We start from the raw sequence: 107,386 nt of genomic DNA, 5'->3' as shown, positions 1-107,386 counted from the left end.
AAAAGAATAATACAACAGATCAATAAATCAAAAAGCTGGTTTTTTGAAAAGGTCAACAAAATAGATAAACCTTTGGCCAACCTAATCAGGAAAAAAAGAGTAAAATCTCTAATCTCATCAATCAGAAATAACAAAGATGAAGTAACAACAGACTCCTCAGAAATAAAAAGAAATCCTTAATGAATATTACAAGAAACTTTATTCTCAGAAATACGAAAATCTGAAGGAAATTGACCATTACTTGGAAGCACGTCACCTTCCAAGACTTAACCAAAATCAAGTGGAAATGTTGAACAGGCCCATATCAAGTTCAGAAATAACATCAACCATACAAAATCTCCCCAAAAAGAAAAGCCCGGGACCAGATGGTTTTACGTCAGAATTCTACCAAACCTTTAAAGAGGAATTAGTACCTATATTACTCAACCTGTTCCAAAAGGTAGAAAAAGAAGGAAGACTACCCAACATGTTCTATGAAGCAAACATCACCCTGATCCCCAAACCAGGAAAAGACCCAACAAGAAAAGAAAATTGTAGACCAATATCACTAATGAATATAGATGCAAAAATATTCAACAAGATTCTAACAAACAGAATCCAGCAACATATCAAACATACATCATGACCAAGTCGATTTTATCCCAGGGTCTCAAGGCTGGTTCAATATACGTAAATCTATAAATGTAATTCAGCACATAAACAAATTAAAAAACAAAGACCATATGATTCTCTCAATCGATGCAGAAAAAGCTTTTGATAACATCCAACATCCCTTCGTGATCAGAACACTTAAGAAAATTGCTGGTGGGACTGCAAACTAGTACAACCTTTCTGGAAGGAAGTATGGAGAAACCTCAAAGCACTCAAGCTAGACTTCCCATTTGATCCTGCAATCCCATTACTGGGCATCTACCCAGAAGGAAAAAAATCCTTTTATCATAAGGACACTTGTACTAGACTGCTTCTCGCAGCTCAATTCACAATCGCCAAAATGTGGAAACAGCCTAAATGCCCACCAACCCAGGAATGGATTAACAAGCTGTGGTATATGTATACCATGGAATACTATTCAGCTATTAAAAAAAATGGAGACTTTACATCCTTCGTATTAACCTGGATGGAAGTGGAAGACATTATTCTTAGTAAAGCATCACAAGAATGGAGAAGCATGAATCCTATGTACTCAATTCTGATATGAGGACAATTAATAACAATTAAGGTTATGGGGGGGGAAGCAGAAAGAGGGATGGAGGGAGGGGGGTGGGGCCTTAGTGTGTGTCACACTTTATGGGGGCAAGATATGATTGCAAGAGGGACTTTACCTAACAATTGCAATCAGTGTAACTGGCTTATTGTACCCTCAATGAATCCCCAACAATAAAAAAAAAAAAGAAAACTGGTATAGAAGGGACATTTCTTAAACTGACAGAGGCCATCTACAGCAAACCCACAGCCAATATCATATTGAATGGAGTTAAATTGGAATCATTTCCACTCAGATCTGGAACCAGACAAGGCTGCCCATTGTCTCCATTGCTCTTTAACGTTGTAATGGAAGTTTTAGCCACCGCAATTGGGGAAGAAAAGGCAATGAAGGGTATCCACATAGGGTCAGAAGAGATCAAACTTTCATTCTTCGCAGATGATATGACTGTATATCTGGAAAATACTAGGGACTCTACTACAAAACTCTTAGAAGTGATCAAGGAATACAGCAGCGTCTCAGGTTACAAAATCAACATTCATAAATCGGTAGCCTTTATATATACCAACAATAGTCAAGTTGAAAAAACAATTAAGGACTCTATCCCATTCACAGTAGTGCCAAAGAAGATGAAATACTTGGGAGTTTATCTAACAAAGGACGTGAAAGATCTATATAAAGAGAACTATGAAACTCTAAGAAAAGAGATAGCTGAGAATGTTAACAAATGGAAAAATATACCATGCTCATGGTTGGGAAGAATCAACATTGTTAAAATGTCCATACTACCCAAGGCAATATATAATTTCAACGCAATCCCCATTAAAGCTTCACTGTCATACTTTAAAGATCTTGAAAAAACAATACTTCGTTTTATATGGAATCAGAAAAAACCTGGAATAGCCAAGACATTACTCAGAAATAAAAACAAAGCAGGAGGAATCACGCTACCAGACCTCAGACTGTACTACAAATCGATAGTGATCAAAACAGCATGGTACTGGCACAAAAACAGAGAAGTAGACGTCTGGAACAGAATAGAGAACCAAGAGATGAATCCAGCTAATTACCGTTATTTAATCTTTGACAAGCCAATTAAAAACATTCAATGGGGAAAAGATTCCCTATTTAACAAATGGTGCTGGGTGAACTGGCTGACAACCTGTAGAAGACTGAAACTGAACCCACACCTCTCACCATTAACCAAGATACACTCTCACTGGATTAAAGATTTAAACCTAAGACATGAAACTATAAAAATACTAGAAGAGAGTGCAGGGAAAACCCTTGAAGAAATTGGGTTGGGCGAGTTTTTCATGAGAAGGACTCCCCGGGCAATTGAAGCTGCTTCAAAAATACACTATTGGGACTTGATCAAACTAAAAAGCTTCTGCACATCCAAGAACATAGTAAGTAAAGCAAGAAAACAGCCCTCAGAATGGGAAAAGATATTTGCAGGTTATGTCTCCAACAAAGGTTTAATAACCAGAATCCACAGAGAACTCAAACACATTAGCAAGAAAAGAACAAGGGATCCCATTGCAGGCTGGGCAAGGGAGTTGAAGAGAAACTTCTCTGAAGAAGACAGGCGCACGGCCTTCAGACATATGAAAAAATGCTTATCATCTTTAATCATCAGAGAAATGCAAATCAAAACTACTTTGAGATATCATCTAACTCCAGTGAGACTGGCCTACATCACAAAATCCCAAGACCAGAGATGTTGGCATGGACGTGGAAAAAAGGGAACACTTTTGCACTGCTGGTGGGGATGCAAATTAATACATTCCTTTTGGAAAGAGATATGGAGAACACTTACAGATCTAAAAATAGATCTTCCATTCAATCCTGTAATCCCTCTACTAGGCATATACCCAGAAGACCAAAAATCACATCATAACAAAGATATTTGTACCAGAATGTTTAACTGCAGCCCAATTCATAATTGCTAAGTCATGGAAGAAGCCCAAGTGCCCATCGATCCATGAATGGATTAATAAATTGTGGTACATGTACACCATGGAATATTATGCAGCCTTAAAAAAAGATGGAGACTTTACCTCTTTCATGTTTACATGGATGGAGCCGGAACATATTCTTGTTAGTAGTGTCTCAAGAATGGAAGAAAAAGTACCCAATGTACTCACCCTTATTATGAAACTAATGTAGGACCTTCACATGAAAGCTATAACCCAGTTACAACCTAAGAATAGGGAGAAGGGGGAAAGGGAGGGGAGGGAGGGGAGAAGTAGGTGGAGGGAGGAGGATTAATGGGATTACACCTGCGGTGCATCTTACAAGGGAACATTTGAATCATAGTAAAAGTGGAATGTAAAGGTCTTAGCAAAATAACTAAGAAAATGCCACGAAAGCTATGTTAACTAGTGTGATGAAAATGTGTCAAACGGTCTATGAACCAAGTGTATGGTGCCCCATGATCATACTAATGTACACAGCTATGATTTAATAAATAAATAAATAAATCAGTTAACTTAATTCCTTGGAAAATATCCATTCACAGAAGGGCCAGCGCATGCTAGGGAACCAGGCACTTACCTGTCTATACTTGAGCATACTAATAGAATTTGAAAGGTGAAGAAAAACACAGTTTTCACTTGCAAAGCAGAGAATTGAAGGAATTATTCTGACCCTTTCTGTCAGCAGCAAGCTGTTGAATTACCACCAAATTTTGATTTAATTATCGAGATAGCTGTATTGGCACTAGAAACCTGCCCTTCTTTGACCTGCGTTCCTGACTCCATTTGGTGCCAGGCCCAAGAATCCTTGTCATCTGCTCTTGGGAACCTGCTCACACAGGGAGCCCAGTGGTAGGGAAGGAATGGCCTCAGCGGGTGCCCTTTCCTTTAGGTCACCATATCCTGTCTACCCCCCTGGGACTAATTTAGGGTGGAACACCCTGCAGGGGGGATCTCCCATCCCCTAGGCCTACAGCTGTGCACTGCTGAAAAAGGAGTTTGGGTGATTTTCTTTCCTTTTTACCATCAGTTTTCTAGAGACAACTTTTTATTTTAGAGAAGCTCCAAAAGAAACGAGAGCAAAGTTGACACCATATTCTTTCCCTATACATGATACATTAGAAAGTCATCTCTTTCCAAGAATGGCTTTCAATAGTGATCAAGATGCATTTTCTTCCTTCCTGTACTGTGTAGTCATAATTGATCTTACTAGAAAATGTTCAGGGCTCACTTTTTTATTCTTATTTTAGGAAGAAGAAGGAAAAGGAGCAGTGATAGAGAAATGGTCAATGTTGTCCAGAAAAATGATTTGCTTTCCAAGCCCATAGCTAGCAATTAAGCTGGATGGCCTTGGATCAAGTTCTGGTACACCATACCCTTAAATTGAAAGCCTGCATCCCAAGCTGGAGAGAAGTCAAGAGCTTTGACCCTGCTTTCAGGACAGAGGAGCTAAGCTCTGTCTCTGCTCCCCAAAGTCAAACTTCCACTGCTTAGAGAGAGACAGAGGGGCCTTGTGCAGGGTATAATCATGTCCAGAAGATTCTACAACATGGGGAGGAGAGGCCAGGCCCAACTGGGCAGTGTGACTGGGTATGGTGGGCACACATGTGAGTTTGAAATAAGACAGATTTCCACACCAGAGTTAATATCACATTTTTATAATTCTAATGTGATAGCTTCCCTAAAATAGGAATTTTGCAATGGGGAAAAACTTAAAGCTATTTGAATATGGGCATGTCAAACCTTTTCTAGCCTCTGTCGCTTTAACTACCATAATGATGATGATGCTTATCTTAAAAATAGTTTGAAGATTAAGTGACACAACATATAACAGAGGGGTGGAAGGTATAGCACAGGGTAGATACTAGATGAGCATTAATTCATTTTATTTCAAAGAGAGTATAAACTTCATGTAGGCAGACACCATATATTCTTAAATATCCATAATACTGTGTAATATGTTACTGGTCCACAACCCACCCTAAGACAGCCAGCTGGATGAAAATGAAATGTGTTACCTTGCTCTACTTTCCCATCTTGTCACCAGTTACTGTATTCAGAAAACAAGTCACAAGGCCAATAGATACAGACTAAAATGGCTAAGCCAGCAATGGCACCTTCCCTATCCTTTCCCCTCCCTTCCAGGGGCTGACTCCCCCATCCCACCATCACTCAGGCTAGGAAGGCATAGTATGTCCATTCTCTCTCTCCTCTTTCTAATATTAGTTCTCCTTGCCTCTCATTCCTCAGCAAAATTCCTATTCCCTTGGGGGTGGTCATGACGCTGAATTTCAAGGAACACTGATTCTCATTATGGTGGGTGGGTAACACCTTCTGAAATTGAGAGAAGGCTGCTTGTATTAGTCCAGAAGAATCACTGATGGGTGTTCAGGCAGTTTAGATAAATGTGGCAGACACAGGCTGGTGGGATGTGGGGCAATAGCATGGGCCAGAGGGGATTCCAGTGTTCTCTTCTGCTCAGGCTTCAGGGATACAGAAGGGTGTGGAGGAAGCCAGCTGACCTTTCTTCACAATTAGTTCTCAAGGAACTGGCTTGCATGCCAGTGAGCTGCTGCCACCTCCCATTTTCTGGGGCTGGGTGTAGAGGACACCGAGAGCCTGGTGGCCTCTGAGTGAGATGATGTGCAATTTGGGAGCAAACCCTAGGGCAACTCATCGGCAGGTGTTAAAGCTTAATCATCCTCTGGTCTCACTGAGAGTCCAAGCCTGTGGCAATCCTTAAGCATGCAGTCATTGTCTAATACTCCCCTCACCTGTCATGTACCAGCTCAGTAAATAGCTACTGCAGAAGTTGGTCAGGGCTACCCTGCCTTTATGGTCAGCCCACCTCTTGCAAGCTTGTACTTCTATCCATGTCACGCCTGTTTCCTTTGTGCAGTGACAGGGACAGGGTGATAGGGGCCATGACAGCTGGGTCCAGGTAAATCTATTCCCCCTTCAGGGTTTCTGCCTGGTTTACACCATCTCCAATACCATATACGTAGGTAATTCTCAAAATTGTATTACTCTGTTCAGGTCATTATAACAAATGACCACAGACTACCACACAGGGACAAGAGAAAATTATTTTCTCATGGTTCTGGAGGCTGTGAAGTTCAAGGTCATGGTGGCAGCTGATTAGGTTTCTAGTTAGGCCTTTCTTCCTGGCCACCTTCTTGCTGCAGCCCTTACATGGACTTTTTCTGTGCGTGCTGACACAGGAGGGAGGTAGACACCAAAGAGACATCTTTGGTGTCTCTTCTTTACTTATTTGTTTGTTGATACAGAATCTACTCTATTACCCCAGACTAGAGTGCAGTGGCATCAGCCTAGCTCACAGAAACCTCAAATTCCTGGGCTCACAGAAACCTCAAATTCCTTGGCTTGAGCTTCCCAAGTAGCTGGGACTATAGGCACCTGCCACAATGCCCTGCTGATTTTTCTATTTTTGGTAGAGATGGGGTCTCGCTCTTGCCCAGGCTGGTTTCCAACTCCTGAGCTCAAGGGATCCTCCCACCTCAGCCTCCCAGAGTGTTAGGTGTGAGCCACTGTGCCCAATCTGGTATCTCTTCTCATAAGGACAAAAATCTTCTTGGTTGAGGGTTCCATCAGACCATCTAACTTTAATTACTTCCTAAAGACCTTATCTTCAAATACAGTCACTTTGGAGATTGCAGCTCCAACACACACACACACACACACACACACACACACACACACACACATATATATTGTTGGGCAAAGAAACCTTTTGCCTACCTCGGACTTCCCATGATGAAGCTGGTTATTGCCGGGTGGAGAACTTGTTTTCTTTGCTACCTCGGTTTATAAAACTGAGTTATCTTAGGTACTCTGTTAAGACCAAAGAAGGTATCTACCAATTCCTGGAGCAGGAGGCCTCACAGGTAGCTGGTCACTTCTGAGATCTGTTCTTTTTGACAGGGCAGAGTTTTATGTCCCTTAATAATATAATGTTCATGACTGTCCACCTTTAGCAAAGGGAGGGTTTTTGATAAAGTGCTCGACAGATTCTCCATAGCCCTATCTATATAATCCCTGAAATAGACCACTTATATCAGAATGCTGTGTGCCACAGAGAAGAAGAAATTACTGTTCAGCTACCAGCAGAGTGGCCACTGGGGCAGAGGCCAGAAAACACTGCTGTAGCCAACCAGTGTTTTTGCTGCCAGGCGTGCCTCCAAGGAGAGGACGAGATTCTTAACTTCCACATCTAGTTTTCCCCAATGCTTTAAGAGAGTTGGGGGCCTGATAAAAATTCCTATCTCTGTAACATGGACTGGAAATACCACCATGTCCCTAGGTGTTTCCCTGTCTGCTGGTCTAAACTTCCACATCCATGGACAGAATCATTCCTGGTGCTTGAGAAGTTGACTTCCTCAACTCTTGGATGACAGAGAGATGACAGCAGGCTCCTAAACAGAAAAGCATAAGCAAACAACTTTGCTAAGAGATAATCAGCAAACATTGGGCAAAGGAGGCCTGGGTAACACAATCTGTGTGGTTCCAGCAATTTGTGAGGCTGGAGGTGGGAGGCTAATACGCTTTTGTCAACTAGCAGGCAGGACCTTGGGTAGAAAAGAAAGCTGCTTACAATGAGGTAGCATTTGGGTAATTGAAACAATGGGACAGGATTGTGTCTTATTGTAGGCAAATGAATTTGTGCTCATGGTTCTTGATCCAAAATCAGTATCAGAAACACTCAGGCAGGAGGGCTTTCAAGCAGAGTTAGGTTGTTTTCTGAGAGAGAAAAATAATGGGTTCCTCAGGCACGTGAAGTCAGAGGCAGAGGCTAAATTCAGGGGCCCAGGCATGGGTTCTGCCTCCTCTGCATGCTGGGGTGTGACCAAAATAACACTGACTTGAGTTCAGGAACCAAGAGTACACAGTTTTTAAGTCTCTTAAACAGAAGTCATAGATTGCTATGTCACAATCCTCGAAGATCAAGACTACTAGGGTACCAGGAATGCAGCTATTTTGTCAACGCTGGCAGGAATCGCATTGCAGGGGGAGAGTGAAGGGATGCTGAGATCCATAGGAAACCAAAAGGCCAGGGTAATCCCTGCAAGGAAGGCTGTATGTGCCCCTCCTGGGGAAGCCAACTCTGTTCTATGTATGTGATCTTTCCATATCAAATAAACCCACTTGCAATGGGGCACCCACCTCCAGGCACTCAGCATGAATCCCATTTTACTGAGAAATGTGATACATGATGTGATTCCCATGTAGTCTGTATCCTTTGAGAAATGTCTGCATTTTACTTACTTGACAAAAGAGAAGAGACATTTACCTAATTTTAAGAGGAGGAAAATAAAAATATTTGGGAAAGTGTTGGAAAAAGCTATCAACTTATCCTGTTGGAATAAGTTATCAATACCACCTGTGTGTGTCTGGGAGTTGGGTGAGGTGGGACTCTTCATTAGGATTTTCACTTACCTGGGAGTGCATAAAACTGGGCCCCAGAGCTTGGTTCAGGTCAACAATGATTGTTGGAACAACTTTGTCACAGGTACATAGTTCAGAATAAGAAGGCAAGAAGGAAAAAGCATACAGGGAAAATAAGGTGATCTTTGTTGTCCTAATAATTGGATCTTTGCGCAATAAACTTCCACATCCAAGGACACAATCATTCCTGGTGCTTGAGAAGTTAACTTCCTCAACTCTTAAATGACAGAGAGTAGTCCGAAACCCCTTGCCCTTTCTACAACAGGAGGACTGACATTTTATCCCCTGCTGAAGGTGCACAGACCTAATCCCTACACCATCCATGGGATTCACACATAGAAGAATTTTTTTTTTTCCTCCACACATAGAAGAATTTTTAAAAAGCCTTGAGAGATATTCAGTTAAAGGTCAGGCACCCGTTTGATCTTTGAACTTCTCAAATTCCAGATGTAGAGTCACATAACTACCAAGACATAGGGTTGCTTACCCTCCGTGCTCTCCCTTTGAGTCACACTCTCCTCTACCCTTAACCCCTTAGAAACCACAGATCAGTTCTCTGTCACCATTTTGCCATTTTGAGAATGTCACAGACACGGAAAAACGTAACCTTTGAAACTAGCTTTTTTCGCTCAGCATAGCATCTTGGGATTCATCCAAGTTGTTGCATATCACTGTGATGTGAGTTCTTTTTTATTGCAGAAGTATCCCACTGTTCAGAGGCACAGCTACTTGTTAATTACTTCGGTGTGTGCCGGTTATCAATTATTACATCCCAGCTCTAAACTCACCACTCAGTACCTGCTCTGTGTTAATGGGTTACATTTCTGAGGCCTACAGTAAACATAGGGTTAAGCCCTTCCATAGAGGGAGTTGGAGGAGCACAGCAGCTGCCTCATTCTGTGTACGTCCTTGCCTGTGTGACACGATCAGTCAGCAGTGTGCATGTGTGTGCTCTGCCCTGTCCAGGGCCCAGAGGAAGCAGGCTCCTAGCAATCTCACAGTTCTAGCCTGGGTCAGGCAACCACCTCCCCACATCCTCCTGACATGGACACCATGCACTCTGGCCCCCTGCCTAGAGTAGCACTCCAAATGCCTTATGCACCCCACATTGGCTACAGCTCACCTGTACCCCAAAGTTTTGTTTCCCACAGTCTCCCCAGTCATGCCTCCACCCACCAACCATGATTTGCATGTGCCTCATAGATTTCCTTCCATTTTCCCCAACAACTGTGGATTATCTCTGGCCCAGGGAAGAATAACTGCTTTGCCATTCTGTGGGCTACACTGCACTTTGTCTAATAATGTCTGAGCTTGGAAGGAGACATCAAAGTTCAATGTCTAAACTTTAAAGGAGGGGCCAAGGGTGGCACCCATAGCTCAGTGGGTAGGGTGCTGGACACACACACCGAGGCTGGCGGGTTCGAACCCTGCCTGGGCCAGCTAAACAACAATGACAACTGCAACCAAAAAATAGCCTGGCATTGTGGTGGGTGCCCGTAGTCCCAGCTACTTGGGAGGCTGAGGCAAGAGAATTGCTTAAGCCCAAGAGTTGGAGGTTCCTGTGAGCTGTGATGTCACAACACTCTACCCAGGGAGACATACTGAGACTCTGTCCTAAATAAATAGATAAATAAATAAATAAATAAATAAAGTAGGGGCCAAGTGCCTTAGAGAGAGGACCACTTCCAACTTCCACTCTTCCTCAGCCCTATGGTAGGTACCCTTTGGAGTTCTATTGCATCTTTATAATCACTTTCTTATGATTGCTAAATAATTATTGATATTAAAATTTTCCTTCTTAAATTACTGTGTGATTTCTGTCTGTTGATTAGACACTGAGTAATAGAAACTAGTTGAAGGTCATTGAATTATTTCCAGGTATTAATGATTATGAGTATAGCTGTTATAAATATTCTTGTACTGGTTTTTGTGTGAATGTAAGTTTTATATCTAGTGGTGGGATTTCTGGAATGTATAATTAAGTGGATGTTTCACATGAACATTTGTTAAACTGTTTTGCAGCGTAGCTGCACCATTTTGCATTTCCACCAGGAGTGCATGGGAGTTCCAGTTGCTCCACATCCTCAACTGCATTTCATATTGTGAGGTTACTTTTCTTTCTCTCCAGGTTCCCCACCCCTGGTCATTGTAGTTAGTGTGGAGTTTTTTTCTTATTGTGGTTTTAATTTTCATTTTTTTAAAGGATGGTGATGTTAAACATCTTTTCTTGGGCCTATTTGCCATCTGAATATCCTCTTCTGTGAAAGGACTTTCCGGGTTTTTGCTGCCTTTTTAACTGGATAGTTTGCTTGTTATTATTGAGTTTGGGGAGATATTCATATATTTTCAACACAATACATGTATATATATTTGTTGGATATGTGACTTTCAAATAATGTTTACCAGTTTAAAGCTTGTTGTATCATTCTTTGAATAATAGTGTTTTTCTCAGAAAAAAAGTTTTTGTGTTCAAATCCAATTTATCAGTCTTTTCTCTTAAGAATCATGTTTTGGTGTTACACAGGGTCTGACAATTAAGTTCATGAACTCATTCTAGAAAAATTGCTACATACCCCATTGCTGAATATCACTATGGTCATCTTCAAAGTACTCCCCTTGAGAAGCTATGCACTGACACCAGCACATAGTCCACCCTTCAAAGCAATTTGGAACTCTTTCTGTAATGGCCGTTAGAGCTGTCATCATGTTACCCTTGATGCCCTGAATGTCATAAAAATGTCTTCTTTTCAAAATTTTCTTTATCTTTGCATAAAAAGGAATATCATTGGGACCTCTCTTTATCAGTGATGCTTTCTCACACCTCAGAAAAACATTTAATCCATTTGTACACTGCCATTTTTATCATGGTATTATCCCTATAACTTGGACTAACATGTCCCTGATTTCACCTCTAATCTTGCCAAGTTTAACAAGAAATTCAAGCTCTGACATTCTCATACAGCACACGAAAACTCACAATGACAATAATGAACATCACTCACCAAGACATCATCACATGTCAACACAAACAAAACTGTCAGACACTGATACACAAACATTATTAAACCTATGAGTTGTTTGTACAGTGTTACCTCAGTAGGTGCTTGGTGGCAAGTGCACACACCTACTTGCCAGATCTTGTGTCTAAGAATTCTATTCCTAATCCTAGGTCATATTTTCTTTTAACAGTTTTATAGCTTTAGGTTTTACATTGAAATCTATGGCTCCATTTGAGTTAATATTTGTAGAAGGCATGAGATTCATTTTATTGCATATGTACATCCAATTGATCCATCATCCTTTCTTTGAAACTCTACCCTTTATTTATTGAATTATCTTTGAAACTTTGTCAAGAATCAATACACCATATTTGTTTTAGTATATTTTTGTACTAGCTGATCAGTTCCATCGACCTATCATTTTGCCAATATTGTACTGTCTTGAATGCTGTAAGATTTTATTGATGCATAAAATTTAGAAGCATGACTCCTCCAACTTTACTTTCTTTTCCAAATTGCTTTGATTATTCTAGGTTATTTGATTTTCTATATAAATTTTAGAGTCAGTTTGCCTATATTTACAAAACCCTGCTGGGATATTGGTTAGAATTGCATTAAACCTCTAAATCAATTTGGGGAGAAATGTTGGCTTGAGAATATATTGAATCTTTATGTCACCAAATATGCTATGCTTCCCTATTTATTTAATTGTTCTTCAATTTCTACTTACATGTATTCTATAGTTTTCAGCTTATACAATATCCACATGTTCTATTGATTAACACCTGAGTATTTCTTTCTTTTTTATTACAGGTAGTTATAATCTTTCATTTTTGGTTTTCAACTCTTTGTCACTACAGATAAAAATGTTTGATTTTGTTAATTTTTTTTTAAAACCAACTTTTTGTTTCACTGATCTTCTGAATGATTCTTTGTTTTCAATTTCATTTAATTCTGCTCTAATTTTGGTTACGTCTTTTCTTCTGCTGGGATTGGGGTTGGAATGTTCTTCTTTTTCCAGTTGCTTGAGATGATCCATTAAATTGTTGGCTTCCTCTCTTTCTATTTTCTTAATGAAGGCTTCCAATGCCATAAATTTCCCTCTTCCTTTGTAGTATCCCACAGGTTTTGATAATTTGTGTTTTCATTATCATTTTGTCCCCAAAATAAATTTGGTGATTTCCTTCTTAATTTCACCTTTGACCCAGTTTTCATTCAGCCTAAGATTATTTAGTTTCCATGACTTTGTTGGAATGAGGATTCCAATTGCTGTTGAGTTCAACTTTTATTTCATAGTGGTCTGAGAAGGTATAAGGAATAATTTCTATACTTTTAAATTTGCTGAGGTTAGACTTGTGTCCTAGGATATGGTCTATTTTGGTAGATGACCCGTGGGCTGATGAGAAGAATGTATATTCTGTTTCATTAGGTCTGTAAATGTTCTGTAGAGGTCTGTAAAGTCCATTTGTTCTAGGTTCAGGTTTAAGTCTAATATTTCTTTGTTTAGTTTCTTCTTGGAGGATCTATCCAAAACTGTCAAAGGGATGTTAATCCATTAGGGTCTGCTTTATGAATTGAGGGTGCATAAATGTTAATTATCAAAATCTCTTCATGTTGGGTGTTCTCCTTGACAAATATGTAGAGACCTTCCTTATCTTTCTTTATCTTTGTTGGTTTAAAGCCAATTGTATCTGCTACTGAAATTGCAATCCTGCTTTTTTCTGCTATCTATTTGCCTGTATTATACAAGTTCATCCCTTCACCCTGAGTCTATTTTTATCCTTTATGGTAAGGTGAAATTCTTGTATACAGCAGATATCCGGTCTGAGTTTATTTATCCAGTCAGCCAAGCTGTGCCTCTTTAGAGGACAATTTAAACCATTCACATTAATTGAGAGAATTGATAAGCCTGATTGTGTTTTGGGTGTCATGATTTTTGGATGTCCAGTGGACATTCTTAATCCTTTCACCACTGTGGAAGTTGAGTTTTATTCAAAAATTTCTGGGTAACTTTACTTTGAGGTAGAGCATTGCACTGGTCATTGTGGAAGATGGGTCTGAGAATATCCTGGAGAGCTAGTTTAGTTATGGCAAATTTCTTCAACATGTTTATGTCATAGAAGTATTTAATTTCTCAGTCACAAATGAAACTCAGCTTAGCTGGATACAGGATCCGTGGGCTGGAAGTTGTTTTGTTTTAGGAGACTGAAGGTCAATGACCATCTTTTTCTGGTTTGAAACATTTTGGCCGAGAGATCTGCAGTCATTCTGATACTTCTCCCTTTGTAGGTGATGCTTTTCTTACATCTGGCTGCTTGCAGAATTTTCTCCTTTGTCTTAACTTTGGCAAAGTTAATCACAATATGTCTAGGAGATGCTTAATTTTGACTAAGTCTTGCTGGGGTTCTGAAACTGTCTGCTATCTGAAGTTCTGTGTCTCTTGCAATGCTTAAGAAATTCTCCTCCAAAAATCTCTTGGAGTAGAGCATCTGTACCTTTAGGACCATCCTCCTCTCCTTTGGGAATTCCTATAAGATGAATGTTTGACCTTTTGGAGTGATCCCACAACTGTCTCAGGAAATAATCAGTTTTTACTCTCCATTTGTCTGCCTCTTTAAGTGTTTGGGAACATTTAAAAGCTTTGTCTTCAGTTTCAGAGATCCTTTATTCTGCCTGATCAACTCTGTTAGTGAGGGATTCTACTTTATTTTGGAGTTCCTCAACTAACTTTTTTGTTTCCTTGAGCTCTGCTATCTCTTTTCTCATTATGTCCATATCTTTGGTGACTTGGGCTTTGAATTCATTAATTTCTTGAGAAAACTTTAGAACGACTCTTTGGAATTCAATTTCTATCTTTTCTTCCATTCTATTTATCTTATTTGCAATCTGTATTCTAAATTTGATTTCTTTGTCATTTCTTGGTGGGAGGGGAGGGGAGTTGATCTACTCTTATTATTCATGTTGCCCAGAGTTCTTCTGTTGGATCCACACCATGTTTATTTTCCACCATTTGGTTATTAGAACTGGTATGGTGAGATTGAGTTGGTGTTCCCAGGTAGTAGATATAGCCCCTTACCCCTGCTAGGCTTTGTAATAGTGGCTTATCTCCTACAACCTTACAAAGGCCCCTTTCGGAGTTTTGGCCAGAGACTCTGAGGACCTACTTGGTGACATATTGCAAGCTAGCTCTGTTTTGATATCAGCCAATCTCTACCCTATCCTAAGAAGCCACAGTATTAGGTTTAAATCTTGACTATGAAGAGATACAAACAGCTGTGGCACCCAGCCCCCACCCTTCAGTTGTTTTCTGATACAGAACTTCAAAGGTCAACCTCAGAATGTCCCCGAGTGGACAGCCCTAGACACAGGTTCCAATTAAATGTTTTAGGCAGTACAAACCCTGCTCAAAGGAGAGGGAGTCACAGGTCTCCAATAGCACAATTGGAGCCAGGGATCCACACTCCCACCCACCAGACTCAGTCCATGCTATTGTCCACTTCTCTGCTCACACACCCAGTTGAAGCCAGGGGCCACTCCCACACACACCAGTCTATGTCCACATCCAACTAGCCTCTGCTTGCCAGACCAGTAAGGGGACCATACCCCTGCCTGCCAGTCTCAGTCCATTTCCTGGCAAGCCTCTGTTCACAGGCTCTGTTAGAGTCAGGGCACCATACCTTGCCTGCAGGTCTCAATCCTCATCTGGTAAGCCTCTGCTCACCAGCCCCACTGGAGACAGGGGACCATGCCCTATTCCTCAGGTCTTGGTTTCTCCCAGCAAGCCACTGCTCAAGGGTTCTGTTGGAATCAGGGGACAACGCCCTTGCTCTCAGGTCTCAGTCCATGCCTAGCAAGCCTCTGCTCACAGGCCCAGCAGGGGCTGGGCACAAGCCCTGTCTGCTGAACTCAGTCCACATGGGCAACCACTCTCACACTGTGGGTGCTGCCAGAGCCAGGGGTTCTGCACCCCCATCCCGCCAGACACAGTCCAAACTGAGGGTCACATCACTACTGGCCGGGCATAGTCATGACCAGGGTACTGCTCCTCCTCCCACCAAGTGTCCCTTTATTCCCACACCCTCTTTCTTCCGCGTTAGTCACAGATTCTGTCCTGATGGTTGGCAATCCACACTATGCCCAGATATCTCAGGACAGGACCAAACACTCTGTGCTCTTCAGTGGGCAGAACTTCAGACTGCCATGTGATGGGGAAGGATGGACTGGGAATTTGGACTTGTTGGGGGGAAATAGCTGTTCAATTTTGTGCCTGGTGGGGTAGTGTCTATGTTCATAAGTGGGACCTCCCTGGAGATAGAGACCTGGAGTTTAGTGGCTCTCTCCAGCGATGTAAAATGAGAGGTGTTTTGTTCCCTGTTCATTTGCAGATAGCCTGCGGCAGGCTTCCTGCTTGGGGAAGGGGTCTAGTCAATAGGCTTTGTACCTGAAATTTGTTTTCCTGAGTGCTCTTCTTTGGAGTTACAGCTTGCTGGACTTCTTTCTTGGCTGAGATCCCCACCTTTGGCTTCACAGAGTCCAATTCTGTCCAGTTTTTCTTCCTCTGCTCAGTATCTTCTGTCAAGGGTTGCTACCAGTCAGCCATCTTACCAAAATTCCCCCAGTTTCAATTTTTAAATTCTTCTTAATTTTTATTTTACAATCTAGGATATGGTTTATCTTGGTGAAAGTTCTCTGTGCACATCAAGAGAATGTGTATTTGCTGTTGTTGGGTGGAGCATCCTATAATTGTCAAATAGGTCCAGAAAAATACTAATTAAGTGGTGCTGTTCAGTTCTTTTATATCTTTGCTAAATTTCTGTTTACTGGTTTTACTGATATCTGAGAGAAAAATACTGAAATATCCAACTATAATTGCGAATTTATCTATTTTTCTTTTCAATTCTGTAGCTTTTTCCTTAATGTGTTTTTAAATCATTATTGTTAAATGAATACACAATTAGGATTGTTATGTCTTCTTGGTAAATTTATTCTTTCACCATAATGTAATATTTATCTTTATCCCTGGTAATTTTTTATTTTATTTTATTTTATTTTATTTTGCTCTGAAGTCTGCTTTAGCCAATGTCTATATAGGCACTTTAGCTTTCTTCTTCTTTTTTTTTTTTTATTGTTGGGGATTCATTGAGGGTACAATAAGCCAGTTACACTGATTGCAATTGTTAGGTAAAGTCCCTCTTGCAATCATATCTTGCCCCCATAAAGTGTGACACACACTAAGGCCCCACCCCCCTCCCTCCATCCCTCTGTGCATATATTTTCATTTCACTTTTACTTTTAACCTACTGTATTTGAAGGATGCTTTTGTAAGGACATATCTCTAGTAAAAATAAGTTTGACTCAATTGAACAATCCATGCTAATAATATCTGCTTTTAAATTACGGTGTTTAGATATTTTACATATAATTATTATGTTTGGATTTATGTCTACAGTTTTCTGTATGCACTGAATAAACAGATTTCTGTTTATTTCCTCAATGTCTTGTTTCTTTGTTTTTCTTTTCCCTTCTTTTGGGATATTTACATATTTTTATTATTCCATTTTAAAATGTGAGTTTTCAAATATGGAATAACTAAAGTGGCAAAAACACTTAACATGAGATTTATTCTCTTGATGAAGTTTAAGTGTATAACACATTATTGTTGACTATAGTCACAATGTTGTACAGATGATCTGTAGAGTTCATTCATCTATTTAACAGATACCTTATATCTGTTGATTAATAATTCTTCATTTCCCCTGCCCTTCAGTTTCTGATAACCACAATTTAATTCCTTGATTTTTATGAATATAACTATTTTAGATTTCTTATATAAGTAGAGGCATGCAGTTTGTCTTTATATGTCAGGCTTATTTCACCTAGAAAAATGCTTACAAATTCCATCCATGTTGTGGGATATTGTACAAATTCCTTTTTTAAAAAATCTGGATAATATTCCATTGTCTATCATGTTTTAACACTATTTGGTTTTTTATTTGTTTTTTTGCAGTTGCCCAATAAATTAAAATATACTATTGCCTCCACATTCTACTTGAAATCAGTATTTTACCACTTCAAGTGGTATGTATATATCTTATCATCATACAGATCTCCCTACAGTCTCTCTTTTATGTGGTATTTAACTTATATATTACACATACCTACACTGAGAAACCTTATGAGAAAATGTTATATTTTGCTTTCAAGAGATTGTATCTTGAATGTTTTTAATATTTTGTTATGCAATTCTGAGTCTTGTTGAAATCCTATGTAGAATGTTATTTTTGTTTTGGCAGTAGGATTTGACCCAGTGGAATTAAGGCCCCAAACTTTAATCAGCCTGTGGTTTCAGTGTCAGTTCTCCTTCACTGCCTTTCATTCCTACTTGGACCTACCCCATCCATATGTATACCTTCCAGTGGCCAGTTTGGGACTCAGGAAGTTTTCTGTCCTACAGTTCCATTCTCAGAGTTTATGATATATCATTTAGGGTGACAGTCATACGTGCACAGCTTGGGTTGAGCCCTGGAGTTTACAAACAGCTTTATGGGTTTTCCTGGGCTCTTCTCTTCCATCTGCACAGCACTTTTGGGATCCATGGACCTTTTCTCTCCTCTGTGCAGTTTTCCTGCCAAAGCATTGAGGCTTTATTTACCCCAGTCTGCAGTGAACTTCTCACAATTGCTTTCATCTGTGTAACCAAATGGTAAGATGACAGAAAAAGAGGAAAAAATCAATAGAGGCTTGCCACACTCTCTCGGGACCATAGCTCCTTACATCAGAGTAGACAATTCCCCTTCCTCAGAGATGTAGGCTCTTTAGGACTCTATTGCCACTGTTGCCACCACAGGATTTCTTAGGGGCTGAGCAGTGAAAGAACATGGGAAAGAAAATACAGGAGAGTTAGGAAAAACCTTCCCTAGTCTCTGAGCTAGAACTAGAATGCTTCCTCTGAAGCACTTTCCGTTAATCATGTCAACTTCTGTGTTTCAAACTGTACTGAGTCTAAGTTAGGAGATACTGGAGGAAATTAAAATTGTGGAATTTTGAATTCCTATCTTCTGCAATCTTTCTGCTTTTATACACTTTTTAGAAATCGCAAATTGATTTTTGTATGCATGTTGTCTGGGTTTTGTGGCTGAAATAAGAGTAAGAGATGGGATAATGTGTGTTTACTTCGTCTTACCTGGAATTACAACATGGAAAACACAGATATTAAAAACTAAAGGACACAAGGAAAGCTCTGAGAACTGCCTATGTTATGATATAGCATCAGAAAGGAGTACTCTATGGTGTGTATCAGGAATAGGCTGGCCATCACCCAAACTAGGACATTTCCAGAGTGAAAGAGAACACCATAATAACTATACTGGACAACAAGTGTAAACTAGGTACCAGAACATATGGCCACCTCATTTCCAAGTGTGATGGGAAATTAATACTTTTTCACTAATTGTATTCCACTGACTCCAATTGTTAGATTAAAATCAGTCTCCTATACATGGAAATTTTGTTTTGGTTATCTGCTTTATTTTAGTTAATTTACGTGTAAGAAATATAAATAACCCTTTGTCCTGAATGTTAATTTATCATCTTTAGGGTACCTAGTAACCTGGAAAGAGTATCTTCTATAAATATTAGAGCTAGATACTTCTTCTTTTGTATATATACAAACTTGAGGCTCAGTTTGATTTTCTATAAAACTAAGGACAAAAGTCCAGAACTCTGAATAGTGTGGTTACAGTAGTGTCTATCTTAGAATAAGATAAACCTGGATGAAATGTCCAAAAGAAATGTCTGAGCCTTAGATCTCAGAGAGCATCTGGCAGAAAAGCCAGGGATCCTGGCCATCACCAAAACATAAAAGCACAATGACAGTGTGGGTTCCTCCCCGCTGACGCCCTGCAATGATCCTGCCCATCAGAAACTTCCTCCAGGAATAATTTATACCCTTTAACTCATCGTTAACTCTATCACTGAAATTTCCAACAAGGATGTTACTTGGTGCCAAAGCCACAGTGGTTTTTATGATGTGGGTACCTCTGTGAAGAATGAGCTGAAGAGAATTTCACACAGGCACAAAAGGGGCCAGATGACCATGACTTTTAGCCGCTCTGAACTTGATTATATTGGGTAGATGTGACTCATTACATACAAGTGAGTCCAGAAACTGCTTTTCTTTGTTGCTGAAATGGTGAATCACTCTATTCTATCAGGGACGATAGAGCATGAGGGTTTGATATTTAATGCAGGTTGAACTCTTGGAATCAAAACAAATTCGTGAGAATGGAAATAGCCTTGTCTATTGGGAACAACTATTTAGCCCTTCAACCCATCACTCCACTACTTAGGAGGGCTTAAACTGAGACCACTGGGTCAGGAAGCACACAGAACAAAAGCAAGCCTCTATAGCAAATGGCTCAGCCTAATGCCTGTTCAAGCTCCACCACTGCTGCCTTTTAACCAGCCCAGACTTTCAACGCTTGGCTGTTAATTCTTGCCACTCCCTCTCTACTTTGTATGGAACTGCTCATATAGTCCTTTACCTCACTGGTCTACTAATGTTGGCCCAATTGGCTATTTCTAGTGGCCCAGAGTAAGATTGTATACATTATGTGCAGAACAAAGGTTTCTGACCAACAGCACAAAGAGAAACTAAAATTAATCCCACACTTCTCCCCAAGTCTATATTCTGGCACAGACTGCATGGGCCCAAAGGAAAGAGTTCCTTCCACCCTGAGCAGGCACCTCCCATTAGGATACAGTAGAAACTAACAATGGCCTTGTCTACTCTGTGTCCCATTGGTCTCTACCTTTGATACTTACTTCCTGTACTCCAGAGTTGATGGGAAAACATGGAGTAAAAATTGTCTTCTCTATGGAAATGCTTTAGACAGAGTTGAAATCACTGGTTTCTAGGAAAATAATATTTATTTGATGGTAAACATACATAAAGTCATATGTACAATACAGGATGGATGTAACAGTCATACCCACAAAGCTGCATCTGCTTTGCTCAGACCACTAGGAAGATCTTGCCGGTGTCATGTGCCGAATGTAGGCAAGGTCTAGAGGATTTGCTCTCCCTTTGTCCAGTTCTGGAAATCAAAGGCTCCAAACCACAGCTTCAGTCTCATTCCAGTGTCTGTCAGTCTTGTTTGTGGCTAGCAGGAAACGGTTTCAATTTCCTACTGGCCTGATCCACACTGTGTGTCCTGTCCAGCAATGATCTCCATCTGTGAGACTAGAGGGGAGGTGGGCCAGGGCTGGCTCCACCATTGCCTGGGCTGGGAGCTCCTCCCAGTGGCTGCTATTTTACTGAGTCCTTTCTAAGTTGAGAAACCTTGGGATAATTCTGAGTTGGTTCCACGAGAATCCCTTAGAGTTTTTCACAGGCATGTGGTAGCGCATTTCAGTCCAGAACCTGGAATTGGGAGGGACTGATTTTAAGCCTTTCCAGGTGACTGTGGGCAAAACCCTGAGACCTTTTTTCACAAGATGAGGTAGAGACTCTGGCTCTTGGAAGGAAGAGAACTTAATTAAAATGAGTTTTAGTGTTTGATCAGCCAAGGCAAGATTCACAGCTGCTTGTAATTCAAAGACACAAGGTCCATTGATATAGTTGGGGCTCAAGATAAATATTCCTCTTCTACTTTTCTGAATAATATGCATGATGTCTTCTGCATACACTGGAAATAAAGAATTTAAATACTTTTAATTGAAATTGTTAGAAGTTGAGTCACAATAAGCTTGAATCTCTCAGATATAACCAGAGAGTTCATTGCAATGGATGCTCTTAGGTGAGGAGGAAAGGAGACATGTTTACATCATCACTGTTAATATATCAACTCTATTTATAGTTGAAGATACACTCTAGAGTCTAGTGACCCTTAATTTTACATTCCTTCCTTTGGGTTCTAACTCACCAAATTGTCTAGAAGCAGAGCACATTGGAATGAGGTAAAATTAGAATGAGCCTGGAATGTTTCGGGCTCCTTGAGGGGAATGTCTGAGGACAGGGAGGCCACAGGACAACCAAGGTTTGGAGACCTGCTGGTGGCCAGGGCTGGGCCCATGCCTGAAGAGCCTCATGAAACCATGCTGAGGTTTGTGAGAGGCAGAGTCCCATAAAGCCAGGGATCCACTTGTTTGGGATGACAAAGACAACTTCCAACTGCAAAGGCAGGAAAGATACCGTTGTTCTGGAAGGGCCCCATATTATTACATTCTTCTGAAGATAATCTTTTTCATGATAGTACAGGTCACTTGAAATACATGCTTTTCTGTGTTGTGGCCCAAGATGTTCTGTGTTCATGAAATCTCACAAAAGGTGTATATCCCAAAAGACAGAATGACAGAAAACAGTAGGCGGAGCTTGCACTTAACTACCCTTTTTGTTCTGTAGCTTTTTCTTGACATATAGGACTTACCTCCTCCTGGGGCCACATCTCTTTCAAACAAACACAAGGTATATCCATATTTGTTTTCTAAAACCTCAGGGAAAAGATTAAGGGCCAAGCATTCTTCACTCACAGATGAGGCCGACTCGCTCTCAAAACAGCTTCGTTTTGCATAGGATATGAAAGCATCAAATTCCTTTTTATCTGAGGAACAGGAACAACCAAAAACGGTAAGCCATTTGCTTTTTTTTTTTTTTAACTATTATGGTATATATACATATGCTTGAAATGCATGATAAATGGATAATGAATAAGATTTAAGATCCTTACAAAATTGATTTTGAAAAATTAACAACAGCAGCTGCACCCATTTCCAAACCATGCCACTGAGTGGTATTGACTGTCCACCATCAATCGAATTCTAATTTATGAAGCACTCTTGCATTGCCACTGAGGTTAGATCAAACATCTGGGCTCTTCTCTGATTAAATCTTGCGTACTCAAGAGTTCCTCTGAGCCTTCTTTGCATCTGCAGTGTTTCTGTCTCATCACTTAATACATCAAAGAGGAGTCTGCTCTACCAAAGAGTGGTAAGATCCAGCAAGCTCAGTACTAAAACTCACCACATCTCATCCATAGGAGGAAAAAAATACCTCCTTGGAGTGCTTGCAGTACATGCACCTAAAGATGAACCCCCCCATTTGTAAAATGGGGGTGACATTAGCTCCCCAACAGGCTGTTTGAAGGGCTGTGTGAGATAATGTACATGTGGTGCTCAGGGTCTGGCTCACAGCAGGCATGACATAAATGTCCATTCCCCTCCCTTCTAATGGGAAACTGTATTTGGAGACTTTGTTGTCGGGTATTTGAAAGACTTCAGATGCTTCTGTTGACTATAGTAATACAAAGTCACACTGATTAGTGGATGTGCTAAAGAGCTGCCTGGAAGGAGAAAAATCCCCAAAGTTAACTCACTTGACTCAGCTTTGAAATAAGATATGTAGGGTTCACATCCCTGTTAAATAGTGTTGTTACAAAATGGTAGACAATAGCGCTGGGTGGCTGATGATATTTAGCAGCACACCTGCTCAAGGTGGATCTAAACAGAGGCCTCGGTGGATGGAAGTGCAGCTACCCAGTGGGAGGCGGGGGGGTGTCCAAGAGTCAAGAGAGAAGGATGGATGCCAAAGAGCCAAGGCGAGGGTGGAAGCTAATCTGTGGATGCAGCTCACATACAGGTGCAGGGGAAGAACTCAAGGTGTGTGGTTGGCAGGTAGGTGCCCTGCAGTGCCAATGTGTCACACACACCAGAGTTGCCTGTATTACCCTCCGTATCAGGAGAAACACCAACAAACTAGAATTTTTCTATAATTTGGAAACTACATGTCTTTAGTCATAAAATTAGATAGTGGTGTTATTAGACATCCTTCCTGGTCCTCCCCAATTCTCACATTGTATGACTCTAAAAGTTTAGACATTTGGTGTTAACCTCAAAGTAATCATTTTGCTGAAAAACATAAGATTGTCCAGCAGAGGGCACCGCACGACTGTGCTTAAAAACCCAGATCCCATCACTATTTTGTCTTTGTTATTATTTTCTTTTAGTTCACGTCTTTTATTAACTCATGTGTAATTACTTGTCTTCTGGTTTGTTGAAACAGTCAGTTACACAAAAAATGCCACAATAATGTCTATAAATGTGGCTGCTATAAAAACTCCAGTACCTCACTCATCTGAAGAACACTTAAACAAAGGCTACTTATTTTGACATTTTCATCCATCTTATATTGTTTCAAGCCAGCCAGATTAACCTTCTCTCTCTTACGCTTACTCTTCTTGGGAGTGGTATAACACATCTTTTTCCTTTCCTTAGCACCACCACGAAGTCTTAACACAAGATGAAGAGTGGACCCTCTTTGAATGTTGTAGTCAAAGTACGTCCATCTTCCAGTTGCTGGCCAGCCAAAAAGGAGTCTTTGCTGATCAGTAGGATTGATTTCCTTATCCTGGAGTTTGGCCTTTATAGTTCATAAAATTCCTTATGGGATAGACCATGACATCCGAGGTTGAACCCTCAGATACCATAGAAAATGGAAAGGCCAAGATTCAGGATAAGGAAGGAATTCTGCCTGTACAGCAAACACTATTTTGTCTTTGAGACAAGAAAGGACATGTTGAAATATTTGACTCTTCACTGAGTCTTGTACGAAAGCTTTAGAAGCTTAAGGTAAATAGAATTTCAGTAGAAGACACTTGAAATCACCTAGGGAAGTGATTAAGACATGGATTGGCTCCATTCTAAAAAGACAATTTAAAAAATCCTAAAAACATGTTTGGCCAAAGAATTTCTAGCATATATTCTCAATAATTAGTCTAAAGAAAGATGCAACTGATGCATTTCTTTACTTATTGTTTCCCCAGGGATCTCACTGAATTCCTAGAGTGGCAAAAGCTCTGGGGTTTGGAGAGGCCTCCCAGTGATATAAATACCCCCTGAAAGGCCACAGAAGGGGATTCTGTTCTTTCCAAGCAATAGAATCATCTAGTAGAACTGCAAACATTCTAACCCAGGACTAGAAAAGGATGGAAGCAGCTCTTCTTTTCTACAGATGCGAACATGAATGAACATGATGATCCTGTCTCTTGAGAAAATCGACAGATATGTTCTCGGCAGTAATAGTAATTGGATTTTATTATTAAAGGACATCCCACTTTAAAGAGCATTTCCACCATCTTAAAGCTTCTCATTTTACAGATGAAGCTAACCAAGGTATTAGCTAATGGGAACTCTTAGACTAGATAGCCTGTGTCTGAATCTAAAACTCTAAGGCCTCACAGTGTTTCAGTTTGGGACACGTGACTTTATCTGTGTCTGCTTGGTTTGTTGTGAAAATTAAAGTAGCTACTAGCCATAATTGGCTTATACTCCTGTCCTCAAGAAAACAGCTATAGCTGGCACATCCTGGCTGTTTACCCTGTACTAAGCATCATTCCAAATGCTTAATGTGTCTTAATAATATGGTAGTGAGTCCTCACATCATCCTTGCGATTGGTGCTATTGCCATTTTATTTTATAGATGCAGAAACTAAAGTACAGAGATGTTAAGTCATTTGCCATCTTGCCTTACGTTGGTTAGCAAAGAGGTTATTTTCACATCCACCACGTCTCGTGACAGCATTGTTTTAAGATTACTGGCAACTGGATTGAAAAATAAGAAACTCATTGTTTCTCCACCCTCTCCCAGTGTGAAGCTACTAGAGTCGGAGGAAGGTCTTGAACCCTCAGAGGCATGACCTTATCCACAAGGGACATCCCTTTCTTGAAGTCTTTTCACAATCTCTGCCCTGGCTATCAGGAGGCATCAAAATTTCTTTCCAAACACAAGTCTGAGGAAACAAAGGCAAGGGGTACTGACGGATTCTTGTCCTGCTCTATGTCAATTAGGAGGGGAAAAGTCAGAGGGTCACATGTTGGGATGTCCTTACCCCCAAGCGTCTCGTCCTTACTCTGGTAGGTTCGGAAGAGCAGCACTATTTCAATCCAGTGCTGGTAAAGGAGCACACTCACCGCCAGCACACCCACCAGAGTCACGACAGTGCCGAGCAGGACATACAGGAGCAGCACTGGGGAAACACGCCACCATGAGCAAGTGCAGGGGCAGCAGTCCTGGGCCAAGACCACGCAGACCGACACTATAGCTACCCAGCACCCTTTCTATCCCATTATTTTATGAAAGTCACTGGAACTGGCAGCAGTTCTTTCCAAGATGGAACTGTTTTAAATCTTGTCTTGAGATCTGTCTTATAACTCTAGATCCAGGAGAAAGGGCAATTCCTGATTGGTATGATCTAGGAAACACATTGTAGCAATTTTATGTATTTTTCCCCTATAAATCTCCACATGTTCACACTTTTCACACTGTATATATTGTAAACTAATTTCATATATAATCATCCCCACTAAAGTTTAAACCTCCTGAGACCTGGAGTCATGTCTGGCTGACCTTGGCACACTCCCTCACACCTAACACAAGGCTGTCCTTTGCACTTCCAGTGAGGAAAGCCACCATTGTAGGCCAGGAGCAAACTTTGTCTGGCTGAAGCCTCATACACATTCAAACCTGCCTGTACTGTAGCCATCTATTAACTGAATGAATGAGGGAATGGTATCAACCTCCTCTCTGGGCATGTTCTTAAAGAAACTTAGCAGCTATTTCTCACCTGGAATTTCTACTCTAGCTTTTTAAAAGGCTATAATCTGTGCTATACACATGTTATTCTGAACACTGAGCAAGATTACTCTTTCTCTTCTCCATTCTCCAACCATCAGGACATGCATCCATACTGTCCTCCGGATTTGGAAGCAATGAAAGGAAAATAGGAAAAGGAGCCGAGTCTTAGCACAATTCCTGCCACATAGGGCATGCCCTGTAGGTATTTGTGGAATGAATGAATAAGTGAATGAATGAATAAATGAATGGCTTTTCCAACACAGTCCCCACAGGAATAGTATTAGTTAAGAGGACCAGTTCTGGACCACTGATATGTAATTTACTTGATGTGTGGCTTTGGTCAAAGTACTAAGTGGGTTAACGCAGACAAAGTGCTTAGAACAACATCTGGCACTAGAGAGTATTCATTTCTATCATCGTTATTACTATTCTTTAGAAAAGTTCCTCCTATCTCAAGTAAAAGCTGTTGCATACATTCTGGGTGACCTTCCAGGCATACCTCCTCTCTTCTCCTTAAGTTGGATGGACCTGGTTCTATTCCCCATGGAGTTCTGAGCAAAGCAAACAAACTTCTTGCGAAGATCACGTTGAGTAACTTTCTTCAAAATGACATCACACTCAAAGACTTCATCCCCTAGAGTGGATCTAATACTAGGAAAAGAGAAAAAATGCCACACACATTCAGTTACGTGAAATGACACCCATTTGCAGCATTTGGAATGCCTATAAGCAGCCAATAGTTTGGTTTTAGAAGAACTGTGAGATTAATAGTATGAGAAGATACCAGAAAAATATAAGATGGTCAAAGAGGGATCATTCTTAATTAAATTGCTGGCTCTATTAAGCATTTATACTAAGCCACAATTTACTTGTGGGCCTAATCTGACCTTCTAAGAATTCCCCCAGGAGAGCACATAATAACATTACTATAAGAACAATATTATAAATGACAAACTTTTACTGAAGGTTTACTATGTACTGGGCACTCTTCCGAGTAGTGAATATGGATTCTCTAATCTCCTCTATTCATCATCTCCCAGGAATCCTACAAAGTCATAATATGATCATCCTCACTGGGCCAGCGACATGAAAAAGGCAAAGAAGGTAGGTGAGAAACCCCAAGTCACATTGCCAGGGAATAGCAGCCTGCTTTCTGGGCCTGTGCCCTTCTGTCCCATCCAGAGAGTTGTGAGTCTTAGCATTTTCTTACAATTTTGCCAATCTACGATCTCTGTTCATGTTAAGAAATCTTGTTCAGGAGGCTGGTATTTGAAGCTATGATGCTCTGAGCCTACGATACCAGCTGTTATTCATCAAGTGCTTCCTACTTGCCACAGACTGTGATAAGCATATCACCTCTCCTGTGTCTGCCCCTTATGGTGATCTGGCAATGTGGAGGTTATCATCCATGGGGGTATGAACAAGGTGGAGGTGATGAGGTCTCACAGAGGTTAAGGTCACATTGCCAACACAGAGAGAAGAAACTCAAACCCGAGAGTGGATAGAGTATCCTTTAAAAGAATACTCTCTTTTCCATACCCTCCTACTCTCAACTTTAACATAATGTCACGTTAAGATGGGCCTCAACAACTTCACTAAACTTAAGAATTCTTGCTAAATTTTATTGTTGTTACCAAAATTTGTCCTTCCTTTTTTGTAATGATATACACTTTTCAAAATGTGTCACGTGTATTTATTGAAAAATGAGCAAATGCATCCTTTAGCAACATGTCTGATTGGACATGATTGGATTCAAGCCCTGTGACACTCCAGGGGCTGGAGACCAACTTTCTGAGGCACTGATTAGCTCTGAATGTCTTGAATATCTAGAGAGTTTTCCTTTCTGTTGACCGAAACTGCTTACCAGTAAATTCTGACCACTGATCTGGGTTCTGTGCTCCAGGGAGCAACAAACTTAAGTTTAATTCCTTTTTTTTGAGACAGAGTCTCAGACTCTGTTGCCTAGGCTAGAGTACCCTGTTCCCTTCTGTCTGTCTAGTTCATAGCAACCTCAAACTCTTGTGTTCAAGCAATCCCCACACCTCAGCCTCTAATTTCTTATAAAAAATAAATAACCTACAAGTATTTCAAGACAGAAAGCCAACTTCTGAGTCTCCTTTTTGAAGTTGCTGTGTTTGTACCTACTCACTTCACACATTTTTTTCCCAGACTCCTTATTGGGTGCCACTTCCTCTGGATACTTTCCACACAACTCTGCACATCCACAATCTTACACTCACCACGCACTCTGAATGGACAGCAGGAGTGACGTGGGAACTGGGCCTTTCTTTCCTACTCGTCGGATGTGTTACTTATCTTCAAGCCTGGGTCAGTGTGTCTGTCTGCCTCACAGCTTGACTTTAAAAACAGCCACATCAAACTGTTGATACAAAGTGAGCTTTAAAACAACCTAAATCTTTCATTCAATGGCCTTTTTCACTTTGCATTTCTACACTTCTATTTCCACCATTAATTGGTGCTTGTGGCTGCACCATCAACTCCGTGTGTGCTTCTTAGAGGTTCCTAAAGGTGAAAGCTTCTCCTTCGGGTTACAGAAAATAGAATTGGAGAGTTTTCTTCTTACCTTTTGTTCTCACACTCCAAGATGTCCCACTCGTGTTCAGAATCTTTGATATACCATCTTATTATATATTTAGACATCCTTTCAAAGCCAAATCGTACTTTGCAACTAATAGTTAAAGGCTTTCCTGAAAATGAAAAGGCCAGAAAAAGCAGGAAGTAAGCTGGTGAGAATTTTATCTTCTTCCCTGCTCCCATAGTGGATTTGCCCAGAAGACTGTTTCCTGACAGAGTCAGGTCTGCAGGGAAATGGCTGGTTGTGTCAGAAATAATGAAACATCTATATATCTCATTCAGAAACACACAAAAAAGGTACATTTGTCTTTAGTGGGGAATGTTGATATCTCAACCATGTAACTGACGGAATGTTCTGAAAATGAAGATAAGTGTGATCCTATTGTTGAAGGTCCTGATGTGGTTTGATTGAGACATTAGAAAAACAGGGAGTTTCATTGACCGGCTCTACCATTGAAGAGCAAAGGGCATCCATAGAAGACATTTCCCCAACCAGTATTTACAAATTAAATGAAAATCATGAGGCTATTGTGGCATATACATTAAAGAAAATATTATTTAGATACTCAGCTGCTTTTCTGAACAATTCCCTATGGATGAGCATGTGTGTTATTAGATTAGCTTCTTTCTACCCATTTTCTCCGTGAGGAAAATCTAGATATGGTCACCCTCATGCTTAGTATCTAACCATAAAATGGTTAGGAACCCCCTTTGAAAACTTGTCTTTGCCCCTTAATCTATTTCCACTAATAATACCTTAAATTTACGAATGCCATATGAAACTTGAGTGTTTCGAATTGATTTATTCTTTCCTCCTTTCTTCCTCCTTCCACCCTAGTGAAATTGCTGATGTGGCCAAAGCAATTTCTGTAATCAAGGTACGCCACTACTGCCACCTAGCGAGTGTATACCATAATATCAGTTTTTACATTTATTCCTACAAAAATGAATCTTTTATTTGCATGTAAAAGAACACTTACATGAGGGAAACACCCAGTACTTGGGTTTAAACACAGCAATTCTTATTTGGCTGTGTGGAAGGATATGGATGTTATTGAAATTGGCAAAATGAGAGGAGACCACAGAGAAGTCAATTTCTCTTTTATCTACCCTGTTTCCCCAAAAATAAGATAGTGTCTTATTTTAAGGTGTGCTCCCAAAGATGCGCTAGGTCTTATTTTCAGGGGACGTCTTATCTTTCCTGTAAGGAAAGGTCTTATTTTTGGAGGATGTCTTATTTTGGGGGAAACAGGGTAACAGAAGATACTACTTTGGAATGTGAATTGTTTGAGCTGGGGTTGTAGTATTCCATCAAAATTCTTTTAAAGGCCAGACCAAACATCGTATTTGTAAGAGTTGATGCTACTTAAGTTGGCACATTCATAGATATGACCAAGGGCCCTAACCAATATACATAACCACCTGCTTCTAGAGAGAGTTAAGAAAGATTCTCCAATCTGTCAGGTCCAATGCATCAGCCACTTAGTATACACTTCCCACTATTTCTCAACGAAACTTTGTAATATCAGTGTTTGATGTTTATTTGAAGATTTAATGACAGAGGTTTAGGAGGATTAAGTAAATTCGCAAGGTCACAAAATGAATCAGCATCTGAGTTAAGATTCACACCCAATTCTGTTTGACTAGAAAGGCTGATGCCCTTTTCTTTATACCACACTTATACCTGCTTTCTGAAGCACAGTATCTTCTTTCAAGGTTAAAGCTCAGCTTACCAAGTTCTACTTCCAGTGTGTCCTTGACTGGATCCAGGATATCAGGTTTGAAATTAGTGTCTTTCACTAAAAAGTGACAAGAGAAATCATCATTTGCATTGAGAAATCTGAAAGACAGCCTGTTTGCTGAAGATTTAGGTTTAAGGCCACAGTTTAATCTAAATGTTTTAGAGTTCCCTCTTGAAATTTTATCCGTAATCACCAAGTCTAGTTTCTATGTGAAAAGCTCATCCCCTAGAATGACTGTGACACCAGGTTGCAGGTGTTAGTAAAACATCAGTCCTTGATTAATCCATATTTGCCCAGGTGCGTTTTCTCCCTCACCAAACCTGCTCATTTCTTACAGATTTGAGCCTCCATCCTGGTCTTCTCCTGCAAGATTTCTTTTTGATGCTATCTGGCTGACTAATCCAACAGCAATAAGAATTCACCTGAGAAACTGCCCAAGTCAGGCAGACCTGAGCCCACCTGCTCCATCCTTAAACTCACGGTATGTTTCACAATAAAGGAGAATCCAGACCTTAGTTAATAATTTTATCCTTCAGTCTCCTGCCACCCACAAACTTTCAATATGCCTCCACTATCAAACTTTCTCCAGAAGATGTCTCATCTCCTGTAAAAGCATAATTCAAAGCTTTATTCTCCACATTGTCCACTCTTACTGCTCAGGGACCTTCTTTCATTTACACCGTCTCTGTTTTGTGTCTTGAGTTCTCTTTCTCTCTCTCTTATTCTTCCCATCAGCATTTATCAATGTTCAAAATGCTCACTCTTATTGTCTTCAAAAAGAGGAACACCCTGTGCCTCATTCATTCTCCTTCCTTCTCAGCCAAGTTCTTCAAAAGAGTTCCATGTGCTCATTTCCTCCATTCCTCACCTGCCATGGAATCTCATTTCTGTTCCCATCATTCTGCTGAAACTGCTATGGCCAAAGTCACCATGACATCCTTGGACCTAAATGCATGGGGCACAGTTGAGCTTTTAATCTACTTTGCCTCTTAATAGCCTTGGGACTGTTTGTCATGCTCTCTTCCAGACCCTCTCTTCTTTTAAAACCCGTGTTCCTGTACTTTTCTTCAATCTCTGTGCTTACTTCTCTGTGTCCTGTGGGCACCCCTTTCTCTGGGCCTCTTTTGCACTTCAGGGCTCTTCTCAGTTCCCTCCTGCTGCTCTTTCCATTCTTCCTCCCCTCCCCCTGCAATTCACTCTCTAGGCCTCTTCTTTGCAGGGGGCTGTGACAGAGGCAGTTATCTGTCTCCTGCATCAATTTCACTTTGTCCCCCTGCTCTTCTTACCTTTCCACTGACAGATTCACCAATGTGTGTTCTCAGACTCATGTTCTGACTCCTCTGGGGATCTCCCTCCTCTCCCCGACTTTACCAAGTGCTGGAGCACTCCAGGGCCTGGTCTGGTCCTAGATTCTCCTGTCCCTATCCTCACTTCCCAGGTAATCTCATTCAGTTCCTTGCCTTTAGCTGTCATGAGAAACTTGGCCAATCTCAAATTCATGCTACCAACCAGAACTTCTGCAGGCTGCTTTAGCCAAATACCTACTTGAGTTGGATGACGGCAGGTCCTTCCAAGCCTCATACTTACTTTCCTCCTCAGACCTTCTTTTTCTTCAGCATTGTCAGTTTTATTAAATGGCATGTCTCAACTTATCCAGGCCAAGAAACTAAAGCATTCTTAATTTCTCTCTTTCTCCTGTCTTCTGCACAAAATCCATCATCATTTACTGTTGACTCATCACCTCTCTGGACCTATCCACAGAGCACCCAGAGACACCTCTGAAGGATTGGACCCACACCTGCTATGACGTAGCCCCGTGCTCTCTGTAGCCTCTGCACTATTGGGCTCTCTCGGGACATTGCAGAGTCTGCCCCATTGCCTTACTCAAAGCCTGGCACTTATCCTTGGCCACTCCTTCCCTCTTCCTCGCTCTCAGTCACCAGGTTCTTCCAGATGTGCCTCCTGTTTCTCAGGTTTGTCCACTTCACTCTATGCCCCGTCTCTCCCTAGTTTAGGTCCCTGTCAGCAATCGTCTGCTTGACCACAGCAGCCTCCTGACTCCTCTCCCGGTCTCCATCCTGTCTCTTCAAACTCACTTTCTGCACAGTAGACAGAGTGATCTGCCTCAAATACAAATCTATTCATGACACTTCCCACTTATAACTTCACCCCACTGTTCCACTGTTCCTGGAATAAAATCCAAACTTATTAGAACAGTATGATGGCAGACCCTCAGACCCTCACCCTCAGCTGACCTTCCTGTTCCTGGCACTGTGCTCCCTTTCACTTCCTGGGCAACAGCTGTGCTGCTCCCTCAGCCTGGAATAGCAGCTTTCCACCTTCACTTAGCTCCCTGTTGTCACTTGGACTTGGGGGGCTCTCACCTGTCTCCCACTGCACTGTATCAGCATAGCCTGCTTCCTACCTGCCTTGCTCCCCCAAACAGTAAGTTCTCAAAGGCCAGATGAAGAGTTCAGCTTCTCATTCTTTTTTTTTTTTTTTTTTTTTGTAGAGACAGAGTCTCACTGTACTGCCCTCAGGTAGAGTGCCGTGGCGTCACACGGCTCACAGCAACCTCTAACTCTTGGGCTTACGCGATTCTCTTGCCTCAGCCTCCCGAGCAGCTGGGACTACAGGCGCCCGCCACAACGCCCGGCTATTTTTTTGTTGCAATTTGGCCGGGGCTGGGTTTGAACCCGCCACCCTCGGCATATGGGGCTGGCACCTTACTCACTGAGCCACAGGCGCCGCCCCAGCTTCTCATTCTTACATCATTAGCTCTAGCTCTAAGCCTGACAGGTATTAGATATGCAACAAAGATTTGTGGGGAATGAATGTATGTAAGAATGAATACATAGATGAAGAAGACAGGAATGAGGACAGAGAAGGCTTGATTGAAATAGTTGCGATAGATGGTGCAAGGCATTTTTTATGTGAGTGAGAAGTAGATTATGCTACCGAGAATTGGAAGGGCTGAGTGGTGGCTGAGTAAAAGAACAATTACCCATCACTTGGAGGGGACAAGGGGCCGGTGTGCAAGTGGAGAATTCACATTCTAACTTCTCTTTCAAGGAGCAGCCTAATATAAAATTAAATCTAATATATATGAAATCTGAAATAAAATAAAGGTAGTCTGAATTACTTGAGGGTGCAAAGGTCAGGAAGTAGGCAGGACTATATAACTTGGTCTTAGGGTGTTCCATGAGGCTTGTATGTTATAATCAAAGAGCAGGTAAAAATGATTAATATCTTTCCTAAGAATCTGAGTGCAGTGGCTCACACCTGCAATCCTAGCACTCTGTGAGGCCTAAGAGGTGGATTGCTTAAGCTCATAAGTCAGACCAGCCCAAATAAGAGACCCTGTCTCTACTAAAAAATAGAAAAATTATTCGGGCATGGTGTTACACGCCTGTAGTCCCAGCTACTTGGGAGGTTGAGGTAAGAAGATCACTTGAGCCCAGGAGTTGAGGTTGAGGTGAGGAATGATGATGCCATGGCACTCTAGCCTGGAGCAACAGAGTGAGACTCTGTCTCCCCACTCCAAAAAAAGAAAAAAAAAAAAATCATACCTTTATAAAGAGGTAAGTCAACCAGTCAGTAGTTCTTTGATAGGAAACGTGAATGTCTGGCTATATTATGTGTTTACTGTATAAGCCATGGTTTAGTTAATCACTCCATATAGTTTATTCATGCTGATACTTGTAGAATGACCTCATGGAAAGGTCCTTAGATAAGCCACAGAGGAAAAGATCCAATGTGCCAATAGACACATGAGAAGACATTCAAGCAATTATTAGTCTCCCAATTAGTGTTAATTGGCAGAAAACAAAAAAAGAAACCCGATGTAATTAATGCCAATCAAAAACTCTGATAATACCAATCATCATTTGAGAATAACAGAAATCTGCTCCTTGCTGATGGGGGTTATGACAAAAACCACATTTCATAACAAAACATCTTATCAGTGGATACATACATATATAGAAAAGACATAAAAACATAAATGAGAAAGATATAAACTATAAGATGTGATGACACAGGCACAGAAAGGGAAAGGAAAGGGATGGAGCAAAGACCTCAAACTATATTTGTAATGCTTTGTTTCTTTAAAGAAACAAACAAACAAAAAAAAACAGATTTTAAGCATGTGGAAAACCATTAACATGGTTAATGCAGCTAGATATGTGAATGTGACTTAATATTTCTGGTGTGTGAAATATTTAATATATTTTTGATTTATTACAAAAGCAAACCAGATACCAATTCATAAACATTCCCAACCTGTGATACTTGAACATAGTTCAGAACTAAGCCTTCCTTGGGGGATGGGAACCAGGTTGGTGGGAAAATGGATGTTTGCCCATAATCAAGGCTTTTCACAACAGCAAGTATATGACTATTCTTTTCTTGTTTCTGAAAGGAAAAAATTACCAAGCCAAATGAAAATAACTTTAATTTGGCCAAATGAAGTTAAGATCTCAAATCTTGAGACAAAAATCTCACTTACCAATGGTTACCACTTGAACAACAGATCTGACTGTCCATACACTTGCATTATCTGACTGAGTGTAATCACATACATATGTGCCTTCGTGATAGTCATAAACTTCACCCACTACCAGTGGGTTGCTCCTTTGTTCAGAGAGTCTTCCATTCTAATGCAAAAGATAAGAAAATTAGACAACTTTCTTTAACCAGAGAATTTTTATTAAAGAAAACTGTTATGAATCATACCTATAGAAAAACTTTACAAATGTGAGCCAGGAAGAGGAAGATCAGTCTCAGATTCAGGAATCCCATAATCTCTGAAGATATTGTATTTAAAAATATATATATACATTTGTAAGATTCTTATCTGAAAGAAGAGGTATTTACTTGTTTTTTTTTCTCTCTTCTTTTTCTTTTTTCTTTTACTTGAGACAGGGTTTTGCTCTGCCACCTGGGTAGAGTGCAGTGATGACATCATAGCTTAACACAATCTCAAACTCCTCGACTCAAGCAATCTTCCTTCCTCAGCTTCCCACATATTTGGGACTATAGGCAGGTGCCACCATGCCTGGCTAATTTTGTTTTTATATATTTTGTAGAGATGTGGTTTCACTATGTTGCCCAGACTGGTCTTGAACTCCCGATCTCAAATGATCCTTCTGTCTCTGCCTCACAAAGAGCATAATTACAGGAGGGAGCCACCATACCCAGACAAGAAGCACTTTCTAATACAATTACATTATATATGGAAATGAAGGAACTCTACATATAACAAAGAGATCGCCTAGTATTTCTCAGAACATGGCTCAAATGCCTGAGAATATTCTAGAAAGCTTATAATGTTCTAAGGGCTGAAATCCAAATTAGTTTTTTTTTTTTTTTTAATGCTTGTGTGTGTGTGTATTTTTTCTTAGAAATTGACAGATTTCAATGTATAAGGATAATATATAAAATTTCCTCTTTAAATAAAGCTAACTCTAATAAAAGAATAAATTTTAGATAAAAGATATTAAGTAAAAAAAAAGGTGCACATAAATATTATAAAGAATGACTAAAGACTGATAAAATTATTTAATTCACAAACTCACAGCAGACTTGAAGTCAAGAGAGAACTAAATATAATTATGAATCTATCTTTCCCATACTTAACATGCATCAGTGTCTCCCTATTGTCTTTGGGAGAAAGTCTCAAATTCTTCACTGTCTGGTCTTGCAATCCTCCTTGGTCTCCCTTCCTGGTCTGCCAGTCTACCCACTGGCCATTCTCTAAGTAACCATGCTTGCTCCTGATCCCTGAATTTGCACACGTTTCCCACCGCTTTTTTCCACTGGGTAGATGGCTGCTCAATCTCCAGCTCCAACTCAAGAGCTGGCTCCTAAGGTGAGAAGTCACTGTGCCTCTCCCAGCAGAACTGGTCATGTCATGCTCCCAGAGCAGTGAGCACAAACCACTGTTGTGCAAAGCCCTATTGTAGTAATTAGGTGTTTATGTATCTCCTTCTCTGCTATTGAGAGTAGCCTTTGTGTCAAGGCATCTAGCTGGCCCTGACACAGAGTTAGAGATACACACAGGTCCCTTCCCTCAGCCAGCTCTCAGCCTGGGCACGTGGGCCCTGACTGGTAAGCCACTCTGTGGCACCATGTACAGAATGAGGGGAGAGCACCTGGGCACCCTATCTCAGCTTGCAGGATGCAGGGATGCTCCCTCAAGTTTAATCAGAGCTTGGAAAAATTTGTAGGAATCAATCAGTTGATGGGAAGTGGCTGCCATTTTAGGAATATTTGAAGCAAAGTATGTACATAGGAAACAAGGCCAAGGTGAAAAGGCCGATGATTGACAATGTGTTTGATCTCTGTATTTCTAGAATAGTAAGCTCTTCGAAAATAAATGATGAGTGACTAAATGAATGTCTGATTGAAAGAAAGGTTTTTAGGGAGGACAGTCACATAATGAGACATTTTAGAGAGATGACTGGCAGCGAGGTATGGAAACTCATGTAAGCTTCAGCAAAGACTATCATAGTCACCTTGGTTGAATGATCACTACTGCGCCAGTAATCACAGACCCCCTAAACTCCACATATAACAATGTTTCTACTGCACATACACTTCCAGTTTCCAACTGAGAGTACTAGGAGCTTCTCTCTTACCATTGTATTTGAAAGAAAAGAGATAAACAAAACAAACAAAAAAAGAAACAACAAAATAATAAGAATCTTTCATCTGCATGGATTACAGAATTCTTTCTCATGTGTCATTGCAGATGATCATCCAAAGGGTTCTCTGTCTAGGTTTTTGTGGATTCTACTTCTTCCATTTTATAGACGAGAAAACAGAGGCTCTGGAGTTTGAGTGTTTTTTCTCTGTCTGACAAAGCTGGTAAGTGGGGGCCCTGAGAATCAACCTAGTATTTTCTGGTTCTGAGTTTCATGTTCTGATTGAGGAATTTCCCTTCCTCTTTGCCTGCAAACTGGTAGAAGCAGGCATTCCCCTACTTCAAGTCTCTGCTGTGGTTCCTGTTGTCCAGTAGTTTGGCCAGGAGCCTGAGAGAATGACCAGACTTGTCAGAGAGGGGCAGGAAGTTAGCAAAAGGACAAGAGGTGGCAAGATACAAGGTCAGATATTTGTTAGGTGATCTCATGGATCAAGAACATTTCCAGTGGAAGTTTGAAAGCTTGGCGGGTGTTGGGAGTGGTTGTGGTTCAGAGAGAAAACTTTAGAAAACACAGTACTAGTCTGTGAAGATTAGAATTTAAAGGGGGAAGTGTGTGGTAAATCACACAAGAAAGTTACAGAGAGAGGATGCAGAGTGTCTTTGAGACCTCAGTTGAGTCACTGGGAAACATGGGGAACAACCACGTGGAACTGATTTTTTTTCATAAAAAGGTAAGGATGGTTTAGTGTGTATCTTAGGAGTTTATGACATGGAAACTCAAAGGAAACATCAAAGAAAAGAAATTAACCATTTATGGCAAAGATGATGGGAAACCTTCATACAGTATAATTACAGATGATCCAGTAGGAACAAGAGAGGCTAACGTAACTGCCTACGGAACTATTTTGCTCATACGTGAAGCACTTATGAACAAAATGTGGAAAGAAGATCATCCACCAATGTGAATCTGTCTGAATAGTGTCAATACATCCTAGAAAAAAAAAAAAACCTGATACATACCAAAAAAATAAAAATAAAAAAGACTGAAGACATTAAAATGGATTTTTTTTTTTTTTTTGAGACAGAGTCTTACTTTATCACCCTTGGTAGAGTTCTGTAGCATCCTAGCTTATAGCAACCTCAAACTCTTGGGCTCAAGCAATCCTCTTGCCTCAGTATTTTCCATTTTTAGTAAAGACAGGGTCCCACTCTTGCTCGAACTCCTGAGCTCAGGCAATCCACCTGCCTCAGCCTCTCAGAGTGCTAGGATTACAGGTGTGAGCCACCGTGCCTGGTTACTAAAAAAGACTTTTAAAGGTATGTGTTAAGCAAAGAGAAGAAGAAAGTTATTCTTAACTACTAGGGGCAGTTATGACAATATTATATTACAACCTCAATGAGGTCTTGTATTACTAGTCAACACAGCTGCTCCCAGGAGCATCATGCACATTATATTATTCTGTCAGAATGGTGTTGCTTAGAGTTGAGCAATACTGTGGGGCTCCTAGCTGGGCTTGCTAATCTAAGAGGACTCCCAGGATCCTCATTTCTAGTCCTATCCTCTCTGACAGACTTCAGGGTTTTTTGTCCATTTTAACATACATTATGGATTCATGAGTCTAGATCTATATATATATTACCTCTCTCCCAGTCCTGATTGAATTAACTTCCACTTTCTTTGGTAAATGATGAATGGTAAATTGGCAAACACTGTGAATATATTTTGAGGCAGAAATAGCCAAAATATTATACTCATCTTTTTTACACACCCCAGTCAAAGCTTTTAATCTTTTTATTTTATGAAAATATCATTATCATTTGCCACCTTTTTTTCTGTTCCCAGCACTAGATCCATGGATCAAGACTCACACTTGTAAAAGTCAAATACATCAAGAGGGTCCCAGAAGATCGTTCACATGATCAACCCATAAGCTTTAATTCTAATCTAACTTCTGGAGATGAGGTCTTGCTCTTGCTCAGGCTAGTCTCAAACTCCTGTACTCAAGGGATTCCCCTGCCTTGGTCTCCCAGAGTGCTAGGATTACAGGCACAAGTCACTATACCCCACCCTAATCTAACTGTCTAATTATACCACTCAAGAGCCCTCTGCTCCCATCATGCTGCACCCTCATCATTCACTGCATATGCCCTTTGTTTTTCTGTTAACTTTGTTGCTCTTTCTTAGTAAGTATAGCGGCACAATCTCTTGTCAACTATCAACTATCAACTGAGAATATTTATACATAAATTTTTCACCAATATTAATCTTATAATGGGAAAAGAGTACTTTACAGAAATTAATGATGATGAGATAGATTTGAATCTCTAGTGAAAGTATTAAATTATTTAACAGATGGTTTATGAACCCTTAGGAAATGAAGTTATGGTTAATATCAGCCAGCTCACATTTACTAACAACAATCATATTAAAGTAATATTATTTTCCTTCATGGTTGAATGGTTAGATCAGAGGCTCAGGGGAATACAGCAGACAATATATCTTCACTAAGGTGAGTCATTTGGAAAATACTTTCATGATCTCTTTGTTAAACAAAAGATAGACATGGGCTTAATGATAGGACACTCTCAGTTAACCAGGTACCTTCTTAGTTAAATGAGCAGCAGTACACACAAGTTGTGGATCAATGGACCAGAACTGGCAAGAAGGATCACTGCCCTTTTTGCCAGCCTGTTCAGTAGTTTCACAGGCACTTGAGTAAGCACATATTGCACATGCTTATCTTGTCTATAAGCCTCATATTGCTGGGTGGGATGGTTTATATGTTAGAATTAAAAATCAGAATTCCAATATCTTTACACATAAAATGATGTGCTAAAATCAACAAATTAAAATTTAATAGGAAATTTTAATCAACAAATTAAAATTTAATAAATATGGGTTACAAATTCTACTCTGTAAGCACAAAAGAGATATAGCAGGCTCAATTTTAGTTCTTGTGAAAAATACCTGCCTGCTAACTCAGAATAAATCAACCATATAATGGGGCCGCTCCAAAGCTAAAACCATTGTAGACTGCATTAATATTCTGCTCATAACATGGAAGAATGTAGGTCCTCTGTTTTCAGTAGTGAATAGACAGCATGTGGGTTATTGTATTGAACAGGTGCTAGGAAGCTGTCCAGGACCCTGAGTGTTCTGAAATGCTCATGGTGAGAACAATGGAATGGTCTGATGTATCAACCTTGGAAAAATTTTTTTTTAAATATAACCTAAGTTATATTGATATCTTCCTTATTTAGAAACATGTTAAATTTGAAGTTTAGACAATCTCAGCATGCTCACCAGTTTTCCATCGTATATTAGGCTCACAGAATGCCAACAGGTGCCAGTCATAAGAACTATGTCAAAAATAAAAGAGAAGTGGTTGGGCTAGGTGCAAAAATTCCATGGAACACAGGGCTCAGAAACAAGTGAGCAGCCACGTCAGCACTGTGGAAAGTGAATGTGGCATGAGTGAGACTGTCTTAAACCACCAATGGAAACATTGCAAATAATAAGTGGTCACAGCAGTGTTCATGAAACCCAAATCTTCTTGCTGTAGACCAGAGGTGCCCAACCTGAGGCCTGAGGTCACATGCACATTATTTCAAGGCCAATTTTGCTTAGCTATGATGTTGGATATTGTGAAAATTATGCATGGACCTATTTTTTTTGCTCATCAGCTTTTCCAGTGTCAGTATTTTCAATGTGTGGCCCAAGACAATTCTTCTTCCAATGCTTGGCAGAAAAAAAAAAAAAGAGGTTGGACACTCCTGCTTCTAGAGCACTATAAAAGAGACATCTTTACTGCCCTTCATTATAATTTTCCATGTGTCAAAGATCATAAAAATACCATTCCATTAAATGCAATTATCACTTATTTAAAGTCTGCTTATGCCAATGCATTTCTAGAAATTAGGGAAATATAGAGAAAATGTTCTTAGAAAAAAATAATAAATCACTTTAATTCTGACTTTTCATCATTAAATGTTGTAACTAAGAATTTCCAAGCAGGGTGACCAGTAAGTTCCTATTGCTGTCCTTGAGGCATCTCTAGGCCAGAAAGCAAGTACAGATCAACAATTATCAGCAGTGGGAGCAGATGGCCCCACCCAGCTCCAGCAACCAAGTAGCAACCCACAGCAGAGCTGTGAGGCTACACTAGATCCAAAGCAAAACCAAGTCCATATATATGTGTGGAACATAGCCTCTGCCCCTGCCCAGGCTGAGTGGCTGAGAAGCAACCACAGGGAGCTCATCTTTTATTGAATCCCAGTGTGTGGCACTGCCTAACTACAGATTCTAAACAATAGTAGCACCATCTAGGTAAAATGATCTGCAACCTTGACAATCAGAGGTAATCTCAGAGCCCAGACAGCAGCACTGCCTGACCACAGAGTCCAGCCAGTGATTTCACTGGACAACAGAGCATAAACAACAGCTTCATTTGACCTCAAAGCACAGGTAGCAGCCAAGCTCAACCAGAAAACATGACAACATGACAAAAAGTTCTTCTTACGTGGGGTTAGTACCAGCTGCCCCATCTATAATTCCAGGCTACACTAAATAGTGAAGGCGTATTACTACCACATCTGCAAAGATCAGTAGAGGTGGCTGTTTGTTCAAATGTACAGGCATCAATGCATGGACACAAAGATGATGAGAAATCTGGGAAATAGAACATCATCAAAAGAAACTAATAAATCTACAATAATGAGACCTAAAGAATTGGAGACCTATGAAATGACTGACAAAGAATTCAGAAGGATAATCTTAAAGAAACTATTAAAAAACATGAATAGAAAATCAAATTAATTTTGGAAACAATTCATGAATACAATGAGAACTTGGAAAAAGAAATAGAAACAATTACAAAACCAAATGAAAATTCTAGAGATAAATAATACAATGATTTAACTGAAAAGTATCAGTAGAAATCTTTAATAGATGACTTAACCTTGCAGAAGAAAGAATCGGTGATTCTGAAGTTAGAAAATTTGATATCATTCAGTCAGAGAAGCAAAAAGTAAAAAGAATAAAAAAGAATGAAGAAGTCTTAGGGAAATTATAGGATATCATCAAGAAAAGTAAGAGTAAAGAATTTTTTTTTTTTTTTATAGAGACAGAGTCTCACTTTATGGCCCTTGGTAGAGTGCTGTGGCCTCACACAGCTCACAGCAACCTCCAACTCCTGGGCTTAAGCAATTCTCCTGCCTCAGCCTCCCGAGTAGCTGGGACCACAGGCGCCCACCACAACGCCCGGCTATTTTTTGGTTGCAGTTTGGCCAGGGCAGGGTTTGAACCCACCATCCTTGGTATATGGGGCCGGCGCCCCACTGACTGAGCCACAGGTGCCGCCCCAAGAGTAAAGAAATTTTAAAAGAAGAAGAGAGAGAAAAAAACTATTATTTAAGGAAGTAGTGGCTGAAAATCTGGGGATAGAAAATATTAAGTACAGGAAACTCAGATGTCCCCAGACAAATTCAACCCAACTAGGAGTTCACGGAGACACAGTATAATTAAATTACCAAAAATCAAAAACAGAATACCGAAAGCAGTAAGAGATAAGAAATATAACATATTCAGGGAAGTACTAATATCAGTGAATTTCTCAGTAGTAACCATATAGGCCAGGATGATATATTCAAAGTGCTAAAGAGAAAAAAATACCCAAACCTCTTAACTAAAAACATTTTACCCAGTAAAGCTTTCAGAAATAATGGAGAAGTAAAAAGTTTTCCAGAGAAGGAAAAGCTAAGGGAATTAATTACCAGTAAGTCAACTTTATAAAAATTGGTAAAGGAAGTTCTATAAGATTAAATGAAAGACTTCTAATTAGTAATAAAAAAGAAACTAGAAACAATGGTATTAGAAATGTATAGTCATATTCAGAATTCTCTAGTATTATAAATGTATAAAGCAATTTTACAGCTACTGTGATGGTTAAAAGACAATTGCAGCTATGATAAATTGTTAAAGAATACAAATAACAAAACATGTAAATTTTGACATAAAAATCATAAAAGGTAGAGGGGAAGAAGTGAAACTATAGTTTTTAGATGTGACTAAAGTTAAGTTGTTATAACTTACAATTGCCTGTTATAAGAACAGGGTGTTTTGTGTGAGCCTCATGGTAAACACAAAGCAAAAACTGGTAGTAGTTGCACAAATAGAAAAAGAAGGATTCAAAGCACCCTGAAAACCATCAAAACACAAAGAAAGACAGTAACAGCCAAAAAAAGAAACAAAAAACCTGCAAAATATCCAGAAATCAAATCACAAAATGGCAGTACCAACTTCTTACCTATCAAGAATTACCTTAAATGTAAATGAATTAAATTCTCCAATCAAAAACATAAAAAGGACTGAATAGATATATATTACAAAAAAACCTAACCATCTTCTGCCCACGAGAGATTCACTTCACTACTAAGGATGCATTGTAAGTGAGTATAAAGTTATAACAACGAATGAGATCAAGCAAAAGAAAGAGTATCAGAGGGTAAAGACAAGGCTTTTGAATTAACTCAAACATATAGAAAAAAAGAATGGAGAGGAATGAACAATCTCTCAGAGAAATGTGGGACTATGTAAAGCAAGCAAATACAAGAATCAGGTATCCTTGAGTGAGCAGAAGTAAAAGCAAAACGCATGGAAAACCTATTTGAGGCAGTAATTGAGGAAAACTTTTCTGATATCATAAGAGATTTAGATATCCGAATACAAGAAGCTCATGAAACACCTGAAAGAGGAATGGCAAATAGAATATCTTCAGGGCACATAGTTGCAAGTGACCAAAGTCAAAGTGAAGTAGAAAATCCTATAAGCTGACACAGGAAAGAAAAAAATAACTTACAAAAGAAAATCCATCAGACTAAATACAGAAGAATACCTCAAAATGATAAAAAGCCATATATAACAACCCACAGCCAACATGATACTGAATGCGGACATTAGCTTTAAGAACTGGAACAAGACAAGGATGCCACTATCACAACTTCAATTCTGCATAGTTCTGGAAATCCTAGCCCAAAGCAATGAGGTAAGAGAAAGAACTAAAGGGCATAAATCAGGAAAGAGGAGGCCCAACTATTCCTGTTTGCGAATGATATGCTCTTATATCTTGAAAACCCTAAAGACTCCACCAAATGACTCTTAGAATTGCTAAACAAATTCAGTAAATTCTCAGGTTACATAATTAATTTATACAAATCAGAAGTGTTTCTATATACTAATAAGAGTCAAACTGAGAGTCAAATCAAGACTCAGTAAGATTTATAATAGCTACAAGGAAAACAAAATACCTAGGAAGTGAAAGATTTCTACGAGAAGAACTAGAAAACACTGATGAAAGAAATCATAGATGACACAAACAAATGGAAAAACACACCATGCTTATGGATTAGAAGAATTAACATTGTTGTAACTGGGTTATAGCTTTCATGTGAAGGTCCCACATTAGTTTCATAATAAGGGTGAGCACATTGGGTACTTTTTCTTCCATTCTTGAGACACTTTACTATGAAGAATATGTTCCAGCTCCATCCATGTAAACATGAAAGAGGTAAAGTCTCCATCTTTCTTTAAGGCTGTATAATATTCCATGGTGTACATATACCACAATTTATTAATCCATTTGTGGATCGATGGGCACTTGGGCTTTTTCCATGACTTAGCAATTATGAATAGGGCTGCAATAAATATTCTGATACAAATATCTTTGTTATGATGTGATTTTTGGTCTTCTGGGTATATGCCCAGTAGAGGGATTACAGGATTGAATAGTTACAACCTAAGAATAGGGAGAAGGGGGAAAGGGAGGGGAGGGAGGGGGAGGTAGGTGGAGGGAGGGGGATTAATGGGATTACACCTGCGGTGCATCTTACAAGGGTATATGTGAATCTTAGTAAATGTGGAATATAAAGGTCTTAGCAAAATAACTAAGAAAATGCCAGGAAAGCTATGTTAACTAGTGTGATGAAAATGTGTCAAATGGTCTACGAACCAAGTGTATGATGCCCCATGATCATACTAATGTACACAGCTATGATTTAATAAAATAAAATAAAAAATAAAAAGAATTAACATTGTTATAATGGACACACTGCCCAAAGTGATTTACAGATTCAGTGCAATTCCCATCAAAATACTAACATCACTTTTCAAAAATCTAGAAAAAATAATCCTAACTTTATATCAAACCAAAAAACGAGCACAAATAGCCAAACAATCCTAAGCAAAAAAGAACAAATCTAGAGGCATCACATTACCTGAGTTCCGATTATACTACAAGGCTATAGTGCAGTATCAGAGTAGTGTGTTACTGGTGTAAAAGTAGACAGATTGACCAATGGAACAGAATAGAGAACCCAGAAATAAAATCACATAGCTATGATCAATTGATATTTGACAAAGCATACAGAAACATACACTGTGGAAAGGAGGCCTTATTCAGTAAATGATGCTGGAAAAATGATAGCCACATCCAGAAGAAGAATGAAACTGGATCCCTGTCTCTCACCATATTTAAAAATTAACTCAAGATGGACCAAAGACTTAAATGTAAGACCTGAACCCCTAAAAATTCTAGAAGAAAACATAAGTAAAACTCTTCTGGGCATTAGTATATGAGCAAAAAATGTATGACTAAGACCCCAAAAGCAAATATAATACAGATGCAACAAAGATAAATAAATAGGACTTAATTAAACTAAATTAAACTTAATTAAACTATTTCCTTCTACACAGCGAAGGAAATAATCAACAGAATAAATAAAAACCCTATGGAATGGGAGAAGATATTTGCAAGTTACACATCTGTCAAAGAGCTAATATCCAGAATCTACAAAGAACTCAACCAAATCAGCAAGATAAAAAAGAAAAAAGAAAACCCTAAATAATCCTATAAAAGAGTGGCTAAAAGACTTAACAGATTTTTTTTTTTGAGACAGAGTCGCACTATGTTGCCCTCAGTAGAGTGCTGTGGCATCACAGCTCACTGCAACCTCAAACTCTTGGGCTCCAGTGATCCTCCCACCTCAGCCTCTCAAGTAGCTGGGATTACAGGCACCTGCAACAATGCCCAGCTATTTTTTTGTTGCAGTTGTTATTGTTGTTTAGCTGGCCCAGGTAGGGTTTGAACCCCACCCTATCGGTGCATGTGGCTGGCACTGTTACCACTATGCTATGGGCACTGAGCCAAAGACTTGACAGATTTTTTCAAAAGAATATATAAAAATGGCCAAAAAACACACAAAAAATTTAACATCACTAATTATCAGGGAAATACAAATTAAAAGTGCAGTGAAATGATAACCTTACCCCTGTCAGAATGGCCATTAACAAAAGTTCAGAAAACAACAAATGGTGAGGTCGCTGTAAACTAGAATGCTTATACCCTGTTCATGGGGATGTAAACTAAAAATAGTGTGGATATCCCTCAAAGAACTAAAGTAGACCTGCCACTCAATTCATCAAACCTACTACTGGATGTCTACCCAAAGGAAAAGAACTCATTTGATAAAACAGAGATCTACATTCAAATGTTTATTGCAGCACAATTTATAATTGCAAAGATATGGAATCAACCTAAGTGCCTAACAACTGATGAGTGGAAAAGAAAATATGGTATCTGTAATGTACAGTAGAACCTCTGTAAGTTCACCACCCAAGGGACTGTAACAAACCAGTTAACCTATCAAGTTGATCAACATAAGGAACGAGGCGTGCTGTACTGACACATACATGTGGTACCTGTGTAGTCTCTGAAAATTATGTCAATTTAAGGAGGTCGTCAATGTAGGAAGAAGGTCTACCGTGGAGGCACCCCTGTATATACACACACCATTGAGCACTACTCAGTCATAAAAAGGAATGAAATAATGTCTTCTCCACCAAGTTAGGTGGAAATGGAGGTCATTATCCTAAGCAAAGTATCTTAGGAATGGAAAAGTAAATAGTATGTGTTCTCACTTCTAAATGGGAGCTAATGAGGTAACATATGGTCAGATAGTGGTGTAGTGGGCCTTGATCATTTAGAAGAGAGGGTGGGAGTGATTGAGGGATAAAAATCTACTTATTGGGTACAATGTACACTATTCTGGTGATGGGTATAATGTATGATGGGTACAGCATCATACAATGTAACAAAAAATACTTGTAACCTCTAAACTTTCATTAGAAATTAAAAATAAAGGAAAAATATTAGTGAGGATGTGGAGAAAAGAGAACTCATGTATATTTTTGGTGGCGGTGTCAATTAGTACAGAAATTACTGAAAACTCTATGGTGGCTCCTCCAAAAAACTAAAAAATAGAAATACTATATGATCCAGCAATGCCATGTCGGGAATTGGTATATATCTTTGGAACACATATACTTTGGTATGTATCTACAGGAATTGAAATAAATATCTCAAAGGACTATCTGCTCTCCCATGTTCATTGCAGAATTATTCACAGAAGTCAAGATACAGAATCAACCTAAGTGTCCAACAGATGAGTGGATAAAGAAAATACATATATGTATACACACTATAGCCAACTATTTAAAATTGCACATAAACTTTATGGACCCCCCTGTATATATTATTCACCCTTAAAAAGAAGGAAATTATCTCATTTACAACAATATGATAATATAGGAGACATTAAGCTCCGTGAACTAAACCAGGTGCAGAAAGACAACTCATATGTGGAATATTAAAAAGTTGAACTCCTAAAATTACAGACAAGAATAATGATTATCTGATGCTTGGTTGGGGGAAGGATGGAGTGAATGGGGAGATGTTGGCCAAAGAGTACAAAGTCTCAGATAGACAGGAGAAATAAGTTGTAAAATCTGTTTCCAGAGCAGAGTAACTATAGTTAATATGTTGTATGTTTCAAATAACTAACAGAGTACATTTCAAATGTCTCACTACAAAAATAAGTAAGCAAGGTGATGCTTACTAGTTTGATTTAATCATTCCACACAGTACACATATATCAAAGCCTCACCTCATCATCGTAATTGTATATATTGTACCCTGTAAATGTAGGCTATTACTGTTTATTAAAAAGAATTTAAAATAATATAATAAAATAAAACAGTTGAAGAAAATTTAAAAAGAATCTCCAATTCTAAATTTTTGGGTGTGCCTATTAAAAATATTTTATAACCCTCCAGAGATTCCAAGCCCCTGGATTTATTTCATTTAGATATTCTGTGCATCTGGTATCCCTGGCCAGCAGTTTAACTTAAATTCAATAATACTGTGTTCATCCTATCAGCAAGTGTTAGCTTTGTCTGTTCAGAGATCTTAAGTACGACCCAGTTTCTGTGCAAGAAACTGGGAGCTAACCTGAGGAAAGGGACCTTGGGGCTTATTCCTCACCTAATTGTCACCACGTTTAGTGATATGCTATTGCCATGAAGTCTGTGACTTTCAGGTTACACTGTATGTGCATAACGTGTAATTCATGAAACAGAATCCGAACCAGGACCCATCCAAATCTGTATCAGAAGAGGTATAATTTTAACAACAGCCACATTCACCTACTTTTCAAATAGCTGTCTGTTCACCATTAAACATACGCTCATGTTCACAGTCAAAGTTTCAGAGAAGTGAAACAAAGCTTTCTTTTGGTTTATATGAGCAATAGATGAAGAGAACTGGCAACTACTAGGTGGCTTGTGCCATCTGAAAAGTGAAAATAGCTTTCATTTCATGTACACGATATCAAAAACTCAAACATATTTTCATCGGAAATAACTGGGATGAGTATGCTTTGGAACAGCCCACCTAGACAGCGAGACATCTGTCACCCCAGATTACAGAGACTTTCAACCAAGGGAAGTATTGTTCTTGAGAGAGAACAGAAAATAATACTGGTTTTTCTTACTCACCTCAGTTTAGAGGTAGTAAAATTAATGTTTCTTAGGTTAGGATTTCATTGAGGCTAGTATTCCCTCAGATGAGTCATTTTAAAATACAAATATGAGATGACAGCCATGCCATGTGTCCTCTCTGTGTAATTATTTGTGTAGCATGTCATAACATCTGTCCCCCTATCATCACTGTGTGTCAAGAATCAAGTGAAGAAATGTCCTCTCTTCTCGCACTGACTGAACCTAAATGTACTCCCAGGAGCCTCTCTTAAAATTTGAGGCACATATAACCACCAGATAAGCATGAATCCATCTTTCTGACTTCAATTGGTGGCACGTTAAAATGATATTTTTATGTCACAAACATGTATTATAAAGTTAAATATAAAATTATGCATGATTTTTAAAGCAAAGTATTGGACTTCAGTTTTTGCAATTGTATGGCAGCAGTATGAATTCTCTTCCCAGAACCCACCACCCAGGTGGGGGTTAACTGACATGAGGCTCTGTTAAAGAAAATGTTTAAGCAGCATTTGTATATCTGCTAAAACTTGGAAAAACTATAAACCATGATGAAAATGTGAAATGTTTTTTGTTATAGGAGTTCACGTACATGTGGTTTATGGCACATCATTAAGAAACTTACCCTTATTCCCTTTTTCTCTTTACAGTGTACTGCCTCCTACTATGTCACCTGTGCAAGACACCTGTCACCCATGACCATCTTGAGCTTATCCTAATTGTCATCCAGATGTGTCCTTTATGGAAGGTATTCCAGTCTTATTTCTTTCAGAAACCCTTCAAGACTTTCTTGGTGGTTTCCCCCTTCCCTTTCTGAGTGCCCACTGCTTTCCAAAGACAGCAAAAATGAATTAACCTGTGCTCTTGTGTTAGCAGACGTTAGTAAGTTTATGTCTTAACTCATGTGTAATATACTTGAATTTTAGAAATTCTGCTGGCATTGATCAAAAGGATGGTTTTGATAATTAGAGTAGCCAGGCTCTATGGCTACCCAGGGAACAAGACCATTTTAGAAAGTTGGGTCTCCTGCACAGACAAAGGGCCAGGTTTTGAGGCGCTCTAAACCTCAAATTCTCAAACACACATTTCTATAAAGTACCTGTGAGATGTTACCACAAAAACAGTGTTCTTATATTAATATCAGAGAACTCATTCTTACCTCATACCAGGTCACCTCTGGACTTTGTACACCACTTTGGCAGCTGAGACTGGGGCAATGAATGGAGCTAATGCTACCGAGAAGTAGGTATTGCGTATGTAAAACTGAGTTATCACAAGATGCATTTTTCTGAAGCTTAACTTCTAAGACTGTCTTGACACAACAGGCCACATCCTGAGGGCTCCTAAAAGATTAACGAGGTCTTGTGAACATAAATATTTTATCTACATAATAAAGGACTTGGAAATGTTTTCAAATAGGAATGCATTTGGAACGTACCTGCTCCTGGGTCTACAAACATAGGACCCAGAAATATTCATATCTCGGGTCAAAAAATGAAGGCTATTCTTCTCCTGGTGGATGTGAGGAGAGTTTTCTGTAATGTCCTGTAAATAGTCTCCATTCTGAAGTTGTAGGGACCACTGGACATCAGATAGGTCCTTACTACCCCCACAGGGCAGATGTTCAGAGGCTTGTGCTGGTAAGCATTGCCTTCCAGGACAGAAATGTGATTTCTGTAGCTCTGGCAAATCACAAAATAAGATAAACTCTTCTTCTTCACTCTTTGAAGAAGGTATCCAAAGGAGATTTTTGGTGTAACAATCTGAAAATCACAATAAACAAAACAACAAAGAAACACATCAGATGAAACTCCAACTTATATTTACGAATAGTACTTGATTTGGCAAGAGATAAAGCTTCCACTTCTATGTCTTTCTTCTTCACTGTTGCCCCTTTGTCAGGGAAAGGACGTGCATGTTCTAAATTTCTGGTCCCCAAACCCCCCTTGCTCCAGACACAGTTCGTGGACTGTTAGGAAGCAGGCCGTGTGGCCAGAGGTGAGCTATAGGTAGGTCAGTGAAGCTTCATCTATATTTATAGCCGCTCCCCATCACTCACATCACCACCTGAGCTCCGCTTCCTGTCAGAGCAGTGATGGCATTAGATTCTCACAGGAGCAAGAACTCTTCTGTAAACTGCCCATGTGAGGGATCTAGATTGCACTTTCATTATGAGAATCTAATAGCCTATGATCTGAGGTGGAGCTGAGGTTGATGCTGGAAATGTCCAAATACAGAAAAAAAAGCCAGAGCTCCCACTGATTTTGCATTATAGTGAGTTGTACAGTTATTTCATTATATATTACAATGTAATAATAATAGATATGAAGTACACAATATATGGACCAGGCTTGAATTATCCTGAAGCCATCCTCCACCCCGCCATCCATAAAAAAAAATTGTCATCCATGAAAGCAGTCCCTGGTGCCAAAAAGGTTTGGGACCACTGTTCTAATTCCCTGCAGTGTATCTCAGCATCACCAATAGCAGGCCTGGTTTCCTGTGAAAGATGGCTGGACCACTGCTGATCCTCTTTAGCTGCTCTCACTTAACAGTCAGCTACAGTAACTGGATCATCTCCATCAATGTTTGGTATCAGTTGAAAGCTGTTGTCCCCCGTCCTTCTCCTCCTACTCCCTTTTTAACAGTAGCAAGGAAATTAACTGTATGTTAATATGTCGTGCTACTCATGTTTCCAAATATCTGTCACTTTAAGCTTTGACCACAGGACTCACAGTGTTAACATGAAAAGTAGAAACCCTTACCTGAACTATTAAATCGTTCCATCCTCTCTCCTGTGACAAGCCAAAGAAATAACCAGCCCAAATAAGGCATTGTTCTCCCCACTCCCATCATCACTTCAGTAATTTACACATTTAGGCCAGAGTAGGGTAAAACGAGATTGAGAGCTCCACCCCAAGTATCCTCTTCATTTCTGTAAATCAAGAAACAGGAAGTGGAGAAATTGGAACCAGTGACCAAATACAAGTCACACAGGAAGCTTTGAAAGGGGAGGTCCTACCAAAATGCACCTTCACATACCCATAATTTGTGTGGGTATTTCCAGTTGTGCGTAGCAATCTTTTTTCCAGTGTTATCTCTATTACATTTAATGGAGGGAAATTATCTCAAGTTCATGGTATCCCTTAGACCTATGTACCATACTGTATGTTTTTTAAGTGCATTTTTTTCTCTTGTGGAATCTTTTTCTTTTTTTTTTTTTAATGTTCTCATGTATACATCTCTTTTTCTTTTCTTTTTTTTAATGTTCTCATGTATACATCTCTATGCATAATTTGGAAAAAGGTTTAAGTTTTGAAAAGATGACTCAGGCTGAACAAAAATGTCAGATTCTTCATTGTTAGGGAAGCTAGAGATGTAACCCCTATCTACAAAATCTGAGAATGTCTGCATATGACTATAGGTTTCTATTAACCGTTGGAGAATAAAGGAAGCCTGACTCTCCCTGTCCCAAATAAAAAAGAAAAAGTTGTCCCTGGATGGCATTGCTATCAATCTTCCCAAATAGAAAAGGAAAGAGAATCAGAGCTGTGTCCATGTGCTTTTAGTTCCCTTTATTGATAGGGTGGTCATAGTGATAACCACTGCCACTTCAAAGAGATGCAAGTTGAGAAGCCTGGGTGGATAATATTGAATTACTATTTCAGTTTTTTAAGCAGAAAACAAAAATGTTTAGCTACAAAATAGTTTTGTCTGTGTCTCTTAGAGTTCTGAACTAGTATCACTAACATAAAAATAACCTAGGTATAACCCCTGGGATCATAGTAAGTTCCCTCTCAACTTTGGCTAAAATTTCCCCCGAAACATTTTCACACTGTCATAGGCTCTTTAAAGAAGGTGGGAAACCAAATAAATGGTACAGTCCCTGTCCTTAAAGGTCTATAACGGTATGGAGAATACAGTAAAAAAAAAAAAAAAAACTATTCTGACACTCATTAAGACAATAAGGAGACTTTATTCAAAACTACTGCAATAGGGGAAAGAGAGCAAGTTCACCTCTCAACCCAGCAGGACAAATGGGAATTTATAGTTAAATAGAAGAGTGGGGCTAATGGATGGAAAATCACAAAGAGACATCAAGAAAATACGAACTCTTTCTAAACTGATTCAACAGAATTCTTGCATGAATCAGGGTTAAGGACTTAGATATCAAAGGTGTGGATGAGACATTGATTAGAAATCAAGGGTGATCAGATATCAAGGGTGGGTAATAACTTAGCAAGATATTTTGCTAAGACTGGGCTTGGCAGGCCAAAGATAAGACCAGTGCCAAGGTTGAGGCCTAATGAAGAAGGAGAGTCAGGGGAGCTGACTAAAACTTGGCCACTGAAAAGGTCTTTGCCTATGTAAACATGCAGATGAATAATTACAGTAAGACACAATAAACAAACAAGGCACAGTGATAATAGGAAAAATCTAAAGAGGGAAAAGGAGAAAGAATAAAAGAGTAGAAGAAGGGAGGAAGGAAAGGAGAGAGAGAAGGAAAGGAAAGGATGAAGAGAGGAACAGGGAGAAAGAGGGAAGAAGGCTAAGTTACATTAATATTATTATATGGTGACTATAAAAGTTCCCTTTAAAAATTGTCTCCTGAAAATATCCTTCATTTTTTTTAAGCCATTGACAAAATATTTCTTTATCTCTATCTCTATCTCTAATTCTATCTCTATCTCTATCTTATCTTTCCTCTGCATCTACTTAGCTGTGGAAGTTTCTCTCTTCACTCCTTCCTGTGCTCTCTGGCCATTTTTGTAGCTACTTCACCCCCACCTGACTTCTTTTCAGGACCTTTATTTCCCAGGTAGCTCCACCTGTTCCCACAAAGACACACTTAGCTTTTCTCACCTTATAAAATTCTTCATCTCTTGGGTGGCACCTGTGGCTCAGTGAGAAGGGCGCTGGCCCCATATACCAAGGGTGGCAGGTTCGAACCCAGCCCTGGCCAAACTGTAACAAAAAAATAGCCTGGCATTATGGCAGTGCCTGTAGTTCCAGCTATTCAGGAGCTCGAGGCAACAGAATTGCTTAAGCCCTAGAGCTGGAGGTTGCCGTGAGCTGTGATGCTATAGCACTCCACTGAGGGTGAGAAAGTGAGACTCTAATCTCTAAAAAAAAAATTCTTCATCTCTAACCATTTCCACAAACACACACACAATACTCGCACACCCCCATCCATTGAACATGGGAATTAAATTTAATTATTGTAAATAAATGATTAATCATCAGAATTATAATTATATCTGTCTCTAACAGAAACATGCAGTTTGAGGTGTCTTGGGGATGGAACCAGAGTGTACCCAGCTCCGTATCCAGCAGCTGTGTGAGTGGGGTGGTTCTCAGTGTAAGATCTGGGTGTCAGCACCATGAGTAAGGGGGTCTGCAGACACAGAGGAAGGACAGGGACGGGTCCGGGAGAAACCAACTTTTAAGACTGAGTCAGGGCCAAGGGTAAGGAACCTAAAAGGAAGGCAAGCAGGAGAGCAGCGTTGGCACTCAGGACAGAGAAAGTCTGGCAGAGATAAGACCTCACCGTCAGCTGCTGCTGCAGAGACTGGCCCCGGAAGGACTGAGAAATGTCCACAGACTCTCAACCTTGAGACATGAGCCAGTGCGGTGGGGCGAGATGATGCAAGCCCCAGGATGACTAGAGCAGGGGAGGGAGGGAATGGGCCCCATGTGGGGCAGGCCAGTGGCAGTGATCACCCTTTTTGAAGATGACAGCACTTCACTTCGGGCAAGATTTCCCAGAGAGAGGAATGAGTCAGACAGCCAGGGGTCAAACACAAGTGAGAGTGAGGAGGGCAGCTGGAGGAGACGAATCTGAGACAGCAGGTGGAGCCAGGCAGGGCGAGCTCTGCCCAGACCCCTCCGGCTGCTGGGGTGTGGTGGGGGTGGAGGAATGGGGCTTCCTGAGAAGAGCCCTGCAGAGCCCCAGGGACAAGGCTAGGTAGGGTCACTGCAAAAACTGACTATTAGTACAAGGACTGCAGTCAAGGAAGCAGGCTGGATGAGCATCTGCCAAGTGCCATCTCCCCACTTGCCTTTCCCTTACCCACTGGGCCCCGGAAAGAAAATCTCCAGCTTGAGCCACCTGAGATGTCTTCCTAAAAAGCAAGTGTGAGCAGCCCATTTCCTTCTCAAAATTTCACAGACTTCCAACACACATGAGAAAAAGAGCTGATTCCAAAGCACCACATACAAAACTCTCTAGGATCTGGCTCTCATTGCCCCCGATTTCTTCCTCAGAGAGACCTTCCCTGACCACCTGGATAAGGAAGCCCCTCCCTCGCTCCTCATCTCTCCAGCTATTCATTTTATATTACTTTTGTCATTGCACATATTACTGTATACAAATATCTTATTTGTAAAACTTCTCCCCCAACTGAAATAGAAATTCCATGCTGGGAATAACCAAATCTGTTTTTCTTGGTTCTGCATCCTTCTTGCTGGACTAGAACTTTAACCAATAACAGAGTTCAGTAACTACTCTTTCAGAATTCAGCCACATGGCTGGAGAATTATTGTTTCATATACCTTGTTCTCCCACTAGGTGAGGAGTTCCTTAAAAATAGGGATCCTCTTGCACAAGTCAGATCTCTGACCGGAGGACAATGGCTAATGCATAGAGTGGTCAGTTCTGTGGTCTGAATACATGAAAAGCATTTCAGGAGGATTCAGAACAAAAGCTTATCAATCTATCATCACATCTTACATGTGCTGTGTGACTCCACTTAAGTCATTCAGCCTCTCTCTGCACTTTACTTTTATCTGCAAAATAACTTATTTGAATAGTTTTAGTAATTCCTTCCCCTTAGAGGGATGGATTAGAATTTCTGGCACTTAAATTGGGAAGTCTATTTTGTAAAAAGTACTCTGACTTGTAAACCACAGGACTAGATGATTGCTAAGACCATCCTGGCTCTACCATCCTAAGATTCCATGTCTGGATGTCCAAGTCTGTAGCAAATTGGTTACCGTGACACTAAGCAGTCTCATGCCCTCAGAATTGCCATCACTTTGAGATGTCAGACAATCCTTAGTGATGCACCCAGCTGCTGACCTCGCACCTCATGCCCCCTATGGCTTATTCCAGCTTGCAGCTTTGGTCCTGGGACAGTGTTTCTCAAATTGTCTTGATTCTAAGAATCACCTAAAATACTTGTTGCAAATGTAGATTTCTGAACTCACCAAGGACTTATTAAATCAGATTCTCACAGAGGAGAACAATGGAATCTTCATTGTAAACAAGTGTCAGTGCAATCATTATAATCCAAAAGACATCTTTGGGAAGCCCTGTTCAGGGGCAAGCATAGAACTTGGAGAAGTGGATCAGCACTGAGTTCTAGCAGCTGTGGCCAATGCTGTTGGCAACCGAACAACACATGGAAAAGCCCATTCCGGAAATCCCACTAATATGGGACAGCACACCTATTTATACCTTGTGGCTTGTTTGTCAAGACCTACCTTCTTAAGACCATCTAATGTCTGAGTGATGCCCTTAATTCCACCATCACCAAAAGGCTTCAGTGAATCATAAGGATTTATGCAAGTGCAGAGAGTACGATTTGGGGGCAACTTCAATCAACCAAGACTGCAAACTCTTTCACAGAAGTAAGATTATATCACACTAATTTACTTTCCATAAGTGAGGATGAGTATCACCCTTCTTGTTTTACAGATCAACAGCCAAAGCTCACATTGCTTGGAATAATGGTTCCCATTCTTAATGATAATCATCTGCCTGTTAGGATTTAGCAGAGAGACTGCCTTCTAGGGATAGAGGGCCTCAAAGCTTCTGATATGCCCATCACCACATTCTGTCCTTTACAAAAGGAATGAAAGCCTTTGAAAATTTGCCAGATCTCTTCCCCAAAACATTTTCCAGATGTATTTTTTGAAAGTCATATTTCTTTTGTCAGAGGATGTTTTTTCATTCAGCTATACCTTCAACTATGTTTGGGAGGAATAATGAACTAAAATTTTTGCTGACCAAAGCTTTCAGTGGAAGAACCAGCGGAGAGAGAGGAAAATGCTCAAGAAGGCAGATGTCAGCCAGGGAACTGAGGCCCAATAAGAGGAGCCTTACTGTCAAAGGCAGACTTAACGCTATTGTACATGGAGAACATATATGCAAATAAGATTCAATCTGATGTAGTAATAACAGTATTTAATTCAACTAATAGATTATGACTCTCACATGGCCCCTGGTAGGTTTGTACCCATTGTCTAAAGATAACAGATAATAAAGTATATCGTGCCTGCCCTAAGAGATCTTAAAACAGGCAGTTAAAATGGGCATTCAAATTCACCAAACATCTGCTAAACCCTCTGCTGTTAGCCCTGCCCATGAAATACTCAAAAAACTGTGGATAAATTTATTTTATAACCACCAGGTTTTTTTTTTAATGAAAAAACTTTTTTATAAAATCCCCATATATATGAAGATATACATTTTACTAGTGAAATAGCACATCTACTATTCTATAATATTTCAGGAAATGTAACTGTGTTAGAAATTCATTTTGAAAACTAAGCTCTTTTTACAATATTTTTGGGTTAGAAAATCTAGTAAAAAAAAAAAAAGTACTATTATCTTACCTTTGTTTCCTGTTCTTAAGACACAAAAAAAAGAGGAAGGAACTTCAAGCCCTTATTTCAGTGACTGATGGCTTTTTCATCTGAAGAAAAACATGGGAGAATGTCCATTTTCAAAGAGTTCTACTATTTTTTTCCTCCTAATCAGGGAATACCTGGAAAAGACACAGCAACTATTTAACTCAAGATGAATTTTAATTAATTGTACATAGAGAGAAAAAAGAAACCTGTGTATTTTGTAAATGACCACTGACATTGTGCAATGCATGGTCATAGAGAAGAAAATCAAATAAACTACCTGTATGCATAGAAGGAAATGCCTTGAAGATGAAATACCTAAAGCTCTTCTCTGACCAACCTCTTAGACTAGATAAAGTTTGTGGTTGGGTTTAGTTGAAAGAGTGAGTAAGCCTGTTTCCTTTACAGGAATTTCCTGTAAAGAATATTAACACTCAACTCAATTTCTCAACTGTGGGTTTTTTCTTCTTGTAAAACTAACCCCCTAAAGTGTAACCTTTAAGATGAAAACTTAAGCCTGTTTTGTTATTCATTTTTTAGTTCTGAAAAATAAAAAAAATACCTCATCAATACAACTCACATGAAGAAATAATTTATTGATACAGAGAGGGAAAGAAATTTAAAGGCTAAAATTATTCAAGGTGTTTTGCTTATTAAGAGAACACTTGAGAATATAATATACAGTTAAGAAGTACATTGTTTTGGTAATTGAGTGACTAAAACCATTAATGCTTAGGACACTCAGAGAACACACTAGTCACAAACAAAAACCTTTATCCAGAAAGCATATTGGTTAAGGCTGGACATCATCCTTCCTTAAGAGTCTATTATGCTAATAAAGATAAGGCTGTTACAGCTTAGCACATTGTAGGGGTGAGGAGAAACTTCCCCTTCACCCTAGAGGTTCACTGAAAGATCAACTCAAAAGAAAGCAAATTAATAGGATAAAGAGATGTATTTAATGTGTGTATAGGGGAGAGTCATAGTGTGATTACCCAATATCCCAATAAGGTTCAAAAGTTTACATACCTTCATTTTAAAGGGGAAGGGAGGTGAGGAACACAGGTAATTCTGTTTAGGGGAAAAAAAAGGGTTACTGAGGATGACCAGAAACCTGAGAGAATGAATGCATAGGGAAAAACAGCTTGACTTGCAAATGATTCCACTTGGAAATTAAATTAACCTGAGAGACGGACATTATACTTGAAATGATTTCAGCCAAATCTAGTTGCATCCTTGATCTTCTTTCCTGCAATACATTGAAATAACAGGGAGAGGAAAAGAAGTGGATTGTTCGTTTGATGGGTCTGGTTATTGACAAAGAAAAAGGGAAACGGAAAGCACTTTCCGTGGCCTGTTGATCTCTAAGGACCTTTAATTTAAAATGCTTTTTCTACCAAGCAGTCATATATTGGGGTAAAATTTCCTGAGCTCTTTCATCATCAAAGCTCCAAACCACTTCTACACATAACTGGAAAATAATATAACATATAAATGAAAACTAAGTTCACTTGGGGATGAAGGTATAGGGATCACAGCCAAACCTGTCCTTTTCCCTTGATCTGGTTCACTGAAAGATCAACTCACAATTACAGTAAATTAATAAGAGAAACGTTTATTTCCGAATACCATGCACATGGGGGGGGACCAAAGGAATGATTCCCAAAGTCTCAGTGATCATCGGTGATTTTTAAAGATGTCTTTTAGAAGGGAGGGGGGAGAGTGTGAAAAGTATAGGGCCGTAAGTGGTTGCTGGGGGGTTATGGAATGGAAACAGACTGGAAAATGAAAGATCAACTCACAAGAAAGCAAATTAATGACATTAGGGCCAGGTCTATTTGTATGGAATAAGGAAGTCAGCACCCTTTTCTGATACTAAATCAGGTTATTCAGGTTTTAAAATGAGGATATGTAAACTTTGGACCTTATTGGGATTTTGAGTAATCACACTGTGACTCTCCCCCACACACATGTTAAATAAATCTCTTTCTCCTATTAATTTGCTTTCTTGTGAGTTGATCTTGATGAATGGAAACTGAATTGTAGATTAATCTGAGAGACAGGTCTCATGCTTTAAATGACCTTAGGGCCAGGTCTATTCGTATGGAATAAGGAAGTCAGCAGCCTTTTCTGATTCCAAATCAGGTTATTCAGGTTTTGGAGAGGAGAGGCGAGTGTTTTCTATTCAAAAATGGCCTTTTAATTTAAAATATTCTTTATACCATGGAATCATATTTTTGGGTGAAATTTCCTTAGCTCCTTCATTCCCTTCATCTGGAACTTCCCTAGAAGTTTCACATATTAAGAGCTGAGTTGGTAACAGTGGAGAAAGTGGATTAGTAATCTAGTAATAAGGTGGTTGAAAGAGATATAATAACATAAGTGAAGATGAGAATGAATAAGTAGAAAAGAATGGATCTAAGCACGTTTCCCTACACTTCATTAAACCAGTTTTCTATTCTTGGAAATATGTTAGTAAAGGAGTTTTATCTTAGTAGTGTGGGTGCACAGATTACATTTTTCTTCTCTCTTTCCCAAAGTCCAAAGTCTAAAGTTTAATTAAGACAAGTCCCAAGAGTAATTTCCTCAGGCTTCAGTAGTCCATTGACCAGCCAGCTCCCAGTATGTGGCTGGAGCAGGGCATGTTGACCACTTCAAAAGTTACCTTGCAGGTGCTGACTAGACCTGTTTTTGCTTCTCAAAGCTCTCTTTAGCATGCTGTGATAGATCTGAGACAGGATACCTGAGAAAGGTCTAGGAGAACAGGCCTTTTCAAAGAGACCACAAGGATACACATGAGGGGTCCTCTCCATGGTGACTCAGCTCTTGGGAATTTGGAAACTTAACTTGGAAATTTCCACTTCTGTGAAATCCTGTAGTTCGGTGGGGGCTGGAATAGTATCTCGCACTTGATTCAAACTGGCCAGTGATAAAGGTACCTGTGGGTTGGAACTTTTTGACTGTAGATAAAGAGGGAAAGCCCAAGCCAGGCAGGAAGCATGGCCATTTAGAATTCTTCTATGCCATAAGCTCCCAGCCAGTGAATAAAGCTCCTCCTCTTATAAACATGGTGTTTGGGTGCTCTTTCTTTCTGTTGGGCTTTGTCTTCCTGCAACAGATCCAGGCAAGGATCTCTTCTACTTTCCCTGATGTTGGTATGGTCTGGATGATGGTATAGGTTTCTTTATACCTTGGTTTGAGGGGGACCAATACTGATCTTCGACCTAGACTTGATCTTTTGGTGTACGGATGCAAAAGACTACACAGAACAGTTAATTACTTATGTGGAGATCTTTGCTTCTCTTCTCAGGGCTCCTAACTGCCTATTCAATTCCATCTTTCCAAGTTCTTTTGGGAGTTTCTGCCAAATTGCAGAGGTTTGATGGAGATCAATTATACTTTATTTCATAAGGGGAGTACTTTAATTTTTTAGAAGGGGTACATTTAATACTGAACAAGATCAGTGGCAAGGCTTGTACCCAATTAAACTTAGCTTCCTAGCAAGGGGAATGTAGAAGTATTTCCCCAGAAGTTTCTTAATTTTTCTCTTTTTCTTTATCATAAGTGCATGCCTCATGCATACAACCTCTATTATCAACCTTGGATTTTTACACAGTAGGCTGTGATATTCCATGAGGCATAAGTTGGTCAAGCAATGGTGTCCTTTGGTGTTCATAAGAGTAACCACTGTGTATGGTACCTAAACTCTTGAGTTTTGTCCCACAGTTAACTTATTAGCCTCTTGCACCAGCATGGCAATGTCTGTAAGTGTTCATCTGGCTTCTGCATGACCTCAGCCACCTTGGATATGTTTATGGCTTTCTGGATTTCCTACACTGATAGGGACAAAGTCAAGGCAGGGTCTAGGGTAAGAGAATGAAACTATTTAGCAGTCACTTACAAATATCTATAAGTTCTGGATTTCAAGGTTAAGATTTGCACAATAAGAACGTTAGTATTCTTATTTACAGTATTAGCATAGTTCTTAAGATAATAGCTAATTTCTAGAGTTCCTACAGAACTGATCTAAAGTTCTGGGTAATTTAAGTGAATATTTAGCTTCCTATTTTTCCTGAGATATCTACGTAGACACAGCAGATAGCATTTAATATCACAAATTTTTCTAGTGTAGCCAATAGGCAACCTTTTTTGAGCTTTAAGGTTTCAGAGTAAATAAAACTACTATATACAATTCTATATGCTTTGGTCAGTCTCTTAGTCTTGTTTAACAGATCAGTTTAGTTAAATACCTATGTCTCATTTTATGAGCTGGCATTTCAGGTAAGGGTGGAATCTAATACATGTGGGCTGCAATTTTTCCTTTTGAACCATTTTTCTCTCTCTAATTTCTCACTTTACTAAAAACAAATTATAGCAGAACTAATTTAATTGCCAAAATAAATTATACTTACACTATAATGGGTCTAATTATTTGCATAAAGTACAGCAAGAATAATTATTAGCCATCTAGGCTTTTCTTCCTTTTAAAATTGGCTTTGCTGGAACCTTTTATAAGAAATCTCAGTTTGGACTTGAAAGCCTCTCCTGAGCCCAGGTTTCACTGGTGCCATTAGATACCTGTATGATTTGGGTAAATTCTTCTTCTCTTGAGATAAGCACACTGTGAATCCTAGACCTGTCAGAAAGTGACATTCTGGGGGGTGGAGACAAGATGGCTGACTGAAGCCAGATTTCTACAGAGGCTTCTGTCCAGAAGGAGAGTTAAAGGACAGAAATTTAGCAAGTAATCTGGTGGATTAGAGCTGCGCCAAGAAGGAAGTTTGAAGAACGCACATCAACCCTGCTGAGGCGAGCTATAACCCCAAGGATATAAACAAAAGGTATAAAATCCATCACCAAGTAGACGGGAGTCCCCTACGCCATGAGAATGGCTCAGAGTACCCCATAAACAAACGAGCAGAGTTCAAAAGTCCTTCCATTATACTCTACGGGAGAGACCCTATAAAAACTGGACCTACTTCCCCTACTAGGGTGCCATGGCACTCTCCTGCCAGGCATAAAACTGTGTAAAACTGTATATATTCTCTACCTGCAGTTCTGAGCTCCCAGCACTCCCCTCCGCTCTCACTCTGAGGTCTGGAAGCCTGTCCCCCAGGAGTCTAGACTTTTGGGTGATTTCTTGAGGGGTATGGACAGGGCCTGGAATGCAACTGATCAGTGCTGATTCTCCAGCATGGGAGTGAGGAGAGGACGGTCAGCTAAGAGGGAACCATGCCAGAGCAGCAGTGCCCCAAGGCTCAGAGCAGCAGCCGTTTTTGGCAACAGTAGGGCTCACCCTGAGATATTCTGGAGTCACACCCCCCTGTCTCTCTGGGCCACCAGAGGAGGCCAGGCATCTTCTCAGGTGGCAACCACTGGCAGAAGAGCATGGGTTCTAGAAAATGCAGGCACGGAGCCAGGAGATTCCCAGGGCGGGGCTGACCCAGAGGACTGCTTTACTGAGCCTAAGATGCAGCTGGCCCCTAGGGGATCATCAGCCTAAACAAAAGAAGGCAGGCAGAGGCGGGAACTGACAGGTAACAGTGCTCTGAATACAAACTACAGCGGCACAGACAGGGCCTGAGGCACAGGTTCTGGGAACTCAAAACAGTTTCTCTTCTGCAGGGGAATTTATCAGGGAAAGAAACAAATTCCTGCAAAGTTGTTCTCTTCTGTCAGTAACATCAATCAGGGGTGGGGCTGGAACTGAGGGAACAGCCCCAGGCTCCAGAGGTTGTCAGGCCTCACCTCTGCCTGCCGGATGGTGGCAGGGAGCAGCAGCCTTGCTGAGCAGACTTAGATCTCCTTGTGAGTCACATAGGTGCAAACCCCTGGAGTATCTGCTCATTGGAGGCAACTGGGTCACAGCCCTGTGGGGTTATCAGTGACTGGGTGTGACAGAGGTGCAAGGTGGGGAAGGAGGCATCAACCTTCCCAGACTAATCTATTTGCTGGGTGGGTCCCCCTGACTTCACGGAACACCAGAACAAGTCATTTTTGAGTTGTCAGCAGACACCTGCAATCTAGTTGCCAGAGACATTTTAAACTATCCCACCTGAGACTGGTGCTCACTGAGACAATTGATTTGGAACTTTTGAACTGAGCCAATCACCTGAGGACTATCCAAGTGGTGCCCTGGGAATGTGTTTGTAGGCAGCTTTGATTTTCCTTTTCCAATTGTTACCTGTTGGGGGGCAGGGTGACTTAATTGCTGGTATTTATCCACAGCTGAGACTTCAACCCAGAGTAACTGTTTCACTAGGGTCAGAAAGAGACCAGCTGAAAACAAGACAGAGCCACTTAGCCCAATCACACCAAACAGGTCCCCAGTTTCTCAGGCTGTAGCACTGTATGGGTCCTCGGCAAAGCTTCAGGGGAAAAATCACATGGTGTGAAATAATAATGGGGCAGAATCAGCAGAAAAACTCTGGTAACATGAATAACCAGAACAGATCAACCCCCCCACCAAGGAAAGATATGGCAGATGTAACTGAAGATCCCATTCATAAACAGCTGGCTGAGATTTTCGAATTCAGAATTTGGATTGCAAACAAGATTAATAAAATTGAGGAAAATTTGGAATTAGAAATTCGAGGGGAAATTCAAAAGTTGTCTCAAGAATTTAACAAACTTAAAGACAAAACCACCAAAGATTTTGATGCACTGAAGCAAGAATTTGCAGCCCTTAAAGATCTGAAAAATACAGTATAATACCTCAGTAACAGAGTAGAGCAAGCAGAAGAAAGGATTTCTGACATTGAAGACAAAGCCTTTGAACTCTCCCAAACTCTCAAAGAAGAAGAAAAATGGAGAGCAAAAAAGGATCATTCTCTCAGAGAGCTCTGGGATAATTTGAAGAAGGCTAATATCTGCCTCACTGGAATCCCTGAAAGTGATGAAGTAGCCTTGCAAGGCAAAGAGGCCCTTCTCCATGAAATCATGAAAGAGAATTTTCCAGACATGCAAAAAGATTCTGAAATTCAGATAGCAGACAGTTTCAGAATTCCAGCATGACTCAATCCAAATAAGACATCAGTCAGGCATATCACAATGAACTTCACTAAAGTTAATATGAAGGAGAAAATTCTGAAAGCAACCAGACGTAAGAAAAACATTACCTACAAAGGAAAGAATATTAGAATGACTGCAGATCTCTCTGCTGAAACTTCTCAAGCCAGAAGAGGGTGCTCATTCACTTTTAACCTCATAAAACAAAATAACTTTCAACCCCAGATCCTGCATCCAGCTAAACTGAGTTTCATTTATGATGGAGAAATTAAATACTTTAATGACATTCACATGTTGACGAAATTTGCCATAACCAAACCAGCTCTTCAGGATGTTCTCAGACCTATCCTCAATCATGACCAGCCCAATCTTCTACCACAAAAGTAAACTCACTCAGAAAATTTTGATCAAACTCCAACTTCCACAGTGGCGAAAGGATTAAAAATGTCTACTGGACTTTTGAAAAACTCAATACCCAAAATTTTACCAGACTTATCAATATTCTCCATTAATGAGAACGGCTTCAACTGTCCTCTAAAGTGGCACAGGTTAGCTGACTGGATACAAAAACTCAGGCCAGATATTTGATGCATACAAGAGTCACATCTTATCTTAAAAGATAAATATAGATTCAGGGTGAAAGGATGGTCGTCCATATTTCAGGCAAATGGTAACCAGAAAATGCAGGTGTTGCAATTCTATTTGTAGACACAATAGGCTTTAAACCAACAAAACTAAGGGAGGATAAGAATGGTCACTTGATATTTGTTAAGGGTAATACTCAATATTTTGAGATTTCAATTATTAATATCTATGCACCCAACCAGAATGCACCTCAATTTATAAGAGAAACTCTAACAGACATGAGGAACTTGATTTCCTCCAGCTCCATAATAGTCGGAGATTTCAACACTCCTTTGGCAATGTTGGATCGATCCTCCAATAAGAAGCTGAGCAAAGAAATTTTAGATTTAAATCTAACCATCCAACATTTGGATTTAGCAGACATCTACAGAACATTTCATCCCCCCAAAAACTGAATACACATACTTGTCATCAGCCCAAGGAACATACTCCAAAATCAATCACATCTTAAGTCACAAGTCTAACCTCAGTAAATTTAAAGGAATAGAAATTATTCCATGCATCTTATCAGACCAACATGGAATAAAGTTGAACTCAGTAACAACAGGAATCTGCATACTCATACAAAAACATGGAAGTTAAATAACCTTATGCTGAATGATAGCTGTGTCATAGATGAGACTAAGAAGGAAATTGTCAAATTCTTGGAACAAAACGACAATGAAGACATGAATTATCAGAACCTCTTGGATACACCAAGGCAGTCCTAAGAGGTAAATTTATAGCACTACAAGCCTTCCTCAAGAGAATGGAAAGAGAGGAAGTTAACATCTTAAGGGACATCTCAAGCAACTGGAAAAGGAAGAACATTCCAACCCCAAACCCAGTAGAAGAAAAGAAATAACCAAAATTAGAGTGCAATTAAATGAAATTAAAAACAAAAGAATTATACAACAGATCAAAAAATCAAAAACTTGGTTTTTTGAAAAGGTCAATAAAATAGATAAACCTTTAGCTAACCTAACCAGGAAAAAAAGAGTAAAACCTCTAATTTCATCAATCAGAAATGACAAAGACGAAATACAAACAGACTCCTCAGAAATTCATAAAATCCTTAATGAATATTACGAGAAACTTTATTCTCAGAAATATGAAAATCTGAAGGAAATTGACCAAAATGTGAAAGCACGTCACCTTCCAAGACTCAGCCAGAATCAAGTGGAAATGTTGAACAGGCCTATACAAAGTTCTGAAATAGCATCAACCATACAAAATCTCCCTAAAAAGAAAAGTCTGGGACCATATGGCTTCACGTCAGAATTCTATCAAACCTTTAAAGAGGAATTAGTACCTATATTATTCAACCTGTTCCAAAATATAGAAAAAGAATGAAGAGTGCCCAACACGTTCTATGAAGGAAACATCACCCGGATCCCCAAACCAGGAAAAGACCCAACAAGAAAAGAAAATTATAGACCAATATCACTAATGAATATAGATGTAAAAATATTCAACAAGATCCTAAAAAACAGAATACAGCAACACATCAAACAAATTATACATCATGACCAAGTCGGTTTTATCCCAGGGTCTCAAGGCTGGTTCATTATACATAAATCTATAAATATAATTCAGCACATAAACAAATTAAAAAACAAAGACCATATGATTCTCTCAATTGATGCAGAAAAAGCTTTTGATAATATCCAGCATCCCTTCATGAGCAGAACACTTAAGAAAATTGGTATAGAAGGGACAATTCTTAAACTGATAGAGGCCATCTACAGCAAACCCACAGCCAATATCGTATTGAATGTAGTTAAACTGAAATCATTTTCACTCAGATCAGGAACCAGACAAGGCTGCCCATTGTCTCCACTGCTCTTTAACATTGTAATGGAAGTTTTAGTTGTCGCAATTAGGGAAGAATAGGAGATCAAGGGTATTAATATAGGGTCAGAAAAGATCAAACTTTCACTCTTCGCAGATGATATGATTATATATCTGGAAAACACCAGGGATTCTACTACAAAACTCTTAGAAGTGATCAAGGAATACAGCAGCATCTCAGATTACAAAATCAACATTCATAAATCAGTAGCCTTTTTATATATACCAACAATAGTCAAGCTGAAAAAAACAGTTAAGGACTCTATTCCATTCACGGTAGTGCCAAAGAAGATGAAATAATTGGGAGTTTAACAAAGGACGTGAAAGATCTCTATAAAGAGAACTATGAAACTCTAAGAAAAGAAATAGCTGAGAATGTTAACAAATGGAAAAACATAAAATGCTCATGGCTCGGAAGAATCAACATTTTTAAAATGTCCACATTACCCAAAGCAATATCTGATTTTAATGCATTCCCTACTGAAGCTCCACTGTCATACTTTAAAGATCTTGAAAAAACAATACTTTGTTTTATATGGAATCAGAAAAAACCTCGAATAGCCAAGACATTACTCAGAAATAAAAACAAAGCAGGAAGAATCATGCTACCAGACCTCAGACTATACTATAAATCAATAGTGATCAAAACAGCATGGTACTGGCACAAAAACAGAGAGGTAGATGTATGGAACAGAATAGGGAACCAAGAGATGAATCCAGCTACTTACCGTTATTAGATCTTTGACAAGCCAATTAAAAAATTCGGTTGGGAAAAGAGTCCCTATTTAACAAATGGTGCTGGATGAACTGCTGGTGACCTGTAGAAGACTGAAACTGGACCCACACCTTTCACCATTAACTAAGATAGACTCTCACTGGATTACAGATTTAAACTTAAGACGTGAAACTATAGAAATACTAGAAGAGTGGGCAGGGAAAACCCTTGAAGAAATCGCTCTGGGCGAGTATTTTATGAGAAGGACCCCCCGGGCAATTGAAGCAGCTTCAAAAATACACTACTGGGATCTGATCAAACTAAAAAGCTTCTGCACAGCCAAGAACACAGTAAGTAAAGCAAGCAGACAGCCCTCAGTTTGGGAGAAGATATTTACAGGTTATGTCTCCGACAAAGGTTTAATAACCAGAATCCACAAAGAACTCACATGTATAAGCAAGAAAAGAACAAGTGATCCCATTGCAGGCTGGGCAAGGGACTTGAAGAGAAACTTCTCTGATAGGCGCATGGCCTACAGACATATGAAAAAATGCTCATCATCTTTAATCATCAGAGAAATGCAAATCAAAACTACCTTGAGATACCATCTAACTCCAGTAAGATTAGCCCATATCACAAAATCCCAAGGCCAGAGATGTTGGCGTGGATGTGGAGAAAAGGGAACACTTTTACACTGCTGGTGGGAATGCAAATTAATACATTCCTTTTGGAAAGATGTTTGGAGAACACTTAGAGATCTAAAAATAGATCTGCCATTCAATCCTATAATTCCTCTACTGGCATATACCCAGAAGACCAAAAATCACATCATAACAAATATATTTGTACCAGAATGTTTATTGTAGCCCAATTCACAATTGCTAAGTCATGGAAAAAGCCCAAGTGCCCATCGATCCACGAATGGATTAATAAATTGTGGTATATATACAGCATGGAATATTATGCAGCCTTAAAGAAAGATGGAGACTTTACCTCTTTCATGTTTACATGGATGGAGCTGGAACATATTCTTCTTAGTAAAGTATCTCAAGAATGGAAGAGAAAGTATCCAATGTACTCTGCCCTACTATGAAACTAATTTATGGCTTTCATATGAAACCTATAACCCAGTTACAACCGAAGAATATGGGGAAGGGGAAGAGGGAGATTAGGGAGGGGGGAGCATGGGCGGAGGGAGGGTGATTGGTGGGATTACACATGCATCTTACAAGGGTACATGTGAAACTTAGTAATTGTGGAATATAAATGTTTTGACACAATAACTAAGAAAATGCCAGGAAGGCTATGTTAACCAGTGTGATGAAAATATGTTAAAAGGTCTATAAAACCAGTGTATGGTGCCCCATGATTGCATTAATGTACACAGCTATGATTTAATAAAAAAAAAAAAAAAGTGACATTCTTTACTCACTGAAGATGAGGAAATGTTATTGGTGAGTGAGGTATTTGGCCAATCTTTCCAATGGACTTTTTATTGGCCTTATAAAGTCAACTTTAATTCCTTAATGCAGTCTGGACACTTCTGAAAATGCTATTCCAGTCAAAGCTTGAGTAAAATAAGTAGTGTTTTTCATGTTTTATAGGAAAAACAAGATTCTTATTGAACTTACACAAAAAACTGTATTGTCAGAAACTAAGTATACTTACGAATGGTTTTGAAATTGTGGAGAAATCAAGGAGAGAGAAAAAATAAATGTTTTAAATTTTGCTCATAAGTACATATGTTGCTGAAAGCCACAAATATAGCTTAAAAGATAGAAAATGGTTTTCTTGATTTACAGAAAACAGAACACAGAAAGAATCAGCAATGTGTCAAACAAAATGTCACAAGAAATCATTGGATCTGTGTTATATATTTCTGTTTGGTTTGAAGGTAGGTTACACTCATAGACATGTTAGTTTTCTAATCGAAGTCCTAGAAGTTTGTTTCTAGTCTAATGGTATTTAATCTCTAAAGTCATAGCCAGTGACAAAAACACTTTCTGAGATGAATTAAAATTTTTACTGACAATATACACTAAGACAGACCAATATTTTATAATATTGGAACATACATATAAACATAATCTACATAAAATTAACTACCATTTTATATTTGACAAAATTTCCTATACATTTTTAATATACCAAATATGTTTTTCTCAGACTTTTAATGTTCTTAATATTTCAAAAGGACTAAATTTAGAGTTTTGATTTTGGAAGGTTTGGCAAATACCAAAAGCTTAAAACATTTGTTAAAATAAGATTACAAGTTAAAAGATTCTAAAGGTGCTACTTAGTTAACTGGATCACATGTAAATTCTTTCAAAAAATTTCTTTTTATGAGCCTTATTTAATCTGCACAGAGAACTTACAAACATTTTAAACCTCCTTTCAATTTTGCCCTGCCTTTCATTTTCTTAAATAGCTATTCTGTTTCAGACAAAATTTACCACACAAGATCCTTTCTTACACGATGCCATTTTCCTTTCTGTCTAATTTTTCTTACTGTTAAAGAAAAAAAAATCACTTTTCACAAAACAGGATCACAGTTTATACTATGAAGTTAATTATTCACTTGGCTAAACTGATAATTAGAAGGTTTAAAAGGTAAGAATCTTATTTTTTTGACAAAGATTCAGTTTCTCAAATAATTTAAACAATCAAATTATTACATTTTACAAATGAGAGACATTTTAGGGAATATAACATCGATACAGTTTTTGTCCACTCAGGGCTGCACAGGGACCTCCCCCACCCCCATTTTTTTAAGCTCAGGTGAGCTCAGAAATCAGACCCCTATCTCTAGGCACAAACATCCTTCACCCTGCAGGCCACACCCTCTGAGCTCTAGCAAGGCCACAAACAAAGCAGCCTGAAACACCTCTGGGTGGTTCTACTTGAGTAGGGATCCTTTCTCCTGAGGGGTAAGAGGGGGGAACCAAAAACTGTAAAGACCTAACAATCTTGCTCCAGGGGAGGGACTGCTTTTATTCATTTGTTAAGACATTCATTCAGCTTGTAAAGGTGTTTTACCACCTACCAAGTTCTGCCCAAAATTTCCCTTAGGGCCAATATTTACCCCTACACAAAGGATCTATACAAGAGATCTCTGACTTGGGTGCCTCTTCTGGTGCTCTCCACTTTCTCTGCATGCCCCTCTGTTCAACAAAATCTCATTTTGTCACTTATCTGTGGCCCATGGGCTCACTTCTAGAATTTCCGAGACCAAGGACCCACTGAAGAAGAAATTCCAGTAACAACAGGACTTTAAGGTTTTAAGTTACCAAAAATGTTCTGAAATCACAACATAGGCTTTAGCTTTTGATGTCTTCTCTTTGTTCCCCAAAGTCTCACATAGCCATGTGGCCACAAAGGACAAGACCTGTGTTTTTAATTTATTTATCAGGCACAGAATTTAAGACAGAAAGCAGGAAACCAGAACATCTAGTTTTTCTTAGAATAGCCAGGGGGCAAGGTTGGATCAGGAAAGAAGAGACTGTGTGGGCTAGACTGTGCCCTGCAGCTGCTGGCCTAAGTATGGGAAAGATGCCAGTAGCCCTCACAGAATTCAGGGGCTTAAAGCCAAGAACACAAGCTCACAGTCATATCTAGCAAACTTAGAAATATTACAGCAGTGGCAGTTTTATAATCTTCAAACATTTGAACTTTAATAACAGGCTTAAAACTAATTTTATCTCAAAGGATACCACAAAGATATCACCTAAACAACAGGCATTTGATTTATTTCTGCTCAAAGTTCTCAATCTCTCTGGAGACATAGTTACTGTATAGTCTCCTATAAACTCTTTCTTAAAATGCTTCAGCAAAGTTCGCAACAGGTGGGCTTCCCCATGTGTTTCCCCCCCTTTTTTTTCCCTCGGACAAACCACAAACATGTCACAGGTGGAGCAAAAACCAGGGCCAAAGATAGAATAAAAACAGGAATACAGACAGGGGCCATTCATACCATCATTTTGCCTTGTGAAGGGAAGGAGCTGGGGCCCTGCCTATTGTCCAAAAGACCTTCTGGGGGACAGGGACAGGTAATTGAGGATAGAGAGGAGTATAAGTTGGAGGGGAGTTTAAGGTAGAAACAGATCTTAACTTTTTTTCTAATTTAGATTTCTGCTTGACAGTTTTTTAGGGAGACTTTAAGGCTAGCCACAACACTGATGTTTGTTTTTCTTTTCAATCTGATCCTCTGATAAATATAAATAAGGCAATTGCTTAAGATGAGAGCTCTCTAAAATTTTCGTTAAATTAAGGAGTTTTTCTAGTTCAAAGTATCCATCTTCTGGCTACTTATAGTTAGAATTTTCTATGTATATTTGTTCTAAATGCAACTTAATTGAATGCCTTTTTATAAGACCAAATCCCTCTTCATAGAAAAAGGCCATTTCTAAGATTTCGAAAACTTCATTCTCAGAAATAGACTTTTGTTAAAACAGAAAATGACAAAAAACTCACTCCTCAGAGCTTGACATGTTTAGAACACACAGTAAGATTTTAGAATCTTACATGTTCCAGACATCCAGTCTTTCTAGATCAGTGGCCTGATGTGTTCCTGACAAAACATGCTCTCCGGATGGCAGAGACTAAGGAGAGAATTCCCACTTAGTCACAACATCAAGCTCAAAGACATAAAACAGAATGAGAGGGAAACCTCATACTGTTTTTGTTTCAGGGACCCACAACAAAGTTCATCTTAAAAGACACCAGACCAGCAGAAACCGTATAACTGCTAGTATGCAGGGCCAGTTTGAACTATAGACTGAGGGTTGGGGGGAGGAACGAGGCCCAAATTCTGCCCTATGGTAACCCTCTTTAGATAAAATGACACAGAAAGACAAGTGACAAAGAAAAAATTGTAACAACAGTAACAATAAAAGATATTTCTAAGAGGAGATGGAATCAAACTATATGAATATTCATACACCACAAAGTACCTAAAAATATACCAATACCAGAGTGGCTTACAAGACTAGTCATTAACAGAAAATGTTTCTCTTATTAATCTTAAATATAGAAAGAACAAAAGATCTTTTTCCATCTGCTCAACCAGACCCTATAGAGAGGAAGACCGGGAGCCCCAACTGGTAAGTAAAATATCCCACTACGTACTGGCTGGTGTCAGGGTTCCAATTCTCCCCCTGTGGCTTTTAGGAAAGCAAAGTGGCTTTGAGATCCTGCCAACTATTAAAACTGTAGAGATCACAGCAAAACCTGCCCTTTGCCTTTATCTAGTTCGCTGAAAGATCAACTCACAATTATGGTAGATTAATAAGAGAAGAGTTTATTTCTGAATACCATGCATGTGGGGGAAACCATAAGAATGATTACCTAAAGTCTCAGTCATTATCAGTGACTTTTTCAAGATGCCTTTTAGAAGGGAGGAGGGAGAGTGTGGAAAGTTTAGGGCCAGTAAGTGGTTGCTAGGGGGATACGTAGATGAGTAGAAACAGATTGGATTGTAGACTAATCTGAGAGACAGGTCTCATGCTTCAAGTGACCTTAGGGCCAGGTCTATTCACGTACAACGAAGAAGTCAACGGCCTTTTCTGATTCTAAAGCAGATTATTCAGGTTTTATAGAGGAGAGGCCAGTGCTTTCTGATCAAAAAAAATGGCCTTTTAATTTAAAATATTCTTTATACCAAGGAATCATATTTTGGGGTGAAATTTCCTTAGCTCCTTCAAAAGCAAAATAAGTACTTAGCTGAGATGAGGTCAGAAGGATGGAAGAGGAATTAGCAACTATAGCCAGGAATGTGCCTATAAAATGTATCTATCATGGTCATGAATCTGCCTAAGATTCCAGGGGAATATGAGGGCACTTTTTTAAAGGTGATTCCAGCAGTGGTAACAGGGAGCAGTGGAAAAAAGCACTCAAGGGATATGACGCTCCATGCTCACAGTGCCTGTGGGATAGCACCAGTGGTAAGGCTAAGGGCAATAGATATGGAAAGTTTGGGAGAGGGATGGTTGAGTGATGAAAAGGCTAAAAATATGTTGTTATTTATGACAAGGGCTTAAAAACTGCTCAGTTGAACTGGATTCAAGTGAATTGGAATATGGGAGCTGGTCTTGTGAAGTTTTAGAGCTGCAAAGGTCTCTGAATCCGTTCTATAAACTCAAGATTAACTACTCAAAGCAATCTGGTCATATCTGAAAATATACTGGTTCAGTCAAAATCTTGGAAAAATAGCCAGTGTTTCCAGTTTTGTCTTGTTATAGAAAACAGATTCTTATTGAACTTGCGTAAATAACTAGATTACCACAAAATAAGAATACTAGTGAATAGTTTCCAAGTATTGGAAAAATGGGGTAGAGAAACAGGCAACTGTTTCAATTTGGAGTACAAAGGTATTATTTTACTCAATTGTAAGTTGTAAACAACTCAAAAGAATAAAAAAGTTCCCTTGACTCTGGAAAACAAAATATAAAAAGAATCAGCAATATTTCAAATAAAAAGTCATAAAAATTATTTCAGTCCTCTATCAATTCAGTCCCATGTATCCCATGTAATTAATTCTTGTTCTGGATCATGTTGGGTTAGCAATTTTCATGAAAGCATCAGTTTATTAGTGCTCTGAAACGTTTTAGTCAGTCCAGGGATATGATTTACAAAGTTATCAGAAACCTGTATTTGTGAGTATTTTGCAGGGTTCTTTTCTATGAATCTTAAAGAAAAACCAATTTTAGACTGTAGCCAATTGTAAACCATATTTTTAGAAGTATCAAAGTAGAATAATCTTTGTGAATGACAAAAGACTCAGAGTAGCCATGATGAAAGATGTGCTTGATAATGAAATGCGGTTATTTCTGTGACATACAATACTTTAACGTAAAAACCATAAGATATGTTAAGATAATATCAAAATTTTTGAAATCTCACACATTAATTCCATATTTATACAAATATAACACAAGTAAATTCTTATTTGACAATGCTTTGTGTATAATTTTAACACACCAAATAAGCTTAATCTATCTTTGCTAGACTACTGAGGGTTCCTTTTGGAAAATTCTTGATTTTAGAATTTGACATTTGATTTGGGGAAGTATGTCAAATACTGAAGGTTTAAAACACTTGATCAAATTAGGATCACAGTTCACAGAAAAACAAAAGTCATTTATTTTGCAACAGAGGAAAAGGTCTGAAAATGTTTTATGAGTTGTATCTTTAAATCTTCCCACAATTTATGGAAATTGTAACCTGCATTTGTTCCCAAGGCCAGTAATCAAAGGAGCAAAAGAATATTCTTTGCTGTTTGTTCTCAAGTATCTTATGCCACAGGAGATGACTGAACAGAATTGTCTGGAGAAGGGTCACAAGATCATAACTGAGAAGGGACACTAAGAGAGAGGCTTCAAAGGCAGTGGGAGGGAAAACCTGGCCTGCTGAACCAGAAAGTCTGGAGGGCTCCGAAGAATGTGGGTATAAAGTAACCAATTGGTATTGCTAACCAGTAACCAATAGAAAGAGACAATCTATGACCAATAGAAAAGGGCAATACTGCCCCGAGATGCAGAAAGGACAATGAAAGACTTGTAGCCAATTTCGAATGGAGAGAGTATTTATACCCCTGCAGCCCTTGTGTCTCTCTGTTCCTTCTTGAGAGGGACCCACTTCCAACTCTCTTTGGAAGTGCTGTCAGCTTTCTCTTTGTTCTTACTAAATACAATCTCTCTTTGTTACTCTAAAACTTGTAAGGGTTACTTTTGCTCTCTATTCATGCTGCCTGTGCTCCTCCAGATTTATTCTCAGTTTCCATAGATTTTTACTTTTAATTACCACTGGGCCTCAGTTGAAGTGTCTACCTCAGTTGAGAAATAAAACCAGGTCAACTGGGTTCAGGGATCTGGGACCCGGACCTCCAACAACAATCACCAAAGATAAGGTCCACTGAAATCATCCATTATAGTTAAACAATAGCCTAAAGCCGTAACATGTGACACTGGTCACACAGACCTGGGCCCAACTGCTGAAAATACCCCTTTACAAAGCCCTGTTTTTCTGCTTCAAGACAGGATGGCGATGTTTTGAAATCTAGGCTGCCACCCTCCTTATTTGCCAGCAAATTGATTAACTTCTCTTTCCTTTTTATAAAACCACTTGTCCTCATTCTTTGCCTTCATTCTCAATGATTTGGCCTCAGGGGCATGTATTGTATTATCTGTAACAATTTAGCCAAAGTGATAATTCAAAATTTCCAAAAGCCAAAATATTTCTTCTTTGTTAGAGAGGAGGGAGGGTCAGTTTTCCAAACAATCAAAAGAATTAATAAAGATAGCACGAAGCAAACTCTCCCCCTCATTCTTTTTGCAATTTATTAAAAAGATGAACACAAATCATCTCTCATTAATACTACATAAAAATCTTGTTCAAAAGAGAAAACTAAATTCTACCATTGAGTCAGTATATTATTAACGCTGAATCTAAATTTTTTAATGAAATCTTACAAACAAATCTATCCTATCTCAATCAAGTTTGATCTCAGAAGATAATATTTTCATAAGCCTTTTATAACCTCTTATAATTTTTTATGAAAGAGCAGATCAATGTTCTGAGAAAACCCTGATGTTCTGACACAATGGGGCTGACTCTGGCCTTATATCAGTGTGCTTTTAATATTAATGCTCAATTTTTAGAAAAACTTACAAATAAATTTATAAATAATTCCCTTCTAATTGCAGTCAACTTGATCAAACAAGATTATTTATGTGAAAAGAATTCAAAATTCTTTATAGGAAATGAATCATCCATAAATCTACAACTTTCTTAAATCTTCAGTTTTGTCTTGTACTTTCTTTTTCTTCTTCTTCTTCTTTTTTTTTTTTGTATTGGCTTTCCACAATAATTTACATTTCTCTCCCCCTTATTTTGACTATACAAAGTTCTCCCTAATGAAAAAGAAAAAATTAGTCTCTCTTTTCAACTTTCAACTTACTTTACATCTTGCCTTTTTAAAACGCTCAGTATATAAATTTTTTTCTCTTGTATCTAGTAGTTTTAATTACATATGTTAGCTGTAATATTAACTCTCAGTAACACTAATTTCCAGTGAAAACCCTAGGAAGAATAAAAAAAGTTGGGCACCCCTGAAGCCTGGAGTCTAGGCCTTCAAGCAAAGAATGGGAGGCCTGAATTCAGGAGAAACTTGTGGGACTTCGGAGAACAGAGAAAACACAGTAACTTTGGTTGGTATCAAGCTTTCAGGGAGAAACATCAGGTGGTAAAGAGGAGTCTCTATGAATCCTAACACCTATACCAGGTATGTTGACCTAAAAGAAAGAAGCTAAGGCCACGTTACTATAAGTAGAGACTTTGGGCCACTGGCCTGAAGCAGGTATTAGGGGGCCTAACACAGCCACACACAAACCCTTCCCTCTCCTCCTCCTCCTTTTCCTCCCTTCTCCTAAGATGAAGGGCCTAGTTAGCCCCACCCCTGAGAAGTTCAGACCAAAGGACGCTAATTTTCTGGGTAAGCTGTGGAATTTGTCCACCTTCTATGGTCACACGTAAAAGGGACTTCTAACTGCCCTTTGGGTGCAGACGCCACCTTTGCACTGCCCGGGAGGGTCGCCCTCCCCTTTCAATAAACCTGGCCTGGACATCTCCTCTCAGGTCTTGTCTCTAGGAGCCATCGCTTACACCTTTCATCAGGGATGCAGGTTTTAATTTTCAAAAAGACTAGAGGAGGTTTTAGAGAGACGGAAAATATTTTTACTCTTTTCTAGGCCATTCTCCCTGATACAAACTGAGGGTGACTCTCTCATTATCAGTCACTTATTATTTAAGCTAACAACATCATTTTCCCTCCCAAATATTAAGGCATTTATCAATCCATTTTGCTGAGTAATTGATGAGCCCTTTCAATCTGGAAATATATATCCTTCCATTTTGTGATATTTTCTTTAAATATTTCTTCTTTTATTAATATTAAATCATAGCTGTGTACATTAATACGATCATGGGGCACCATATACAGGTGTTTTTTTTTTGTTTGTTTTTTTTTTTTATTGTTGGGGATTCATTGAGGGTACAATAAGCCAGTTACACTGATTGCAATTGTTAGGTAAAGTCCCTCTTGCAATCATGTCTTGCCCCCATAAAGTGTGACACACACTAAGGCCCCACCCCCCTCCCTCCATCCCTCTTTCTGTTTCCCCCCCCATAACCATAATTGTCATTAATTGTCCTCATATCAAGATTGAGTACATAGGATTCATGCTTCTCCATTCTTGTGATGCTTTACTAAGAATAATGTCTTCCACTTCCATCCAGGTTAATACGAAGGATGTAAAGTCTCCATTTTTTTAATGGCTGAATAGTATTCCATGGTATACATATACCACAGCTTGTTAATCCATTCCTGGGTTGGTGGGCATTTAGGCTGTTTCCACAGTTTGACGACTGTCAATTGAGCTGCAATGAACAGTCTAGTACAAGTGTCCTTATGATAAAAGGATTTTTTTCCTTCTGGGTAGATGCCCAGTAATGGGACTACAGGATCGAATGGGAGGTCTAGGTTGAGTGCTTTGAGGTTTCTCCATACTTCCTTCCAGAAAGGTTGTACTAGTTTGCAGTCCCACCAGCAGTGTAAAAGTGTTCCCTTCTCTCCACATCCACGCCAGCATCTGCAGTTTTGAGATTTTGTGATGTGGGTCATTCTCACTGGGGTTAGATGATATCTCAGGGATGTTTTGATTTGCATTTCTCTAATATATAGAGATGATGAACATTTGTTCATGTGTTTGTTAGCCATTCGTCTGTCGTCTTTAGAGAAAGTTCTATTCATGTCTCTTGCCCATTGATATACGGGATTGTTGGCTTTTTTCATGTGGATTAATTTGAGTTCTCTATAGATCCTGGTTATCAAGCTTTTGTCTGATTGAAAATATGCAAATATCCTTTCCCATTGTGTGGGTTGTCTCCTTGCTTTGGTTATTGTCTCCTTAGCTGTACAGAAGCTTTTCAGTTTAATGAAGTCCCATTTGTTCACTTTTGTTGTTGTTGCAATTGCCATGGCAGTCTTCTTCATGAAGTCTTCCCCCAGGCCAATATCTTCCAGTGTTTTTCCTATGCTTTCTTGGAGGATTTTTATTGTTTCATGCCTTAAATTTAAGTCCTTTATCCATCTTGAGTCAATTTTTGTGAGTGGGGAAAGGTGTGGGTCCAGTTTCAGTCTTTTACATGTAGACATCCAGTTCTCCCAACACCATTTATTGAATAGGGAGTCTTTCCCCCAAGGTAAGTTCTTGTTTGGTTTATCGAAGATTAGGTGGTTGTAAGATGTTAGTTTCATTTCTTGGGTTCAATTCGAGTCCAAGTGTCTATGTCTCTGTTTTTGTGCCAGTACCATGCTGTCTTGAGCACTATGGCTTTGTAGTACAGACTAAAATCTGGTATGCTGATGCCCCCAGCTTTATTTTTGTTACTAAGAACTGCCTTAGCTATACGGGGTTTTTTCCGGTTCCATACAAAACGCAGAATCATTTTATCCAAATCTTGAAAGTACGATGTAGGTACTTTGATAGGAATGGCATTGAATAGGTAGATTGCTTTGGGAAGTATAGACATTTTAACAATGTTGATTCTTCCCATCCATGAGCATGGTATGTTCTTCCATTTGTTAATATCCTCTGCTATTTCCTTTCTGAGGAGTTCATAGTTTTCTTTATAGAGGTCCTTCACCTCCTTCGTTAGGTATATTCCTAGGTATTTCATTTTCTTTGAGACTATGGTGAAGGGAGTTGTGTCCTTAATTAGCTTCTCATCTTGACTGTTATTGGTGTATACAAATAACACCATTATTTGATATTGATTTTATATCCTGAAACATTACTGTATTTTTTGATGACTTCTAGGAGTCTTGTGGTTGAGTCTTTGGGGTTCTCTAAGTATAAGATCATGTCGTCAGCAAAGAGGGAGAGTTTGACCTCCTCTGCTCCCATTTGGATTCCCTTTATTTCCTTGTCTTGCCTAATTGTATTGGCTAGAACTTCCAGCACTATGTTGAATAGGAAAGGTGACAGAGGACAACCTTGTCTGGTTCCAGTTCTAAGAGGAAAAGCTTTCAGTTTTACTCCATTCAGTAAAATATTGGCTGTGGGTTTGTCATAGATAGCTTCAATCAGTTTTAGAAATGTGCCACCTATGCCTATACTCTTCAGTGTTCTAATTAAAAAAGGATGCTGGATTTTATCAAATGCTTTTTCTGCATCTATTGAGAGGATCATGTGATCTTTATTTTTGCCTCTGTTAATATGGTGGATAACGTTTATGGACTTGCGTATGTTAAACCAGCCTTGCATCCCTGGGATGAAGCCTACTTGATCATGATGAATGACTTTTTTGATGATAAGCTGTAATCTATTGGCTAGGATTTTGTTGAGAATTTTTCCGTCTATATTCATGAGTGAGATTGGTCTGAAATTCTCCTTTTTGTTTGGGTCTTTTCCTGGTTTTGGTATCAGGGTGATGTTTGCTTCATAGAATGTGTTGGGGAAGATTCCTTCTTCCTCAGTTTTTTGGAATAATTTCTGCAGTAAAGGAATAAGCTCTTCCTTGAAGGTTTGATAGAATTCTGGAGTGAAGCCATCTGGACCAGGGCATTTTTTAGTTGGAAGCTTTTTTATTGTTTCTTTGATCTCAGTGCTTGAAATTGGTCTGTTCAGGAGGTCTATTTCTTCCTGGCTAAGTCTAGGGAGAGGGTGTGATTCCAAATATTGATCCATTTCCTTCACATTGTCAAATTTCTGGGCATAGAGTTTCTGGTAGTATTCAGAGATGATCTCTTGTATCTCTGTGGGATCAGTTGTTATTTCCCCTTTATCGTTTCTGATTGAGGTTACTAGAGATTTTACTTTTCTATTTCTAGTTAGTCTAGCCAATGGTTTATCTATTTTATTTATTTTTTCAAAAAACCAACTCCTTGTTTCATTAATTTTCTGAATGATTCTTTTGTTTTCAATTTCATTGATCTCTGATTTGATTTTGGATATTTCTTTTCTTCTACTGAGTTTAGGCTTAGATTGTTCTTCTTTTTCCAATTCCATAAGATCTCTTGTGAGATTGTTGATGTGCTCTCTTTCTGTTTTTCGAATGTAGGCATCTAAAGCGATGAATTTTCCTCTCAAAACTGCTTTTGCATTATCCCAGAGGTTTTGGTAGCTTGTGTCTTCATTGTTGTTATGCTCAAGGAAGTTAATGATTTCCTGTTTTATTTCTTCCTGCACCCATCTGTTATTCAACAGAAGATTGTTTAGTTTCCATGCCTTTGGGTGGGGTCGAGCATTTTTGTTAGAGTTGAATTCCACCTTTAGTGTCTTATGGTCTGAGAAGATACAAGGTAAAATTTCAATTCTTTTGATTCTGTTGATATTTGTTTTGTGTCCCAGGATATGATCAATTTTGGAGAATGTTCCATGGGGTGATGAGAAGAATGTATATTCTTTGTCTTTGGGGTGGAGTGTTCTATATGCGTCTATCAAGCATAGTTGGTCTAAGGTCTCATTTAAATCTCTTATATCTTTGTTTAATTTCTGTTTAGAGGATCTGTCCAGCTCTGTAAGAGGTGTGTTAAAGTCCCCTGATATGATGGTATTATCAGATATCATATTGCTCGGACTGAGTAAGGTCTGCTTCAAGAATCTGGGAGCATTTAAATTGGGTGCATAAATATTTAGAATTGAAATGTCTTCTTGTTGTAGTTTTCCCTTGACCAATATAAAGTGACCATCTTTGTCTTTTTTGACTTTAGTTGCTTTAAATCCACATGTATCTGAAAATAAGATTGCAACTCCTCTTTTCTTCTGAATTCCGTTTGCCTGAAAAATTGTCTTCCAACTCTTGACTCGGAGCTTTAATTTGTCTTTTGAAGCCAGGTGTGTTTCTTGCAGACAGCAAATGGATGGCTTGTGTTTTTTAATCCAGTCAGCCCATCTATGCCTCTTCAGTGGGGAATTCAAGCCATTAACATTTATGGAGATAATTGATAAGTGTGGTAGTATTCTATTCGTCTTATTTGGTGAGAGTCCATTGCTTAGTTTTATCTTTTGCATCAGTGTGAAGGTTAGGTTCTGTCCTTTGATTTCTGAGTTCTTACTTTGCTGCTGATCCATTGTGGTGGTCAGTGTGCAGAACAGGTTGAAGTACTTCCTGTAGAGCTGGTCTTGTTGTGGCGAATTTCCTCAATGTTTGTATATCCATAAATGATTTGATTTCTCCGTCAATTTTGAAGCTTAGCTTAGCAGGGTACAGAATTCTGGGCTGAAAATTGTTCTGTTTAAGTAGATTAAAGGTAGATGACCATTGTCTTCTTGCTTGGAAAGTTTCATTAGAGAAGTCTGCGGTAACTCTGATGGATTTGCCCCTGTAGGTCAACTGGCGCTTACTCCTGGCAGCTTGCAGAATCTTTTCTTTTTGTCTTGACTTTGGACAGGTTCATCACAATGTGTCTTGGAGAAGCTCAGTTAGAGTTGAGGCGACCTGGGGTCCGATAGCCCTCTGAAAAGAATGTGTCAGAATCTTTGGTGATGTTTGGGAAATTTTCTTTTATAATATTCTCTAGTATGGCTTCCATTCCTCTGGGGCATTCTTCTTCCCCTTCTGGAATTCCTATAACTCGTATGTTGGAATGCTTCATAAAGTCCCATAATTCTGACAGTGAACGTTCTGCTTTCTCTCTCTTCTTTTCTGCCTCTTTTACTATCTGAGTTATCTCAAAAACTTTGCCTTCTACCTCTGAAATTCTTTCTTCTGCATGGTCTAACCTGTTGCTGATACTTTCCATTGCATCTTTAAGTTCCCTGATTGACTGTTTCATTTCCTTCAGCTCTGCTATATCCTTTTTATATTCTTCATATCGTTCATCTCTGATTTGATTCTGTTTTTGGATTTCCTTTTGGTTATTTTCCACTTTATTAGCAGTTTCCTTCATTGTTTCCATCATTTCTTTCATTGTTTTCAACATGTGTATTCTAAATTCCCTTTCTGTCATTCCTAACATTTCTGTATAGGTGGAATCCTCTGCAGTAGCTAACTCATGGTCCCTTGGCGGGGTTGTTCTGGACTGGTTCTTCATGTTGCCTGGAGTTTTCTGCTGATTCTTCCTCATGAGTGATTTCTTTTATCTGTTTCCTTGCCCTAATTTTCCTTTCACTTCCTCTTGCTCTTTAAGTTCTTGTGCCTGTGGACTAAGGGTTACAGGACCAGAAGGGTGAGAAGGTTGAGGAGCAAAAAAGGGATGAAAGAAAGGAGGACCAAGTGATAAGAAAAAAAAGAAAGATAGAGAAAGGAGAGGGGGTGGGGATAAGGAATATTGACAAAAAGAAGAGAGGTACAGAAAGAGGGAGACAGGGCAATGTAGGTGTACAGTAGGGTACTTTGACACAACCTTAAAAAACCCCACCTTCTGGGAGTGCCCAGTTGGGTGGTTCCCTTGAGGTCAGCAGCTCTTTGCTAACCTGATCAGACACAGTACCCCACCTCCACCAAGTAGGGAGGAAAGACAAAAATGCTATAAATCAAACCAAAACAAGCAAACAGAAAACTTTACGGGGATACAATTGGGTGAAAAACCAAATGATAGCGGTAGAAACACTAGCAAAAATGAAGTTGTAGTTATTAAAAAAGGCAGCAATGGGAAATTATAATTAAACTAGAAAAGTTGAGAAAGAAAAAGGGATCTCTATGGAAAAGATTGAAATTAAAAAACAAAAGAACATCAACAACGTCAAAATAAACAAACAAACAAAAAAAAACAACCAAACAAAAAAAAAGAAAAAAATACACAACCAAAAACAAAGCAGTTTGTATATGTTATTGAATATTGTCTGGGCAACATGTGGTCTTCTGGGGTATGAGATGTTAGTCACAGTTCTGATACGACTGGAGGCTGCTGATTTCTCAAACCCCAGCAGGTAGACACCCTAAATCTCTCTTCAGCCCACTTAAAAGGCACTTTGAACTTGTAAAGTTGCTGAGCAGAAGCTTTCCCAACTTTCTCGCTGCAATCGCTGCTGAAGTGGCTATCCACTTACCCAGTGTGCCAAAACCGGTCTTACTCTGCCCCTGAGGGTTAGGGCTGCAAGGCGGCTCAGACCCCACCCTTAGGGTTACAAGCTCCCACCCGTTTCTAGCTCTGCGACCCTGAGGGCGGAGCTTGCCGGGGCAGATCACTGACAATGGTTCCGTGTGGCCCACCGCCAAACACTATTAGCTCCGTCTGGCTCAGCGGCTCAGAGTGGGGCCCCAGACAACGGCCAAAGTTCTCCGCACTCCCGCTCAGGCCTTCCCCAGGGCAGTTCAACTCAGTGCCAAGCCCAAGGACATCATAACAGTTCACAGGTAAGGCCTTTCTGGTTTGCAGTCTCGCTGCTACTGAACTTACAGTTGTGGGGGGGTTTAGACGGATTGAACACACGCGACCACTTGCCGGTTTTCCACGGTTTTAGTCCTCCTCTTGGGGTCCAGAAGTCTCTCGCTGACTCCCTGTATCCTCATAGGAGTGATGATAGGCAGTTCCCACCAGCCAGAGATGCCTGGAATCCTATCTCCCCAGACTCCCATATACAGGTTTTATAAAGAGTTTGACACATTTTCATCACAGTGGTTAACATTGCCTTCCTGGCATTTTCTTAGTTATTGTATTAAGACAATTATATTCTACATTCACTAAGTTTCGCATATACCCTTGTAAGATGCACTGCAGGTGTAATCCCACCAATTACCCTCCCTCTGCCCAGCCTCCCCCTCCCTCCCCTCCCTCTCCCCCTTCCCCATATTCTTAGGTTATAACTGGGTTATAGCTTTCATATGAAAGCCATAAATTAGTTTCATAGTAGGGCTGAGTACATTGGATACTTTCTCTTCCATTCTTGAGATACTTTACTAAGAAGAATATATTCCTGCTCCATCCATGTAAACATGAAAGAGGTAAAGTCTCCATCTTTCTTTAAGGCTGCATAATATTCCATGGTGTACATATACCACAATTTATTAATCCATTCATGGATCGATGGGCACTTGGGCTTTTTCCATGACTTAGCAATTGTGAATTGGGCTGCAATAAACCTTCTGGTGCAAATATCTTTGTTATAATGTGATTTTTGGTCTTCTGGGTATATACCTAGTAGAGGAATTATAGGATTGAATGGCAGATCTATTTTTAGATCTCTAAGTGTTCTCCAAACATCTTTCCAAAAGGAATGTATTAATTTGCATTCCCACCAGCAGTGTAAAAGTGTTCCCTTTTCTCCACATCCACGCCAACATCTCTGACCTTGGGATTTTGTGATATGGGCTAATCTTACTGGAGTTAGATGGTATCTCAAGGTAGTTTTGATTTGCATTTCTCTGATGATTAAAGATGATGAGCATTTTTTCATATGTCTGTAGGCCGTGCATCTGTCTTCTTCAGAGAAGTTTCTCTTCAAGTCCCTTGCCCAGCCTGTGACGGGATCACTTGTTCTTTTCTTGCTTATACCTTTGAGTTCTCTGTGGATTCTGGTTATTAAACCTTTGTTGGAGACATAACCTGCAAATATCTTCTCCCATTCTGAGGGCTGTCTGCTTGCTTTACTTACTGTTTTCTTGGCTGTGCAGAAGCTTTTTAGTTTGATCCGGTCCCAGTAGTGTATTTTTGAAGCTGCTTCAATTGCTCAGGGGGTCCTCCTCATAAAATACTCGCCTAGACTGATTTCTTCAAGGGTTTTCCCTACACTCTCCTCTAGTATTTTTATAGTTTCACTACCCAAAGCAATATACAATTTTAATGCAATCTCTATTAAAGCTCCACTGTCATACTTTAAAGATCTTGAAAAAATAATACTTCACTTTATATGCAATCAGAAAAAAAAACCTTGAATAGCCAAGACATTACCCAAAAATAAAAACAAAGCAGGAGGAATTACACTACCAGACCTCAGACTATACTATAAATTGATAGTGATCAAAACAGCATGGTACTGGCACAAAAACAGAGAAGTAGCTGTCTGGAACAGAATAGAGAACCAAGAGATGAATCCAGCTACTTACCGTCATTTGATCTTTTTTTTTTTTTTATTAAATCATAACTGTATACATTGATATGATCATGGGGCATCATACACTCGCTTCATAGACCATTTGACACATTTTTATCACAGTGGTAAACATAGCCTTTCCAGCATTATCTCAGTTACTGTGCCAAAACCTTTACATTCTACATCTACCAAGTTTCGCAAATACCCCTGTAAGATGCACCACAGGTGTGATCCCACCGATCCCCCTCCCTCTCAGAGATCTAAAAATAGATCTGCCATTCAATCCTGTAATTCCTCTGCTGGGCATATACCCAGAAGACCAAAAATCACAACATAACAAAGATATTTGTACCAGAATGTTTATTGCAGCACAATTCATAATAGCTAAGTCATGGAAAAAGCCCAAGTGCCCATCGATCCACGAATGGATTAATAAATTGTGGTATATGTATACCATGGAATACTATGCAGCCTTAAAGAAAGATGGAGACTTTACCTCTTTCATGTTTACATGGATGGAGCTGGAACATATTCTTCTTAGTAAAGTATCTCAAGAATGGAAGAAAAAGTACCCAATGTACTCAGCCCTACTATGAAACTAATTTGGGGCTCTCACATGAAAGCTATAACCCGTCATTTGATCTTTTACAAGCCAATTAAAAACATCCAGTGGGAAAAAGATTCCCTATTTAACAAATGGTGCTGTGTGAATTGGCTGGCAACCTGTAGAAGACTGAAACTGGACCCACACCTTTCACCATTAACTAAGATAGACTCTCACTGGATTAAAGATTTATTCTTTAAATATTTCTTAAATGATTTTCTTAGTTTCTCTCATCTCCTTTTATAGAGCATCAGTTCTCATCTTATAGATATTCTGTTACTTTAATTTAGACTAATTTTCCAACTGTTTTTTTTTCTCTATTTTCATTTATTTAGCTTTTTTCTTTACATTATAGGTGACATCTCACTATTCTCTAATCCAGATATTTGGTTTTCCATTTTAGGTAATTCATTTTAAATTTCCAACCTCACTTTATTAAGCTGTGATGTAATATCAGACTTGCACAAGTGAAAAGATGTACTATGTTCTTGTCTAGGAAGGTTTAATCTCAAAAAGAAATCAACTGTCCCCATATTAATATAAAAAGTGAATGTTAACTCAATAAAAAGTCCATTAATTGTTTTTATAGATTTAAATATGCTATTTAGAAAGTTAATTTGAAAGCAAAAAACATGCAAGAAAAACCATGAAATCACTGAGAAATAGCTCTGGGAAGGAGCAGAGGATATATCTATTGGAAATGTGTTACAAAATCACTATGATTAAAACAGCATAGTATTGCCACGTGAATAGAAAGTTGACCATTGTTTAAAAAAAATTTATTTTATTGACCTTTTGTACCTTTTCTGTCTATATCTTTTATTTCTGCTCTGATAGTTATTATTTCTTTCCTTCCCTTGATTTAGAATTTTGTTTTTTCTTATTTTTCCAGTTTCCCAGTTTTTCTTATTTTCTAGTTTCTTTCTTCTTTTTAGATGTGGGTGTTTACTGCCATAAACTTTCCTTTTATAACGGCTTTTTCTGTATCCTATAGATTTTGTTATGGTGTATTTCCACTTTCATTTGTCTCAAGAAATTTTTAATTTTCCTTTTAATTTCTTTACTGGTTGTTCCGGAGCCTGTAGTTTGATTTCCACATATTTATACGTTTTCTGAAATTTCTCCTGCTATTGTTTTCAAGGTTTATACCATTGTGATCAGAAAATGTAGTTGGTATGCTTTTAATTTTCCTAAATTTACTAATACTTGTTTTACGGCCTAATATATAATTTGTTTTGGAGAATGTTCCATTTGAAATTAAGAAGAATATATATTCTGTTCTTGGATGGACTATTTCATGTATATCTATTGGGTTCATTTATCAAGACTAACTAAGAAAATGAGAAAGAAGACAAACAAATAATGTCAGAGATGATAAAGAAGACATTACGACTGATACTAAAGAAATATAAAGATAAGAAGAGATTGTTATTCTATTGTTATTGTTATTGTTCTATTCTATTGTTATTCTATTGTTCTATTCTATTCTATTGCTATTCAATAGACAATTATACACCAACAAATTCGATACACTATAAGAAATGGGCACATTTCTTGACACATAAAACATACCAATGTTGAATCATTAAGAAACAGAAAATCTGAAAAGACCAAAAATGAGTAATAAGATTGAATCAGTAAAACGTCTCCCATGGAAGAAAAGCTCAGAATCTCATGGCTTCACTGCTGACTTTTAAATATTTAAACAAGAACTAATACCCATTCTATTCAATCTGTTCTAAAAAATTGAAGAGGGAATATGTTGAAACTCATTCTATAAGACCAGCATTACTCTGATACCAAAACCAGACAAGGACACAACAAAAAAAGAAAACTACAATATCCCTGATGAACATAATATACAAATATCTTCAATAAAATTCAGCAAACTGAAATCAACAGTACATTATAAAGATCATTGATGGTAAGCAAATAGGATTCAACCCAGGAATATAAGGCTGCCCATCGTAAATGTGATACATCACATTAACAGAACAAAGGAAAGAAAATATATGATCATCTTGATGCAGAAAATGTCTTTGACAAAATTTAACATCCCTTCATGGTAAACACTCTCAAAAAATTATTTTTGGAAAGCTTAAGTACCTCAGTGCAATAAAGAAAGGCCATATAAATAAAAAAACCCATAGATAATATTCTGAATAAAGAAAAATAGAAAGCTTTGCTTCTAAGATCTGGAGCAAGACAAGGATGCCCACTTTTACCACTTTCATTCAACAAAGTATTGGAAGAACAATTAGGCATAAAAAAGAAACAAAAAGCAACCATGTCAGAAAGAGGTGATATTGTCCTTGTTTGCAGATGGCATGATCTTATATATAGAAAATCTTAAAGAATCATCTATAAACTTTTATAACTAATAAATAAATCCAGTAAAATTTCAGTGAAGTGCCATGAACCCACAATGGATAAAGGATAGTCTTTTCATTAAATGGTGCTGCAAAAACTGGATAAGCACACACAGAAGAATGAAGCTAGACTCCTATCTCTCACCAGATAAAAAGTAAACTAAAAATGGATTAAAGACTTACATGTAAGACCTGAAATGATAAAACTATTAGAAGATGACTTCAGGGAAACACGTCGTGACATTGGTCTTGGCAAGAATTTTTTGGCAAAACACAGGCAATAAAAGAAAAGACATACTGGCTTGGTGCCTATAGTACAGTGGTTACGGCACCAGCCACATGCACTGAGGCTGGTGGGTTCAAACCCAGTTTGGGCCAGCTAAACAACAATAACAACTGCAATAAGAAAATAGCCGGGCACGTGGTGGGCATCTGTAGTCCCAGCTAGTTGGGAGGCTGAGGCAAGAGAATCACTTAAGCCCAAGAATTTGAGGTTGCTGTGAGCTGTGATGCCACAGCTAGAGACCCAGAGCAACATAGTGAGACTCTGTCTCATAAAAAAAAAAAAAAGAAGACACATAGGATTAAGTCAAACTAAGAAGATTTTGCACAACAAAGGAAACAATCAACAGCATGAAAAGAGGCCTACTCAAAGAATGGGAGAAAATATTTGCAACCTATGTATTTGACATGAGGTTAATATCCAGAATATGTAAGGAATTCAACAGTAAAAACACCCAAATAATTTTATTATAAAGTGGGCAAAGGATATGAATAGATCCTTTCTTTCTTTTCTCTAAAGAAAATGAGCCAATGACCAACAGGTATATGAAAAAATGGTCAGCTTCACTATAAATGTCAGTGAAATCTAAATCAAAACTACAATGAAGTATCATCTTACCCCAGTTAGAATGGCTATTACCACAAAGACAAAAAAAAAAACAAAAACACAAGACAAATAGACAAAAATAGATGCTGGCAAAGATTCGGAGAAAATGGAACAGTTACACACTGTTAGTGGGAAAGTAAGTTAGTACAGCCATTGTGAAAAACAGTATAGACATTCCTCAAAAAGTTAAAAATAGAACTATATGATTCATCAAACCCACTACTGAGTATATATCCAAAGGAAATGAAATCAATATGTGAAAAAGATATCTGCACTGTTTATATAGCACTTTTCACAATAGCCAAAATATGGGATCAACCTAAATGTCTATCAATGGATAATGCATAAATAAAATTGGATATATATACACACAACAAAATACCATTTATCCATAAAAAAGAAAGAAATCCTGTCATTTGTGGCAACACGGATGAACATGGAGGACATTGAATTAAGTGAAACAATCCAGGCATTGAAAGACAAATGCTTCTTGATCTCACTCAAATATAGAAACTAAAGGAGTCAATCTCATGGAAGTAGAGAGTAGCATAGTGGTTATCAGAGGCTGGGGAAAGGGAGGAGGGAGACAGGGAGCGATTCATTAGTGGGCACAAAGTTAGAATTGTATAGGAAGAGTAAATTCTGGTGTCCTATTGCACCATGGAGTGACTATGGTTAACAATATTGTGTTGTATATTTCAAAAATAGCTAGAAGAGAGGATTTTGAATGTTCTCATCACAAAGAAATGTGGATGTATGAGGTGATGGATATGCTAAATATTCAGATTTTATTTTTTGCACATTGTATACATGTATTGAAACGTCACACTGTGCCCCGTAAATATGTGCAATTATTATGTGCCAATTAAAAACAAAATTGACGAATGGAATAGAGTAGATAATCCATAAATAGATCTAATTGAATGTGAAATTTCATAGAAATTAAATGGGGCATTCCAGATCAGTGGGTAAAAGATGACCTTTAAGGAAAACTGATGTTGTTACAAATGGATGGTCATACGGAAAACAAAGCAATAGATTCACCCCTCAATCTGCACAATAAGTAGTTCCAAATGCACCGAAGATTTAACGTGAAAAACAAATTTATGTAAGTATTCTTCTATAATCTGGGAATATAGAACTACTAAAAGCAAAGTAAAATGACAAATGGCAAACTAGAAAAAAATATTTGCAACTTACATCACAAAGTCTTAATCTCAGTAATACATGAAGACCTTGCAATAGTAATGATGAAAGAAATCAACATCTCTACAGAGAAGTGGGCCAAGGCTAAGGGACAAGCATTCCTATACACTGATGACAGAAATTCAAAATGATGCAACCCTTATGAAGATGAATTTGTCGATAATGAGCAAAATTGCATATACATTAACCTCTGACTCAGAAATCCTACATCTAAGAATCTCTCCCAAAAATATTCTAGCAAAAAATGTGAAAATGTCTAAGTTTAAGACTTCTTTATAACATAATTTATAAGAGCAAAAGCTTGGAAACATTTGGGAATGGTGGAATAAGCTATGGTACAGCCTCACAGCAGTGTATATGTATCTGTATCAAAGAATGGGAAATAGCTCCATATATAATTATGGAGTGATCTCTAGAATAAATTATCAAGGGGGAAACTCAAGGTGGGAAAATTGTACATGACACCTACCATTTATCTCTGAGAGGTGAAAGGCTATACATATGCATGCATATTTATTTATATTAAAATATGGAAGAATAAACCAACATCATTTTGAAAAATGTTTACCTCTGAGGAAGGAGCAAATAAGTGGCAAGAAGATCAAGAGAAGGTAAATTTCTCTGCATATACCTTATTTTGTAGATTTGATCTTAAAGGAATGTGAATATTTTTGCATTATTAAAAGACAAAATAAAATTTTCAGAATCAATCCCTAAAAACCAAAATAAAACAAATAAATCATTGAATTGATAAAACTACCTTAGGAGGAATAATCTCAAATGATTTCAGAGACAACAAATTGACTTTATATTACAATAAAATATTCTCAAAGGATAGAACAGTGCAAAAGCACCTTGAACTGTTTTTAGTAAATAAAATATTGATAGATGTGTTCATATCATAATTATTTTAATGTATATGGTATGTATATACATTATGGGATAAAGCAAATTAACAATTGAGTGGATGTCATTGGGAACTGGGATTTTCTGCATGGGAGTGATACCAACGTAAAATTGATGTGACTATTTAAACCTGTAGTCTTGAATTTAAATTGGACTTTTTGATATTAATTCATAATTCATTTTATATGTGTATGCAGCTCTTTATTCTACCTACTTAAAAAAAACCTAGAAATGTTGATGAACCTAGTTAAGAGTGAACAACCCTAAGAGCCAGACTGTGGTCTCTCCATATAATTTCCCCTAAAAGGGATTATGGCTCCTTGGAGAAATTTCTTTGCCTAAATCAAAGAAAAGAATAAGTTAAGTCTAGAACATTTTCTCCCATAGCATAAAACCACAACAACAATAACAGGAAATGATCAAAAATACAACAATGGTATCCAAAGGACTGAGGAGTCAGCCTGAAGACGGCCAAAGATTTGACGGGTAAGTTGAGTGCTAGGGAATTACTGTTAATTTTGTCAAATGTTGGCGATCATATTATGGTCTTTTAGATAACCATCTATTTCTTGGAGATGCATGCCAAAGTATTTGAGAATAGTGTCATGATGCCAAAAAAATTGTAGCAAAAAATACAATCAGGGATAAATTAAATATTGGGAAATGTTTACATCTTTGACTTTGCACTATCGATACATGAGTATTTGTTGTACATTTCTTTCTACTTCTCTGGATATGTTTCAACTGTTCCATAATAAACATTTCAAAAAGTAAAGCCAGGTCTTCTCTTTTAGTCTTTTCATTTAACATAAGCTTGACTTCCCTCTTAGCCATATTTTTTCTACATTTCACAACTTGAATGTAATAATACAATAATATTGAAAATCAAGAGAAACAACTTGGAAAGCCAATGACTAGTTTACTGTTATGGAGCGAGGAAAACGAGCACACAGCCGAATTCAAAGTGTCCGAATGGACCCTTTATTTCAGCCAGCCAGCGGCTGTCGCCGCCAGTCTCAAAGAGAGGCACATCAGGGGAGAGCAGCCACGAACAGAGTTAAGGCACGTTTTTCATAGGTTGAGTGACACAGCAAGCAAGCCGGCGGATGTCATGACCGGAACGTACAAAAGCAGATTTATGGCATTTGCAGTTACTTGGTTAAGCAAAATAACAGTTCAGCAAAAATATTTTTAACATCACTGGGGTCAGCATGACCTTATCCTGCCTGTGTGTGTTCCCAAGGAGTCAAGAAGGCCTTATCCTGTGTGTGTTCCCAAGGCCCATTCCCAAGGCCTCACTCTTCTCCTCTTCGTTTTCTTGCAGGAAGGGGGAGAGCCGGAGTTGGAGCCCTGGGCCCATCTGGCCACCATCCCATTCCCTGCTCCTGGTCTTTGGGGAACTTCAAATCTTTGATCAAACCTCTACTTCTTCTTCATCCTGACTTATGTGTTGATAATGTGTTCTCAGGACCATGAGTTTCACTGCCTGTACTTGCGTCTGGATACAGGAAATGAGAGCACTATTAGCACATGGTCCTATTGTTAGTCCTAAAAGGAGTCAGATGAGGGGTCCTGCAAGAGTGGATAGGAGAGTTGTCAGCCAATGGGGACCAATTGAATAAATTTTCAAACTAACTCCAGGAGTGGCTTCTGGCATCCTCCCTCTCCTGGATTCTCTTTCTCACTAAGGCCAAACTATTCCTGATAACACCAGAATTGTTAGTGTAGAAGCAACATGTTTCCCCTAATGCTATACATAACCCTCCTTGTTTTAAGAAAAGCAGATCAAGTCCCCTGCAGTTGTGTAGCACTACCTCTGCTAAGGAATCTAAGGAGGTTTCTAATCAGGACACTAAACTTTCTAATTCTTTCAAATCTAAATTGACTTGATTGCTTAAAACTTTAAAATTCTCTTTTTAAAATTCCCTTTTATCAGAGCAGATGTTCCAACCACTGCTGACCCAGCTATGCCTATCCCGACCATAATTGGGACTAGAATGGGGGCCTGTTTTGTTCTAGAGGGTAAGCTATCTGAATTGAGGCCTAAATGTTCACGGCCTCCCTCCCTGAGTAATAAAACACTTGTGGAATAATATGAAGAAGAGCACACAAGTCTGGGGCCTTTGCTGAAGTTACCAGATTTATACATGGGGTTATTCCAGTTGTGCAAGCAAACCAAGTTCCATCTGGGGCTTTTAGGATGTACTTGCCCTCTGGGTCTGAGAGAATCATGGCACTGTAACAAGATTGTTTATAGGGTGAGTCCTGTAGTTTATTTATTTTATTTTATTTTATTTTTTTAGAGACAGAGTCTCACTTTATTGCCCTCAGTATAGTGCTGTGGCATCACAGCTCACAGTAACCTCCAACTCCTGGGCTTAGGAGATTCTCTTGCCTCAGCCTCCCAAGTAGCTGGGACTACAGGCACCTGCCACAACGCCCGGCTATTTTTTGCAGTTTGGCCAGGGTCAGGTTTGAGCCCACCACCCTTGGTATATGGGGCTGGCGCCCTCCTCATTGAGCCACAGGCACCACCCTTTTTTTTTTTTTTGCAGTTTTTGGCCGGGGCTGGGTTTGAACCCACCACCTCCGGCATATGGGGCCGGCGCCCTACCCTTTTGAGCCACAGGCGCCGCCCTCGAGTCCTGTAGTTTAAAGATCAAGGACTGAATGCAAAACCCTGTTCCTTCCAAGTCTCCAAGAGTGAGCTTAGGCTCACATCCCCATTTACATAAAACTTGTTGTTGTGCATAAGTAATATTCTGAACTTGGGTAGGGTCTCTTTCAAAAATGCAGTTGGCTACAATACCTATATAATAAGGGGGAGCTGGATTTGGGCATAGCCAACAATCCCTGGTAGGATTGGAATTGCTTCTGTTCATAGACCAGTAGACTGCATCCAGCATATCAAAGATGGGTCTATGGGGAAGCCCCAGGGGCTCCTCCTGAGATGTAATAGCCATGGTGCCAGAGGCATTCACCGGGCTGCAAGTCAGGGATCCAGGGGCCAGGGTAGATGTCACAGAAGGCTGGACCAGCTAGAGTTCAGGATATAGGACCCGGTTAGGCCCCATAGGGTTTAGTTCTCCTTTGGGTAAGAACCACTGGATGGTAAATGTTATTCCAGTGTCCTCACCTGTGACATACAAGTTGCATCCCCATGTACATCCCACCACCCATCCTTGTCCTTCCTGATGCCACTTAAACACTCTTGTTGTAACTGGGTTGCAAGTCCCTGGCCTATCACATGTCCCTTGTCCTCAGTTGAGAGATAAGTGGGCATCATCATTTTTCCAGGGGGCCATGGTTTCACACCCCCACTCAGCACAATGGTAACCTGTTCCTTTGTCACAATTCTCTTTTCCTATTCTAGGGCAAGCGTAATGTTGCTGCTTTTGTAGTTCTCTCTCACATTCAAGGGTGCCACATCGGAACACCCTCCCTGGCCCCTCCGGCCCCCAGTACCGGTTTCCTGTGTAACAGTACCCTTGGAGTTTAGGCAGCTTATACAGAGAGGAGGTGAACAATTCACATAGGTCAAAATTAAAAACTGGCTGGAGGGTAGTGTAGATGCTGTGCACTAGTCCTCCATCCACTGTATGGGTTAGTTCCCAGGTATAATTTATAGGGGTATGAGGATTTGTCACACATTGTTTCCCCCAACCCAAAAAGAATATTAAGATCAGTCTCAAATAAATCTTAGCTTTAGCATTTCCCTGGTTGGTTGAGCTGGCCATCTTTCTCCTGGGTCTGCGTGTGCCTTTTGACTTGGGATTGGTGGATCCAGTAGCACCGTCCTGTGACTTTCACCGCAGTGGGAGTGATGAGAATCACTGGCCGTGGTCTGTCCTATTGGGCATCCAATGTGCCAGGTTGATGCTTCTTTATCCAGACCAGGTCTCCAGGCTGCAGATGGCTCTGCTCTCTCAAAGGGGAAGTCTCTTTACCATCCTGATGGACAGCTTTCACTATCTCTTGCACTCTCTGGGAGAAAATCTGCAAAGCCTGTAATGACTTGAGGAGAGAATGTATGTTAAGTTCTGCTAATTTCTCATCCCCCAAGCAGGGGACCAGTGGCGGGGGTCTCCCAAACATTGTTTCATAGGGAGTAAGACCTTTTACATAGAGGGTACATCAGACACAAAGGAGCGCAAAGGGAAAAAGGCTCACCCAGTTCTCGCCAGTCTCCAACTACAGTTTACTCAAAGTTTCTTTGAGAGTCCTAGTCTTCCTCTCTACCTATCCTGAACTCTGAGGTCTGTAAGCATAGTGTAATTTCCATTCTATACCTAGGGTTTTAGCCAATATCTGGGTGATCTGAGAAATGAATGCTGGGCCGTTGTCAGACCCCATTTTTAGGAGTAAGCAGAATTAGGAGATAATTTCAGCCATTAATTTCTTTACTACTATTTGTGCTATCTCTGTCCTAGTGGGGTAGGCCTCAGTCCATCCAGAGAAGGTCAATAAACACCAAAAGATATTTATATCCATATCGAGAGCAAATTATCTCAGAGAAGTCCACTTCCCACTGTTTCCCAGGGAACTCACCACACAGTCGGGTTCCAACAGGCATCCTGGGGCCAGTGGCAGCATTCACCTGGGCACATACCTTGCAACAGGCCACAACCTATTTTGCTATTTCCTGAAGGTGAGGGATGTAATAATCTTTTTGAAAAAGTTTAATTAGCTTTGTGCCACCGAGATGCAAACTGCGATGAACCTGCTGTAGGAGCTGTCTTCCCAGCTGAGCAGAAACCAGGATACGATGATCGGGCAGAATCTGCCACCCATCAGGGTTCTTCCTAGCTTAGAGTCTTCTGCAGAGCTCTTTTTCCTCTGGGGTGTAAGCCAGAGACGTGGGCAAAATCTGTCAGGGCAGAGCTGGTAGAATCTGGAGGGGCTCCACAGGTTTTTGAGCCACCTCCTGAGCCATCCGTTCAAGCATAAGCATTTCCTGTCATGGTGGGAGAGTCCTCAGTCTGGTAACTGTGGCAGTGGATGACTGCCACTTTAGCTGGTAGCCAAATGGCCTCAAGAAGGGCCATAATCTCCTCCTGATTCTTGATTGCTTTCCCTCCCAAAGTGAGGAAGCCCCTCTCTTTAAAGAGGGCCCCATGAGCCTGCATGGTAACAAAGGCATATCTGCTGTCAGTGTAGACATTAACAGTTTTTTTCTTCCCCCATCGCAAGGCCTGGGTCACTGCAATTAACTTGGCCCTCTGGGATGAAGTTCTATGTCCCATAGCCTGGGACCAGATAACTTGATCCTGTGTTATTACAGCCACCCCTGAAAACCTCACCACTTGGAGGATGTAGCTGCTTCCATCAGTGTAAGGGTATGTAGCCTCTGGGCCCGCCCATGGTTCGTCACGGAGATCAGGCCTAAGGCTCGGTAGGACTTCCAAGATGTCAGGACAATAGTGCAGAGGCTCCTCTGGGTTGTCATCAGGGAGGAGAGTGGCCAGGTTGATGGTGGATGTTTTCACGAACTATACTAGGGGTGGGTCTAGTAAAAGAGCTTGGTATTGAGTTATCCTGGCATTTGACAACCATTTGTCAGGGGGGCTGTTGAGCAGAGCCTCCATGGCATGGGGAGCAACAATTTGGAGTTCCTATCCCAGTATTAATTTTGAGGCTTCTTGCACTAGGAGGGCTGTAGCAGCCACTGCCCTCAAGCAGTTTGGCCATCTGACTGTTACCGGCTCTAGCCTCTTGGAAAGATAGGCTACGGGCCACTTCCATGAGCCTAATGTCTGAGTTAAAACTCCTTTTGCAATGCTCTGAGTCTCTGCCACATGTAATTGAAAGGGTCGTTGGAGGTTCAGGAGAGCTAGGGCCAGAGTGCTTACCAGAGCTTGTTTCAAGTTCTCGAAAGCCTTTGTCTCAGTCTCTGTCCAGCCTAACTCAACCCCCTTGCCCCCAGTAGCTGCATTTAGGGGTTTAGCAATGTCCACAAACCCAGGGATCCACAGCCGACAGTACCCTACTGTTCCTGAAAACTGCCACTTTGTTTTTGGTTGAGGAATCTATAGTATAGTTCGGATCTGGGCCTGTAATAGTGCCTGCTTTCCTTCTTTTAGCTCATAACCCAGATACGTGGCTGTTTGAGTCCATAATTGTGCCTTTTTGGCTGAAACCCGATAGCCCAGTGTTCGTAAAGTCAGCAGTAAATCGTGGGTGGCAGCCTGACAGGCCTGCAAGTCTCCTGCTGCCAGCAGGAGGTCATCTACATACTGGAGGAGCACCTCTGTGCTGGCCTCTGTAGGCACAGAGGTCCTGGCTTAGGGCCTCCTCAAACACAATGGGAGAATTCTTAAAACCCTGGGGGAGCCTGGCTCGTGTTAACTGCCCCGTGAAATTCCCTTCCAGGTTAGTCCATTTGAAAGCGAAAATGGGTTGACTCACCCCAGCCAGGGGAAGAGAGAAGAAAACATCCTTCAAGTCCAACACTGTATAGTATTGATGGCTCTGAGGGAGCAAACTCAGAAGCATATACCTCCCATAAGTCTTAGACAGGCCGAAAGTCATTAGTTCCTGGCTGATGGACAGGCAGAAGGGGAGTGTTCCAAGAGGATTGGCATGGAACCAGGATCCCAGCCTCCCGAAGTCATTTGATGTGGAGAGCAATGCCCTGCCTGGCCTTTAAAGGGATTGGGTATTGTTTAACTCGTATTGGCTCAGCGGAGCCCAGGAGTTGGACCACAATAGGGGGCTGGTGAGTGGCCAAACCTGGAGGGTTATTTTCGGCCCACACTCCTGGAATGTCTTTCTGTAATTGTCTTAGGTAGAGGGTTCTGCCCTCTACGGGCCTCTGGTCATCCAAGAGGCGATATTCCTCTGGGTGGGGGTGGGGGGCAAGTTAAAAGTATTGCAGGGGGGAAGTGCTGTGGAGCAGGGTTAATAGTGAGTTCTGCTCCTTCATTTCTGAAGGAGATAGTGGCCTGTAGTCTTTGGAGCAAATCTCTGCCCAACAGGGGATAGGGGCAATCTGGCATTACCAGGAAGGAATGGATAATGGTCTCCTTCCCCAAGTCAGTGATTCTGGTCATAGTCCAGGTGTAGGATTTGGTCTTTCCTGTTGCCACCTGTATTGGTGTGCGGTGGCTTGAGAGGGGGCCCTCCGCCTGTTTTAGTACTGAGAATGCTGTCCCTGTATCCATAAGAAAGTTCATGGGCTTGCCTCCTACTTCCAGAGTGACCCTGGGCTCCTGGGGGCCAAGGGGAATGGAGTCCCAGCCCTGTCAGTCAAGTTCCAGCAGGACTGGGACAGGGGCCTCCCATCTCCTTTTTGGGCATTCATTTTTCCAGTGCCCCATTTCCCTACAAAAGGCACACTGATCATGTTTCAGAGGATGTTGGGCCTGGCCGGGGAATTCCTGGTCATGCCCTTCCTGACCCACTCTTCTCTTCTCCTTTCCAGGCGCTCCCAGTTGTGGCCCCTCCTGATCCATTCATATCTTCCACTTTCCGGTCTCCCACTTTTTTCCCCTTCCTGTATTGCAGTCACCAGGACCTGCTCAACTCGTAAGAGTCTTTTTGACTGGTGGGTATCAGAATCTTCTCTATTGTTATACACCCATTGCACCACTCCACTAGTTCAGACAGCACTTTGCCCTCAAATCCCTCCACCTTTTGCAACTTTCTCCTGATACCAGGGGCTGACTATGAAACAAAGGTGATATTGATTGCTCTCCTGTTCTCTGGGGCTTCCGGGTCTATAGTTGTACAACACTGGTGCCTCCAGGAGACGTTCTAAGAATGCATTCAAAGATTCATCTGCCTTTTGTATAGTTTCACTCATTTTAGACAGATTTGTAGGTCTCCGGGCAGCTGCTCGGATTCCTCTGAGAAGAGTCTGGCAATAATCTTTCAGAGCCCTCTTCCCTAGCTCATTATTGGAATCCTACTCCAGCCTTGAGAGCAGGAATACCGCCCTCACTTTGTCGGGATCTGTGGTGGGTTGACCATCTGGACCCAAGACAAGCTTTTGGGCTTCCCTTAGGATTCTCTCCCACTCCTCTGATGTGAAGAGGGTCTGCAGTAATTGCTGGCAATCATTCCAAGTGGGCTGATGAGTAAAGAAAATAGACTCTAAAAGAGAGATTAACTTTTGAGGCTTATCAGAGAAGGAGGAGTTTTGTTGTTTCCAATTATGCAAGTCACTGGTGGAGAATGGGACATAAACCAAAAATGGTCTTGGGGTGCCACCCAAGGTTGGCTGGGCGATCTGGGCTTACCTGGCCTATTACCATCTCTATTTACCCCATGACTCTTGGGATCCTTCCCCACAAACTTACCTCCTTACCCCAAAGTGCAGGGGAAGCATGGGGGCCGGGGACTGAATTGTGGATTCTGGAAGTCCTGATGATACAGGACAAGTGGCATCCCAGGCAGCTCATGGAGCTAGGGGGCCCAGACTGACTGCCTCTGTCTTGGTGATGTTGGTGCAGTGGCAGCAAGCAGCAGAACCAGTGGGCTGGACAGTGGGCAGGGGGTCCCCATTTCCTAGGCCTGTGAATGAAAGGGACTATAGCCATTCATTTGCAACCCAGATATGTTGTTCCAGACATGTCCCAGACACGATGTCCCAGACACGCTAAATGTAACTACCAAGCCTGGCTAAATGTAACTACCGAAGGCCCCATGCGACTATATATACCCCTAGACAAAGAGCCTACAGACAGACAGACAGAGAGGGAGAGAGAGAGAGTACTTTTCTCTCCTAACTCGAGTTTTCTCTCTGCCAGGAGCTCTGGCCCTTTTGTATTCTTTTCTGTAAGTAAATCCTGTCTTACCACTGATCTGTGGTCTGCAGATTCATTCTTTGAATCACTGAGACCAAGACCCTACTGAAGAGCGAAATTCTGGTATCACTGGTTGTTCTGGAGGTTGTTGATAAGGGTGCCCACTATGGTACACGGTAGGTTAGGCATTTGGCTCGCCTGACTCAAGTCAGGGGAAGGAGCTGAGGGGTGTGGGGGTGGGAAGCTGCCTGTAAAAAGGTCGGGAGTCTCCACATCTTCTGAATTCCCCTGTAAAACAGACAGAGATTTTTCTTCCACCCCTTTTCCCCCACGTTCCCCTGACTGGGCATGGCGCCCAAGGGTCTGGGTGAGGAAAATAGTATTTCCCTGTTTATATTTCAAACAAACTTGTAGATAGGAGGGTTTTTCAGTAAATATGTCAATCCAAATTTGAATGTATGGAATCTGATCTGGGTGGCCAGGAGTTCCAAAGATAACTCGCTGGACTTGGTAAGCAAGCTGAAGATCCATACTCCCCTCTGGTGGCCAACCTAAACCAAAGGTGGGTCACTGTTGTTCACAGAATTTCTGTAGATCAAAAGCATTTACTGTTGACCCATACAGGCAGGCTCACCGCTGAAAGTCCTGGAAGTTTTTCAGAAGGCACAAGAGTGGTGTGCCTTCAGGCACGGATGATTTCTGCTCCATTTTCCTAAATCAATCGGTCCCACTGCAGACAGTGACAAATAGACCTGTTACTTTTCAGGTGGCTGGAAAGATAGAAGGCTAAGACTTCTGCCAAGGGCTGTAGTAGTACCACAATAGCCAGGTCTTGAAGGGAAGCAACCTGCAAACTCAGGACTGAGGTCCAAGTAGGAGGCAAGTGGGGCACATGACGGGGGTAAATTTGTGGGGAAGGATCCCAAGAGTCACAGGGCAAATAAAGATGGTAATAGGCTGGATAAGCCCGGAACTCAGCTCACTGGCTAGGAATTCCTTGATAAGCCCTCAGAAGGGAAAGAACTCCCCTTACTATATCTCCCAGTTTTACCGAGTGCCAGTGCCAGAAGTCCTGCTAAGCATGGAACCTCCCATGCACATTTACAGGGAAAGTGATAAGATGACAGAAAAGATGAATTAAGAGATCCACTGGATGGGAGTTCTGAACCCATGAGGGATAATTAAATGACAGAAATCCAGCCAGCTGTTTTCCTTTGGTTGATGACAACCAAAAGTGTCACAATCGGGAAGATGCCAGGAATAGAGATCCCATCAGTAAAACAGTGATCTGAACACTAGGCTAGAGGGGGCTGCCTGTGGTCTTACAGGAAACAGCAAAGACAACACTTTACAGTTGACTGACAGAACAGGTAAGATGAGGGGTGGGTGAAGGTGGCTTGAAAGAGTCCGTATTCTGGGGGAAGTGTTTTGCCCAGGTGATGAAAAAGAGAGGGCCCTAAACGGAGATGGGACATTTACATTTCAGTGTCAAGATAGATAATGAGGAAGTACAAAAGGGCCATGCAAGAGAGATAAAAGCCAGCTAGCGCAGCATGCTGCCAAGCAGACCAGGGTTTAGGAATGACACAGTACAAAACAACAGCAAAGACAACAGTCAAAAGTCTGATTCCCACTCGGAAAACGATGTTGAAGGCGATAGGAGACATAAGAGAAAGAAGGTAAAAAGAGTAGTCTCCTCAGCATGAAATTCCAGGACAGTTCCCTGATAGAAGAGGTCAGTTATCCAGAGAACAATATGATCAAAATCAAAGCACAGGGGGCAGGTGTTGTCCTCTAGGAGGCACTGCAGAAAGTATGCAAACCTACAGAACAGACACAGGCCCAACATGAAAATTCAGACATAAATAGACAAACATAAATGACATTCAGATGCCTGTCCGGCCATGTCCCCAAAGGGATGAAAACTTAGCATAGGCCTGCCATATAAATCCCAAACTGGGTCAACCTAAAGGTTGATTTTGCCACAAAGCCATGTGATAGAGTTATGCAATGGTGGGTGTAGGCCCACTCGGACTCTGTAGCCTTGTGGGTCATGAAAACACATCAAAACTCACTCACTCCCTCATGCACTCAGAGATAGTATCAAATCAGTCCCTGGAGTGGGGCACTGTAAAACCAGAACTCAGAACAGTTGACTGTCACAGAATCAGAACAGAACAGTCCCTGGGGAGAGAGACTGCAAACCCAAAACCTGAAGACCTGGTTGGCCACTCCAACACAGATCTAGGATCTGGCCAGCTACTCTGGCACAGATCCAAACAATGGTTCCCAGCCCACATCTTGGGGGGAACCAGCCACCCAGGGTTCAGCTGCATCCGGCCCCCAAGAATGGCCGCAACAGACTTACTGGTAAAGCCCAAAGCCAGAAACCAGATGACTTTGTTGAAATGCCCAAATTTGGTCTGCTAATTTAATAGGTTGGGGCAGGGGAATGGAGTCGGTCTTTCACCTGAGGCTCAGGTATTATCAGCAGCCTCCCCCTAGGAGAAAACCAGCTCACATGCCCTAGCCACAAGCAGTGGCTGTAGCCTGGGTTAAAACCCAGGGTTCTCGCTGGGGCCTCCAAATGTTTTGGAGTGAGGAAAACAACCACACAGCCAAATTTAAAGTGTTGAATGGAGCCTTTATTTTAGCCAGCTGGCGGCTGTCTCCACCAGTTTCAGAGAGAGAGAGATCAGGTGTGAGCAGCCATGACCAGTGTTTAAGGAACAGTTTTTATAGGTTGAATGACTCCACAAGCAAGCCACAGGATCTCATGACCAGCACATACGAAAGCAGATTTGTGGAACTTGCGGTTACTTGGTTAAGCAAAATATCAGTTAAGCAAAAATATTTTTAACATCACTGGGGTCAGCATGACCTTATCCTGCCTGTGTGTGTTCCCAAGGAGTCAAGAAGGCCTTATCCTGTGTGTGTTCCCAAGGCCCATTCCCAAGGCCTCATTCTTCCTCTCTTTGTTTTCTTGCAGGAAGCAGGAGAGGGGGAATTGGAGCCCTGGGCCCACCTGACCACCATCTCATACAACTCATTACAAAGAAAAATGTAACTTTGGCTGGGGCTGGGTTTGAACCCACCACCTCTGGCATATGGGGCTGGTGCCCTACTCCTTTGAGCCACAGACACTGCCCCGAAAAATGTAACTTTGACATCACAGTATGCTTTTTGATATTAAAAAATCAACTTTATGATCAACAATATTTATCAGACTTAGCTCAAGTGACTTTGGTAATTTAAAAAATGCCTACTTTACTAAAGAATAAAAATGTAAGGGTATTAGCAATTAGGTGCCCTGAGTTGTGAACTTCTAAAGATGAATTTTCAAAAGTGATATTTTTTTTTTGAGTTTTTGAGTTTTTTTTTTTTTTATTGTTGGGGATTCATTGAGGGTACAATAAGCCAGGTTACACTGTTGCAATTGTTAGGTAAAGTCCCTCTTGCAATCATGTCTTGCCCCCATAAAGTGTGACACACACCAAGGCCCCACCCCCCTCCCTACTTCCCTCTTTCTGTTCCCCCCCCATAACCTTAATTGTCATTAATTGTCCTCATATCAAAATTGAGTACATAGGATTCATGCTCAAAAGTGATTTTATTCAAGAAAACCATTTTAGAAAGTCTGTGATCTGCTTAGGTGCTTACTTTGAAGAGGACAACGCTTACTGGGATGCTTAATTTCATGAATATTTGTTAAGAGTATATCCAAGTTGTTGGGGGGACTAATGCGGCCACACACAAACCCTTCCCCCTCTTCCTTCTCCCCTTTCCTCTTCTCTTCCTTCACTCCTCCTACGACAAAGGACCTAGTTAGCCCCACTCCCAAGAAATTCCTGCCAAAGGACCTCTAACTTTCTGGGCAAGCTGTGGAATTTGCCTACCCCTATGGCCCCATATAAAAGGGGTCTCTAACTTCCTTCCTGGGCACAGATGCCACCTTTGCACTGCCCAGGTGGGTCACCTCCCCTTTCAATAAACCTGGCCTGAACATCTCCTCTCTGGTCTCATCTCTGGACACCACTGCTAGCACTTTTCACAAGTTATAGCTCATATTTTCATAATACTTTCATTCATCTTTAAATCTTATTCTGCACAATGATTCAAATGATCACTGAATATAAATAGACAGTACAACTAAATCTCTTGGAGGTTTTAAATCTAATTCTTGTTCCACATGTATTTCTAAAAACCCATTTATTCAGTCTTTCATTTTTCAAAGTCCATTTGTGATTCTAAATTCACATGAAAGCCATTTTTTAAGCATGCGTTTTAGAGATTATATTGGTCCACATTGGGTCTGGTGGTAACCAGTACAAAGCACAATTTCATATGCAAGGAACCAGAGCCAAATGTCCTTCTAGATAAAGATTCTAAGCCTAAAGGCACTGAGTGACTGGCCTCTGTGTTCTGCCGCTCCTCCTCTGTCTCATTTTAACAGTGGCCACTTGGAGAGCATCTAAAACTAATGACTTAGATTGGAGGGCAACACCTCCAGTGCCATCTCTGCTGGCATTTGGAGGGCAGTAGCCAACCTTGCCTCCTGCTGAGACTGTTCTTCAAAGATGCACCTCCCAGTCAGGTGCACAAAAGCAACTGGCTTTTTCATCCTTCAATGATTCCACCCTGGGAGGTGCTCTTGATCAACTTAGACTATTTGGTTCAGGAGCTGGGCTGTGGCAGGAGCTTCCTGACTTCACAGATGTCTTTCTGGCTGTGGCAAAACAAGCGGCTCTTTTGGCAGCCCACATTTTGCTATATGTGAATTCAGAAGATATCCCTGGAAAAGGAGCCTGGAGTGCATTACCTTCTCTCTCGAAACAATTCTGTTCACACTAGCTAGAGAGAATTTATGTTCATTATCCTAACCCATGACTTCTTCAGAGATACTCTATTTTGTTAAATAAAGCGTCATGTGAAACCAACATACAATGCGGATAAAAGCAGCACAGCCCTGGTGGCGAATGTTTGCAAGGGGAGGGAGTGGTGAGCTGATGAGGGACCCATCTCACATGTCCCCAAATTTTCCATCCCCGCATTCCAGGATAGTCCTTGAGGAGTCTCTGAGGAAGGCGAAGACTTCCAAACACAATTCAAAAGTCTACTATCATGTTCACCATTAATTCTTAAAACATATGCATCAAGTTGTAGCAATTGTATGACAAAGTATGGTGTTCCCTCAGTGTATATGTACACCCACAAGATATTCCAGAAAGAGATATAAGTTAGTTTTTGAAGTCTTACCTGGAAATCTGGGTGCTTGCTTGAAAGCTCCCAGCCCTCACTGTGGTCACGAGCAGCTTGTATGGGTGTGGGCAGCAGGGCCCTTTGTCCTGCCCACAGTGCACCCACATGTTGCTTCCTGGCAGCTCTGCGCCTGGACTGCTCTCTGAAGTTATACCCACTGCTGGAGACTCCAACTCTCATAGTAGCTTCTACTCAGAAAAATGGTTTCTCCAGTACCAGGGTCTTCCCCCTCAAAGCTGCATTCCAGGTCTGGGCGACAGGTCATTTCTTCTAAGTATTTTTCTTTTTCTTTTTTTTTTTGTTAGACAGAGTCTTACTTTGTCACCCTGAGTAGAGTGCTGTGGCATCAAGTCTCACAGCAACCTCAAATTCTTGGGCTCAAGTGATCCTCTCACTTCAGCCTCCAGAGTAGCTGGGACTACAGTCCTCCGCCACAACACCTGGCTAGTTTTTCTATTTTTAGTAGAATCCAGGGTCTCAGTTTGGCTCAGGCAGGTCTGGAGCTCTGGAGCTCAAGTGATCCACCTGCCGTGGCCTCCCAGAGTGTTAGGATTACAGGTATGAGTCACCGCACCTGGCCTCTTCTGAGTATTTAAATCTATGATTTAACTTGGCTTTGGCCACTGCTGTTGTCACTAATGGCCACTTCAGACAGCTGCCTCCTTTCTGCACCGTCTTGCTGAGAGCCATGGTAAGCCAAACACAGGTCACCTCCTAGCCCTTGCTGGGGGCTCCAAATCCCTGTTTCTAAACAGATGCCACAAACAGATGCCACAAAGGGATGCTCCAGGCAAGGGGTCAACTTCTTCCTGCATAACCCTATAATGCTGAGTTTTCTCTAATCATGGAATCCCGAAGGTCCTTTTCACTCTCTTGACCTCCTCTGAGCTATTCCTAAAGTACAGAAAATGGCCTGAAAAGAAAAATAAAGGTGTGGGGGGGGAGGATAAAAATGTTTTCTGTCTCTTCAAAACCTCCTTACTTATTTTTTTGTTTGTTTTTAGAACTGAAACCTACATCCCTGCCTCAGGCCAGAGGTCAGGAGTGCACAGAAATGTGGGTATTTCTTTTGTTCTTTGTGCCACAGGAGAAGAGTTGAAAGGAATCTGGGCAGAGGTCAGGAGTTTCAGCTACAGATGGGATGACCGTGGACAGAGGCCACAGATTGTCTTACCCCAGAAGCGATTATGGGATTGAGCGGAACCTTTAAAAAGCCTTGTGCTTCTGTTTAGAGTGGGGACACTGGTATTTTTGAGACAGGAATCTGCCAGTTTCCTCATTTGTCAGCAAATTAATAAACTTCTCTTGTCTTCCCCTCAAATTGCTTGTCCTGTTTTTTCTGAGGAGGCTTTAGGGGATAAGTGCCAGCTTTTGGTGGCAGTAAGCAGGCACCTTTGAGACACAGGA

The 107,386-nt window shown here is 40.0% G+C and overlaps 1 protein-coding gene across 1 annotated transcript; it reads right to left on the bottom strand.

Annotated features, from left to right (window-relative positions):
• Positions 1–20,813: 20,813 nt before the first annotated feature.
• Positions 20,814–58,091, bottom strand: IL18RAP (interleukin 18 receptor accessory protein). The gene is made up of 13 exons (XM_053589956.1): positions 58,053–58,091; positions 57,758–57,909; positions 54,005–54,106; positions 51,907–52,076; positions 50,580–50,904; positions 50,301–50,484; positions 35,116–35,263; positions 30,600–30,665; positions 28,856–28,979; positions 26,771–26,922; positions 25,526–25,663; positions 22,070–22,243; positions 20,814–21,328 (listed from the first exon to the last, which is right to left on the bottom strand). The coding sequence occupies exons 4-13, from the start codon at positions 51,995–51,997 to the stop codon at positions 20,955–20,957; spliced, it is 1,776 nt and encodes a 591-aa protein (XP_053445931.1). The 5' UTR covers positions 51,998–52,076; positions 54,005–54,106; positions 57,758–57,909; positions 58,053–58,091; the 3' UTR covers positions 20,814–20,954.
• Between the last annotated feature and the right edge of the window lie 49,295 nt (positions 58,092–107,386).

The sequence above is a fragment of the Nycticebus coucang genome, chromosome 4 (genome assembly GCF_027406575.1).
Source record: "Nycticebus coucang isolate mNycCou1 chromosome 4, mNycCou1.pri, whole genome shotgun sequence".
Taxonomy (NCBI): domain Eukaryota; kingdom Metazoa; phylum Chordata; class Mammalia; order Primates; family Lorisidae; genus Nycticebus; species Nycticebus coucang.
Note: the sequence above shows the minus strand (reverse complement) of the source record. Positions and strands in the feature narration are given on the sequence as shown.

Coding starts and splice junctions, on each gene's coding strand:
- IL18RAP (XM_053589956.1), bottom strand. CDS start 51,997: ATGATGGGAGTGGGGAGAACAATGCCTTATTTGGGCTGGTTATTTCTT. Junction 25,664..26,770: donor ACTTAAGGAGAAGAGAGGAG/GTATGCCTGGAA, acceptor GTGTTTCCCCAG/TGCTGCTCCTGTATGTCCTG. Junction 21,329..22,069: donor AGATGTGGCCCCAGGAGGAG/GTAAGTCCTATA, acceptor CTTTATTTCCAG/TGTATGCAGAAGACATCATG.